The 125,646-nt window shown below is 44.8% G+C and overlaps 1 pseudogene; it reads right to left on the reverse strand.

Annotated features, from left to right (window-relative positions):
- Window positions 1-7,336: 7,336 nt before the first annotated feature.
- LOC141925515 (ras-GEF domain-containing family member 1B-like) lies at window positions 7,337-105,042 on the reverse strand (annotated as a pseudogene).
- Between the last annotated feature and the right edge of the window lie 20,604 nt (window positions 105,043-125,646).

The following is a 125,646-nucleotide window of genomic DNA, read 5'->3' on the forward strand; positions in this document are numbered from 1 at the left end:
CAGATAGTGGGGCTGTGCAACCATCCTTGTGAAAGCAAATGCTTTTCTGCAATTGGGATAGTAAAAAATGCACTAGTTAAACCTATTACAGCATACCCAGTTCCTGGATGTTTCTGAACTTCTTCTATTAAAGTGACAGTGTCTGGCACAGCTGCTGCAAGCGGTGCAGTATGTTTGTTTACTTCTCTAAAATCCACTGTCATTCTCTAGGATCCATCACTTTTCTTGACAGGCCACACCGGACTGCCACTTCAAAACTTCTACATCTAATAAATCTCTAATTGTCTGTGATATCTCTTCATGTCCTCCCAGAATTCTATATTGCCTCATTGTAACTAACATAGTTGCAAGCCAGGATCTGCTGAGGTGGCATTTTTTTTTACTTTGCTGACTGTAGCAGGTCTGGTACTAATACAGGGTTTAACTCCAAATTGATACTGACTATCAAAAAGATTTAAAGTTAGTCTTTTTAGAATGTCTATAATGATTTTATATTCAGGAATGGGGACAATCGTGACTGAATATAATAATTTTTGGAGGTTTCCTGTTTTCATTTCCATTTGTGTTTGTACAGTTTTAATTTATTTTCCTCCCAAACCTGTAATAATTACAGGTTGTCTTTTAAATTTCCTGGCATTCCCATATATTAAGGAGGCCTCTGCTCCAGTCTCAATTAGGGTATTTATAGTTTGTGGGGACCGGTTGTCCTCAATAAAAAACAAAACAAAAAAAAACAAACAAAAAAAACCAAACAAACAAACAAAAAAACCCCTAAACAACTTTAAGTTCTACATGGGGCCATCGGTCCTTCTGCACCCACTGCCCTGGAGCTTGGCCATTAATTCATATGTGCTGATTATAATATTATATTATAATATTGATTCACCTCACTTGCCTCCTGCAAAGGGAAGTCAGAAAATGCTGCCCCATCCTCTTTCACCCCCGGAACCAGTGATCCACTCACGGGGGCCCCCCCGTGGGCAGATGGAGGGTCCCGTTGAGGTTCGAGAAGGGGTGCTGTAGGCTGAGTTGTCCCTGGATTCTTAGTTTTAGCACTCTGCACTCTCTTGCTAGGTTTATTCAGCCCTCTCTGTGTATATATTCGCCACGGCTCATTAGTTGGAACACCATAAATTTTTTCATGAGACATGCTGTCTTTTAACAAAGCCGTAAACATTTCCGTATGAGAAATCCTGTTTTCGCTGCCTTTAGGGCTGTCTCGAGTATCTCGATTCCCTGCACTCCCTCGGGGGCCCCACTCTTCAAGGTCACGTAACTGTTGCACTTTTTCAGTTCCTTCATCGAGGGGATCCCCCATTTCATTAATGCAAAGGGGCATAATTACATTTTTATATGCCAGTGGAACGGTTTGAATCACTCTGTTTCTCATAGTGACCGACAAAGGATGCCACATCATAAAGTCAGCGTCTCCTACAAAAATAGCTGCTTTCATCCCTTCCTCTTTCATTCGCTGTATACAATCTCGCAAAGTATACCACTGCCGGTCAGATGCCAGCCAATCATTCTCTGGAGGATATTTGGTATTACATCCCAGAGCAGCCAGTGTTAACAAATTAATATCCTGAGTGTTGTTTTGAAATGCATCCTGCACAAAAGAATTTGAACTTAAAATCAAAAACCTTTTAGAATCTCCTGCGTCTAGGGTTACCCCTGCCACTCCCTGATCATGCAAACGCACCATCCAAGAGAGCAAGGATTCCCCCGGTCTCTGCTTAAATCTTTCAATTATATCATTTACTTCATACTGTGTATGATCCTCTATCATATCCTTCCTCACAGCTTGCCCACTATTAGGATCTCTACCAGGATCCCACTGCACACCCGCTTCTGCAATCACCGCATGCACTTTCTTACAGTTTCTCCTTTTCCTATACTTATATTGTGCTACTCGCACCGCAACTTTCTCCACCACTGTCTGATAAGTATCCAGCTTATATATCAGCAAGCAACTTATTCTGGCATTGCAACATCACTTTTGACTCTGCAAATCACATATCTGTTGCTCCATCTGGGAGTGCTCTAACAACAGCCTCTCTTTACTCTGGTGTTGTTTTCTACATGCAGTTAACAAAATCCACCCTCGTTTATTTCAATTTGTAGTTTCTTTTCCTTTTTCAATAGGTACTTTTTCATACAATTTAAAACATCCAATGGTTACTTTAAATAATGGCATTTTTGTCGGATCCCACTTCTGACACCAATTTATGTTTTGCTGATCCGGGATATCAATTAAACTCAGACACCAGAGTGAAAAGAGCAGGTGTATTTACTAGAAATAACTAAATAATGTAACAGAATAATACAGAAAACATACAGTAAGAAAAGACAGAATAGTGCACTCAAACAAATAGGAAAATACAGGGTAATGCATCAAATCATTACTACTTGAGAGAGAGAATAGTGATTAAGAAAGATCCATCACCACTTGCATACTTTACCATCATCCAGATCCGCAGTCGCTGGGCAGCCCCGGTTACAGCGAGGATTTGGAGAACCTTTCCCTGCAAGTGGGAAATCCTACGCGGGGCGTCCACCCGTAGGTGAGGCTTCCAAAGTCGCTGTGAGCGGGCCCAGCCTTATATACCTAAAAATCAGTAAGCCAGAATAGCTGGCACCTTTGTTTTAAGCGGAAACATCTGGTTTTCATCTCACGTTAGGTTCCCCCCAGAGCCTGGCCAGGGCTTAAGGGAGAAGCTCAGGGAGTTTCCCTGCTTATCGAGTTAATTTATGAGCAAGGTCACAAGGCCAGACAACTGTTTCTGTGGCCTTGTTATCTTGCTCACACATAAAGAAATATAAGGATACATTCAGGATAGACATGTTTTATGATGTTTAAGCTACATCTTCTATGCATATTTCACTAATGACTACATACGGAGTTAGCAGTTTCAGTTCAGGGCCTGTTGCTCAGGCTTCAGTATTCCCACCTTTTACATCAGAATAGTTGGTTTGCTATAACTTAGTATAATACCTATTAGCACAATGGTTATCAGTTATAAAATGTACAGGATTCATCTATAGGTCAACTCTGGCTTGGGCTTATTGTCCAAGCCTTAGCACTTCAGGTGCCTCGCTGCCCGCCCCGGGACCAGCCCCCGGTGCCGCGCTGCCGGGACCGGACCTCGACGGCGCTGCCTGTCTAGGAACCGGCCCCGGTGCCTCGCTGCCCGCCCCGGGACCGGGCCCCCGGTGCCTCGCTGCCCGCCCCGGGACCGCTCCCGGTGCATCCCAGCCCGCCCCGGCACCGCCCCCGGTGCCTCTCTGAGCGCCCCGGAACCGGCCGCCGGTGCCGCGCTGCCCGCCCCGGGACCGCCCCCAGTAAGGCGCTGAGCGCCCCGAGACCGAACCTCGGTGACTCCCATCACGCCCCGGGACCGGCCCCCGGTGCCTCCCAGCCCGCCCTGTGACAGGCCCCCGCAGCCTTGTTGCCTGCCCCGGGACCGCCCCCGGTGCCGCGCTACCCGCCCCGGCACCGGTCCCCGGTGCTTCCCAGCTCGCCCCGGGACCGCCCCCGGTACCTCCCAGCCCGCCCCGGCACCGAACTCCGACGGCCCTGCCCGCCCCGGCACCGGGCTCCGACGGCGCTGCCCGCCCCGGGACAAGCCTCCGGTGCCTCGATGCCCGCCTCGGGACCGAACCCCGGTGCCTCGCTGCCCGCCCCGGGACCGGAACCCGACGGCGCTGCCCGTCCCGGCACCGGCCCCCGGTGCCTCCATGCCCGCCCCGGGACCAGACCCCAGTGCCTCCCAGCCCGCCCTGGGACCGCCCCCGGTGCCTCGCTGCCCGCCCCGCTTCTGGACCCCGATGCCTCGCTGCCCGGCCCGGGACCGCTCCCGGTGCATTCCAGCCCTCCCCGGCACAGCCACCGGTGCCTCTCTGCGCGCCCCAGGACCGGCCGCCGGTACCTCCCAGCCCGCCCTGGGACCGCCCCCGGTGCCTCGCTGCCCGCCCCGCTTCTGGAACCCGGTGCCACGCTACCCGTCCCGGCACCGGTCCCCGTTGCCTCCCAGCCCGACCCGGGACCGCCCCCGGTACCACGCTACCCGCCCCGGGACCGCCCCCGATGCCTCCCAGCCCGTCCCGAGACCGGACCCCGACGGCGCTGCCCGCCCCGGGACAAGCCTCCGGTGCCTTGTTGCCCGCTCCGGGACCGAACCCTGGTGCCTCGCTGCCCACTCCGGGACCGGAACCCGATGCCGCTGCCCGTCCCGGCACCGGCCCCCGGTGCCTCCCAGCCCGCCCTAGGACCGCCCCCGGTGCCTCGCTGCTGGCACCTGCACCGCCACCGGTGCCTCTCTGCCCGTCCCGGGACTGGACCCCGGTGCCGCGCTGCCGGGACCGGACCTCGACGGCGCTGCCCGCCCCAGGATCGAAGCCCGACGGCGCTGCCTGTGCCGGGACCGCCCCCGGTTCCTCGCTGCCCCTCCCGGGACCGAAACCCGGTGCCGCGCTACCAGCCCCGGCACCGGTCCCCGGTGCTTCTCAGGTCGCCCAGGGACCGGACCCCGACGGCGCTGCCCGCCCCGGGACCGGACACCGGTGCCGCACTTCCCGCCCCAGCACCGGTTCCAGTGCCGCGCTGCCGGGACCGGCCCTCGACGGCGCTGCCTGCCCCGGGACAGAACCCGGTGCCTCCCTGGCGTTCCCGGGACCGGACCCCGACGGCGCTGCCCGCCCCGGGATCGAAGGCCGACGGCGCTGCCTGTCCCGGGATCGGTCCCTGGTGCCGCAGCCCGTCCTGCACGGGGAGGTCGGGGGCAGCCCGCTGGGACGGCTGGGGCTGTCGAGGCGCCGGCCGAGGCTCTCGGAGCCGGGCTCAGCGCGCTCGGGGAAGCTTGTTCCCCGCCCCCGGCACGGCCCTCCCGCCCCGCCGTCGCTCGGGCAGCCGGTGCCGGTGCCGCCACACGCCCCGTCCGTGCCCTCGGTGCCGGCCGCGAGTGGAGGTGCCGCGGGGGGGCGGGTAGAAGTACAAAGTTCGTTGCAGGCGTGTCTGTGAGTTCGGGGCCGGGGGGAACTGAACTGCTGCTCCCGCTCCGGGCAGCGCTTTCCCGGCGCTGGGGTTGGGTTTTCTTGCCCCGCTGCAGGAGAGAGCGGGGAGGGCAGCGGATGGTTGGAGCGGGGATCGCTGCCCGGCCCTGCCCGCCCCCCCGGGTACGCGGGGCGGTGGGACCCCTTTGTTATCAGCTACAGTGACTGTCTAGGGTGATGTCGTGAGCCTCAGAGCAAAAGTGCTTCTGGAGAACCGCGGCAATCAGTTATTGCTGTGAAAGGTGCTCTGGTGCTGTCTGAGGGGAACAAGCTGTGGGGTGCAGAGGGGTTTTGCTGGCCTGAGCGTTCAGGCCTGAGTAGGATAATTTAAAACCAAACAACCCACGTGACTTTAAATATGAAGCGTTAATGTGGTTCGAAGGGGGCTATTTTCCTTCTGTTACACCACCTGAATTACCCTGGATCAGCCTCTTGCCCTCTGTCCTTCCAAAAGCCAGGCAGAGCCCCACACCAGGAGTCCCTCGGTGCCATCAGCCGCGGCTCACCCAAGGCCACGGCCCGTCCTGCAGAGGGACGGCGGTGACGCTGCTGGAACCATCGCAGTGCTGTTCCTGGGGCACTGGCTGGGCTCTGCGCTGGGTGAGGAGCTCAGAGGAGCGGGTGTGCTGGGGCGGTGTTCATTGGGAGCAGGGAAGGGGCAGGGGTGGGGAGCTGCTCGATCCCGTTGGTCCGAGGGAATCCTCTGCAGCGGGGGGCTGGCGCAGGGACAGGGCACGGGGCTGGCAGAGAGCGCACTTGGACTTGGTGCCAGTGCCATGAGCTCCTGTGACGCTCCGGCAGCTCGTTTGTGACTGATTGTTGCTGTCTCCTGTCTCAACAACTGGGATAACTGGGTGTGGGGGTGCAATTCTCACTCCTCCCTGCCCCTCCTGGTCAGGTGCTTGGTGCTGGGTGTGATTCCCCCCACCTCCCCCAGCTGTGCCCCGTCTGTGGAGATAAGGACTGAGAATGTCACCGAGCCTGGCTCCTGCCCTCCCGCCTGCTGGGGATCGGCTCTAACGGCCCCTCATCTCCTCAGGGCCGGGCACACCTGGGCTGGGGTGGGGCCAGATGGGAACAAGAACAGAGCTGCACATTCACCAAGTTCTTGTGCAGCTGCTGGGCGGCACCAGAAGGGACCTGGCAAAAGTCAATGATCTTGGACCCTCTAAACTGCGCCCCCCAGGGAGACCCTTGGAGCTCCCCTGGATCCCAGCGGCCTGTGACCAGCATCTGCCCTGAGCTGGAGTCTCGCAGGGACCAAACCCTGGAGGTGTCGTCTGCTGCCAGAGCTGAGGGCAGGCCGGGGCGAGGTGCTCCCGCTCGGGGCTCAGGGATGGCCCGCGAGGGAATGCCGAGGCCTCGGGAGGATTGGCTCTGCCCTCGAGAGGAGTGAAATGTTCTCTGAGCTCGCTGCTCCGTCACCCGCTCGGTCTCTGCTCATGGGGGGACGGACCCTCGTTTCCGGGTGTCTGTCCATTGGTGGATGCGCAGGGATCGATGGGTCAGTGAAGGCACCGGTGAGGGAGGGAGTGTGAATCTGGGCAGTTCAGAGTCTGTGAATCAGTCGCTTTTCTTTCTTTCAGCATCTCGGAATTATTTTGTAATGATAAATTGCTGTTAGTTATTAATAAATCCAGATTTCCTGCTAAACCATCACCGTGTCAATACTATCAACCGCGACACCCAGTGCCCCCCAGTATGTCCCAGTGACCCTCTTAGCACTCCCTAATATATCCCAGTACGTCCCAGTAACCTACAGTATGTCCCAGTATCCACCCCAGTGCACGCCAGTATGTCCCAGTGCCCTACAATACATTCCAGTAACACTCCCAATGCCCCCAGTATGTCCCAGTGACTATCCTACCACTCCCCAATATATCCAGTATGTGCCAGTGCCCTGTACTACGTCCCAGTAACCATCCCAGTGGCCCCCAGTATATCCCAATAACTCTCCTAGCACTCCCCAATTATCCCAGTATGTCCCAGTGCCCTGCAATGCATCCCAGTAACCCCCTCAGTGTGCCCCAGTATGTCCCAGTGCCCCCCAGTACATCTCAGGGACCCTCCCAGTGCCCCCCACTATGTGCCAGTGACTCTCCTAGGGCTCCCAATATATCCCAGTATGTCCCAGTGCCCTGAAGTACATCCCAGTAGCCCTCCCAGTGCCCCCACTATGTCCCAATGTGGTGGTTTAGGCCCTGCTGGGACCTGAGACCATGCTGCCACTGCCTCTCCCCCACCCTCTGACCGGACGGGGCAGGGAGTGAAATACAAAGCCTGGGGCTGAGATAAGGAGAGGTTTAATACAACAGTGTAACAACAACAAAACAAACAACAACAATAACAATAACAGTGATAACAATGAACAGAGCAGGAGATGTACCGATACAGCAGTGAGAGAGGCGACCGCACAAAAAGGGCCCGTGCTTGGGCACCCGGACCTGATGTCAGCATGGTAATGAATAACCCGGCTAGAGCTCCCTCCCACTGCTGGGGAAACTCAACCCTATCCTGGCTAAACCAGGACATAATCCACCCCTTTATTCTATACCATCTGCGTCACATCCAGCTGCCACTTAGCAATTAGCATTGACAAAGAAAAATTAACAAAAGCTCAGTATAACTCACGGTGTGTTTTCACCCACAATCAAGTCCCCTTGTGGTACCCATCGGACCTCTCCATCCTTCTGCATCACCCACCAGGTGCACCCAGGTCCCTGAGCAAAAACAATCCCGTGGATGGGTTTGCCTTTGCCCGGCGCAGGACTAACCCAGACCATTTTTCCCAGCAGGTCCCTCATGCGCACCACAGGGACTTTATCCCCGTCTACAACACGTGGAAGTTTTGACTGAGCCGGACCAGCTCGACTGGCAGATCCTCTCGTGTTGACTAACCAAGCGGCCTTTGTCAGATGTGTGTCCCAGTGTTTGAAGGTTCCACCCCCCATTGCTCTCAGTGTAGTTTTTAACAGTCCATTGTAGCGCTCGATCTTCCCGGAGGCTGGTGCGTGGTAGGGGATGTGGCAGATGTCAGCATGGTATTGAAGAACCCGGCTAGAGCTTCCCCCCACTGCTGGGGAAACTTAACCCTATCCTGGCTGAACCAGGACACAAGCACATTTCAGTTTTGCCCACTGCCAAATCATTTGCAAACATACCTTCTCTCTATTGCTATGAGCTGTCAGGGACCTTTGAGCGGCTCCACGCAGGGAGTTCGGTAATTATAGAAATTGCTAGAAGGGTCCATCTGATGCTACAAGGCATGAAAAAATGTAAATAATGAGCCAGTGTCATCACCACACACAATTCTTTTTCACTTGAGTAACTATTTTTAAAAGCAAGAGGTCTGCTGAAGAGCACCACAAATACAGCCCTTTAGAGGACTGCAGTATCTTTTCATCTGCTCACTCGATCAGAAGGGAACCTTGTTTTAACAAATGTTCACTCAGCACAACAAGGGATCCAATCCAAGTCAGGGGCAGGAAAGCAAAGGCAAGGCTTCATGGACCTTCTTTCTCTCTCCACAAAGAAGGTAGCTCAGCTTTAATTCAAAAGCCAAAATCACGGAACTAAGACAACAATGGGTCTTGGCACTAATATTCTGCTCTTCCTAGTACGCAGGTTTCTCAGAGCTGACTCAATTGCAATGTCAAAGTAAGATCAGAGACCTAAAGCTGTTAGTGGCCTCATTGCTCCACGACTGACTGCTGCACCTCAGTGACTGGGATGACCACACGGCTCGCAAAGCATGTCCTTAACCAGCAAAGCCCAGCATGTGTGATAAGGTTGAATGAAACAGGGCTGTAATCTTAAGAGCAACTTCCCGAGCTGTGCAGCTACCCTTGGCACAAGGAAGGCTGCTTCCCACCCAAGGGCGGGGGAAGGAAGTGTGAGGTGGCTACAGCCACCCAGTTTTAATCTGTTGTCAAAAGACAAGTCAAATCTCCTGACGATATTAATAAACATTTCATGCTTGTGTCAAGCACAAAACGTTACATTTCCTTTATCTTACTAATAAATAACCTGAATTAACAAATCACCATTTACAGCAGGATAATTAACTTCTTGGTAAATAACCTGTTGGGTAAATCACAGACTCCTCCACTGCTGCACCTGTCCGATCTTTGACAAAGGTCTTTACTACCTGAAGGTAACTGGCAATCAATGACTTCACGACAAATTTCGCTGACAGGGCAAGGCAGCCGCCTTACAGCTCACCTCGATTTTCAAAGGCACCCACACCATCCCCCTCAAATACATCTCCCTTTCAAGAGGTTACCTACATTTTTATTATTTTTTAAAAAATAATTCTTAGGAGGTGGGTTTGGGAATTAATTACTTCAATTTCCTTCTTCCAAATCAAAAGAGCACAACTCAGCTGAACAATTCTTATTATATCTTCTAGAATTTCCGTTAAGAACACAAACATACTAATGACACATGTCATAATGAAGTCAAACTTGCATTTTAGAGCAGTTAAAAGTAAAATGCTATTAACAGCCCCGTGTCCAAATATTGGCCAGACTTACCTCAAGAATATCAGATTTGGCTGTCTTTACTTTTGCCCAAGTTTTCTTTAACCGAGACCCAGGACTCATGTTCATGCCAGCTTAAGATAAGAGAAAGAACTTGTAGGAATATTTAAAGAAAAAAAAATCTTTCAAGTAGCTTAGGGCAGTAAGTATTTCTGAAGTAAAGGAGCTATTAACAATAATAATTATTTTCAACACAGCTACTCAGAAATCAAACTCATCATTTTCTTGAAATTTCAACGTTAAAAACAACTTTGGAAACAAAATCAACATCTCTTACACAATGAAAGCTCTAATAAAATGCTCTGACATTATTTAATGTGGGTTTGATAAAACATGAATATACAGTAGAAAAGCACAAGTGAGTTCTCAACACCATCTCTCATGTCTTTCATTGAAAACTACACACATCTACAAAGTTTTCACATTTCACATTAAAAAAATATTCCCAATATTTTCCTATTAGATATAAAAAGGTGTGGAATTTTTAAACCACTATGATATATATGGTGTGATAGAAAGGATGGAAGATATCAACCCTCCATCTCACAGGAAGAGTTTCTATTCCAATTGAGCACTAAAGTTGGTTTCAAAAAGTGTGGATTTAGATCTCTGAACAGCTGCAATGAAAACTTTGTTTTTCTGTAATTTACACGATGGCAGTAAATACTTTCTGACACACATCACACTACAATACTGTTGAGCAGTTCTCCACCACTTCCCCTCCCCACTTCACACAGCCGAGCATGCTAAGGGGCAGACTTTTGTGTAAAGCACCGCGCTTCCTTTATCTGGATTCAAACAAGGACGAAACACCTCAGGACACGTACTGACAAATAATAGCCATTAAGGAGTTGAAGTTGCCAATGTTAAAACATTCCTGTGCCACATCAATGCAATATTCTATCACTCTTGCGCTCTGCTTCTTCTTCACAGGCTGCAGGACATGCCATTGGAGCGTTACGCTCTGCAGGGAACAGAGCACTCTGACCCCTCCCCAAAAGAAACAACACCCTTGTTCCTCTTTTCCACATACACCACAACTTCACACTGTGCTTAACATGCAGAGGACACCACACTGTTGTGTCCAGAAGCCTTCAGGACAACAAAGACAACCCAGATACCAGGCAGATAGAGAGCAAGGACAACAGGCAAAGAACTCTGCCAAGAAGAAGGGTATGAAGAACAGCAGAGCAGAGGAGGGGGTCAGCACAGAGGAGAGAAAAGATGCCTCCACTCACAAGGGGTATTCACAGGAGAGAAGGGCAGGCCAGACACGCTCCTGTGCTAAGAAGGGCTAACCTAGCACAACGTCACCACTTTGTCAGATGAACAAGGCTGAGGCATGAGTTTGATGCCGAAAACACGGAACTTATTTCCTCTTCAGCCCTGCATTGACTGCATCCACATGGGAAAAAGAGCTGAGAGAATGAAAAGTCAAAGGGCACACTGAAAGGGCACCACACCTGAAAAGGCTTCAGAGGTTTAGACAACTAGATTAGACTAAACCTTTTAGCAGAAAAAGTCTTTGCTCACCATACAGATTTCTGTTGTAACCAAGTAACTGAGCCTGTTAAACCATTCCACACAGGCTTCCAGATTCCCGGTCTGTCTTTTGATCTCTGTAGCAGCTCTGCAGACAGAAGAAAAATAGCAACTTCTAGTGTAATCTTCATCTTTTTCCTGAGAGAGACCTTTTGGCTTCCCACCTTGTCATCCCCAAACACCATCAAGTAACCAGGAATAACCCAATTACCCAAAGTGACAAAAAGCCTGAGAGGGAAAGCAGCAGTGACAGTATTCGAGCACGTGTAACTCCTTCCTGAGCCGTTGGCGCAGTAAAGCACTCCAGCAGGCGTGCAGAATTCATCGCCTGCTGTAAATCCTACCAGGACTTATGATAGACTTATGCAAACAATCAAAGCTAAGTATCTGCTAAAGCTTCCTTGACTATGAGCACTGTGTCTGTCCTCACTCCTGTCCCATTAATACGGTGGAGACAACATTATGCTCTCTGCAAGTGCAGAAGGAAAACGGAGGCCAGCCCACTCCACTGGCACATTATGTTCAGATTCTCCCTTTCCTAGTCAGTGTTATTTGTTCTGTAGTGTCTTGATTCCCACACCACATCTCAGGATTGCCTAAGAAGGGGTAGACTGCAGTTTTAGTGATCGACATACAAAATCATTTTCAGAGACTGTCTGACTGAATATCAAATTGTAAACTTGAGTCATTCTATTACGTTTGTCAGTTTTAGGGAGGACAGTAATTCAAGTTTTAACTGCCTGGCTTTGGCACAGTTTATTTACAGAGCATAAGTCATCTTGAAAGCTGCACTCAAGAAGATGACAGCTCTAGCACGGTTAGCTAAAAACCCTGCGTCCTTGCCCTTCATCTCACATAGATCTAGAGCTCACAGCCCCCCTTCTTGTGATGCGTGCTCACCTGCAAATTGACTCACTTGCCAGTTTGCTGCAAGAGTGCAGTTTACTAAAAGGAAGAACAGATGTTGAGAATGAGTAACGCAAAAGCCAAAGTTAAACTCAGCTTTTTCCAGCTGTCGACCACGTAGGTGGTCTGCAGAAACCATTCACAGGATTAAGTTCTCACTTAGCTTAAATCAGAAAAAAAGCAAATGTGTTAATTCAAGTCAACCTGTTGGCTGAGTTCTAGAGCACCAGGAGTTGTCCTCCAGGAATAAAAAACATCAACCAAATTTTTAAGAGGAATACTAAAGCACTTTCACTATAAAGCTTGTTTCTGCTGGTTCTCATTTACTGCCGGACCTCGCTTCCAGGTCATGGGGCACCTGAGCTCCAGGATGTTAAATACCACATTTCAGAGCTGCTCCAGATCTGCTCCAATTACCTTGTCATTATCCAAAGGATCCTTTTGCACAAACGCCTGGACAAATTCTTCTGGTCCAATATAACTGAGTCTCTCCTAAACAAAGCACACAAGCAGCCAAGTCATACACTATGTTAACCTGCATTTCAGAAAGAGGGGAAGGATGCAATCGTGGTTGAAGTATGACAACTTACAAGCTCTATGTGTGTCAGCTGCTGAGCTAACACGTAGGGGTCATTGCAGACTGTGATTATGTCCCTCTGCATGGACTGGGGCTTGGTCTTTAGAACTGTGAGGCGATCTGTGGACGTGGCATTAATTTTTGCAAGTACTTCCTCATACTGGCTAACAGTGGTGAGCTTCTGAATCAGGTTCTGGAGGAGCTGCTGTATGTTCTTCCGATACATCTGTCACGACAAGAAACAATCCGGAGACATTTTTGAAATGTGCAAAGATAGTATTAAAGTCTGCATAACACCAAAACAGATTGATGCTGATACCTGTATTTGTTGCTACTATGTGAGTTTCTAATATTAACATTTCATCAGACCAAAAGGAATCCAGCCAAGAATTTAAACACTGATTGTCTCACAGATTCAACAGTGACCTGGTTAGCTCAAGGAAAAGCAGAAAAGACATGCACAACCTACTGCAAGAAAAGTACCAACAATCACCAGACAAAACACAAGAAATGAAAATACTCCCATCTTCTCCTGCTTAAGACCACAGGAAAACCAATATATGATCATTCAATGATGAAAAAAGGGCCTGCTTCTCTCTGGAGTAAATCAAGACCAATTTCATTGAAGTCAGAATTAAAACTTGCAGTAAATATGAGAAAAAGGAGAAGATAGTACAAACATCTCTCTTTCACCTTGCAGGCCTTTCCCTGTGGCAGTTTAAGTTAACAGGAGGGACAAATTTAAGTAGGAGCAGGACTTGACTCTTAAGTAGATAGATCTGTGTAACTGACCCTAAGGTGGTTACCATTCCAAATTCCAGATACCATCCTAAAGCCGTTAAAGCAAAACCTAAGTGGATGAAAAAAGGAGTGTCCAAAACCTACTGGCAGCACAGCACAGTGTGATCGGTCCAAGGCAGGAATGTTTCCCATATTCTAATGAAATTCTCATTCCCTCCAAAGCTGTCATTTACATGGATTTCCAAATTTACTCAAATACAACAGCACTATCTTGGGTCAGATTCATTCTTGAAATCAGTTATGTTCAACCAAGGCTGGATTTCTCTTGTTACTTGGTAAATAATTGCTTTCTGCTTAGATGTATTTTGATTTTCTAGACAAACACACACGGCATAATTTTTCACCAGGGTGGGTGGGAAGAGCACAAGGGGATCTACATTTTCCTCAGGAAGACACAGAAGTATTACTTCAAGTGCTGCGCTTCCATCAACAGGTGTTAGGTGACACACACAGACCTGCTTCACTGACCCACTCCCTTCCAAATTCTTTGAAATTTCATGTAAGAGAACTTTATGAAGCATTTTCTTGCCCAGCTGGTACTCACCTGAGAATGAAAAAACAAAATCTAAAATACTCAGGATGAATTCTGGCTACTGATGGAAATCACATAGTAACCAGTGGGTTAAGCTTCAAAGCAAAAAAACCCAAACCTTGCCTTAATTTGTGGTTCATGTCAACCCAGAACTGACAAAATCAGGGAGAAAAGGCAAACTGGCAGATACCCTCCAAACCAGAACAAGAAATCAGGGTAGTTACCCACATCTGGTCTAACAGCAGTTCAGCATAACAAACATCCCCTCTGTCCAGTGATGAGGCAAAACCCTCTTGGCACAAAGGCAGAAGGAAATGCCAGTTTCCTCTCACACCTCATAGATGTAGCTGAGCCCACAAAGCCAACACCCCTCTGCTCTTTTGAGCTTCAGCCTCCTCTTGAGCAAAGGGGCAGTGACCTCGAAGCACTGTGTGTGAGGATAAGTACGTACTGCACTTTGCACACATAACAGGTATTTGCTGCTGGGCCATTACTTCATCTCAGGCATTTCTTTAATTCCATATATATATAGATATATATATTTAACAACACACCAATGAACTCACTGAATATGTCTCTTAGATACTAATTTGACTGTAGTATGGCTCCCAGTCAGCCTAAACATACAGTCTTCCTCTAAATTAGGTTGACCCTTTCCACTTATTTGTCCCACAGTCTTATTTTTTATTCTATTTTCACACTGACAATGCTGATATTTATTTATATTTAAAAATCTCTGAGGATTGGACAGCATGGGAGAAAGTGATGGGACACTTCACCTCAAGGTCACTCCTTTGTGTCTGTCCCACATGGATAGTGATTGGAAGTACCATTACTACCTGCTAGATCTGGAATACCACACGTTAAATGAGTTTCCACAGTCAATCTCACTATATGATATCATGGTGGGGAAAAAAAAAAAGAGAGGTCAGTGCGATGTTGGGCTGCACATGAAAAAGAGATCAGGCTACGGGATGTGGCTTTGGTCTGACTGCACACAGCCATCAAGTATTTCACAGAAAAAGCCACTGCTAAATGTTTATATGGAACTAATCAGGAAATGGGAGGCAATGGCTGATGGGAAAGGTTTCAGATATACCTTGAAACAAAGGTCAGAGGTCAGTTAAGTGGTAAAAGGGACCAGAACAATCTAGAAATATCTCATGAGCATGATGACCTCTCAGGACACAGAGGGAAAAAGTGGAAGGAATGGAATTAAATTGAGGGAGAAGAGGGACAAAAATAACCCCACCAAGGTTTTTCCCAAGACGACTTTCTGATGTTAGCATGGTGAAGGGTTTTAGTTGTACTCCTACTGACAGCTCTTAATAGCAGTGGAGCACGATAATTTGGGAAGTGGATTAAGAAGCTACAAGTAGAAGAGCTGTAGTGGACAGAAACACTGCCTCTTTTGTGTCCTTCAAGGTAATGACTCACACAAATCCAAGCAATCTGTAGAAAAGCAAGGTCAAGGAAGTTGCCATTTACTGTTCCAAGCAGTTCACAGTAACACAAGTCAATTCACTGCAGTGCTTGCTTTCCCTTTGTCTTTCTAAAGGAAACCTCAAAGTCCAAAAAAGCTCAAAGCTAGAGCTAGAAAAGATCTACAGCTTGCTGCCAGAGTAAGACTTGCTCCCTAGCGCTCATCTTCTAGCAATTTGTACGTTTGCCTTTCCCCTCAATAGATGATTTCACTGTTTAAACTGTCTGCAGTGCCAGAAACTTCACTGTAGACAACCCTTCCCTGTTGCCATTTCACCCTTGTATCCACCAACCCAACTGGCCCAGGCTAAACAGCTCGCTCTCTCTTTTTGTGCCAGTGGGTATTTTTCAAACAGGTGTGAGTCCTCAATCTTATTCCTTTTCCTTGAACTGAACTGCAGTTCCCTGTCTTCCTATTAAGAGTACCCAGACACAAAGCAACGGTGCAGGAGCGCTGTACAGGGAAAAGTTCCTCCTGGCACCCCACAGTGAAGGCAAACCTCCACAGTCCAGAGCCCCCTGTAGCTATCTCGCAGCAGTTCTAAGCTTGCTCATCAAATTTGGTATCATTTTCATTTCTATTCCATACTGCATCTCACTCTCTTGTCCCATCTTCTTTTGTCCCTCCCCATTTTCACAACACCACAATGTATTTTAGCTTCCAAACTCGGTTTAGGTTTGTTCTTTTCCAGCCTTGTTTACAGTCTCTCAAGACCTTTCCAGGCCTTTGGTAGCACTTGCAACCCCTCCCAGTAAAGCTCACCTAAATGCTTGTTAACGTGCCCTTGGCATAAGGTACTAAGGAATACCAGCCCCTGAGGAATGCCTCAAACACGATGCCATTTAGCAACTGCTCTTTGTGTTTATAGTTCTTCCAAATGCCACTCCAGTGCCTTTTGTAATGTGAGTATTATGCCAGCTACGCATGATCTGCTCATTGAAACCTTGTTAATTGCCTTGCCACTAAGTGAATATTAACTTTTGGCTTTTGGCTGAGTTTATTTCAGTACTTACAAGACAACCATCAGTTAAGCATCAAAATATTTCATAATACCTCTGTGAAACTTTACTTCCACCTGAGAACTGGGACTTAGAAAAAGGTCAGGTGATTTCCTTGTGTGCTCCACCCAGAGGAATGAATATGACAGACTCCCTCTCAGCCCATATCTGATGCTTTAAGTTCAAGACAATTCTTCCTGGTCCAGTTTTTTTTTTTAGAAACTTTCTTTCAAACCTGCTATAACTCTTCCACTGACCTGCTTCTGGGAAAACCCAGGCCCAATGCCAGCACACTTTACTCACACAAATCGAAGAAATTATCAACATCAGTAGGGATTTCTCAGATATGCAAGGCTTCCAAGCAGAATCACTAAAATGAAAAATACTACCAGCCAGCAAGCTGTGTCTATCTGCACAAGATGCAATTATATTATGTGTTTAGGGATGGAGTGAACCTTATGTGTGCTTTGAAAAGGATCTGCCTATGCTGCGTGGTTTCCTCCTAGGCCTAGGTACCAGGCAGAACTTCTTGCCTACCAGCACCTTCATACTAAGTTAGCTTAGCCACCCAGAGCCGTACCAACAACAAACCTACAATATCAGAGCGTTAAAGGAATGCCTTTTTATCAATTGACTTTGTACACAGACAACTTACCTCATCACCACTGGCTATTCTTTGTGCCAACTCTTCTAAGTTCCTCATCATTCTTTCATCTCGGAAATCATAAGGAAATGTCTCTGTCCATTCAGTCAACAACTGTAGGATTTTGGGTGCAATTTTTCATATCTGATTCTATTGGAAAACAGTAAGGAGGAATGATACAAGTAACAGCAGTACAGCACATACCTAACCCAAAGGAAATAGAATTCCCTTCTACAGGATACTGTGGAGCATAAGGGTATGAAGGTCACTTGAATTTTTAAGCTTAACTTAATTCAGCATTGGAATAAAGGCCAGAGCCAATACCCAATGAACAGATTCTCATTGGCTTATCTGATGTGGAAATTAGGCCCCAGGTAGGTGGAAATCTTAGAATGATTCCCCCCATTATCAGGAGTGTCTCAGTGCAAGACATTTATTAGTGTTTCTATAACTTATGGCTAACTGTCAACAACAAAAGTGATAAGCTCCAGTTCTGCCAGGACTTACACACACACTATACCTTATAGGGAGAAAGCAATGGAATTATTCAAGTATCTGAATTTAATTTGTGTCATTTTCTACTGGCGTGGAGGTTCTCTCCAAACATCCACATCCCGTCCCCTTTCAGCTCCAGCCATGACATGCAAAGGGGCCAGCGATCTAAGCCACTCTGCAAAGACTGTAGCAAGAGCGTAGCTTAAACATGTGAGACAGGTCAGTGTAATCCCCACTGACATGCTCAATTCATCATTACGTCTTTCCAACATTGTGGCATTACATGTCAAGACATTCAGAGCCCTGAAACAAAAGCAACCACTGCGGGGCCAGTGTGGGATATGTCATTAACAGCAGCACTTTCATTTCTGGGCCATATATTGGTAAAACAGTGCAGCAGCAGCAACAGTCTTCACAGAGACAGGCTGAGCAGTGTGGAAATTCCACATGAATGTCAGCAAAGAAAGGGTCACATTCTAGGTGCTCGTATCAGGTTTTCAATCTGTTTAATCCTACTGAGGACTCTCTTGAGTAGGAACATTTTTCCACGGGCAGGGTGGAGACTTTTGAGTGGAAGTAACAGGAGTCCCTGAGAACGAGGGAACTCACCTTGTCCAGGCCAGGCTCACTCAGTCTCTGCTGCTCAAGGCACAGATGGCAGACTTTGGCCATGAGCTCATGCGGGTGCATGAACAGGTGTGAACTGAGAAGGAAGGTGAAGATGTACGTCCTCTGCAAACAAGAGGAAGACAGAGAAAGGGATGAGGATAAATTACCACCAGCTTTATATTTTCTCCAACTGTGTTCCTGGCAAATCCATTCCTAAAACTTTACTATCTGCAGAAGAAAACTCTGCATGTGACTGTGACAAGAGCTATTACTACAGCAATAAGCATTTAATTTAACACTTGTCATTGCTCCAGAATCAGTGTTATAAATTCGTGCTTGAGCCAAGCTATGCAAGATTTAACCAGAACAAGGTAGAGTAGGGCTGGTGTAGCTCTCCTATTGCACACAGCCTCATTGCAAGCTCAGTACCTAAAATTACTCAGAATAAAATTTCAACTCATCTTCTCTTGCTCTACAGTAAATCTTTGTGAGAGCCATTACCATGTTACATAACTCTTTGTAGGCTGACAATGGAATAAAATTCATGCTGCAAGTCCAAGATACTTAGAATACCAACAGAGAAATCCTGTCTGCTTCCACATTGATAGTGAAAGTAAACAGTCTTCAGAAAAAGAATAAAAAAAGATGTCAGTTGGCCAGATCGCTGAGCTGACTCAATTTTGCCACGTACACCATCTTTACCATGCTGTGTTTGCCTGTCTGACCTCAGTAAACTGCACACTATGACCTTGTACTTCCTTTAAGAATCTCCAAATACTGTTCATTTCCCACAGTATTGCTTGTCTCCTGGGTGAAAGCAGAGGGAACTGCATAGCTTAATTTTACAGAACAAAAATTAGTAACTCATTCTGAGGTTACAAGAAGAGTAAGAGTAAGAGGCTCCTTATTTTGCTTTAATTTTCCATATATCATGATTTGAACTCATTGTGAGATGGATAGACAAAATAGCCACTCCACTCTCCACACTGCCAGTAGTTAAGTATCTGTGGCACCCACAAGAAAGATTCAACAATGTTCCAGTCCTAGGAACTTGGAATAAACATCATGTTTGACCAACTGATGTCTAAATTGCTGCATGTTTGAATTTTAAGCATTAATGGATAAGCACTAGCTCAAGCACAGTCCTGTGCTGCTACTAACTCTGACCCAAGTTAAAAAAGATCCTGTCTTGGAAACATGAATAGATCTACGACAACAACAGAAAGTGAATATAGGCAGAGTTATGTCTTCAGCAAGAGCCTTTCAACAAGCACAGATGCAGTTTCATCATCCTTCAGTCATCCTCAACTGCCCCCCCCCCCCCCCCCCCGCCCTTTTGATATCATTCTTCTTCTCTAAGAATTATATAAAATGTCTCAATGCACAGATGCATCTAGACAGGCCAAAAATTCTCAGATGATAAATGTTCCATTCTCATGTCCAGCATCTGTTGATTCCAAACAGGGTGGCACTAGTTCAACCAGTTGCTAATTGCAAGATAGGTGGGGACCTCACACGAGCAATGGGAAATAACCATTAAAAACTGTTTGTTTTTAAAGACATTCATACTGTCACGCTGGTGGTCACGTCTTTCTCCTCAGCTTGCCTGACAGACTTTAAAGGGTCAATGGTACATACAACCCACCAAACAGTAAGCCACACTAGTACTTACTTTATATATGAGACCAGGGCTGTGCACCTCACAACAGGAGTAATAAAGAATTAGACTTCCTAGGTCAGGTGAGCTACTGCACACTGCACTCACATGAAGCAATAGTTATCCTGTCATTGCTACATCAGTCACTTGAACCCCTTCCTTGGCAATTTGATGTGACACGTTCTGCTTTGGCTGTACATGTGAAGTTCCTCTTTACGAGACGCGTGAGGCCCAGCCATACAGCTAACTGGGGTACAGACTTACATCAGGGTAGCAGTCTACACTGGGTACCAAGTGCTGGATCAGAGCTTCCAGAGACCCCGACAGGAGGTTGTTGTCATGGTAACAGAGACCTCCAGAGTTGTCTTCTTCTGACTGATACAGGTTCCTGTTGTAGCCACTGCTGTCAAACACAGCTGCAAAGGGAGGTGTCTGTGGCATCCTTTCCTGAGGAGACACACAAAAAAGATACAGGGTAATTACCCCAAGGCACAACAATGTAAGAGGCTTTCTACACTGCAGAGACAGGAAGCACTAGAGCACTAGGAAGAAATCCCAGTGTCATACCCTGGGTTGCCCGCACACAGCAGTAAAGATTGTACCGTCTTCCAGCCCGTGCAGATTTCTCAGGGAAGGGCCCACACAGGCTCTCATCACTGCCTGTCTACTGCAATTGCCACGTGCTTTATTTTGTATCTTGCTGTTTCTTCATTAAATGACAGATAAGAGTCAAGGTTAAGAGTTAGAAGGAGCGTACAAGAATCCTGACAGGTTTTGGGAACTCAAACTTTCTGTAAAGCTTTTGGGGACGTGGCATAACGTTCATTGACAACTTTGGGCAAATCCTTACAGCAGCTACCTAAGAGCAGCGCTCTGATGGGGAAGCGTGTTCAGGCTGTCATGGGCTGCCACAGCCCCCGTCAGCGCAGAGGGAGAGAGACTGAAGCGAAGCCCAGCCCTGAAGAGGCCACGTGTGAGGACAGTCTCCTTATGCAACATGACAACCATGTAACTACAATCAAAAGCTCCAATTTCCCAACTCAGCCCTGGTAAATCAGTGCTGGGTTTTTCCAATTCTACCGTGACAGGTGTGACCCAGGCTAAAGACCGACACTTCAGGGCATCTGTCTCCACCTACTCACTGAGTGGCTTCACAGAAATTTGGAAAAATATGCCTGTGTGTAGTTGCTTACCAATATTGTCCAAGTTCACCAATGATATCAAAGATGTGAGCAAAGTCAGACATCTGTTAAACGCTCTCTCCAAATTCTGTGACAATATGAAAAATCCAGCCCTGTGTCTTCCAGCTTCAGATTTTCTTAATACTTAAGGAAAAATAAAGCAATTACTCATCAGTCTGCATCTCAGTGCCTGTGGAATAACCAATTTCCTTGGTCTTACCAAGGAAAAGATCAGCCAGTGCTGCAGGCTGTTCAGTCATCCAGAGTAGTGGGTGGGCAGCAAGGGGGCTGTGAGCACCCAAGAGCTCTTTTGGTGACAAAGGCCAAAAGATAAAATCTCTCTGATTATCTGAGAGCTGAGTTCTACCCTCCTTCCCTCCCCTCCCCTCTCTCCTTCCTTTTGGGAGTAGCAGTTCTTGTCAGTTTAAGGAACCTGGGTTTTATAGCCTTGACTGCAAGCCAAGTTTGTGCTCAATTTTAACCACAAATATGTGCTGGTTTTAACTCTACTACAGCAGTTACTGGACCGTGAGTACTAATGGGCCAGGCACATTCGGGGAGTGGACAGATCAAATGCAGAAAGGTATTGCACATGCTTCCCCCCTCCCCTCGCCTTGGGAGGCAAGGGAGATCAAATTGAGAAGATAGTATGCCCAGGCTGCCCTGCCTGTGTGCTGACAGAGCGTGTGCATGTGCCTGAGAAAAGCATTAATGCCCACGAGCCATCATTGTCAGTGCAGATGCTGTTGCTTTTCTCTCCATTGTATCAAATCCTATTTGGGAAAAGGCTCCATAAAGCCACAGACTTCAGCAAACACCAGTCTGTGAAGACACCCTGTTTTGAGGACAACTAGCAACGTGACAGCCTGGAGATAAACAGCATGCTGCCATCTGTGTGCTCCGCAACCCACGACAAAGATCTGCTCAGAGTGAGCTCAGTGGGGATGACGAGCTATTAAGTTATTAGCTAGATTCCTGGGGACCTGAAGCACCACACACACCACAGACTTGATGCTGCTGGCAGCATGTCCAGACAATGGAGGCATTCAAACCAGCACAAGACTGAGGGATTCAGTAAATAAACAGCAAGAGAAAGCCAAAACCAGTTGCAAAGACAGAGAGGGACAGTGAAAAGAGCCTCTCAGCCTGTGTGATGGGTGCTGACCCCACCTTGCGAGATGCCAAAAGATATCTGCATCCAAACGGGAAAGAGTGAGGAGTCTCTGTGTCTGAAAAGTGACATGAGTCACTCTGTGCAGCTGTTCACCAGTGACTGAATTCCATCCAGCCCAGCGATTTGGGAGAACAACAAAGTCAACACTTGTGTCGCAGCGTAAGAGCATGAGGGGCAGGACTGAACAAAACAAGGTTCCTGTACAAGAGAGTTCAAATCACTGGGCAAGTGAGGAGCAATTCAACCACAGCCACACTCTGCGATGATAAAGCATCCTGATGCATAAAGTCTCTTGGGCTTTCAGGCTCTTTGCAAGGCTGGCAAAGTTTGAGAAACAAAGCATTACCAAGGAGCTGACAGGAACGTTCTGCAGCAATTTCTAGGTTTTCATACTGTTCAAAGCTCACCGTGTTTTAATCACAGAGACTTGAACAAATCCAAAATATCTGCAGCCCACGGTGCTGAAAGATGTCTTGTTTGCACACAAATTCAGAAGCTTTTCAGCTACTGTAGCAAAGTTTACTCAGCCATGAGGCAAGTGGCAGTGGACAGTGTGTAAACACTTGCCACCCACCACACCTTATACTCTACAAGGGAATAATACTCTACAAGGAAAGTGAGAAAGGCTACTCTGCATCTGCAAAGCAACTTGACATCAATATTGTCACTGTAAAACACCAAGGCGAGCAGTGGTTTCACTCCAGATTTTTGCTTTGGGTGGTGAGAGTTATGTGAAATCACAACTAATTGCTGGCTCGGCTCGCTAAAACGTCTATAGATTCCAGTTTCACCCTGAATTGGGCTGTTTTGGTTAATACAAAGCTGACTCGGCGGTATCTCATTTCATGGGTGATACATTGTTTGGGGAAAAACCTCCACTTCCACCATACCACTAACTTCTGTCACGGTAAGAACTGAAACAGGTGTGAATCACAGCAGGGTTTTCCTCCCACCTATTTCACACACGCATACTACGTATTACTGCCTGTTAAAGCACAACTTGTCAGAAGGTCTGCAGGCAGTGCTTAAATTCTAATAACTAATTCCCAAAGGGAATTTGGGTTTGCAGCTCCGGCTGATCTTTTCCTTGGTAAGACCAAGGAAATTGGTTATTCCACGGGCACTGAGGTGCAGACTGATGAGTAATTGCTTTATTTTTCCTTAAGTATTAAGAGAATCTGAAGCTGGAAGACACTGGGCTGGATTTTTCCTTTTCAATTTGAAGTTGCAGTCCCCTAACGCTCAGCACAACACTTACTCCCACAACCACGTGGATCCTTCTTCAGAAAAAACTAAATTTGAGACACAGAGAGCCTCCTAGCCTCAAGAGGAAAGGAATAAAATCATCAGGTCATTAATAGATACACTGATTCATAACAATAAAATAAAATTCCCAAAAGTCTGGCTGCGAAAGGTACATATTGGCTCACTTGTTTGCTCTCTATTTCTGGATGCTGCTTGACAGAGATGGTTCAGTTCTGCTCAGTGAGACATCAAGCTAAGAGATGTTCTGTACGCTCCACGTTCAAACACTGTGAACAAGAACAGGACATGTTCTCGATGCAATGAAAAGGGATGATACCAAAGTGTGACAGAGATAAATACAGCATAGCCAACAGGATGATTCATCCAACACACGTGATTTTCCAGCAGGACTCCTTTATTACCTCGACCTTGACTCTTCTGTTGTATTTTATATGGAGGTGGAGAAACAAAGCAGCATGCTCAGTTCTAACTAGCTCAGGAGCTAAATACAGAACACTAAACCGTGTCTTCAGAACGACTTGAGTGGAACTGAAATTTGGTCACTGAGCAGAATCTGGACCACAAAGCCTTAGCATATAGAGCAGAGGTATCTTGGGACCTAAAAATATTGATAAACCACAGCAGTACAGTATCTGACAAGCAGGAATTAGAAAAAAAGACAGGAAATCTGATTTTAGTGAAAAACATGCTGAGAGTTAAAACTGCAACTTTTTAACTGGGCTTTGAAAACATTTGGCTGTCACCAACATGAAAAACATTTCTCTCTCCTCTCTTTTTTAATAAGGAAAAGAGTGGCTTTTTTTTTTTTTTTTTTTTTTTTTTGTTAAAGACCCGACTTGAAGGAAAGAGCAATTAGACAATTTCCTTGCTCTACCAGTGATGTTCTCCTATGACAGAGTGAAGTCGGTAACTCCCTGCCTTGTGCAAAGAGGAATAAACATTTTTTCTGCATTTAGTGTCATTATGGAGAACGTGAGATCTTGGGCATTAAGGTCCAGATTCTGGCTTTGAGTAGCCTCTGACAAGAAAGAAGTCCCAACCTTCCCAGTAACAGCAGTGTAAATGGAAAGCCAGAGCTAAAGACAATGTGCTCAAAACCCCACCGGTTCCTGCAGGAGATGAGTTCCAGTTTGGCAAAACTAAAAGAATCAGACGTAGCTTCCAGGCCGCCAAGGTCTTGTCCAAACCTCTGTGTTCAGCAACAGAAGAAAAATCTGTTTTCTACTAGCAATGGAGGAAGGTTGCATTGGTTCGTTTTCATTTATATTAGAGAGCTCAGTCTGCCCGTCGGGTGTATAAAACAGAGCCAGCAATATGGACAGCTCGTATCCTTTACAGAAGCACCCACTGAGGGGTTCAGTAGTAGCCACGGAAGGTGCCTTTAAAGACATTGCCAAACATTTTCAGCTCCTTGGTTATGTGCAGGTACCTCCCATCCTACATCCCTCAGCCAGAGGAACGGTGACTGAATTTGTTACGCGTCCCAAGTCACACCTCCTCATAGAAGATACAAACCTCACGTGTGCAGTTACATCCCCTCAGAGCTGCTTCACCACCGGATCAGAAACCCCAAACCACATTTAGTAGGCGATTACCATCCTGCCTTGTTCTTAAGGATGCCATTACAAAACTGAGGTATGGCAAAACAAAAGTCTGATGGGGAAGGGACTATAAATCTTAACGCCTTGCACCAACCTGGGAAAGTCTGAGCAAGTCAGAATGAGCCTCGGCTTTCACAGATAGAAAGGCAGTAAGGACTAGGTGCTTGCCAGCAACACCCAGCTTTCTCTGGAGTGTTTCTGAAAAGTGTGGAGTGTTTTAGACAAGGACACAGGCTACCCAAAACAAAAGCATAGCAGACACAGGGGCCACCACTGGTTGCATTCCATACAGCTGGGTGTGTTTGCTTTGCTTACAAAAGCGTTTGTTTCTGCACTGAAAGGTAAATTCTACAGCTCAAGCTATTGAGAAGATAAAAACCTGAAATACTCCCAGGTTGGTGTTTCATATGCCTTACTTGTAGAAACTTAGATCTTATAACTATCCCAGCTCAAGTCCTCCTGCTCCCATTCTTCCATGCAGAATTTGCCACACAATTCCAGCAGTGTGACTTCAGCACAACTTGGACTCACAGTTCCTTCCTATATATTGTCCTTCCTAGAAATACTTCTTCATAACTGCACCTTGTAAGAGGCAGAGCACAGAATAGTATTTCATACTCACACAGGAGATTGAAAGAGGAGCGATATGGGCTTTTTCCTGGCTGAAATCGAGAGCAAGACTAAGAGCAACTCAGAAGGAATCCACCACAGAGCAACAGGAGCACTAAAACTATCCACAGGTGATACTGCTAGACAGCGACATAGCAACAGAAACACATCTTGCACACAGCAGAGACCAGTGAAGTGCAGTCCCTGGCAGGGAAGGCAAAGATCTGAGGCAGGCAGAACAAACCCCACTGAGCCTTGAGAGACTTCTTCATTTTCACTAAACCAGCAGAGGAACAATTTTGTAAAGTTTACAATTTTGTAAAGTTCTCAAAAAAGTCCCCAGGCAACAATAGTCTGCAAAGGAAGAAGGAAAACCCCAGTAAGCAAAGAACAGACCAGGGACTGAATTTCAATGAAAGGCATCTTCCTCCTGAACATGCAAAGGAACTCTTTCTTGGATCTATAGATAGATCTCGCTGATGATGCAGGAAGGTCAGATGCAGCACTGCTGACTGATCACTCACACAGGAGAACTCCGACGCAGTAATTAAGCAGATCCTGAATCACCCAAAACTAAAGACCTTGGCTACTGAACTGCAAAAGTGTGATGGATATGAATGCATTTGTGTGTATGCTTGGGAGCCTTAGGAAAAGTGCAGGGGGTGTAAGAATGCCTTGAATTTCTCAAAACATGTCAGGGTGGAAAAAGGGAGGAAAACAAACAAGTTCCTCTTGATGCTGATGTGCTGTAAATCCACGTCCCCTGCTTAAGCCCCAAGAACCAACCTCCCTTCTGCCCTTTCCCCGTGCTCTTCTTCTGGGGGGCAGAAGAGTGGCGCAGGTCTGATGATGCTGAGGGTGGCTGTGCCACCACGATGCTGCAGTGCCACACAAGTACACGGGCAGACTGCACCACTGCAAAAATCCCAACTGCGGGGAAATGACCTGGGCCAAGGGAGAGGACAGGGCGTATGTTCCTCCCAACCAAAACACACGGAACAATCTGTATTGCTGGACACACAAAAGCAGCTGCCTGGACACACAGAACATGGAAAGAAGATCACGTGTGTAATATATTCGCTTTCTCCACACACTTGTACCTTACCTTGATCACAACGCAGCGGAGATTTTTATCTGTAGGTTAAAACTGAGGCGGCCACAATTATTAAAAAAGATACTAAACGAAGTGTGCTCCATCACTGACTGATTAATCTTTTTATTAAGTTCATTTGTAAGTTATTTTTAAATTTATGGGCAATTTCTTCATCTGGATGATGTCCTTTTAACATTTTAATTACATTTTCAGTTCAAAATAAGGCTGTTCTCCCATGGGGTTTTTTAACCTTGTAAATTTCTTCAATAATCCCACTTTTTTTTTTTTTTTCTGGTTTCAGAGGAGAAGTTTAAAAGGAGCCATACAGGGTAAGTATCTAAGTGACATGATGGATTAGCACAGATGTCACAAGCCACCAGAGATTCTAGAAAAGTTCAGTTCATTGCACACTCCATAGCAACTCCTGTAAAGCTTGAGTGATTTACAGAATGGATGGAATGGGAAAGGGTGCAGAAAGGCCTCAGACCAGCCAAAGCCTGCAGTGAAGTACCATCCACCTTAAACAACAGACAACACATGTAGCGACTCTTTTCTACCAAAATTTATGAGCGGGCAGCTGGACTGAAAGCAAAAGAAGTTTTGATAGACAACTAATACTGGGATCATAATAAGAAACAACTTCCCCCCACCCCCTTCCTGGATCTATTTTCGTTAAAGAATTCATAAATGGTCCATCCTCCAAGCACTTTGTTTAAAACCAAACAAATGCACAAGCTGAGTATGATCTCCTCAGTCCTACACATTAGATTTCATTCAAAATTAGACACCATCAGGAAAGACAGACAGCTACTGCCTGGCCAGCACAAAGTGTTAAGAAATTGGCTGGAACTGCTGATGGCAAAATCGAGAGCTTTGAAATAGGAGTACAAGTGTATTAAATGCAAAGAAAACACAGGCACACGACTGAAGCCTTATGCTTTTTTAACTCACTGAAGCAGGATGGGGTTTTTAGAAGGACACAGCATTCCCCTAACTGCACTGAGTGAAATACAGAAGAGTTTTGCCAACTGTTCTGTTGGGAACAGAGGTCTTTTAAATATTATAGTCATAAAACCCTAAAATGCCACCTCTCTATTCAGTCTCGTCAGGGCTCCCATCCCCCAGCAAGGCACAGAGCTCTGCAGACCCAAGCAGGTTTCCATCCCGGCCTCCCGCGCTGCTGAGCAGCCAGCTGAGTGCTGCTCATCAATCAGCTGATGAACTGCTGCGGTTTGCAGTCAGGAGTTTTAAGGCAAGGGAACAGCAGTGATGATTTACTTCAAAACACCACGCTGTAAACCAGGTGATTCAGCAGCTGATGCACGGTGGCTCAGCTGTCCAGGAACGGGGTGGACCTGCGATGTCATCCATGCTATGCCATCCCCACCAGTGAGTCACAACCCTGGCACTCTGTCATTTCTGCAGCATGCTTTGTGCCTCCTGTGTACTTCAGACTGAAGAGATAGAAAATTGATGCTGTCAACAGAGAAAGGAGCAGTTTCCCCTACGCTATCATCATAACAGTACCACTGGTTTCAATATCGTATTAGACTCCCACTAACCTTGGGGAATATGATCCATTTCGCCCTCTACAACTCCCTGAAAGGAGGGTGCAGAGAGGGGGGATGAGTCTCTTGAGCCAAGGAACAAGCGCCAGGACAAGAGGGAATGGCCTCAAGCTGCGCCAGGGCAGGGTCAGACTGGCTCTTAGGATATTATTCACAGAAGGGGTTGTTGGGCGTTGGGATGCTTGAAAGACAGGAGCCTCTGGCTACTACTTCTGCACACAAGCATACAAGGAGCATGTAAACCTGAGCTCCTTTGGCCAGGATTATTTTGGAGGCAGGCACACAACCCTACCTACCTGCATTTCTTTAAATTCAGTTTCTAGAAAGAAATGCTTTAAAAATTTACTTTCAAAATAATTGAGCTGGCAAGATAACAAATAGGAAAGGGACCCCAGCACAAAGGGCCTTTGCCCACACAATTCCCTTTCTGGAACTGGGACTTAAAGGCTCATGTGATCTCACTGTGAATTTTAGAAATTACTTGCAAGGCTTCAAGATCTGGATTCGCACAAAAGCTCGTTCTGTCCATCTGCACAGTGTCACATATAATGTGCAGTATAACCAAATGACATTGCAGTGTTATTTCTGGAGGAAGATGACACAATGCCGAGCCAGAAGCCACAGCCCTTACACACGTACCCTGGGCCTTTCCCACTGTGATGGGTGTGTCAGAGGATGGTGCGACGTATCTTCCCCAGGCTCTGCTCTGTGATGTCTCCTCTCTGTGACAGGTTTCCCAATGCAATAAACTATTTCACTCTATTGATTCCTGTTTACCCCTACAATTCTCTTCACCAGACAACTCTTGCCGCCATACCTACAAGAAATCTACTAGAAAAAAGATTTAGACTTCATCCAGATAAAGTGTTTCCCCCTTTTCCTTTCGCCCCTCTCAGATTCGAGGATAAACATGTTTTTCCCTCCCCGTGTCTCCCGTATTCTCAGACACAACCTTTGTTTAAAGCAGAAATATTTTCCTACAGTAAGTGCCTGTTCTCCTGGTTTGTCCTGGTGCAGGCTGACAAGAGGGAGGGCAGCCTGTGTTCTCCTGCAGAGCAGTGCCAGGCGTGCAGCGAACGGCACGCGGGGCGTGAATCAGCAGCGCTGCACTGCGGCAGGACTGGCACATGCTGCAGCTCAGGGCTGTAAGTCAAGGATCATGCTAAGCAAGCGAGGTAATTTGTCTGTGTGCTTGGCATTGCTCAGGCCTCACTTGCAACAGTGCAAGCGGTTATGAGTAACTTGGCAAGAGTAGAGAGGAGATCAAGAATTGTAAGGAGGTCAGAGGTATAGTTGTGAGCTAACGTTCCAAACGCAGAACGTGCCCAGTCTGCATTGCTCAGATGCTTTGCTTATTTACCCTCCCCATTTCTGATATGGTAGTGCTCACAACAGCAATGCAGATTAAGGGAATTAAGCCCAAACAAAACCTAAAAAACTAGATGGGGGCTGATTAAACCAATTAGACTGATGTTCACTAAACAAGTTCTTTGTGGGCAGTGTTCTAAAATCCAGGCCCGGGTCCCATGGCTGGGTCTGCTGGCATGAAACCCAGCATCTAGGTTGGGCTTTAACACGGGACCCTCTCCTGTGGCAGAAACACAGACCCCAGCCTTGGGCTGCAAACCAGCCCTCCGCTTTGCCTGCGGGTTTGAGCTGTGGGAAACTTCATCCACAGCCCCATGTTATCTCCATTATTACTGTAAAAGCTTTTTTTCATCCAAATATGAAAACTGAATGTGTTACTTCAAAACAAACTGGATTTTAGGAGAGAAGAGATTTTTGTATCTATAGACACAGGAAATCTGTGGGCCCACGTGTGCAACCAAACTAGAGTTCTGGCTGATTGTAACCAGGCTCCTGGGCTTCCAGGCCCACTCCAGAAAAGGTGGGTTGAAACACCAATGCCAGTATTAACCGCTGAAGAAGCAGGAGTTTAACTCCCAAAATTTCAATATTTACATAGAAGGAAAATGTATTTTTTCAAGATATTTCTGTTTACTTTTCTGGTGACTGGCAGCTGAGCTGATAAGCTTCAAATCAACATATTCATACTATCCAGTGTTTCTGCAAGACATAAGAATCAGAAGTTATAAAAAATGGGGGTGAGAAGCCTATTTAATGGCATCAGATGACTCGAGGAAATTAAGCTTTAGAAAAATCACCAAGCCTGGGAATACTGAGAATAGAGCTGTTAACTCTATGCAGCCTCCGTTGTGGATTAACTTCCCTTACGTGGTTGAACAATCTGTCTACTGATAAAACAACCTCCCCCCTGCCCCCAGGCTCTGGGTTTATACTGATCCCATGCAGCATTGCTTGTGCTGTGTGCCCCAGCCAAATACTCATCATTTCCAAGAGATAAACCAGAAACCACTTCCCTCGGTTTACCCAGTAATCTTTACTTGTCAGATCATGCAAGCAGGGTCTGTACAACAGTTAAGTGATGCTGGATGTTAAGCATAAAGAGAGAACACACTTGTTTCAGCAAGTAACTGGACAGTTCTCCATCAGAGCAATGTGGAACAATTGCCTAAACTGGTTGCTCTCTGCCTCCTGTAACTCCAAAGAATCATCAAAGAAGAGTAATTAAGAGCAAATAGCCAATACCCATTCTTTTTTCATTCTAATACTCGATGCTGTGCAAATAAATCAAGCCTTACCCTGTGGTTTGTAGCACTTCCCTGCATAAAACAGAAAGACATGAGGTTTCCTTTAAGACCTATGTTTATTCATTTTGAACTTGAACTAGGATCGTATTAAAAATAGATTAGAAATCATTTAAGAGCTATTAATGTTTGCCAAAACTAAGCTGTGGTTTTACATAACAGCAAAGTCAGACTAAATGAAAAGTAGCATTTCACTGCGGAGAAGTCCTGTTACACAAAAAGCACACAACGTATCTGGCGTTTCAAAAAGTACTCAGCAGAATCCCACACACAAAGAGCACTCGATACAAACAGATGGAAAGGAAGGATTTAGAGTTTGAAGTTAATTCTCTGAAATTCAGAAATAAGCATTGGTCTGGCAATATTAGCACATTGAAACCTCTGCACAGGACTGCTGAAATCATTGAGACACCTGCACAGGGGCAATTATTTGCAGAACCAGATACCAAAACCCTTGAGCACTTTGAATTTTCAAAAAACTGCTTCAAATTCAATTTACACTGTAAACATTTAGATTAGAGGGATCAGTCCAGCAGATCACTTAAACCTCGCCTTAGCTTCAAGTTGGAAATTAAGAGCATACTTCAGTGATTTGACAGAGGGTGCAAGCAGTGTTCAGTGTTTCGATGGAGGGCTATGACAGGGAATGATTCTGTGTGGAGATGAAGGGATGTACAAGCACTCAGGGCACTCGACTGGTAAGCAGACAGCACTTCCTGTAATAGATTTTTTGTAACGAGACTTTGATTTTAGCTGTTTACAGCTTTGTCAGAATTCAAGCAATCAGAGCTGAAAGTGTTGATGGCAGGTGTCTGCTTCAGGCTAGGGCAAAATTCAGATAAAACTATTTATACTCTTCTGAAAAGGGGGTGGACAAAAACCTACTGTTATTGCTCATGTTCTTGTGTTGACTACATCTTTTTAATTTGTTACTGTCACCTATTGAAGGAAAACATTCTGTGACAAAGCCCTGGACAGGGGCTTGAAAATTGAAAGAATATGCTCCCTGTAATTTACCTTTAATGCCCCAATTCAGACAAGCTCTTAATTTCTGAAAGCTGTTTGCCTTACAAGCACATGTGAGAATTAGCAAAATTCTCACAGACCTTCTCATGACTGCCAGCCTCGGGCAGGAGCTGAGCTGGACTTGCACTGAAGTGACGCCCCTCTGCACAGCGGGCTCCAGAGCTGAGAAGATGGAGAGAGTCTTCTATATTCTCAGGGCCCTCCGTGTTAACACCAAGACAGTGGGAAAAGGAGGGAAAAATTGACAAAACTGTGGAAGGATCAAATACTGTATGTTGGGGAGAAACAAGGTGGGATAAGGAAATTGTGTATTGTGATAATATATAGTTAAGGAGGAACCTTACAGAAGAAATTAAAACTGTAGGAGACATCTCTCACATGGAGGTATCTCCACTGGAGCTCAAGACCACTTGCCAAGGAGGTAAGCACTGCCCAGATGAGCAAAGCAAAGCACAGAAGTATCAAATTCTTGGCCAGCAAGAGGAACATGCAACTTCTGAATCCCCGCCCATACACCAGTGCTTCAGAGACAGAGAACGCTGACAGGAGGACGGACTCCATTGAGTCATTCCACACACCTGAGCTCCACAGGGCATCGTTTAAGTGGGTGACAACCAATGTGTAAAAATAGACATTGAATCTTTAAAGCCACTGACATCGGAGAATGACAAGGCCAAGCGCTGGTGTGGGTGGGGAACAGAGGGGAAAGACAGCCATCCTGGAATAGTGTTATTTTCTCTCCCAAATGACAAAGCAAGCCAGTCTGAGCCATTGCTCACGTGTCCTGAGGCTGTCCTCTGTAAGCTGTCACACAGCCCTGCCTTCTCTCCTGTGAAGCCCCTGTGTGAGGCAAGCACATACCAATGGCTTAGCACAGGCTGGCCTAAGGAGGACACTAGCTTCAGTTTCTCTTTCATCTCATCTAACTGGGGATTATCTTGACCCTTCCCCAGGTCTGGCCAGCATGAGAGTGAAGTTGCATAAATCAAGCCAGATAAGGCTGAAGTTATGTTGGAAAAGCATCTTTAAGCTCTCAAGGACAAGCAGCAACTCTTTCATTTAGGACAGTTTATAGGCTGCTGCTTACTTGAGAGTCCCACTGAATCCTTCAATGTCATTGTGGAACCACTAGCCATGGTGAAAAGTGTCAGCATTTGGCCTACCTTAAAAATGTATTTTTGTAAGGAGCAAATGGCTGTGTCCTTTTGAGTAAATATAACTCTGCCAGCACTATTGGGGCACTTTACAAGTTCAAAACCATCAAAAGAAGTGCAGCTCCATGCGTGATGTTTCACTGGCTCCTGACGTCCCTTACAAGCTGGGAGATACAGTAAAGCTGAACCCAACTCAGTATGGCTTAATCCTGACTTTTATCTCTAAGAGATGTTGTTGATTCATTGCAATCACTTGCATTATTGATGGCCTCTGTTTAACTGTCCCCAAAGGAATAAACTGTCCAGAGCACAATAATTAAGTTTCCTGTTTATTTACATAAAACTTCCCCAAAGTATTCAAACTAATAAATCTTTACAGCTACCTGCAAATTTGAAAAATATTCCACATTGTCTTAAAGACAAAGATGAGGCATTTTCAAAGGCTGATGATGTAGCACATGAGCAGCCAGCCCCAAGAACAGAGCTGAACCCTGATTCCCAAGCCCTCTGTGCCCTGGGAGGTCAGAGCGCTGGCGATGGGAAGTAGCCTCACTGCAAACCAGACTGTCCAGAAGAAATAACAGCCCTGCACAATTACTGGCTTTAACTACGGGTAAAAGCTCTCATTTGGGACCTCGACTGATGATGTGCATGTGACGTACAACTACAGGAGAACTGATGAACGTGATCTGGCTTCTGCAGCTGGTGGGGAACTGCAAATGCTTTAGACTGTGTCAGGGCCCCGTGCCTTAAGCTTTAACAGCCCTGAACTCCTCCTTTAGTAGCACCATTCCAGAGCTGGCTGTCGGGATCGTTATTTCTGTTTAGTTATTGATTTACAGTTGCTATTGCTGGAGGCTTCTTCCTCACCCCCTCAAGACAAGGAAACATTTACAACTTCTGCATCCCTGTTCTCCTTTCAGCCTGCCATCCTCTCAAAGCTCCCTGCCAGCCTGCAGCAATCCCCCTGGGAATGGCAGCTGATGTCCTTACTGACAGCCGCCCTGTACTCTGCCATCTGCCAGCACTTGATGGCAGTTGAATAAGCATTAAGGCATTAATAGTCTGGCACAGGTTTAAGGTTTAATAATTAATAATTTAATAATTAATAAAGTTAATAATGTTCTGTGGACTCACTACACCCACACAGGCAGCCAAAAAAACCCTTGTGCACTGAATTTTGCCATGCCTGGGGCTGGGCAAGACTGCAGCGACAGATTAGCTGTGGGGGTGAATGCCACCTTTTGCTGTTCCAGACAACAAGGCCTGAGCTCTGGCCAGTGAGGCTTTGAAGGTCTTTCCCTGTACTGCAATTGTATACTGGGATCTGGGCTACCAGAAACAGACTCACTGGTTTGGGGAAATAACAGGAAAGAGTAGACAGAAACAAAGGCAGTCTTCAGGAAAAAAAAAAAACAAACCCACCAAAACCAAAAAAATGCAACAAACAAAACAAAGCTCCAAATGAAAACAAATAAACCACCTCCTCCCAGAGCCAAACCCAACCCTTCTTCTGAATTTGCTAATGTTCATAAACCCTCCCTGAACTGCTGAACTGGAATTGGAGAGCTTTGAACTGCCTTTGGAGCGCAGTCTTGTACCACAAGTATCACGAGGGCACAACAGTCCCCATTTGAATGGATTATCAAAATGAGAAAATGATCCTACTATGTTTGCTTGAAGTTTATACTAGTCCTTGGTTTATTTCTCTTGTGTGTATGCCTAGCATGTAGCCAGTCTGGCGCTCTGGTGTAATGGATGATCCATTAGCTTGACAGACATCCCCTTCTGTCCCTTCTAACCATACCAACCCCGTCAGGCGATGTCATGGAGGAAATTCATCCTTTTAACCTGCAGCAGTGATGGCTCTTAGGCAAACCTCAAAGCACTGGTTATAGTAAGAAGCTTCTGTACCAGATGACTTGCAGGAAACTTGGTACGCCTCCCAGATGTTTAATAAACTTGGCAGTGATCTCTCAAAATCTTTGGCTAGAGTTCAGACATCTCTACCCACAACCAGTACACAAAGGATTAAAAGACTTCAAAACCAACAAATGTTGTTTCGAAGTATGGATAGAGTATGCACACACATTTCTCTATGCTTGCTATTTTGTGAAGGGATCTGGCATTCTTTCCACTGTTATGTGGTGCAAAATAGGCTTATAGGTCAACAGAAAAGGCAAGGGAAATGAAAAGATGTCCTGAAAATGAAGAAAATAATGGCTTTATTACTTTTAAGGTGTTAGTTCAGTTGCAGGTCAGTGAAGAAAAAGGAAGATTTGTTATGAATGAAAGCAGTTTGACAGTCTACGTGAAAGGAATCTGGTGTGTGACCTCTCTCAAGTTCCAGGGAATGATCCACATTTTCAAAACTGTCACCACAGCACCCAGCAGCTGCATGAGGAATAGCCTTCCTACGCAAGTATGTGTGAGATGTTGAAAATCCCTCCCAAAAGATGTTGAAATCACCCCCAAAAATGCATGTTCATGAACCAACAATCTCAAACGTAGTTCAGACTGAAAATTTTATTTATATATCTTTTAAAAGACTAAATTTCAAATTCAAAATTTTGTATTATTTAAAACCTTATTTAATAAATTAACCAATGTGTGAAAACAAAGGTTGGCTTGAATAAAAAACCCCAATTTTTGAAATTCAGAAATAACTAAGTAGAAAATCTCAAAGCTTTTTCAATTCTCCCCCTGTGAGAAGGTTATCAGATTGTTTTTTCAAAAACTACCCTTTTTCCTGATGGTTTTCAGTTTTGAAAATTTGTCTGGTCATGAGGGGAAAAAAGTGTCCCTGGGAAATTTCATACTCTCTCCACTTAGTTGAAAGGTTGCCTGTGTGTCCCCAGCTGCCCCTTCCAGCTTCCAGTGCAGAGGGTTACAAAGGTCTGCAGAATAAAACCTGCCTGGAGCCCTCGACTCCACACACACACACATAATGGAGCAGCTGCTACACCCAAAGCAAGAAACCCAGCTGGTGCTCAGCCTTCAGCCCCTTTTTTAGCATGGTGTATGTCTCCCAAAAGTCCTGGAACAACAGTTCCTGAGCTCATAGATCGCCAGAGGTACTGTCCTCCTGGCAGGACATGCAAGGCAGAAAACAACCCAAAACCTTCTCCAGCTGCAGGGTAGAAGCCCTGGCTGTGTATCTCCCTATTGGGATGGGCATCTCTTTGCAGAAATATGCTAAGGCTTTTCTTTCCTGAAAAAAAAGTGGTGGGGTAGAGGATAGGAACGGTTACTACTGATGTTTTTTCTGCTGTTACTCTCTGTCACTGCAAAGACTTGCCATCGAGTCAATGCTTCTGATGGGCAGAAAGCGAACACACAAAAGTCTCAAGGGAAACAAGGCAGGTTTAGCAGCTTGTCCTGTCACCCTGTGACTCTCCAGTGTTTCATTCTATTAAGCAAGTAACAGACATTTGAAAACTGTTTAAATGTTACTTCACGCAACAGAAATGGCTTCAAAACAGCCATTCCTGAAACGGAATAAATAGTGAACGCTTCAATTCTTGTCTAAATATGGTTTAGCAGGCAGAGTTTTACACCCATGATAGGCTGAAACTCTTGTCTGCTGTGCCAGTTCACCAGCTCTCAATGGCAGTTGGCTTCTTCACCTTCTTACAACACAATGGAAAGGAAAGGCACTCTGCCAGAAACCAAGATTCAGATTCTGCAAACCCTTATGCACATGCTCAACATTAAGAGGAGCTGACCCGAGAGAGAGAGTCTCATTAAACATTCACACAGTACTTCAGACAGAGCACATGAGTGCAGGTATGTAGGAGACAGGCTGAGAGGAAGGATGTTTACACTAAAGAGTGCAATTTCCTCCTCAGATTTACAGCAGTGTTTAAATATGATTGTTTTATTGTCATCAGTACTACTTTGTGAGAGCATCACCTCAGCCAAGTAAGATATTTCTCATCACCTCTAACGCTGGGATGAACACCACAACAGGCAATTAGGAGAAATTAATCAGAAGACTAATTAAAAAAAAAAAAAAAAAAAAAAGAGGCTTTGAGTCTAGTTTGGGGTATTTTTACATAAACTCCTGCCTCTTTCTTGCGCCTAAACAATGATACAGCCACAGTGTCAGAATTCAGAAACACAACAGTAGTAAAATGCAGAAGTGATTATGAACGTATCTGAAAACAAGTCTCTGGAAATCAGCAGTGCCACAGTTTCAGCCTTCGGGTTACTGGAGTAACACTGTGCTCATTTTTCATATTGCAACAAAAGCCAGAATTGTCCTGCCATTTTTCAGCAATTCAGTTCAATTGGCCAGCTCCAAATATTTTATCAGAAATGTTTTGGCATGAAGATATTTGCTTCCTTGCATTGAAAGAAATTTTTATAAAGCAAAAAATCTGTTTCCTTTGTTTGGTTTTACCTAAATTTCATGGCCATGGGAAGAAGCATGCATGTATGACCCAAATGTATTTTTAAGGCTCAAAAAGCCATGTAAAAATAACCCTGTTTTTACCTCAAGGTATTCCAGCTCATCTGTCAATTGTTTGGGAGAAAGCAAAGGCAGAGGGGGAGGTTCTAGGTATTATCCATGGCACCCTCACACCTCTCACAACCTCTGTAGTAGGCCTCGGTTTGGGCATGGGAAAGCACAGCCAGCAAAACACATCTACTCTGGTTTGGTCTGGAACATGTAGGAAAAAGATTGAGTGATTTCTTTAAAAGTGATTTCTATTTCATATTTTGAAGTAAATAAAATATTTTCACAAAATTATTTCCATTTGCTTCCAGCTGGAGAATTTCAATACAACATTGATTTTTACCCATGAGTCAAACAGTCAACTATATCCCAGCATAGCTCTCTATTTCTGAAGAATAAACATGAATTATCGTCTTGATCAAGAGCCTGGCCTATCCCTTCCTTTTTCCAGCACAGGGGAGAATGTACCTAAATTCAGATTAAGAAATACGTACAGACTGCTGAGGATAATCTGGGTAAGAGAGTACCTCCTCCTGCAAATTTAACAAGCATTCTTTGAGGACAGGATTAATTTTACAGTAGGCTTAGACGCAATTCATAATGCCAGATGAGCAGGTGGCATTCCACATGGTCATGCACAATTCTGACTCTCTTGGCAAACACAAATGTTTGATGTGATCAAAGCCAAAAGGGTTTTTGCTTTTGTGTAAGAGTCAACACTGGCTCCCAATTCCAAGGTCTCCTTCCCTTTCCTCCCCTCTCTGTGTCTGGCCAAGGACATATGGGCCTTGTTTCACGCTACTTGCTCACACAGATCAGAGGTTATCCTGACAAGTATTCTGACTAGGGCAGCACAAAGCTCTAAGAAGGTTCCCACCTCTTAAGAAATTCCCTCAAATGCTATGCTTTGGAGAAGGGAAAGAGGGGGCACATTTGGATAAACAAAGGTGGACTGGCTAAAAAAGAAGTCCAACCACAAAAGCAATAACAAAACTCCGTGCTGCAGAAGGTAATTAAGGGGGATTGTGGTTCCTAAGAGGAAATCAGAGGTTGTTATGTGCAGTTTTCACTAAACCATTTTGTTGCAGTTTAAGATCTGTACAGCCGTGCTGTAATCAAACAGGAAGAACAGCAGCAAGGAACAGTGTGACATCGATGTGCAGGAAAGCCTGCTAAAGGTGTCTCGGTTGTCCACATCGAGAAACCCCAAGCCTGTACCAAGCATCTTCAAAAGCAAAGGCAATAGGTGATTGCATGCTGCTTTCCTGGAGCATACGACAGATTAGTGGACTCTAGTTTCATAAACGTCACGGGACTTGTCCAGCCTGCAGAGGGTATAAATCAGAACGGCAGAAAACCACAACTGAATAGGTGTCAGGAAACAGCCAAAGGAAAAGATGTTTCATGAAACCTTGGAGATAATGTTGCCAATGGGCATTGATGGCTCCAATGAACTAGAGAGCAAAGAGCAAAGTTATTCTCTGGGTTCTGTCACTGATTATTTCTGTAGCTGTACGTGCATCACTTCCCTTCTATGCCCCTGTTTCTCTTTTTCTGTTTCCTACAGGATGAGACCTTCAGTGCAAAACTGGGTCATTTCCATGGAGCTGTCAGACAGTCCACAGCTCCAGAGTAAGAGCATCACCATGCACACAGAGTTTGGTGTGCTTTCAAAAAGAAGAATGAGAAATGAAAAGCACTTCCCAAACCAGTTTCTAACAATTAGGAGAATGTTTACGAGCATCCTTTACAACTGCAACCACCAGACTTCACGGAATCAAGAGCAGCTGCAGAGCACCAGTAGGACGCTGCCTCTTGAAATAAAAACAGTGCTAGCAAAGCAGGGTGGTGGTTATATCATCAGTGAATGACACCCCAATGGTTTTAATTATTTAACTTGATTAGAGAAGGAACTTACTCTGGATTCTGGTATTCTACAATGCCGTGGATTTTGAGGTGAAAACCACGGAACTCGTATTTCAGTAAACATCATGGAGAAGAATATAGCATGACCATAACAAAATGAACCTACTGGCTTGAGCCCTATGGGATTTCCTTCCAGAAGTGTTTACCAATAGACCTGCCCTGCACTCTGCAGAATAGATTCTGCTTTCATTTACCTGCACACAACCTCTGCTACAACACTTACAGCTTTCCCATCCTGAGTCTTGAAGGCATGCAGGTGATGCACATAAAGGTGAACAGCACTTGTCCTTCTGTATTGCTGCATGACACAATATGGGCCCATTTGGACTGAGGTATCAGTCGTTGAAGGGTGAACTCCTGGTGACACTCATTTTTAGAGGCCATTTCAAAGAAGTCAGAGGTGTGAAGATTTCCAATAACCTGGAAGGTAGAATCAGTAGTAAGATGTAAAGAAATTCAACTGGTGTTAAAACTGATATTATAACTGAGTCTTGGGGGTGAAATAATATTTCATTCTTCTTTCCCTTCCATAATTCTTCTAGCACTAGTATCACCCTGAGTGGAAGAGAAACTGCAAACTTGAAAATCTTGACAAGCAGAAGAGCCTTTTGTTGTAGGAATAGTGGCCAGTGCTGCAACAAATCACCCATCTGCAGGGTTGATATAAAAATTACTTCAGAGAGCCAGTATGTGGACGATTTAATGTGGTTGCCAGAAAGCTCTTCATAAAAATTCATGACTCTAGCAGCTGGTCCTAGCTGCCATGAGACTCCTTGTGTGTTCTTCTATGGAAGGCAGAAAAACCAAACCCATACTCCACGTCTCATCTAAAGAGCTGTGCCTGGTTTTAACTAAATTGAACATGGAAAGGCTCCCATCATCACCCGTTACAGAGATGGCTTTTCCATCACCTGTGGCTCAGGAGCTTCACTCCAATCTGCTCTACTCTCCGTAGGATCAGGCAGCAATGGGCTCTAAACATTATGATCAGACCCAGCAGAAGCAACCCAGAAAGCTTTAGGGGTTTTGCTTCAGCCAAAGGAACAAAACCCTCAAAGGGGCACTGCTACTCATATTGATGTCTTTAAAATGATTCAAAATTTTTACTCAACAGTAATCACAAATCTTTACTGGGGAATATAAAAATCATGTCATATCATGGTATGCAAACAATTCCTTTCTGGTCAAGGCCTTACAAACATTTCTTTTTATACCCCCCTGAAATTATCCGATTGTCTGCTTTAAAGAGGAGATAAAAATACCCAGGTGAAGCAGAGGGACATAACTTCCCAGATTGCCCTACTCAAACAATGAGAAATAGGTGATAAAGTTTAATTAAAGTTTAATCCAGCACATTAACCAGCCCAACTCTCCAAACACTCTAGAGATTACAACTCACTGTTAACACAGTCAGAAACTAATAATCCACAGGGGGAATGAAGCCCACGGCTCCCACACCCTTCTCCTCCAGGGGTGGTTGGTTTGGTCCTGGCAGCAGCACTCACTGAGGGTCCCAGCTGCTTCTTCAGAAACACCCTGCTCAAGAGATCATTGCTCAGGTAAGACACTCTCCTAGCTGGAGCTCTCAGAGCTGGGTATCTGTACCAGGAAAACACCTTCCCGTGACTCATTTAAGCACTTTTAAGCTCTGGTCTCCTAACGCTAAGGCTGACTTGCTAATGACAAGGTCATCTTCCCTTGGGGTCACAGACCACAAAGTGCTGAACAGGAGAGCCTAGCTCAAGACAAGAAGCATTGGTTTCTACATCACCACCTGATAACGGGTAACTTAGTGCTCACAGAAGGCAGGCCAAATGCCTGGGAGTTTTCCTTCTGCCTCATTTCCAAATCTGGCTTGCATCCAGTATGTGAGTTTACAACCCTGCCTTGGATAACGTGCTACCCTTCCCCACCCCTCCTTCCCTCACCACCGTGGGTTATCAATGTACATCTTTGGAAGAGCTACCAGTGCATTTCTAAAAATCACTTTCCGGCCATTTCATAGTTTCATTGGAAAGTACAACTGAAGCAGAAAGAAAAATGATGCAACACCACACAACAACTCTTCATTTTCAGTTCAGTAGCTGGCAGGCCAAAAAAGTTGCTGAGAGCAGTAGGGCTTTCCTAGCTGAGAACTGGCTCCTGCCTGGAAGCTGTGTTGCTGAGTACAGAAGGTCTGGAAGCCCAGAATAGTTTTGTTTTGCCGTCCCAAACTGCCTTTTCCTCTGTGGTTCTTGTGTGCCGCTTTAATAGGAGAGATCTGTAACCCATGGAGAACAATTGAATCCTGTTCATGCCAGCATTAAAGTTCAAGAGGACACTTTCAGGGAAGGCTTGATATAATTACAAGATCGCTTTCTTCCCCTCTGGTTTGTGGCATTGCTGTAACAATGACTATTACTTTTAATACAGAGATACTGAACAGTAAATGTGTAAATTTTCCATCTCTCAAAGTGCTTTCAACAGACGAAAAGTACTAATTTGAAGAATTTACCATGCTGGGATTTAGAAAACAACACAGGAGAAGAAATCATCCTTTTAATTGATATTTCACCACTTGTTAAGTCCAGAATAGCTATACTGATGACAGATTCAGCATAATATTAATGATTATTATTTTACTGATGTCAGTGTTTCTGATTTTTAGGACCTTCGTGGTCATTCAGCTTCTGTTTCAGAAACAAGAAAAATCTTCAGAAAAAAATTCTGCAGAAAATATACACAACTACATGTGGTGGACTTCATATGGAGTTATTTTCATTGAAACATAATAGCCTATTCAAAAGCAATTTTTTAAAAAATAATCTGCTGGCTAGGATTTTTCAAAGCTTTCTTTAACTGACTGTACTTATAAATATTTTCATTTCCAGGGGTTTTTTTTGGAGAAAATGGTAATAAGGACAATGAAATTTCAAGTTACACAGATGTTCTGAGTTTAAAAATCGTGCAGCACATGAACAAATAATGCTATTCAAATTGTTCAAGAATAATAGAAGCAACTTCCAAACCTGCAATATTTTCCTCTGTGGTACTTTTCAGTAACTCTAAATGGAGCTAACTGGTTTTCTGTGATACACGCAACTAGGCAGAGAGGGGTGCAGGGGCTTGTGAAATGCAACATTCTTTGGGGTGTATTTTTCATTAATATACACTAACAACGTAAAAGTTGGCCTCTACTCCACCAAGTATCAGCAAAGTGAATTAAGTAGCATTTTTCTGAGAAAGCTCCACAATGAAACCAAAGTCCCAACCCCCTTCTGCCTCATGCCTTACAAAGTCATTGCTGCCTTTGCAAAGCAGACAGACAAACCGCTCCTTAAGCACAAAAAAGTGTGGATGAGATTCTGAAGCTGTTTTGCTGATCAGGGATATCAATTAAACTCAGACACCAGAGTGAAAAGAGCAGGCGTATTTTACTAGAAATAACTAAATAATATAACAGAATAATACAGAAAACATACAGTAAGAAAAGACAGAACAGTGCACTTAAACAAATAGGAAAATCCAGGGTAATGCATCAAATCATTACTACCTGAGAGAGAGAGAATAGTGATTAAGAAAGATCCATCACCACTTGCATACGTTCCCACCATCCAGACCCGCAGGCGCTGGGCAGCCCCGGTTACAGCGAGGATTTGGAGAACCTTTCCCTGCAAGTGGGAAATCCTACGCGGTGCGTCCACCCGTAGGTGAGGCTTCCAAAGTCGCTGTGAGCGGGTCCAACCTTATATACCTAAAAATCAGTAAGCCAGAATAGCTGACACCTTTGTTTTAAGCGGAAACATCTGGTTTTCATCTCACGTTAGGTTCCCCCCAGAGCCTGGCCAGGGCTTAAGGGAGAAGCTCAGGGAGTTTCCCTGCTTATCGAGTTAATTTATGAGCAAGGTCACAAGGCCAGACAACTGTTTCTGTGGCCTTGTTATCTTGCTCACACATAAAGAAATATAAGGATACATTCAGGATAGACATGTTTTATGATGTTTAAGCTACATCTTCTATGCATATTTCACTAATGACTACACACTGGGTTAGCAGTTTCAGTTCAGGGCCTGTTGCTCAGGCTTCAGTATTCCCACCTTTTACATCAGAACAGTTGGTTTGCTATAACTTAGTATAATACCTATTAGCACAATGGTTATCAGTTATAAAATGTACAGGATTCATCTATAGGTCAACTCTGGCTTGGGCTTATTGTCCAAGCCTTAGCACTTCAGAAGCTGCCACCAAAAGTTACATCTCCTTATAAATCTGTAGGGTACGGCGCAACAGAATGCTGAGTCCTTCACAAAATCTCTCTCTGATGTGCAGGAAGGGAACTCTCTGATTGCTGGCTAAAAGTGTTCCACGGAGCAGGAAAGGGGATTTCTCTGCTTCTAATGGGCTCATGCTCTCCAGCCACTTTCGGAGACCATGTGTAGCCCTGAAGAAGTAATGAGAGAGAAAAAGCAAGGAAAAGCCACAACAGGAAGGAGCTGAACCCTGACTAGAAGTGAGGTGTTTACAGTCTGCGGCAATCAGCTATTTCTCCCCAACTCAAAGGGCCTGTAATCTGCAGAACACCCTGGGGAAGGCTTCTGGCGAAGGGATTCTATGAAGGCTTCAGAGCAGTTACAGGGAGCTCCTAGAGAGATGGAGCTGAACTCCTGCTTCTGAGGGATGAGGATCTGTGTGGAAGACATGCTGGGTCTCCCTAACGCTGCAGCTCAATCTGCCCACATTTAAGCAGATTTCTTTCTCTCACTCTTTGTTGTGACATGTGGGTCCAATCAGTGTCCTGATCCCTTCTGGATATCACATACTTGCTTTGCTGGAGTTCTACCGTCCCACCACACACTTCCTTTGAAAGCCTGCCTCCCTCTCCATCGCTCACTTCCTGCAGTTTAATAGTTCCCAAACTCTGGCTGCGCTCTGGGCACAAAGGGAAAGTTTTATTCCTGCAACCCAGATCCAGACTGAACAGACAACACACTCTGTCACTGCGATGCTGCAACATCAGTCGGTTCCCAGGATGTGAGATACGGTGGGGCTTAACGGCTCCAAGTCCTGGCGTTAATGCTTTATAGATTTTACACTCAGCTTCAGGCATGAACACTGTCCTTTAGCTACGGCTGGTTACTTCAGCAATGCGAAGGGCCAGTCTGGACGTGCAAGAAATGGAACAACACCTGGAGATGAACCTGCTGCTGTAGGAGTCACGCCCAGAGCTGTAAGCTCTGAGGGGTTCTGCTCTGCTCAGTCTCAACACCTTTGAGCCCTGCTTAGGGGTGGACATGGAAAGCTGCTCTGTTAGTGACAGGGCACGTATGTCAGCACTCAGGTGAACTGTGCTTTGTCCCAAAGTACCAGCTCAGTTTCTCTCCAGCCTTCACTCCGCGATTGCCTCCCAATAACCCCGGCAAGTCCCGTGCCAGCTGCCTGCGCCACAAGTGACTGCCGCTGCTATTCACAGCAGAAGGAGGAACTGGTGAACCAGCACACTGGTTACAAAAGACACTTACTCATAGAAAAATTTGCTAGACAGCACAAAGGCAACTTCCAAAATTTTACCGGGCAAAGAACACCCTCCCCCCCCGCACGCAATGACCTCATTTCCCCCTGTGAGCTTAAAGCTGTATCTGCCAACATACGGGCTGGATACAGATCGTCACAGGTAGGCTTAAAGTGCTTCACCAGCTAGGAACACCTTCAACTAACATATGGGCTTCAAAGAAAATTCAGCAGCTTGCAGACCTCACTCTTGTAGCTCTGTCCAGTCAGACACTATAGGGAAACCCATCTGTGCCAACTCCTAGGTTCCCTTTGTTCTGTACTATCGTTGTGACAGTAACTACCACAGTGCAGACTAGAGCTCCTGTTTTGAAGTTCATGTAGGCTCCATCTATCCACAGGACTCTTGAAATGTAGTAAGGCATCCAGAAAGTTAAAGAGTGAATTTGGGAATTAACTGCTTTACATACATCCAAAACTCTCCAATGCTGTTTGGGATTGAAGAGCAACAACACATTCTCACACTCTTCACTCCTCACCTTATTTTGCAGAGTTCAACTACGACAGCTAACTGGATTTGTGCACATAAGTGTCTGAGGATGCTTCATAAACCTCTGCATGATGTGTGAGCTGATGGCAGCTGGATTATGGATCCCCCCCTCCCAAGGAAGGGTTTCAAACTGGGAAAGCGCAACCTGATGAATGAAACTCGGACCTACAGCCTATCTGATCCTGTCAGATCCAGCTGGCTTACAGGCATGTAAATCCAGTGATCAAATGAAAAATAACCAGTCTGCAAAGAGTATTCTTTAGTTCTCATTCCTTCTGTACTGAGTGGTTCCTAGGCTCTCTCCTAGCACATCTGCTGGGCAGGCAGTCTTTCTCATCTATGTATTTTTCACCTACATATTATTCCTGCCTTTGGAAGGAAAAGAGACAAGAGGTTTGATTTTCTTCCCTCCAAGCAAAGACCACTAAACATATTGTAAATAATGCAAAGTTTATCAGAAAATTAAATTTAATCAAATGTGAGTGGTCTAAACTCCCAAATAAACTAAGCTATATAACTCAAAAAATTACATTCTGCATCCTTACCACAGGGACGTTTTTATCTCTTTCCCATCACTTGCATGCTGACATTCATTGCATTACAACTATCATCAGAGAGCTTCTCTATCTATACAGTTCTTTGCTGTCCATATTTTCTTTCTTGAGTAGACCCAGGTCAGTCCAGCGATCAACAAGATCATCGGAATGAGTTCGCTCCAATAATTTCATGGGCAAAAGTCCTGGATGAGTCTCCTCACCAGGAAATCATTCTTCGTTTTGTGTCATCTGCTCTATATTGAACAACCACATAAGAGACAGTACTGAAAGACCTTTATCACTGTAGGTCTTATCACCAATTACAAATTGGGATGAAAGGTCATCTAGTCCAGCAGATCTTCAACTAGATCAGGTTGCTCAAAGCCCCGTCCAACCTGACCATGAACACTTCCAGGGATGGGGCATCTACCACCTCTGTGGGCAACCTGTGCCAGTGTTTCATCACCTTACTCATGGTGGTAAATGAACTGTAAGTCACAAGAAGAACCTCCCAAGAAAAGAACTGCTGGCAAACAGAGCCACTGTGGGCCTGTGCTCACATGTTACGGGCAGCAGGTGAACCTCCTCCTTACCTATCTCGCCTTCCTAGGTGCCTCTGTACTACAGGTATGAGGCTTTGGATGTGGAAGGCCAGTCAACAGATGATGTGGATGATGGTCCATCTACACCAGAGGTGTTGCCAAGGTCAGAAAGGCCTACCCCATGTATCAAGACCACCTCCACGAGGAAGAAAAGACGGCTTATAGTTGTAGGTGGCTCCCTTCTGAGGGAAACAGAGGGTCTGATATGCTGGACAGACCCTCCCCTTAGGGAAGTCTGCTGCCTCGCTGCAGCCCAGGTTAAGGACATCACTAGGAAACTTCTTAGACTGGTATGGCCCTCAGACTACCACCTATTATTGCTCTTCCATGTGGGTGGCAATGAAGCCGCAAAGAGTAGTTGAAGGGCAATCAGAAGAGACTTCAGGCCTTGAGATGGTTGGTAAGGGAATCTGGAGCACAATTCATTTTTTCCCTCTATTCTTCCAGTTACAGGCAGTGATACAGGAAGAAACAGATGGACCTGGTCTATTAATACACGGCTCTGTGGCTGGTGCCATTGCCACAATTTTGGGTTTTTTGATAATGGGATGGTCTACATGGCACCAGGCCTGCTGGCAGCAAATGGGATTCACCTTTCTCAAAGGGGGAAGAGATTCTTTGCTCATGAGCTAGTGGGGCTCATTGACAGAGCTTTAAACTAGACTTGAAGTGGGAAGAGGATAATATCAGGCCTGTTCATGACAAACTGTGGGATGACACACCAAGGTTAGAGGACCCTCAGCCTGTTGCTCTGAGATGTGCTGGGTACACTGGAGCACACCTGAAGTCTTACAGAGATGAGCCAGGGGCTCCTTAGGTAATAGGACCCAACAGGGAAACACTGGTGAAGTACCTCAAATGAATTAAGGTGTGTTCCTCTAAGAAGGTGACACGGCCAACAGCTCAGCTGAAGTGCCTCTACACCAACGCATGCAGCATGGGCAACAAATAGGAGGAGTTGGAAGACAGCATGCTGTTAGAATGCTACAACCTAGTTGCTATTACTGAAATGTGGTTGGACAAATCCCATGAATGAAGTGTGGCTATTGATGGCTACAGGTTGTCCAGAAGGGACAGGCAAGGAAGGAGGGGCAGAGGGGTTGCCCTCTATGTCAAGAAAGGGATAGATTGTGAAGAACTGTCTCTGAAGAATAGCCACAAGCAGGTTGAAAGATAACGGGTAAGAATTAGAGACCAAGGCAACAAAGGGAACCTTGTGGTTGGTGTTTACTACAGGCTGCCCAAGCAAGGGGAGCCTATTGACAAAGCATTCTTACTCCAGCTACAGGAGGCATTGCACTTGCAGGCACTCATACTGCTGGGGGACTTGAACCACCCCAACATCTGGTGGAAAAGTAGCACAGCAAGCTGTAGGCAATCCAGGAGACTCCTAGGGTGCATTGAGGACAACTTCTTAAGCCAGGTAAGAGACAGCCCTACAAGAGGGGATGCAATAATGGACCTGACGGTCACCAATGCAGGTGAGCTATTCCATGACATCAAGATTGGAGGTAGTCTGGGCTGCAGCGATCATGCACTGGTGGATTTCATAGTCCTGAGGGATATGGGTCAGATGAAGAGTAAGGTCAGGACCCTGAATTTTAGGAAATACAACTTCGAGTTGTTCAAGGAGTTAGTCTACAGGACCCCCTGGGAAACTGCCCTCAGGGACAAGGAAACAGAACAGAGCTGGTAGATCTTTAAGGATGCTTTCCATAGGGTGCAAGAGCTCTCAATCCCCAGGTGTAAGAAATCAGGAGAAGAAGGCAAGAGACTGGCATGGATGAGTCGAGACCTGCTGGTCAAACTGAAGAGCAAGAAGAAAATGCACAGGCAGTGGAGGCAGGGACAGGTGTCCCAGGAAGAGTATAGGCATGTTGCCCGGTTGTGTAGGAATGGGGTCAGGAAGGCCAAGGTGAGGCTGGAGCTGAACTTGGCAAGGGACGCAAAGAATGATAAGAAGGGCTTCTATAGGTATGTCAGCCAGAAAAGGAAGGTCAAATAAAGTGTACCTCCCCTGATGAATATAACTGGCAAACTGATAACAACTGATGAGGAGAAGGCTGAGGTACTCAACAACATTTTTGCCTCAGTCTTCACTGACAACCTCTCTTTCTACACCTCTTGAGTGGATGGACCACAAGACAGGGACTGGGGGAGCAAAGTCCTTCCAATTTCAGAGAAGGTGGTTCATGACCACCTGAGGAACCTGAACATACATAAGTCTACGGGACCTGACGAGATGTATCCCAGAGTCCTGAGGGAACTGGTTGACATAGTTGCCAAAACACTCTTCATGATATTTGAAAAGTCATGGCAGTCAGGTGAAGTCCCCAGTGACTGGAAAAAGGGAAACACTGCACCCATTTTTAAAAAGAGTAGAAAGAAGGACCCTGAGAACTACCGACCTGTCAGCCTCACCTCTGTGCCTGGGAAGATCATGGAACAGATCCTCCTAGAAGCTATGCTAAGGCACATGGAGGACAGGGAGGTGATTCAAGACAGTCAGCATGGCTTCACCAAGGGTAAGTCTTACCTGACCAACCTAGTGGCCTTCTGTGATGGAATGACTGCATCAGTTGACAAGGGAAGAGCTACGGATATGATCAGTCTGGGCTTCTGTAATGCCTTTGACATAGTCCCCCACAATAAATATCCTTCTCTCTAAATTTGAGAGAGATGGATTTGATGGATGGATGGCTCAGTAGATGAGGAACTGGCTGGATGGTTGCATCCAGAGGGCAGTGGTCAATGGCTCAATGTTCAGACGGAGATCAGAGATGAATGGTGACCCGCAGGGGTCTGTTTTGGGACCACTACTGTTTAATGTCTTCATCAGTGACATAGACAGTGGGATTGAGTGCACCCTCAGCAATTTTGCAGACCAAACCAAGCTGAGTGGTGCCACTGACACACCTGAGAGATGGGATGCCATCCAGAGGGACCTGGACAAACTTGAGAAGTGGGCCCATGTGAACCTCATGAGGTTCAACAAGGCCAAGTTCAAGGTCCTGCACATGGGTCAGGGCAACCCTCGGTATCAGTAAAGGCTGGAGGATGAAGGGATTAAGAGCAGCCCTGTGGAGAAGGACTTGGGGGTACTCCTGGATGAAAAGCTGGACATAAGCCGGCAGTGTGCACTCACAGCGCAGAAAGCCAACCGTATCCTGAGCTGTATAAGAGCAAGTGTGGCCAGCAGGTCGAGAGAAGTGATTCTGCCCCTCTGCTTCACCCTTGTGAGACCCCACCTGTGTCCAACTCTGGAGTCCTCAGTAAAGGAAAGACATGTACCTGTTGGAGCAGGTCCAGAGGAGGGCCACAAAATGATCAGAGGGATGGAACACCTCTCCTATGAGGACAGGCTGAGAGAGTTGGGGTTGTTCAGCCTGGAGAAGAGAAGGCTCTGGGGAGATCTTATTGCAGCCTTCCAGTACTTAAAGGGAGCTTATAAGAAAGATGGGAACAGACTTTTTAGTAGGGCCTGTTGCGATAAGACAAGAGGTAATGGTTTTAAACTAAAAGAGTGTAGATTTAGACTAGATATAAGGAATAAATTTTTTATGATGAAGGTGGTAAAATACTGGAATAGGTTGCCCAGAGAGGTGGTAGATGCCCCCTCCCTGGAAACATTCAAGTTCAGGTTGGATGGGGCTCTGAGCAACCTGATCTAGGTGAAGATCGTGTTGGACTAGATGAGGTTTAAAGGTCCCTTCCAACCCAAACTATTCTATGATTCTATGTCATGCGGTCTCCTCTACCAAGAGGATAAATGCAAACAGAAGTCACCCAGCTGGTTTAATATGATTGCCTTCACCTTTCAGAGCACCACCTTATCTGTAACTCTTCACATGACTATTGGAATATCCATTACTAATTTTCTTTAATAAGATTTTATTAATTGTCCTCTCCAAGTATAGAATTTGGCAGGCCCTTTTGCAGCAGCTGAAATGAAGGAGACTGTTCCAAAGGTATCAGTGTTTCCACATGAATTTAGCCCCGAGCCTCTAAAGACACTGTTGCTAGCTTTTATGGAATGGGGCCATGATATGTCCTTTTGCATTTCAAAGAGAAGCTAAATGCTTATCAGAAAGTTCAAATACGTTTTGAATTTGATGACATCTAGAACTGTGTTGCGACAAATAAAGAAATGCTCTCAAGCAATCTTCAGATTGCTCAGAGCAGTGTCCTTGCAGTACATACACACCCATGCATGTGTGAGGGAACTGTACCACCAAGTAAGACAGCCTGCAGAGTTCTCCACTTGTTATTCCACAATAATGCTTGTGGACAAAAGGTAAGGAGCTTTACATCAGCCCCCATGATCAGGAGGTTTTGGAGACCAGAACTTAGAAATAACAGTCAAGTCTAGCTGTATGCAGCGTTTGTGGAAAAACAGGTTTGAAAACTCCTTGGAGTACCAAAAGATGAACTGAGCGCAGAAATACTAACCATGAGCGGGTCTTGCTGCTCAAATCCTGAATCTGAGAGACCCTCCTTTTTTATTTATACTTGTTTCAGAGAGCTCAGGATCAAGTTTCTGAAGGGAATCCATTTGCATAGGTGTGCTCTGATATGTATCTTCAGAGCGTGGAAAACAGTCACATTTCATAAATGGAGAATAATTCTTTGCTATGAGGCATCTGGCAAATAAAAGAGTTTCTCAGAGACAATCCAGCCTCTGATGCCTTCTGGGACAGGATGTTCCCCTCTTACCAATCTTTTAGCTCCTCTTCAAGGGTACAGTCGTTAACAAGGCCTGCATCATTTATACCAAGTATCAGGCTTACACAACAGAGCCAATGCTTAGTGGTCCTCCTTAGAAGATCAGTGCAATACATTCGATCCTAAATTAAAGTGTCACTTGAGCTTAGGCATTAACCCAAACAGATGGTTTTACTCAGTCTACAAACATATAAACACATTCTTAATACTAGAGTGGGGAAAAAAATGTACATCTCTGCTCCATATCCTTCTGTGGTTATTTTCCCCAATAAAAATTCTCTTTCTTCTTGGCAGGCATCCTATTTTTATGTTTTGAAGTCTGTATTTCAAAGGGAAGGATTTTCTTTGACAACATACAAGAGAAGCAAACTGACAGAGAAAACACATGGGTCACTAGGACCAATACTGACATACGCTTTCAAATGAACCTTGTCTTAGCGTTGTTTCATCCTTTATACAGGAATTTAGTTTTATTTTTCAAAAAGTGTCTTTGGGCAACTACACAAATCCCATTCCTTCAGTGTAATTGTACTAATTTTAATCACAAGCATCTTGTAATCTCTGAAATACCTTCAGACTAAAACTATTAAAGCATTTGACAGTGATGAATGCAAAAGAGCATCCTGTGATTAGGCTGTGTCATTAGTGGGAGATGTTTCACTTCATATAATGATTAAATCTTCTTGACAGTTGGTATCACATTTACTATGGCTGTTTGATCGTGCACTCTCACAAATGACAGTGAATCTGCACTCATTCAGATGAGCTCGGTGGTAGTCAGCACAGAAATGCTGTAAACAATATAACAAGCAGCCTTGTATTTATGCACGTGCAGCAGGTACAGAGAAAATGTCTTGAAGCTCATGAAAAGAGCCAAAAGCCTTGCTGCTGTGGCCACTTCTCTCAGTGTAAGCACCAGCTTGAAGACTTTCTGCCCCCAACAGCTCACTCCCCGCTCATCCCTGGGCTGCAGTTGTACCAGTACAGCTTGTCTGGGAAGCTGCTGTGGGAACACGGCTCGGACATGGAAGAGAACTGAGAGGAAAACTTCTGGGTCAGCCGCCCAAGCCTTTTCACCCTTTTGCCTCACGAACAGTTGTACTGCCACAGCTGAGGATGAACAACCAGCCTGAAGCCACTTAAGCTGGCAGAGCCACTGAGAGCTCCAGAACTACATCCAGACTAATTTAAGGCAGCCATGAAAGCACATTTGTACTTAAAACGGTGGCACGGACGTGGGGACAATTTGTTCTGGGCATGTTCTCCCTGATATCCAGTAAGCTGCAAACTGCCATTTACATCTCCCCAATGTCTGACCAGCATCCTGGTACAGCTGGCTACTCTATACATCTCTGCCATACAGCTAAATTACCCAAGCTGTGTGGTGGTGACACCCCCACTCAGTAGAGAGAAACCCCTATTTAGGCACAGTTATACTGTCAGAAGAGAAGTTTTAGCAGCACAGACTGCACTGGCAGAGGATGGAGTGAATGGAATTGGTTCAAAGCACAGGTTTACTTTTCTCTGAGCGTACCAGTCTAGTTAAAGCACTTTTGTTAAATTCCCACTGCATACAGGGCACATAACTCCAGCAGGAGCAGGATTTTCCCCTCAAAACCATAAGATCTGGCACAAGAAACTGCTCCGTTCATTCCCACTGGGAAGCAACTGTGATTTGAGAAGCCTTTCGTATCATCAGTTTATTCTGAGGAAGAAACACACAGACAAAAAGTCTCTACATGCAACTCCACTGCACACGCTGTCATTCTGGAGGATGCAAAGCTGTTACCAACAGGTAGGTGACAGATATGTTCTGTTTATTTGCACTCAGGGGAAACTTTCAACTGTATGTATGACCCCAGAAACTCTTTTTTCCCCAGCAGTAATACCTTAGCAGAAACACGCAACTGACAGTGAACTAAAGGCAAATTTTGCTCTCAGGGGTTTCACGTGAAGTGAAAAGTAACATGACCACAGTAAGCATCCTTGGATTAAAGGTAAAGATCCTGAGAAGACTGCTATAGGCAGGTCAGTCTCCTCAAACCTTTTCTCATCCTAAAGCAATTAATTCCAATTTCATTTGGTTTCAGCCAAGAGACAGCATTGACCTATAAGTATTTAATTTAATTCAGACCTTTACATCAAGTATGTTAAAATGCATGCTGACAGTATTTACTCACCCAGAAGGTTCTCCCTCCTCCTTTTCACTCTGTATCTAGCACTCCTCTGTCCATTTTTTAAAATTTTTTTTTAAAGGAAAAGCAGATAGACCAACCAGGGTGAACCAGCTCACAAGAGGATCAGATGAGCACCAGAGCCAAAGCAATGGAATCAGGCAGAGAAGGAGCACGGTGGGGATGAGCGCTTCGATTGACTCATTCTTTCTCTCTGAGCAGGGAAAAATGAGTCTTCAACACTTCAGCTCACTGCTCAAGGGCCTTTTTGGCACTGAGCTGCAGCATTAAGTATCCAAGTGCCTCTAAAAATTCCATTTAAAAAAATCCTTATTCCACCCTTATTCAACCGGACTTGCAGTTGTTCTTCTGCCTTTTCTCAGTGCGTGTAAATAAAATGAATCAATGTTTTGTCCTCCAAGTCATTCAGCATTCAAGCTTCAATCCAGCCAAGGATATCCTTCTAACCTAGAAGTACAGTTTCTGTCTGTAATGAGATCTCTTGGGTATTTTGTGTATTCCTGGAGTGCTTTGATGGATGGAGGCCAGAACATCCAGCACCTAGCAGGACTGATCCTGACACAATCGTTCCTGGGCAATGGCTCCTTTTGCCTGGTCAGATCCTGCAATGCCAAGCTTCCTTGAGACGACTCACAGAAAGGATGGCCTATCCCATTCATTCCAGCCCAGTAGTATCCAACACTCAAAGCTGAATAGTATTGAACACCTAATATTCAAAATGTAGAACCAAAGTGCATTTTAGGTTGCAGAAACTTTCCCCTACAGTCAGAAAACAGCATAGCACCAGAGAACACAGGGAAGGAAAAAAACCCAGCAACTGCTTTATGTTCTTGTGGAACAAGAGTTTGGTTTGCCCTTTGCTTCTCTTTGCTCAAAGGGTGATAACAGATGGTGCCATAATAATATTTCACTATTACTTCCAAGCACAGAAATGTTAGTTAAATTGTCAAGTTAAATATCGAGGAGGCAGACAGGGAACTTAACTAAACAGGTGTTTTCCACTACGTGCTGTGGTTCTGATGTAACCCTGATATTCAGTCCAGATTCAATGAAATCACCTCAAAACCTGAGCCCAATTCCACATGAATTTTTACTGAGTTTCAGATAAACCTTAGATTAATGTTTTTGACTAGAAACCATGGGAAATAAGTTAACTTCATGTGATCAAACCACAAAAAGGATGAAAATGAGCAGTTTAATCTGAGTTTTGTTTCGAAAGGTTTGGTTTCATCCAAACGCAAAGCAAAGCTCAACTACTGGGAGTTCACATGATTCAAAACCAGAAATAAAGCCGACACAAAGTTCCTAAGAAATGTAACAGCAGTATTTTACACAGCGTTCCTACTTCCCTTTACGTGTTTCTAAGTGGAAATTATAGTCTTGTGAACTCTGTTTTCTATGCTTCTTTTTCCAAGTTTATACATGAAAACTCAGCTCTCCCTCAAACATCTACCCCTCTGCTGAGAGATGATGGTGAATAAGCCTTGGTTTGGATTTATCTATTTCTTGCTTGGGTCTGTTGTTTGATTTTTTTTTTTTATGTAAAAAACACTAGAGGGTTTGTTTTGCAATCAAGTGCTTGTTTTTGGCAATTTTAAGTTAAAAACTGAATACAGGGACTCACCAAGCCAATCTTACCATAACCAATACTCCTGATCGTAAGTACAGACAGAAAACAGTTACGTAGTTCCCACCGCTTGTACACAGAATCTGCAACACAAGCAAACCAACATGGACCCAGTGCTGTGTGTCCTACCCCGGGACACGGCAACGTGCCACATGTAGAGGGGGCAGAGACTCCTGCATTTAAAAGAACGGCCATCCAAGCCAGACTGTGAGGGGGTGCCTTGCCCAAGCTATCAATCAGGTGGAAGCTTGATCATGTTTGATCACATCCAAGTCTCAGAAATGAGCTGCATTAATTCATTCTTGTTTCTGGCATTTAGTCTTACAGATGATATAAATATTGATAGAGACATGATGATCAGTTCAAGGGATACACGCACTGTTTGTATATTCCTGAGAGTAGGTGTGGGGGGTAAAACAGAGAGTTTAACCCCTTGTGGAGTCAGAAAGTTCTTAATACATACAGAAAGTGATAGATGACATTCCAGTGAACTATCTAGATTTCCCAGGAGGTATCACAGTCATCAGCTGCCAGGAGTGAACAAGGTCTGCTGAAAAAGGACTGAATGTGAATGGAACCTCTGGAAAACTTCTGAAAGGCAGAAGGACTACAAAGCAAACATGCTGCACCAGGAAACAGTCTTCTCTGAGAAATCTAACTAGACTACAGCCAGGCCATCGGCTTCCAGGGATGTCGGACCAGAAAGCACCTGCAACACAACAGCCAAATACAGGAGGGACAGTTTTTAGGTGTTATCTTGGTATCAGCAGATAAAACTTGCCTTTTATTTCTTTGCTTTTTTTTTCCAGTAGGCTTTCTACACTTTAATTAAATACTTTTAATCTGTATTTGGTCTAGTTTGAATTAAGATCACGGCAAGGTCATTGGTAATATCAAAACATTACTCAAGGGAAGGCCTTGAACTACATCTGTGAGCAACGCTGGCTGAAAGCTCCTGCAATGCTGCACTTCCAAACAGCCAAGGAGTAACAGGACGTGGCATGGTGCCAACTGCACAGCCCTGGTGGGTAGCTAGTATTGCTGGAGATGGACCCAGAAGAAATGCTTCCATAGAGGCCAGAGATCTCTGGCATGTACCAAGTCTTCGGGGATATGCTGAAATCCTGAGGCCCAAAGGAATTTTTGACAGAATACTATCTACTGCATGGAGAGTGACTCGGGAGCTAAACATCTCCTTGGCTGCGATTCCAACACAAACTGGGCTGTCCCTGCCTTTTGCAGCATTTCAAATGTTTCCTCAACATCACGTGATGGCGCTATCTATAGCGGAGATCATCTTAAAACTTAGATGCCAAGAGTGCCTTGGGGTCTTACAAGTTCCTACAGAGATCCAGGCTGAGACTCAGAGGTCCCCTGGGACCTTTTCCTGTATCGGAACAAACCAGCACTCAAAATGCCACCTTCTCCTCAAACACGACCACTCCACTTCGTGCATCTTCTCAGTCACTTCCATGTGCTGAATGCAGCGTGCTCCGAAATCCTGTTAGAACGAGGTTTAGTGAAAAAGCACATTTCAAATGCACACCCATTAGGAGTTATGCTTGATGTCTCCTTTTGTGACGTATTTACTTGGCTCTGTAAATACCCAGTGCCCAAGACTAACCCTCGGCTAATGATAAAACTGACCGATACAGTCGGTACACGCAAGTTTACTGACAAGAGGCTGGAACAGTCTGATGCTGTGGAAAACCAGAAGCCAGGCACCAGCTATGCCAGTACTTCCACTTCAGAGCCGCTTGCTGCCACACAGTATCTTTTACTCAGCAGTCACCCAGGGGGTATTATAAATACAACTTGTCAGAAAGACCCTGTGCTCCTTTTATCCCTTAAGGAATTCTTTAGAGACCCATTATGCTCCAGGTCTCCAAGTCAAAATTTGCAGAGACCTTTCAGACAGAATGACGTATGCTAGAAATCAATTTAAATGGTGTTACCAAAATCTGGAGTTAAAAGCCCATCCTGACATTGAATAATTTTTAAAGCACTCAAGAGACTGCAGCTCCTTCTGACCGTGTCATTAAATACCATCATTTCTGAACTAGCAACGAATTCAGGAAGCTCTGTCCTTCAGAGTTTTAGCTTTGGTCCGTTTGCTGGTTATTTACTGTACATTAGCTCTCCTCACTAGGAAGCTCCCAGCCAGGTCAATAAACTCACAATATGGTTGATGGTTGGACTGGATGATCTTCAAGGTCTTTTCCAACCGAGACGATTCTGTGATTCTGTGAACAACAACTGCAAGGCCATAAAGGGCTACATCAGCCCCCCAACAACTCCCAGAGGATCTGGCCCCAAATTAGTGTGACAAGACACTTCCAGGGCTGGAAGGACCCTGCCAGGCCACCGAGGCACATCCCACGGGGGCTCTGGAGGGGGGGCTTTCCCCAGGCCAGCGAAGCACCACTCCCCAGGCCAGGGCTGCAGCCGACAGCAGAAAGGTTCACTGCTGTGAGGGGAGACCTCGGGGTCATTATGGCCCGGGTGCTTGGCAGACATACAACAGGAAAATACAGCAAAGGGATGAAAAAAAACAGCAGCAGGTGAGTGTTTGGCATCAAACCAGGCGTGGTTTTGCCTGAGCCAGTCATGTACATGGTCTGCTGGTGCACGGCCCTGTTCACATGAAAACTTCTCACACCGAACTGAGGCTTCGGAGTTGTTATCAGTGGTAAGAGGTGAACATCAGATTCACTCAGTTCTGGGGGGACCATGGTTGCAGAACAACTTGCAATTTGCCAGTAAGGCTACCACAGTGCTAAGAGCCTACTTCGCACCACGAGTTAACTCATTTTAAATTGTTAAGCAAGAAAGTACAAGTGACAAAAAGAATTGTGTGTTTGAATGGGAATTTCTACAGAAGCTAGAGGATCTGTCTCAGCTCTCTCACAGAGCAGGCTGGAGCTCTGCCACTCACTTCAGTAGAATCCAAACTGGGTTCTCTCGAAATTCCCCGAAAACCACAGGATTAATCTTGTAAAAATTATGGGAGGGGGATTACCACAGAGGAAATGAGAGTAGTACCTTTTCTCCAGAAATGCCTACAAACAGGGGGGGAAAGAAAATCCCAGAAACTTCATTCTGCTCCAGTAGACACACTGTAAATACAGTATAGCTCACCAGCTTAATCAACTGAGTAGCCGTGCCCTCCCTAATCCAGAAAACAAAACCACCTAACCAAACCTAAGCCTTCTGGGCTGGGGCGCTTCACATTCCTGGTGTCAGGGAAACTTTGACACAATCTTTACCTAAAGACACACACACACAGACCAAGAATTTGTGTAAGCTAGCCAAAAGTTTCCCTAACCAGCTGAGCTAGCAGCAGTCCAAATTCTTTTTTCTTGTTTTACTCCTACATTAGGGCTGTGTTTTGATATTTGCCAGTGCTCCAAAGGACAACATTTGCTCCCTATCAATGATCAGTAATGCTAAAGACCCTTTTCAGAGTAGCACCAGACTGGTCAGAGCACAAGATCTGCCAACTGTGCCAGCTCCTCAGCTAACTGCCAAATCCCACCTACAGACAATCCTGGTGCAGGAAAGTCCAGCCCTTTATGTCCTTCCAAAGGGACTGACACGGCTTTTTGCAGGTGGTTGCTCAGGACTTCTTGTGTCTACTTCTCAAGCAGCTCCATTTCTGCTGGGTACTATCCACTTCAGGGTATGTATAATACCATTAATGCAAGTAATATTGTTGGGGATATGCTCTGATTTGAGAGAGTGCAAGCATTTCTCTGTATTTCTACATCAGTGAGAAAGGAAACAGTTTGTTTTCACCTAGTATGAATACTTTCAGAAGCCGGCTGAAGAGAGCTGGAGGAGTGCTTCTGTTACAGCTCACTGCTGTGAAGTCTCACAAGAGTAACATCAAGTCCTTCAGCCCATAAATATCCCACTCAACATCTGAATTACCTCAAAAAAATATGAGAAGTGCACTCACTGGCTTTATACTTCATAGCATAGAACAACAAGATGATAATGAAGACTGAGAGATTAATACTCAAAGGCAGCACCACCAACAGCCACTTCTGCCATCAGGAAAGATGAAGTTTTTCTGTTCTCTCTCACTGAGAATTTAAAGCAAATTAATCGTAAGTGAAGTCAAATGGGATCTATGTGCAAACCATGCAGGAACTGCACCTCTGCTGTTGGCTTGCTCACAGTAAATTCAAAATAAAGAAATTTGGGCTCAGAATGAACCCAGTGCTAACAGTCCATGTGGGAGGCACCCTGAGAACTTTGTACCATATTTTCCACATCTTGTTTTTCAGTTTGGGGTTTTTTTCTTTTTTGAGGCAGCTAATTTTATGATATCCCATCATGTTCTTCCCCATCCTACAGTGACAAAGCTTCCTGCTGGTGGGGTGAAATTGTTGAGAAATTCTTTTACCAAACAATGTTTAACTTTGTAGTTAACGAGGCCTGAGTGATTAAAGTGCACAGAGAAGATATCCTAACCTTGAGAAGAGACACATCCTGGCAGAACTGCTCAAACAAGGTGGATAAGAACAACTTGGCCAGACAACAGAGTTGGGACATAACCAAGGAGAAGAAATTGCCCTCAAAAGACTCATGACCGTAAAAGGGAAAAAGGAGCATGGGGGTAACTCCCCAACCGACCATCGAGGACCACGTGAGACCCCCGCGCACGCGTGGTGTAGCTTTGCAATGTCAACATTATGTAAATGTAGTAGATAGGCACAAAGGTGGAGACTTCTTGGAAAATGTATGAATATTCATGTCTTTAAAGTATTAAAGGATGAACTTTTATTTTATTGTAAACACGTTAGGTGGAGCGATCCCCTGTGCATCCAGTGCTGTAATAAAGAGAAGGCCTGCTTCGTAATGCTACATTGCTGTTAAGAGGTTTATTCCCTGTTTTGGTGACAAAATGAAGATACTTCTCTGAAGAATGTGATCGTTTTGGGGGCTTTCTTTTTCTGGCTAAGGCAGATCTGAGGGGAACCTAGGAAGAATGTCCCTGCAGTCACCAATCTGCATGTGAAATGAGAGCACCTGCAGTCAATTCTCAGCAAATTCAACCCCACTAACAATAGCTCCTGATCAACAAAACAGGAAGAATAACACACAGATTTCCCATCCTTTGTCTCATCTTGTCTACCAAAAATAGTATTTTGTTGTGGCACACCATCTTCTCCTCTGTCCTTGAAGAGCTTTGACCATGGACGAGGTGGTCTACAACAGAAATTCTGACCAATGCCACCTCCCCCTGCCCAGGCTGCAGGACACAGAAGTGCAGAAAAAGCATCTCTAGAAAAGTCTAAGGCTACTACTGAGGATAATGACAGACGGGGAGCCACACAAAACTGAGAAAAGGAAATGGAATCTCTGAAAATTACTAATAACTATTTTTCCTTTTGAGATTAATCAGCCATGGGAAGTAAGAGGTATCACAGGAAAATAGGGCTGGACAACCTCCTGGTAAGTCGAGAGCCACCCTGTTTCTGTGGCAGTGGGCAGACAGTGCTCTTCTGTATCAGCCTCTGGAGTGACATAGTTCTGCTTCACAATTTTTTCCTATTATTTCTCCAGTTTCCTATGGATGGAGGCAAATTTCTTCTCACTCTGTTTAGCTGTCTGAAGTGCTAAGGCTTGGACAATAGGCCCAAGCCAGAGTTGACCTATAGATGAATCCTGTACATTTTATAACTGATAACCATTGTGCTAATAGGTATTATACTAAGTTATAGCAAACCAACTGTTCTGATGTAAAAGGTGGGAATACTGAAGCCTGAGCAACAGGCCCTGAACTGAAACTGCTAACTCCGTATGTAGTCATTAGTGAAATATGCATAGAAGATGTAGCTTAAACGTCATAAAACATGTCTATGTTGAATGTATCCTTATATTTCTTTATGTGTGAGCAAGATAACAAGGCCACAGAAACAGTTGTCTGGCCTTGTGACCTTGCTCATAAATTAACTCGATAAGCAGGGAAACTCCCTGAGCTTCTCCCTTAAGCCCTGGCCAGGCTCTGGGGGGAACCTAACGTGAGATGAAAACCAGATGTTTCCGCTTAAAACAAAGGTGCCAGCTATTCTGGCTTACTGATTTTTAGGTATATAAGGCTGGGCCCGCTCACAGCGACTTTGGAAGCCTCACCTACGGGTGGATGCACCGCGTAGGATTTCCCACTTGCAGGGAAAGGTTCTCCAAATCCTCGCTGTAACCGGGGCTGCCCAGCGACTGCGGATCTGGATGATGGTAAAGTATGCAAGTGGTGATGGATCTTTCTTAATCACTATTCTCTCTCTCAGGTAGCAATGATGTGATGCATTACCCTGGATTTGCCTGTTTGTTTAAGTGCACTATTCTGTCTTTTCTTACTGTATGTTTTCTGTATTATTCTGTTATATTATTTAGTTATTTCTAGTAAAATACACCTGCTCTTTTCACTCTGGTGTCTGAGTTTAATTGATATCCCTAATCAGCAAAACATTGTCTAAGTGACCTTCTGCTACATGCAGATGGCCTTTTTTATGGAGAAACAAAGGAAAAATAGCTCTCCACGTGGTTTTTTTCCTGCTGAATGGCCTTTCTGTTCACCAGTTCATCTCATCAATCATGAGGCACACAGGAGTTTGTCTGATCATCTTCTTTCTTTAAGCATGCTTGGTCAAAACTTGCAGCTTCAGTTCCAGCCTGTGAGAACTTCCCATAATATTTTCCAAATTCGCAGTTCTTTCAGGCTGCAGCTCCCAAGCGGGCCAGTACACCTGCATCGGTGACAGCCAACTACTGCTCCCAAGCCACTCCAGTCACATTTCTTTTGCATCACAGTTGAGGCTCAAGGTCAAATGTCATGGTAGCTTTGACACTGCAGTGATATTTCACTTCTCTCAGAGTTAGGCTGTTCTTGGCTGAGCAGCACAGACAGAGGAGCCTGCTCACCTCCCTCTGCTTGGTCCCACCGTGAGCATCTACAGCAGGGAGCACTTCCCTATATCTTACTGCAATGAGTGAAGTCGGGTGTGTCCCCCCCCCAACTCCTTGTTGCCCCAGGTACCCTGGGCAGTGACTGTGCAATGATGGGGAAGTTACTTCTACGTGCGGACAAAGGGTAAGCAAAGGAGAAATGGTGGCTGCGACTCAAGTTCACTTTTGTCCTGCTACTGCTGCAGTAGTGTAACAACACACTTGTGCCTTTCTTGCTTAGGTAGAACCCACCGCTCTGTTCAGTTTAGCATTAGGCTATGCTAGTTGTGTAGGGTTTGTGTGGTGGGGTTTTGGTAGCAGGGGAGGGGGTTACAGTGGTGGCCCTGGTGAGGAGCTTCTCGCAGCTCCCCCAGCTCCCAGTCAGACTCACCTCTGGCCAAGGCTGAGCCAATTAGCGACGGTGGCTGCACCTCTGCCATAACGTGTTTAAGAAGGGGAACCAGAGAGGAGAAGGAGTTGTGAGGGAAATACCTCTGCAAACACCGAGGTCAGTGGAAGAAAGGAGGAGGACGGGGAGGTGTGCCAGAGCAGAGACCCCTGCAGCCCATGGTGAGAGGGCAGGCTGTGCCCTGCGCCCATGGAGGTCACTGGGGGAGCAGATGCCACCTGCAGCCCGTGGAGGACCCCACGCGGGAGCAGGGGGCTGTGCCCGGAGAAGGGCAGGACTCTGAGGGCAGCCCACGCTGGGGCAGTCAGTTGCTGGGAGGGCTGCAGCCCATGGCAGGGACCCACGCTGGAGCAGTTTGGGAAGAGCTGCAGCCCGTGGGAAGGACTCATGTTGAAGAAACTTTGTGGAGGACTGTTCCTCGTGAGAGAGAGCCCACGCTGGAGCAGGGCAAGAGCGTGAGGAGTCCTCCCCCTGAGGAGGAAGGAGCGGCAGAAACAAGGGGTGATGAACTGACCACAACCCCCATTTCCTGCCCCCTGCGCCACTGTGGGGGAGAAGGTAGAGAAATCGTGAGCAAAGCTGAGCCTGGGAATTAGGAAGAGGTGGGGGGAAGGTGTTTTTAAGATGTGGTTATACTTCTCACTGTCCTACTCTGACTGTTAGATTAAGTGTTGTTGGTGTGGTGTTTAAATCAAATTGTTGTTCTTTTTCTCCCCCTAACAAGTCTGTCTTTTGCACATGACCATAATGGGGGAGTCATCCCTCCCTGTTCTTGTCTCGATTCCCAAGCCTTTTTTTTTATTTTCTTCTCCCCATCCCTGAGGGGGAAGGAGTGAGTGAGTGGCTGTGTTGTTGGTGCTCAGTTGCCCTCTGGGCTTAAACTACGACACTAGTATGCCTCTGTCTTACAGATTACTACCTCCTCCTTTTAGGATCTATGCTATTAAATTCTCAGGGCAGACACAGAATTCTCTCATCCCCTTAGAACCAAAAGCTGTGTTATTTTCTCTAACGGTCACATACAAACTAGCCAGTTACACTCATTCATTTTCAGCAATGGCTAATTTCTCACAAAGTATTCCTCTGCAAGTGATTCTGCCTAACAATCTATTTGCTTACTTGATTTAAATCCTCCATTTGCAGGTTTGATTCAAGACCTTTTGCTTTCTGAAAACATCTAGCCTGCAGACAGCAGGTCGCTAGGTATCCCTGGCTTTTCAGGCCAGCTTTCTTATGTGGAAGAGCAGCAACAACATCATTACAAATCTGATGGATAAAATACAGCCTGTCAAGCTGAATGAAATCCATTTTCCCTGTTTGTTTCCATTTACACTCCCCTCCAAGCCCACTGTTCAGCATCCCTGACATGAACAGCTGAAGTTCCTCATCTGTATTCTGTCAATGGTGCCCTCTTTTACCATGTCTTTGTCTATCACAATAAACTGTGATGAAGCTGTTACCACGCAAGCTCCTTTACACTCTCTAACTGCACTTACAGAATCCCAGAGCTTGTTCCATTTTTCAGGCTGCACAGCCATCAGGTCGAGGGACTTGCCTCCCAGCAATATGCTTTTGTGGCAAGCAACCCACTCCAACAGAAGGTTACCTTATGCTGTGTAGCAGAGAATAAACCCCCTCCTGCTTGTCACTGGTTTTTCAGGTTGTCACTAAAATAAATAAAGTGAAAGTGACCCCACTAGCATCAGTAAGAATGTATTACTGATATCTACAGGAAAATGTTTTCACCAGATTTTTGTTTGAAGAACAACAGCTGAAACACAGCCTGACATTTAAAGACTCCCTTACTTCCACTGTGGGCCTGCAACTTCAGTAAGGATTCACTTCAAAGTCCTAATTTGCTCTCCTCTGACTTGGCAGCACAATCCTCTCATAAAACCATCACCTCTGCTAAAGCTGTCCACAACCCAGAGGGATGCTCAGGGTATGCTATTTTGTAAAACTAAGTTCCTTCATACTCTGACAGACAATATGCATCCTTCATATAGCTTCAGCAGTACAAGCTTAACCATATACAAAGATAAAGCAGCACCACTACCTGATAGCACAAACCCAATTAAACCACAGAGCTTTTTCACTTGGATTTTAGGAGAAGAAACTTATGGCAATATAAGATACATCCATATCGTTCTGCCTAAAGCCATTCTCAAAAAGCTAATGGAAACAGCAGCAGGGATGGGGAAATCAGAAATAATTATACCCCCGGAGAAGTTATGGGGAAAGTAAATCTGCTTACAATTTCCAAAGTAGGCACCCTGCTGTCTGGAAAGATTGCTGTTTATCTAATAAGGGGCATTAACCCAGATTTCTTGGTTATATCTGATGGGAACAGTTAGATTAGCAAACAATAGCATTTCATCTTTTGGCTAAGGCATCACAAGCTTTAGGAAAGATCATACAGGATGAAGAATTAATGATGTCCCCTCCATTACACTCGATCTGATGGGTCTCCCACTCATGCTACCCGAGCATAAGAAGCTGTCACAGCATCTTTCAAATGCTCTGCAGCCATTCCCAGACATCGCAGACACAACCACACGCAGGCTGCGCTAACAGGGCTGGGGCCTTTATAACCTGTGTTACACAAGCCCACACCTCCCAGTCCTCCAGGCATGAGACTAACCACCAGGGAAAACAGGATTTCACCTGGGCCATTTGTTTTTGTTTAACACCAGTGACTCAGATCTTTGCGAGTTATCTCTTTCCAACAGGACACCCATTCCTGTTGGGAAGGGAACTCAACTGATGCTCTGAAGGAGAAGAAGCAGCTCCGGTACACACCTTTCCTTTCTATCACCTCGGGATTAGCAGTCACGTGCCCAGCTGTGCGTGCCCAGCTGTGCGTGTGCCCAGTGCCTGCTGCCCATTCTTCTCTCCAGTGGTTTCTTGCTAGCTTTTTCTATTTGCATTTCAAGAGCCTTCCTCAGTGGCAGGGGAGCAGGTTTTCCTGCCAAGAACTTTGACGGGGAGAGAGAAAGAGGGAAGAAAGCAAAACATGCAGCTGTAGTGACAAAAGCAGAGGCTGTCTTCTCTGAACCATCGTATTGGGTTATCCAATACAGATACAAACTTCACAAGGTTGGTTGTTGCTTAATTTTTTTCATATGAAGTATGTGAAACTGGCCCAAAATAATCTGTTACATAAGTAGATGCGCTTCCCTAAGTTAAAATAGTAGAGATCTATGCTGAGTAGAGCTAAATACACATGCTGCCTTTCAGTTAATGTGTCTCTTCTTTATGTAATTAAGAAAGGCAGTGTATGGAAAGTGAAGAACCCATTCAGAAGAATAAATGTTCCCAAAAAACCTTCTTCAGCTTCCTCCAGGAGAAAACAACAGCTTTCCAGAGAAGAGTTTTTCAACCCGAAGTGATACTCAGACACTATCCCATGAAACACGGTGTCTTACAAGTACGTTAAAGAGTTTCTCTGGAGAACAGGGACTAAATACGTGATGAATTCTGACCACTCCATCCAGAACAGAAGTGTGCTGAGGTACAACTTCAGCAGTGGCAGATGCAGCGCCAGCAGTTCACAGCAAGGGCTGCCGCACCCAGCTTGCTGAGAGAGGCAATTACCTGCTTTCTGCTGCACTGGACAATGCAGGGTCTGTGCATCCTGGATACCACATTTATTATTATGGTCTAGGAACAAAGCTTATCTCAATATGGACACCTGTGGACGAAGGAGGATGAAAATCCAGGTAGGGTTTTCAGAGGCAGCAATGATACGTGGATTTCTGCAAAGCCATGGAACTACTGGGCTTGGAAAAGCCAAGTCCTTTCTCTTTCTTCCACCAGTCTGCACCGGAATTCATCCTAACTGACAGTCACAGAAGGATGAGGCTGTAGTGTCTGTAATGCATTAGAAAGCAGGGTCTCACCCCTCTCTCCTCTGAACTTGCCTGTCTGAAGGAAAAAATCCCAAACTGCTCATCTTGAGGACGCCAGCCCCTCTCCTCTGGGGAGCAGCCTGCACAGGTGCTCAACACTTCTGTTCCCACTGAAGAACAAGGGGATCAGCCCCTGCACACCAGACACACACCCACAGCTTACGGAGTATGGCTGGTCCTTGGCAGAAACGGCTCTCTTCCAAGTACAACACCTCAGTCACACTTATCTTACCACCTTAATTATCTTTCCTATAACCAGCGAATAGGTGAGAACACAAGAAGGCCAAGACACACATCGGTGCACTTGTGTCCACATCAGTTCAGAGAAATCAAAAGCATTACTTATTTTACATAAAAGCTGAGTTTTAATTTGCTTGATTATGAAAAACAAATCATCCTTACAGCCTCTGATGATCAGGCAGATTCTGAAATGGGCTCGTCATACCAAATACCCTTACTTCCCAGCGTTCATCTGTGGCAGCAGATACTGGCACAGCACCGGTCACACACAGATCCTCACCACCTCCTCTCAGACCCAAGTCCTGAAGGGCTACACCGAGACACCAGAGACAAAGGGAAAGTAAAGGAAGGCCTGACAACCAAGGAGGGCTCTTTGTCCTTGACATGCAACGAAGAGCAACACACTGAAATATCATGTGTAGTGTCTGCACTCTGCTCTGAGGATGGCTCTCTGGAAACAACAGCACACACCGTGGAAAGAGTAGGTGAGATGCTTTACACAAAGCTCTGCCAGTGCCTCTCAAGGCCGACCTACAGTACCTCAGGGATTAGCTTTAACAAGCACACAGTCACTTCTTAGAGGGTGTGAGGAGGCCTCGGAGCTCCAGGCAAGAGCAGCCAGAAAAAATACGTTTGACCACTAACTTTATTACCAGCACTCCTTGCACAGTAGCCTCATCTTTCACATCAATTTATGTAGCTTAAGCACGTGCGGGTCCTTTCCACTTTCATTTTGACTCAATCACTTGAGACTGCTAGAACTGATTGAAAGTAATTGTAACATGCATTCTGAAAATCTCAAGACAGGCTGTTGGGATGGTAATATTGAGAAACAATTCAGACAAGGGAGGCTGCGAGGCACCTGTGCACGTCCACAGCACTGTACATGCACTCACATGATGGAGAACCTCTGGTTAGTTTTTTGACATAAGCATCTGGGAAAGCATCCTGGGGGCAGATATGTAATTTAAAGTCTAGACCAGAAACTGGAAAAAGAAGACTATTCACCTTATGGAAGGCACTGGGATTTGGACAAGGGACATCTTTCCTGCTCTGCAGAACTACTGCAAGGATTAGCCAGCACTTGGATAATTATGTTTAAGAACAGTCCTAAAAATAACTTGCACTGCATGCAGAATGAAAAAAAAAAAAAAAAAAAAAAAGTGACACGTTCAGTTTACATAACACCATAACAAACCCCTCAACTTGCTATAATTCAAAACTGAAAGAAAAAAATCGATAAGGACATAAATGGCTTCTGGCTACCCCACAATAGCCACTTCAGCATCTTCTGCAGCTTTAATTATACTTTGGTTCAAAACCTTCAGCACACCTCAGTAATATACAAATAAATAATAGCAATGACCACATCTGTCCCTTTGTAAACACAAGAGAAAAACACCTATACAGCACTTTACCTATTATTTCAATAAAATGTTTTGAAGAACGATACGTGAAGAAAGGTCATTTAAAAAACAAAGTCAAACCACAGCATTTGAAAACTGAATACACTTCTATTTGGCTGAACTGATTTATCTTTTTTCATACCTGAAACATTTGTATTGCCATTTGAAAACGCCTCCATTTAAATCTGCTGTACATTTCCACGTGTGCAGGCACTACGTAGGCACCCCCCCCTCACCCACACGGCGATGTGCTGTCATGCAGGTGTGGGCACAGACACACTCACACAGCATTAGCCACACTCTCTCAGCCTCTGTTGCAGGCAAACAAAGCAAAGGTCAATTGTTTTCTCTATCAGGAGTCCACTTTAGCAGTTAGCACAGAACCTTCCTTTACAAGGCTTCTCTTTTGAAAGCTCCTTTCATTCAATACCAATTCTAGTTGCTGCTGCTTTTTCAGCTGGGTCACCTTTTATTTGATCCATTATACAACAAAATAAATTTATGTAAGCCAAAAATGATCTGTTTCAATACCACTAGTTTGCTTCTCTTTCTCTCTCTAAAGAATCTACAGATCCAGCTTACTCCTCTTCCTCTGCTATGAGGAAAGTCTTTTCTCTTTCAGCACTCCAACCTTTGAAATGCACGGTAGCAACATACTGATTTTTCTAGGGTTTAATGCTGAGTCTTTTTGTACTAAGATAGCATAATGCCTCTGTTCTTCCACTCCAAATGGCAGAACTGAATAGTAGTAAGTGACAAAACCTGATGATTAAAATCACTTGAAAGTAGTACAAAATTACTTCTCAAACTCCACTACCACATGCAATGCTCCTCCTATCCTCTTCTACTCGGAATGATCTGGTTCCTAGAGTATGAAATTCCATCTGTCTTGCCCATTCACAGCAATCCTGGCAAAGGTTTTCTTGAGAGACTGATGTTCTTGTGCTCTTTAGCTTTTGATAGTCACTACGTGGTACCTTCCAAGAGATGTCCAGAAAGCATTGCACTGTAACCTCCTTAAATCTAACCCCCTTTGTGATGTAGAAGGTGAGAGCTCAACACCTGAAATAGTGAAAAGAGCGTGACATTCCTAGCTTGGCCATTTTGTTCCAGGTCTGTCCTTCTGGTGCGTGAAGGTCCTTGAGGTTTGAAAGCAGTGCACTGAAGGAAGGAGCTTCCAAGAGAGATTGCTCTCCCCTTGGCCTCAGCATAGCTGTTTGCACCTGAGCACAGAGACTCTGAAATGGTTTACAAATATACATAATTTGCATAGAGAAAAACCACTGTCCCGGGCAAAGCAAGAAGAAAATCAGGTGTTTGAATCAGAAAGCACTCTGAAAAACTAACTGCCAGCACCACATCTATCAGACTTCAGTTCCTTTTGAACTGACTTGCACACAGACCGTGTTCATTTCCGACAACACACACAGTTGGCTCAAGCTCAGAACAGCCACACTTGAAGCTTACATTTGGCCCCAAAGGGCATGCTGAATTCACAAAAAAGGCTTTTTTCATCCAAGCTAACTTGACTGACATATTATCAGCATCCTAAAGAAATAACTCCTTGAGAAAACTGCTCCTTAACTAGTCACTACACATGTTTATTCCCTATGGAAAACAAAGGGTTTCCTGAGTTGTATGTCCTGTATATGTCAATTTTAGGCAAATTTACATGCCAAGAGCATAAAATAGGCTTTTAAAAGTTAAAAAAGGGCTCTGCTCAGAAATTTCTGGTTCATATGAACTTCCACTCTCAGCAGCTGTGTTTGAGGTCTACAAAGCAATCTCAAAGGACCGAGCCACAAATGAAGCAGAGGGCTTTTTAGGTACACAGCTTCCTCACTCACTGTCATGCTTTTGGGCCTGGCTGAGCATCACGACTTGCAAGTCAGGGTTTCGAAACAGAAGAAAAAAAATCAAAAAGTAAGAGCTTTAGAAATGAGAAAAGAACAACTCAGTTCAAGCGACAGAACGGGGAGATTCCCAAGACTGCGCCTCACTGCTGAAATGAAGTAGGATTCCTCTCACCTAAACATAAACATGTTCCATATGAATGCTGGAGCTCATCTTTGAGACTCCCCTGGTCGTCCATGGAGAGACATGCACTCCTCAGGTGTGAGCAACTGCCTTTGAAGGCAGACTTCTAAAATAGATGAGACAAATGGCACCTTCAAAGTGCCCCTTCACCAAACACAGGGGTGGTCTAGACACTAGCTAAGGTATGGATTGCTGCGTTATAGCCACAGAACACAGGTAAAGGGAGTGAAGTCTGCTTTCCTGCCAAGTGGCACCAGCACACATCAAGAGTAATTGATGTGAAGTGGCTCACAAATAGAAGAGTGCATTCAAATCTGACACTGCTTTGAGAAGTTAATCTCTGATAATCATGCAATTTAGATCAAGAAAGGGAAAAACAGTTTCCTATCCAGTTCCTTAAAGCTGTATTTCAGAAACCAATTCCTTTTATTAAAGAAAATTTCAAATACTTACTTTAGTTAGGGATTAAAACAGAACTGGAGTTTTTCAAACATGCTTGCCTTTTCTTTTCCAAATTCTATCTCTAATTTATTCTGGGCCAGGTGCTTGCATTCTCTTTCTTCCTCCTTGCTTATTTGGGTATTTCTCCTCAAATACTTGCACTCTCTCTTGCATGAGTTGCAGCATTGGAACAGTAGTTTCCAAAGAAACTTTTTCTAGTCTCTAGGGCCTTCCTCTTCTCCATCCTGTGCTTCAGAGAGTAGAGCTAAATCTCACCTGCTCTGGATTTTCCACTGTCAGAGATGACAACCCACTGAGGAAGCACGTGGAACACCACTCATGCAGAACACGTACAGTGAGCTGACACAAACCCTGTGATCACTGCGCCCTAACAGAGACGTCATCAAGCCCTGGGATCTGTCTGCATGTTTTATGTGCTGGGAGAGATCCTGGCGCCAGTCCCTGCTGAACATGCCACTAAGTGACGTTTGTATCTGAGCCAGGGAAAAGGCACAGGTCTGCACCGTTACTGACCAAGCAGCAGTACTGCTGGGGGAGAAATGGTCGTTATTTTTAGTCTACAATTACAACGCAGACCTTAAATATACACGGAGTAAGTGTGCACTACCTGCACAGCCTCTTTGCCTGAAAAGCAAATGTTAGTAGATGACAAGTAAAGTTAGTGGTCAAACGTATTTTTTCTGGCTGCTCTTGCCTGGAGCTCCAAGGCCTCCTCACACCCTCTAAGAAGTGACTGTGTGCTTGTTAAAGCTAATCCCTGAGGTACTGTAGGTCGGCCTTGAGAGGCACTGGCAGAGCTTTGTGTAAAGCATCTCACCTACTCTTTCCACGGTGTGTGCTGTTGTTTCCAGAGAGCCATCCTCAGAGCAGAGTGCAGACACTACACATGATATTTCAGTGTGTTGCTCTTCGTTGCATGTCAAGGACAAAGAGCCCTCCTTGGTTGTCAGGCCTTCCTTTACTTTCCCTTTGTCTCTGGTGTCTCGGTGTAGCCCTTCAGGACTTGGGTCTGAGAGGAGGTGGTGAGGATCTGTGTGTGACCGGTGCTGTGCCAGTATCTGCTGCCACAGATGAACGCTGGGAAGTAAGGGTATTTGGTATGACGAGCCCATTTCAGAATCTTTGTTCTCCCAGGCGCTGGGCTTCATGTGGAGCAGTCTAGGTGGAAGAGATCTTAACCAGTAAAAGAAGAGCTCCTGAGGCTGTTGGCCAGGTCAGCCTGTGAACTCTTAAAGGGTCTCAGTACCAAGAGAGGCTCGATTCCACTATAAATTCAGTTTTATTAGGCCAAATGCTCAGACAGTGCAGTACACAACCACCACCCTGACTTCAAAAGAAGTTGACAAGTTCTCATCATCTGTGAGCATCTGTCCCAAGAGGTTGTGTTTTATAGTTCTGGAGCAAGGGCGCATCCATGGAATAATGAACACACTGCTCTGTAGTCCTGGTATGGGATCGGAACTGACACGTAGGTATGAAGTCTGGGTAAAAGCAGTGACTGACTGCATACCACCCAAGGCAGCTTACTCTGTAATTATAAAGAAAGCATCAATCAGTACTTTTCTGGGGCAGTGGCTGCAGGAAAGTCCTTTTCACTACTGCCCAATCATCACCTTTCAATATCTGCACAGCTTCACTTCACTGTTCACAGGAATGGTCTCTGAATAGTGCTGCCAGTGGCCAACGTCAGAGCTTTACAAGCCCATCAGGTGGTGCACAAAGCCCTTTAGAGCACCCTCAGCCCACCTTATGCCAGTCAGGCCTGTCTCCTGCTGTTCATTAAAGGCCAGATACTGAGACCTGCTGAGCACCTTCTGTTCAGTTTAGCACAAGACTCACATGCTTGTCAGCTTTCAGGATTTAGCTCCAAGCTAAACTCTAGTTTTGAATCCTCATTAGCACAGGAACTTTCTATCTTTCATGCCAGCAATGCTTTTCACAAGGATAAGCCTAGAGATGCTAATGCTGGCTGATTTAGAAGAAAAGGCTATTTTTTCTTTTTTGTAATTTCTGTCAAAACATTACTCCTGTGAGAAAATGGAGTTGTGTCAGAAGTGACCTTTTCTGAGGGAAATGATCTATTCAAGTGGACTTAATCATCTGGAAAATCACACAAGTTTTTCAGCTGGCAAAGCTCAGCACCACTGTACCAGAGTCAGCCACTGCAGTGTTGCTCTCCCCAAGCTCATGTTTTCTCTTGCAGGGCCCATTCCCTGCATGGAGTATGTGTAACTCAACAGTGTCTCTCAGCTGAACTGCTGTGGAGTATCACTGAAGAGTAGAGTAGGTGCTACATGATAGATGGACTGTTCTAAGTCCTTTACAATCAATGACTTGATTTCAGAATGAGATTCAAGAGGGAATTAGTATGTTCTGTGCAGCTGCTGCTGAAGAGTAAAGCATGCAGGTTTATGTCATCCCTCTAGGCATTTTTGCCCTGTGAGAGCAATTCCATAGATCAAAGATAATACAAACAGCTTTATGTAACAGCTGTCACAAACTGTCAGGCTCCTGTCCCTATCCTTGGGAGCATTTGTGGCTGCTATAGCTTAGTTGCCATGCTGAAACAGCACTGAACGGGCTTCAGCTATGACCTGGGCTAACAAGGTGAGAGTTCACGGTCAGATTGCTGCTCTGCCATAGTCAGGAGGATGCTTTCCACTCTATGCCATGTGATTTGGATGACCAGAAAGATCCCATATGGATCTGGAAAATGGCAGAAACCAGCTAAAATCAAGTAACACAAACTCTCCTCCTCTTACATAAACACAAATATTACGCTGCCTGGCTAAGATTGCACGTGTCACCTACTGACGACAAGCTCTGTGTTTTGCCCTTTTGGCACTTAAAATGCACGTCTTTCCACCCCAATTACAACCTCGGGGTCATCAAAGACAGAATATTCTCTTAGACCCTGTTGTTCCACAAATCTCCTTCAGACCCATCCCTCTTTTTGACTGCAGATGTACACAGGACTTGACCTCTCTCCTGAGGGCCCCCGTGAACAGTAAAACATGACCAGGCAGCACGCTTGAGAAAACAGACCAACTCTTCTTGTCTTCTGCCTTACCCAACAAGGGAGGTTTCAACAAACCAACTCAACCACCACCCTTCACTACTCTACAACACACAGTGACATATGTCCCACAGCCCAGAAGTCTGGGAACTGTCATTTAGTTTATTTAAGAACCTCAGGGAAAAAGAAAAAAAGCTCCAGCAGCAGCAGCCAGATGTGACAGAGGGGACCTGAGCCTGCTGCCTGATGGCCCAATCCTCCCACTCACTCTCATTTAAGCAGCAGCGTATCAATTACAGCATAAATTAACTGCCAGGGTGGGTTAGTTGGTTATTAAACACTGAGAAGCAGTCCGGCCTATAAAGCTGAGAGAGACAGAAACAACAGAGGAAACTTGGGCTGGGTTGGATCTTCAATGCCCTCTCTGACCAAAGGGCCACTTTCCTGCCTGGAGTGGCCAGGAGGCTGAGCTCTGCCATACAGAAGTCATCAGGGTGTGGTGAGGACAGGCATGTGGCACAGTCACCTGGGAAACTTCTGCATCATCTTTCTTAAGTGAAAAATTACAAAATTAAATTGTCTGCTGAACTCTTGTTCACTCTTGAGCCTAATAAAAGAATGTTTTCAATATTCACTGTATTTATTGTACACAGAAATACAGTTCCATTTTACATTTCAAGTTATATTCACAAACTTCTATCACATTGTTGGTTATAAACCTATTGTTTTCCTCATTAGAGGTTAAAAAGGATCCACGAAGGGACATTCTGCACACCAAACCCAATCCAAATATGAAGGGTGTGAGATTGTTTAACTGGTTTCATTAAGGCATCTCAATGTTGGCCTATGTCCATAGGATGTGTCAGCATGGTTTAACTGAAACCATTTCCAAGTGACCTTCGGAGGATAACCATCTTTAATACTATCCAAATTCTGATGGATGAGGGCATATATGAAGAAAGACAGACAAAATCCCCCAATGAAAAGATGTCTTGCAAGTCTTACACTTCAAGTCGCAGTTTAAAGCAGTAACATAGATCAGAAGCAAGTTCTCACCTGGTAAAAACTACTGCAGGCTTGAAAATAATGCTTGAGTTAGGCCTCAGAAATACATGCTTGACAGGCAATGCTCTGTCAAAGGCTCTTTGACGTGAAAGATTTCAGACTTTCACCTTGGTTTGAAGTACTGAAAGTGTGGAAATTTGTCTGAAAGGCTCTGTTCAGATCAAACTGAACAAATTAGCTGAATGACCATTCAAAATAAGAAGGTAAAGAAAACCTCTGGCATTGTTCGGAAGACAGCAACCTAAAATCAGATTAGAAACTTCTGGTTGTGAATTCAGTTCCCAAACTTTCTGGGAAGCACAGAAGTTAAAGCCTAACATGGAGAAGATAGATCATATACATAGAGCTCCAAAAACTTTGCAGAAAATACAAGTATGAGCATCGCCAGAGGAAGATGGAGCTAGAATTGGGAATTAAGGCAAGTACTCAATGAAGGACATGAAAATTCAGCAGATCTTCCATCGTTCACACTTTCCTACTTAATGCCTGCCTGTGGTCTCTTAACACATTCAGAAAAAAAAATCATGTAGACACGTAAGTAGTTTCACCAACTAGAGAGCCAGCAGGAAACTTTCTAGTAAATTGAGCTTATATGGATGTCGCAGATGAAAGTATTGACACGGTGATATTTAGTAAGAAATCTAGGTATATTAATAACTAACAGCAATTTATTATTATAAAATAATCCAGAAATACTAAAAGAAAGAAAAGCAACTTATTCAGATCTAAAATGACAAGATTCACACTAACTTACTTCACGGTACCTTTATATATACATGTGCATACACAAAACGGACAAACACACAGAAACAAAGGAGTTTGGATTCAGTAGAATGAACACAGAACAGACATACACACACAGAAACAAGGGTACATACCCACACACACACACACACACACACACACACACACACACGCACAGAGTAAAGAGAAGCTAGCTCAAAGAAAATTCCCCTCTCGAGTTTAGAGCAAATACTCCCAATGCCTTGGCATTCCTCAACGGGCAATAATTGAGACTCGAGTGGGGGACTTCGCCCTGGCCTTCCGTCTGGAGCAGACGACACCTTAAGGGTTTGGTACCTGAGAGGCTCCCAGCTCAGGGGAGATGCTGGTCACAGGCCGCTGCGATCCAGGAGAGCTCAAAGGGTCTCCCTGGTGGTCGCCATTTATAGGGTCCAAGATAATTGACTTTTGTCAAATACCTTCTGGTGCCTTCCAGCAGTTACACAAGAATTTGATTAATGTGCGACTCTGTTATTGTTCCCATTTGACGACATCCCAGGCACAGGTGTGCCAGGCCCTTAGGAGTTGATGGGCTGTTATAGCTGTTTCCGAGCAATCGGGAGGGGCAGGAGCCAGGCTCGTTAACATTGTCAGTCCTTATCTCCACAGACTGGTGTATAGCTCCGGGGATGTGGGTGGAATCGCACCTAGCACCAGGCAGCCCAACAAAGAGGGGCGGTGGGGCGGGGTAAGAATTGCACCACCACAATGGAGGAGTTTGAGAAAAAACTGTTCAGCTCGGAGCATCTAAGAGCTCTAAGTACATTTATGTGGCTTCATGGTACTCCTTGTAAAATTTCACTTTTATTCCATGACACAGTTTAGCAATGTGACACTAACACAGAATGTGTCACAAAGTGTGTGTTCAGGGCTTGATGTCCAAGCAGAGAGAAGTGATGAGTGGCATTCCTCAGGGGTCCGTACTGGGACTGGTGCTGTTTAACATCTTTGTCAGTGACATGGACACTGGGATTGAGTGCACTCTCAGCAAGTTTGCCAACAACACCGAGCTGTGTGGTGTGGTCACACGCTGGAGGGAAGGGATGTGCCATCCAGAGGGACCTGGACAGGCTGGAGAGGCGGGGCTGGGCAAACCTCATGGAGTTCAACAAGGCCAAGTGCAAGGTCCTGCACGTGGGTCGGGGCAATCCCAAGCACAAATACAGGCTGGGCGAGGAGTGGATGGAGAGCAGCCCCAAGGAGAAGGACTTGGGGGGTGATGGTGAATGGAAAACTGACTGTGAGCCAGCAATGTGTGCTTGCAGCCCAAAAAGCCAACCGTGTCCTGGGCTGCATCCAGAGCAGTGTGGCCAGCAGGGTGAGGGAGGGGATTCTCCCCCTCTACTCTGCCCTCCTGAGACCCCCCTGCAAGTGCTGGGTCCAGCTCTGGGGGCACCAACATCAGAAGGACACAGACCTGTTCAAGCAGGTCCAGAGGAGGCCACGAAGATGCTCAGGGGGCTGGAGCAGCTCCCCTGTGAGGACAGGCTGAGAGAGTTGGGGGGGTTCAGCTGGAGAAGAGAAGGCTCTGGGGAGACCTTAGAGCGGCCTCCCAGTACTGAAAGGGGCTACAGGAAAGGTGGGGAGGGACACTTGATCTGGGGGGTAGGGATAGGATGAAGGATAATGGTTTTAAACTGAAAGAGGGAAGATTTAGATTAGATATAAGGAAGAAATTCTTTAATATGAAGGTAATGTGAGACACTAGAACAACCTGCCCAGAGAAGTTGTTCCCTCCCTGGAAGGGTTCAAGGCCAGGCTGGACGGGCCTTTGAGCAACCTGGGCTAGTGGAAGGTGTCCCTGCCCATGGCAGGGGGATTGGAACTAGAATTAGAGGGGTAAGAGTAAGGAGAGTTGTAGATTGAGATAAAAACAATTTAATAATTGAAATTAAAATAATAATGATAATAATAATAGTAATACTAGGAAATACAAACGAGTAATGCACCATGTGACTGCTCACCACCCACTGACCCATGCCCAGCCCTTTCCTGGCTAGCGATCCCAGAGAAGAGTGAATCCTGAAAGCGCAACCCCAGAAGCCAGAGTGAGCTTCCTGATTAACCCTTATCTATACACTGACCGTGACGTTATATGACATGGAAAACTCCTGCTATGCAATGAACATCTGTTTTCATTGAGCTGTTAACATTAAAACCTTGCTCTTCTTCCTGGCTGCTCACAATAAAGTCAACCACACCAGTGCTATAATTCTTACTTCCAACATGTGCTGCCTGGTACTGGTTTGAATTTAATTTCATCTGCTCTGATTCTTCAAATCTTTGCAGCTCCACAAGGTCCTGCCAATGCACTGCAAACTCTTTTCTAGTTTTTGCTAACATATAATGGCATGTCACTTGCAAATTCTGCCCCTTTGCGGTTGACCTCTTCTGTTTAGCAATACACTAGCAGATGAAGAGCAGTTCATTGTTTTGACTTCTAGCCCTAACTTTGATAGCTCATGTCAAAGAAAAAAATCTTTAGAATTTGGATTTCCTTCCCACTGCAACAGCAGAACACAAGATAAACAGGAAATCTGTGACATGTGGGAAGACAAACCAGACATGCAAAAGGCACTGCTTATAGGCAAGAAGCCAATAACTACTCAGAACTGTCTTCTCTGGTTCAAAAAAAGAGCAGGCAACAACCTTTACTCAAGAACATGCCAGACTAATCAAAAAAAATTAGTGGTTTATTTTCGAGTAGCTTTATTACTTTTGTAGCTTTAGTACTGTTCTCTGCTTATCTTACATTGAAGGAAAATCCTGTCTTTTGTGTGGGTGACACTGACCTTGTCAAACCAAACTAGGGATCTCAAGTAATTCCCGTAGGTAACACGCAGTACTGCAGAGTATAACCTAGAAGCAAAATTGCAGCAGCGTTTTCAGAGCAAGGCTTTCCCATTACTTTCTTAAGGTGAGCAGTCAGAACCCTGTGGTCTTGTTTTTCCTTATTACTCACCCAATAACCATTCTCTAAAATACATCATTTAAAAATGGTAGTTACCAAACCTCAGCATAAACTAGTACAAAAAAAGGTAATTTGAGTTCTTCAGTTTTGTGGTATCAGTGCCATGTACACAGACCCCACAGACCATGCAGAAATAATGGCATCAGCTTCCCCTAGACTGTAGCAGCTTTCTGCATTTCTTGTTAGCCAGGGAGACAGTAATGTAGAAGGGAATGGGCTTTAGAGGATTATCTTAATGGTTAAAACTGAAGAAAAGCTCAGCCCAAGGAGGATCTTTATGAAACTGGTGTGGTGGTGTTTTCAGAAGTGACATTCACAGGAAGGTACCTGACTGAACACCATTCTAAAGAATAAACACCCTCCCACCTCACCCCGGACGTGACAACAGTATCTCAGTTTGACAGGGTTACCCTCATTTCCCACATACTATTACTAAATCCTGGGATAAGCAGTGGTAGCTGTTAATGCCCGTTAAAGCCCAAGAAACAAGCGTAAAGAAAAGTTACTTTAAAGCAGCAGAGACTGTCGTCTTACAAAATCTTACATGAGACGTCTGAAATCGAAGTGCATTCTAAATGTGCTTGCAGTCCAGAAAGCCAACTGTATCCTGGGCTGCATGAAAAGAAGCATGACCATCAGGTCAGGCGAGGTGATGCACTCTTGTGAGACCCCACCCCTGCAGTGCTGGGCCCAGCTCTGGGGCCTCCACATCAGAAGGACACGGACCTGCTCGAGTGGGGCCAGAGGAGGCCATGAAGATGCTTGGGGGGCTGAAGCACCTCCCCTGTGAGGACAGGCTGAGAGAGTTGGGGGGGTTCAGCTGGAGAAGAGAAGGCTCAGGGACACCTGATAGTGGCCTTCCAGTACTTAAAGGGGCTACAGGAAAGATGGGGAGGGACTTTGTCAGGGATTGTAGTGATAGGATGAGGGGTATCATATTTAAACTGAAAGAGGGCAGATTTAGATTAGATCTAAGGAAGAAATCCTTCCCTGTGAGGGTGGTGAGACAATGGCACAGGTTGCCCAGAGAAGCTGTGCCTCACCCCTCCCTGGAAGGGTTCAAGGCCAGGTTGGACGGGGCTTTGGGCAACCTGGGCTAGTGGAAGGTGTCCCTGCCCAGGGCAGGGGGGTTGGAACAGGATGGTCTTTAAGGTCCCTTCCAACCCAAAGCAATCTATGATTCTATGACTTAAGACCTGATAAATTACGAATAACACTGGGAAGATATGTCTGAGTAAAGGTTTACTTTCTTTTATTATTTTACACAGAAGATTTTGCTGTATGACTACTTCCTTTAGTGTCCAGTACCTAAAACATGTACTTCATATCACTCTATAGATCTAAATCAGTCAATATGGTCTTCCCAGCTCTCAAACAGCTGTAAGCCCAGCTACGTTTTTAGTGCACGTTCCTTTCAGGCCTTCCAGATGCAGAGGGCAGTGCACAAGCCAAGTTACCAGGAAAGCTACAGTACCTTACTCAAAAAAAGGACAGGGGTAACACTGGTCCTTCACTTTGGATATATAAACACCCTGTCAAGAGGCACACCTTTTCGATCCATTTATAAAATGCACAGAAGTTATGCCGATTTATAGAAACAAAGCTAAGTGCTGTAGATGGCATCGTATGTAGATACAAGGAACAGCATTAATGGGTGGAGGGAAGAGGAAGCTGGTTTAACTTGTTATGTTCTTCTGCTGTACCATGCCTCCACCATTTAACAGCCCACTGGGTCTGATTTATATCGCCTTTGGCACTCAGAAAGCATAGTGCCTTCCCATCCAGAGAAATGGAACACACGTCTCCTGGAGTTCCTTATTAATCTCTTCAGTTTTCACATCAGCTTGACACGGTTTCTCAGTCTCATGGCAGTTCAGTACTCAAGGACTGCAAATTCAATCTGATCTTGGAAGAAGAGTACAACCTACTTCTTTCATGTTCCCAGATCAGGATTAGTGACACACTTGACACCACACTTCTGGCACTCAAACAGCATGGGCAGACTCCTTCCTCTTTCCCTTTCTTCCTTGTCCAGGGGAACATGTGAACTAGTTCAGGCCTTGGAACGGGTGAGTAACCCCAGGACACAAGGAGAATCCAGACAGAACCTGTAAATTGTTACTGTGCTCTAGGCCTCAGCGTTACCGTGAGGTAGGTAAAGCTCTGATGACATGTGCTACAGAGACAAGTTTCCCAAACCTAACTTTAGAGCTGTGCCACACAACCAAGAACCTAAGAAGCAGTTCAGGTAGGTGAATGCTTAATCCCACGGGGTTTCCAAGCAGAGACAATCCAATCAGGACCTCTGATTTAAAATTTATTTATAAAAGTCAGATTATGTCTACAATGAGCATGTGTCAAAGCAAGCCATAAATAAGGATCTCAGAAGGAAAGAAGGGATGCCAAGACAAGACAGTTTCAAAATGGGTCATTTCCCAACTCCAATGCACTAAAACACCCTTGCCATGGCCATTAAAGAAACACGGAGGTCTCACCTCACCACTGCTGCACCTCACTATCACAGCAGTATAATGGCATCCGGCAATGAGCTAGGCTGCTGTAAAGCTGCCAGTCCAAGCCAGACATCAGCAGAATGACAACAAAACAAGTAACTGTTGTAGTATCATATGCTGCTACTTCCCTCTCCAAAATGGTTATCCCCTTTTATACAGTCAATTCCATACCAGCCATTTACTTGCTGGCAGACATCAGTGAAGTAATTTTTGCCCTATTCTTGAATACACAATAAATAAGACTAATTGTTCACTGGGAATATTCGACTCTCTTTGGTTCAAAACACTTCTTTGGGCAAGTCAAGTCTAACACCTGCTTTGCTCTTCTGCATAATGAAGGTTTCAACTGCATTGCCAGTGCTGTCAGACACCTTGAAATAAAGAACAGCATTTGGAGACAGATGTGGTAGTTTGAGAAAGAGGGCAGTAATTGTTACTCATCAGCTATAAAGACAAGAAAAGGATGCTGGAATACACAAGAATACAGAGCTGCACCTCTTCTCCTTTCCTTAGTTTCCTGATACATCTGGAAAAGGCAGAACAGCACATCTTTTCCCATTCTGAATCTGAATTCAGAGCTAAATGCCCTACCTCTTAAATAAACAGATTAAGCAGGGCCGCACCTTCAAAGGGAGGAATCCCAGGCACAGGATTTTGAGTGAAAGGGTTGAAGGCAGGCAGCGTTTCTGCCCTCAGACACATGTTGCTATCCATGAGGGCAGACACTGACCATGCGGAACCTGCGGCAGAACATGCTTGCCCAGAGCACCCCGGGAAGCGAGCTGGAAAGCAACAGCAGTTGAAAGTTTCCATGTGACAGGTTGGAAAGCTCAACCAAGATACTTCTGTTGTCAGGCTGCAAGCTGATAGTTAAGTAACTGCTTTGAGAAACCATACTCTTTCTGTAGGTGAAAGCACTCATTTCATGAACTGCTAAGATGCTCTTCATTCATTGCTCTGATACCATCAGTAGCACAAATTAGGAAAAAAGCATGAGTTTTGTGACTTGCCATTTTAAATAGGTCTTTTTATGATTTTCCCAGAGAGTCCATCAGCAGAAATACATGTAAAAGATGACAAGCAGTTACCAAATTGTTGAATTCAGTTACCCATTTCCTCAAGGAGACAATGCGGGCTGGTTTTGCTGCCCTTAGCACCTAGCACAGGAGTTTATTCACCCTGAGCTTGGTGGCGCTCCTGAGTAACACACGAGCCTCAATGCAGACTGTCCAGGACAACCAGGAGATGCACATTCAGTTCCTCAGTATGAAATAGTGCTGTCTGCAGACACGCGACCACCCAGTACAGCCAAACTCTTGGTCAGGTACCAACAGTGCATTCAGTTATCTAACACTGGGCAACTCCTGGTAGCAAAGTTGGCAACGCCATTGCCAGAGATGCAGCAGCCCACACGGTATCTCCAGCTGAGAACTTGATCTTCCTCTACACAGTGTCACTTCATGTGCTTAGAGACAGATTCAGTGCTGGAGCACTGACTTCTCACCACTTTGGAGGAGGAGTCTATGCTGTCTTCCCTCTATAGAGAGCATTAAGAACTCAAGAAATACATTTGTCAGAAGTTTCTAAAGCTAGCCTAGGGTGACACACAAGACAGATCAAACCATATCCTCTCTCCAGGCTTTCAGCGCTGCTTATACTTCAATTTCTGTACAACTATTACATCAACAGCTGTTTTAGGATTGACCATTTCATCTCCACACTACCATAAAGCCTCTGGTCCAGAGAGGTCAGCAAGCTCTGGCTTAGTCCGATTCACATGAATAGTTCCACTGAGACTAATAAGATAAGGCAGCATATAGACTTAAGTGCTTTGCTGAATCAGGGCCAAAGCCTCCTAAACCATTTTAACCACAAGAGAGACAGAAATCTGAGCCTCAGCATTTTACTCTTGAGCATTATATAATATTATGAAGCTCCCAGACTCCAGATCCCTTCCTTCTGAATTGGAGCCAAAAAGCAGATACAGGCTTTCCCAGGAAATTGCAAAGTTTATTACTTGTCCAGGGTTTTCCCACATCTTGTGCCATTTCACATCTTCTCTCCTTGTGTTTATATGATATTCTAACACCCAGAGAGCAGCTCCACTTCCTTAAAGAAAAAAAGCAGGAAACTAATGCCCTAGTGCCAGCACCAGCAACTCGTCCACAACCTACATCAAGCCAACTATAAATGCTTTCTAATGGTTTTTTAGAGAAGCATTAGCCCATGAACTTCAGTGCTCTTTCCTAGCACTGTATGCCACCAGCCCCTTACCCTGTCCATTTACATCAGAGAAACCTCTGTGGATCTACAGGGCATACTAAAAAGGCTCTGACAAATAAAACAGTATTTCCAAACCTGATCTCACTCATCCTAACAAGTTACTGCCTCCACAAAATTTGTACAGTGATCTTTAGAACTGTATGGATTTGGAATATGTGTACAAGTACAGGATCCCTGTCCCATTCTCTTTTCACTGTTGAACCCGCAGGATTTCCAAGCGAGATTATTATTTCAGGATTATTCCAAGCAATAATCACAGGAGAAGCTGAAGTTTTCAGAACCATACTTAATAGCCCGATTTTGTCAACACCATTCAGGAGGCTGCTGTTGTATGTAGGACGCCTCAGCTTTAAGCTCTTTTTCAAAAAAAAAAAGCTGCTCAGGTTAACCTCTTCAGTGAGAAACACTGCTCAAGACAGCAACTCCTGCCCTGCTTTCAATGCCCTGATGAGCAAAAATAAAAGCAGGGTTTTAGCCAAGAATGGGGTGAAGAGGACTCCCGCTGTAAGTGGTCTTTTAAAGGAATATCACATGGGAGCAAAAATACTTGGGCTTTTCCATCATTTACTGCTGGCATCAAAAAGCTGTCCGAGAGACCACTGGTAAGAATCAGTGTCAACCACTGAAGAATGTATGAAGTCAGAAATGCACACGTGTAGGGAAACAGCCTGTCCCATGAGCCAGAGCGCTCCTCAGCACTAAAACCAGGATGCAGCCCTGTAACAGAAAGCTCAGAAGACTAAAGAGAGAACTCACTTCCCAGCATTCACAAGTGTTGTTTCAGAAACTCAGTTATATGTTGAACTGTAACAAGATGACACACCCGGAGGTCAGAGAGAGGCTGTAGCTCTGAGCTGAATCACAGTCTCCTTTTAACAAGGAGCCTGAGCAGGCTCCTCCTTTAGATGCCTCATAAACTGTACCTGGGAACAGCCCTTGGTGCTTAACCTGAATGAAGTATTCAGGTACATGAGTTCTGCTCCCTGAAATGCTGCCTAGGTGATCCAACCAGTGACACTGCTATTTGCCACTCGGGGGGAAGGCAGGGAGGTGGGGGAGTGTCAGAGAGATAAATCACAACTGAGGAAAAACCAAACACACGGGACAACCAGGAGCAGAGGACAAAACCATACAAGCTGCTTACAAAACAAAGTACCTGCCCCGTTCCTGCTTATCTGTGGTTCAACAGCATTGCTCAGGAGAAGGGAGAGATGGCATAAAGGGTTGAATCAAAGGAAGACATGGACCTTCATTAGCACCTGACTACTTGCCTGCCCCAGCCCTTCTCAGTCAGGCTGCTGCACCTCACCTTAACCAGAGCAGCAACTCCCTCCGTGGGTGCTCCCAATACACTGGAACCAGCAGTATTTGCAGTTGGGTTCTTCAGAGGCATCAGACCTTTCTATCAGTATTTTCATGGAGCACTTGAAAACAAGCACTTTTAAGACAACAGGCACCTCACAATGCAATCAAGCATGTGCTGTGTGCTCATCTTGGAAGCAGACTGCACACCGATGGTTCAACGCAAAAGCCGGTCACAATCCAGGACGTCCCAAAAGTAAAAATAAGCAATATCCAAATCTAATTCACTGTACCCTGGGGTAAGTGCTTTGGCAGGAAGGACACAGAAGTCCGAGGAGAGCAGCCAAGAGCACAGAAATCAGGCCAGATTTCCCTGCGGTATGGCAGCGATTTTTCAACAGATGACTTCTGGGAACACTCTGCAACACCTGCTGTAAACAAACAAGTAACCAAGCAGAGTCTGTCTTGTCATTTGGGACAAAGGTTCAATAACTTTTCTATTAAAAACGTAAACCCTTCTACATTTCAGGTAGTGAGTGAGGTTTATATAACGGACCTTCTTATCCAGGGAGGAAACGTCTCCCTAATGTCTTCATGCTGAGACAATTTAATAAGTAGCACATACTTTATAAATCTCATTTGTGTAAAGAGGAATGGGAGCAATTTCAGTCACCTCTTCAATTAGTTTCCCTTTGAACAGCAGTTACAAAATGGAAAGCTCCAAGTGGCTGCATAGGAAATCATCTCTGGGCATTCAGAATGAATCTAGAGATTCTTAAAAATTAGACAAACAACATTGTGTTAATTAACGTACTGATTTTTAAACTGCCGCAAAAGAGTTTAACATTTGCAAGCTGTTCAGATCACCCAACTTAGTGAACAATTTCATCTCCCTTATTTTTATAAATCACTGTTCATTCCGCCACTACTTCTCCGAAGAAGCACCTGTGACCCCTGACCTACAGCACTGCATAGAATATGACAGTACCTGACACAGGCCCTCAGATACCACTCAAGCACTACACAGAAATGATACTTAGAAGCTACAATAAATAAGAACAAAGACACAAAGTTAAACTCCCAGAGTTAGAAAATACAAATAGGAAGATAATCTGGACATTTAGCAAGAAAAATTTCAGCCTTCCAATTTGCCAAGTTCAAAAGCAACTAAAGCCAGCCTCTGCTGAAAGCTGTTGTCTTATCTAAACTGAGGGCTAATTCTCCACCGTCCGTTTGGAGAACATGCCTGATCTCAGTCAGGGTTCATACATGCCCATTATATTACCAAATAAAAAATAGTAATAAGAATTACAAAGCCAGTAATAGTGATGCTGCAGTACCAGCTGCAGGACCAGCTGTTAGCTTGGTTCGCTGACCCATCCTCTATCACCAATGGCTCACGAGACAAGTCTCTAACATCAATACAAACCATTTTGGCCATATACACAGTGAAACAGCAGATGGAACAGAAAAGAATCATGCAGAAGCTTTTTTCCTTCCACCTTTCCTAACTGGTTCCATCAGGAAAATCTTATCTACAAAACACACTCCATAGCACAACACTACAGTGGGTTTAAGGGTGCAGCACCACCATCTCACCTAAGAGAGGGCAAGTAAAACTGCACCCTGGCTACCTCCCAATGTATGGCTGTCCAAATTCAGCACCTGAACTCATTCCTGAGTCTTGCAATCTCATAAATCCCCTTTAGCATATACCATCCCTTACCTCTTGGGTTACTCAAACAACATTCATTAAAACAAAGGGATGCCCCCAAGCAGAACTATGTTTTGCATAATAGAGACTACTGACCACACCAGGCAAGTTTGGCATTAATTGGCAATCTACTCCCTCTGCTGTAAGAAAATGCTCTGCATCTGGACTTGTTCAGCTCCGTTCAAAACCCAGAGGGCTGTCAGAGCATAAGGCTAGATTTCTCACTTGTAAGCCCACAAGCTTCCAAGCAGGGATAAAAGATCCAGGTAAAAACACATACAGGGGCTTGGGGCAGGGGAAGCAGCTTCAGTGACTCTAGTGCTGAACTCCAAGGCTCCGTGCTTTGAACTTCCAAGTAGAAAACAAAATACGCTTTTGTCCAAACTGAGCAAGAATTGACTGTTCAGATACTCACACATGCAATCAACTTCATTTTCAAGTTGATTCTCCCAAGCACCAATTCTAATACTGCCTATTCAACCAGGCACAATTTATTCTGCAAACAGATCGAAAAGATCCAGTATTTGTGATTGCCACTGAAGCACCAGTTCCTGGTCACAACAGGAGTGAAATAATCTAAGTGATGCATTGAAACCAGACTGCTGAAAGAACAAAAAAAGAGCAGAGAACCAAAATGAACCCTCTTCTGCTCCCAACAACCTGCCCCACTTCACTGCTGGGAAGAAGCTGCAGCTTCACTAAGTTTGTGGGTTGTTTTTCAAAGACATCTTTCACATACCCCTTCTCCCCAGTAGCAATACAGTCACGAAGAGCGAGTGGAAAGCAGGGCACAAAGTGCTCATGAGGAGCTGGTTGAGCCAACAGAATTGTTTTGTTGGGGTTTTTTGTTTGTTTTTCTGTTTTTTTTGGTTTTTTTTACCACCAGGCCCTCGCATGGCTCTCGACTATCGACCAAAGCGATGACTCCAAAGCTATGGATTGCCTTGCAACAGTTCAATAGCAAGCAGAAATAGCGCACAGAAGATCCGTTATTTTCTAAAGTTTGCCACCTTTATACCGTTCCCTTATTATGCCCAGAGCACATTTTGTTGCCATGATACTTATGTTACTGTCACGGTAGGATGTAAATGGTATTTAACCACCACGTCCATATGAGCAACAAATTTTCCAGACACAAGGAAAAAAGTGAAGGTCACAAGGATTTCAGGTTTACTTCCTATATGCATTTTCACAGTATAACAGATGTTTACACTTCTTAAAGCAGTTCAAGAAGAAAACCCCACACCATTGCCTAGAGGCAAACTGCACACAAACACTGAACATATTTCCCTGTGCAGCCCTGCAACATCAGTTGCCCACCACAGAAATCACATCACCACCACCCTTCTGGCAAAAGAAGCCACTGGTTTATCACAAACACAGCAATAACAACAAAGCCGTCAGTAAGAACAGAACCACATTTGCTTCTGTTCATAGGTCCAAGTGCTCAAAGTCTCATACCTTTGGCCAGGAGACCAAAGATCCATCTAATTTTGCCCAATCTACCTGTGCCCAAGTTTTGTCACCATGAATTTCCTTGATGGACTTTGGAACTAAGACATACAAATGCCCTGGGTCTAGATTTCACTGGGTTTTCAGCAGCACAACTTAAAACTCAAGAAAATTATCTTGAACGAGAATCAGCTGAGGGCTGCCCACCATTACTTTAATGATTTCTAACAGTGAAGAACTGAATGTTTGTTGTTTCCTGTAGTGCTCTGCACACACACCTATAACCACAGAATACCACTGTGACTAGAGATGCTGGAACAGGGTCTCACTGATGGAACGTTTCATGTTGTCTGTACTTGTGCAGTTCAACCTCCGCCTTCTGCACAGAAGAACAAGTCCCACCCATCATCAAGAACGTTTGCTCTCAAGCCATAGAAAGGACGTCACTGCCAACACTCTGGGAACACACCAAGGTGACACCGTAACAGCTAATTCTTACGAGCCTGGAGAACACATTGAGTATGAAGTACAAAGAAAATATTCTCATTCATCTACAAGTATTTTGATGATCTTGTGATGTAAATTATTGAAGCTCCTGGCATATGCATGCTCATGGTATGCTCTGGTCTGTCCTGAACCGATGGCCATCCAGGGAAAAGATCGCTTTATCTCCTAACACCTTTAGGCTGATCTTCTGCAAGGTAGGAATAGGGTCTTGTGTCTCATGCTAAGGTCTTTGTGACTGTAGTTTCATCATGCCTTTTGGTCAGACTTTCCATCTCTTGTCCACGTGACCAGATAACACACATCCCACCCTCCAGTCATAGAGACATGTCTTAGAATCAGGCAAGCTCCTCTCCTCCAAGCTCCATTTTTTCACTTAATTTCTTAAGCTTGCATGTCATGTGAGCTTGTGCGATGATAATTCACCAGCTCCAGACAAACAGCCTTTCTGCTTTGAAACCGTCAGGAATAGTTTGAGAGCTGAAATTACAGGTAGACCTGTAATTAGCTTTAAATAAAGGTCCCTGCAACAGGAAAATAAATAGCAGCACCATTTAACAGTGACTACCACAGCAGACATGGCTGTCACTCCTTTGCCTCCAACACAAAACCAGCTTTGCTGCCAAGCACAACCCAAGCAGGATCCTGAAGCGCTACAGAAATGACCATTTACAAAAGGGTCCTCTTTCATCTCTGAAAGAGGACACTTAAGATTGGCATGATGCATTTTCATCTACAAATCAATTGTTGCCAAGTGGAGAACTGCATTAATTCCCTGCAATCACAACCACAGACACGAGAAAGCCATTAGCAACGTAACCACATGACAAAGCCCGAGGCACCCACAAACCTACATCCAAAGACTGACTTTTGAATGCACCAAAGGGCCAGATGTGGCTGCTGGCTGCGGGCTGCTCAGCCTGGCTCCCCAGAGCCAAATGCTGAGGCAGTGGGAAGTGGGTTGAGTGTATTTTTCCAAAGGAGTCCTCCAGTCAGAACAGACACCTGCAGGAACTACTCCACACAGAGACACCTGTAAGGACAGAGGGGAGCTCCCACCCTCACCCGAGGGACACATCCACTGTCATGGCTGCACCATTGGCAAGCAGCAGCTCCACCTCTACCAGGGCTTATGACAGGAATATGAACCCTACTCAAGCTTCTCCTGACCTTCCCAAGAAGCTGAGCCAAAGCATCCTATGATTTTTTCCCATTTTTCTATTTCTGAGAATTACTAAACTAGATTGGAAGCTTTCGTTCATCTAGAAGAGAATGAAGAGTGCTCACTGAAAGAGCTTTTAAAACTTACTTTCTTTAAAGGTTATATGACCTAAGGATAGTTAAAAAAAATTAATCAAGAGGCAGGCTGTCATTTCAATGCACACAACATGTAGCTGAAGGTAATATAACTTTTGCCTGCATTCTTAATTTCTTATATCTGGTTTGCTCTGTCTCATCCATTTGATAGTGCTGCAATCAAGTAATCAAAACATGGAATCCTCAGTCTTCATTTCTATGTATGAAGTTTCACAGAAGCAGCTGTGACAGTTTTTTCCTAGAAAACTATTTCTGGGTTTCATTCTAGTTATCTATACAGCCTGAGAGGTTTTTTTGAGCTACGACTGACTCAGTGCCCATAACTGATCTTGCTCTGGCATAAAGCTGAAAATTGAGAGAGCGTCTCTTGCTGTCTACTAGAAACAAAAATAGAGAGATAAAACCATCCAAATATATCTCACTATAAAATCACTCAGGCAAATGTTACCAAAGCACTTCCTGAACCTGACATTCTCAGCTCAAGAGACAAATGCTTGACATGAAATTGCTACAATGAGAATGTCTGCTCAACACCCTTTGCAAGCCATACAATCACAAGAGGTAAAGTTGAGAACACGCTGAAAAGTCATAGGCAAAATTGAAAGAACTGAAACTTGCCCTGAGGCCCATTCACTGTTATTGTCTGTATCTAATCTGGACAGTGCCCTTGGCCCCGCGGTTGAGGAAAAGCAATCTGTGACTGGGATTTCAGTGCTGCTTGCTGTGAGACTGATGGAGAAGGAGAGAAAGCCACAGGTGGAGCCAAAGACCTGGTGAGATTTAACCCTCTTATTTGCAAGTAGGATTACAGACTGAAAGGGACCACGCTTCTTCCCTTCCCTCCTAGACAGTCGAGCATATAAATGGTATTTCAAACCATGCACAGCACTGCAGCTTGTCTGAAGGGTGCATATGCAGTGAGTATTACAGAGGAGTATTGCACAGCTGGGAAGGAGCTGCATTCTACCCTTTGTACTGAAAAGCTGTTGAAAAACACCTCTCTGGGTAAGTGTGTAAAGAAACCACATCTGCAAGCAATGCCCCAAAGGAAACCATTTTCTAATGAACATAAGCAGTGCTGTGACCAGGTTGACTCCTGATGCTCTTTCTCTGACCTGACATTTGGAATTTTAGTTACCCACTCGGGATCAAGCAAGCACGGACATTTCTGGATAGCAGCTGCCTATGAGTTCAGTGTGACACAAACATTCCTTAGGGACTCTGTCTGCCCAGGATGAAGCCCTACTCTTTTCAGAACAGGGCAAGCTGTGTCAAATAAGCAAGCCCTCTGAGTGTCTCTGATACTTGACCACAACACGGAACCAAAACTTCCTCTCCTCTTTTTAACCAAGTGGTTTTCTTCAACCTCTTTTAAACTTCTGGGCTCCCTTTAAAATCTTTTGGAGAGTCAAGAAACCTGTGAACAGTGACATTTAGGTGGGATGGGCAGCATTTGCTTGCTCATTTTAACAAACCACTGAGAAGCCAACAGACCACCGGGTGCCCATTAGTAAGAGACTAAAACCTGGGTTTCCAGGCTGGGGTAGAACAGTGGTGCATTATAATAAAGGGCTAATAACATATTTAGGCCTGAACTTGAATCCTCACGTTTGCTCTGTAAGAACACTGCCCAGACAAACAATGCAAACCCTGCAGGTCATGAAGGGATGGAAGGATACTGCTTTTACAGGCATGAAGGTGGGAAGACAAAAGGCTATGTTCGATTTGATTGGCCTGATCGCGTTGTGTATCTGGAAGTGTGACTTCAAGAAAGCGTATATGCGTAAGACACTGCCACCCTTCTCACTGCCTTCCTGCACACAGCCATCTTGCGTTTCCAAGGCCACACTCTCAAGTTGCCTCAACTGAATTAGCAGTTTCAAAGCCAGTGTCAGTTGTCAGTGCCAGAACTCTGTGTGAAAGCTTCCAAGCTCATTGAAAAGAGCCGTGTCTGGTCAGTCAAGAAGCCAGTTAAACCAGTGAGGCTGTGAAGGTCCATCAAGGCTTGGTTTTGAGACTAAAATTTAATTTGGGAGTTCTGAGCAACTTAACAAATTCTCTATCACTGCTTCAAAATGATAGGTAACAACTAGAAACAGCAGTCCAAGCAACTTGGCCTAAGTTATCACACTCTTGCCAAAGAAGCAAATAATATCCTGTCAGCTTGCTTTTATCCATGGAGACAGCAGCAGCACAGTGCTGAGAGCTAAGTCACCGTGTAAATGTAAAAGCAGTGATGGCAATTGAATTCAGGTTATCTTCTTGACTGTCACTTCCATGTTCCCACCACAAAGCCACCCTCATCACAACCACACCGTGTGATGACAGATGACTTGCTGCAGTTCATTCCCCCTCCTTCAGAGCTTCCTCATTACTATTCCAAACCCTAAACCAGCCCTAGACCCATAACCAGCAGTCTCCTCTCTTCTCTTGCTCTGCTCTCCCATGCTTCTACCCCAAATGTAATTGATTACTTGCAAGACAGCTATCAAGAGCTATTGTAGTACTTACCTGCCCCCAAAAGGTACCTTCACCTTCAACCCTGAGGCTCTTATGGTTTGTTTCTCCTGTGTGTATCCCTCAAGTCCCTTTTTCTAACCCTGACTTCTCTTCTATACATCTCAGCACTTTCCCCTTAATTTCAGTCATACATAGAGGAATGTTCCTTCTCCCTTCTGACACACCTTTTCCCACTTCTTATAAAGCTACGACTTTCCACATTTTTACTGTTCCCTCCTTTCTTCAACAGCCCTTCCTACCCCAGGAAGGCATATGATTTGGTATGACAAGATGTTTGATTAAATTAGAACATAAAATGTGCAGTAAGGGTGGGATTCAGCTTCCAGGCTACCTTGTCTCCGCTTCTATACTTAGGAATAAGCTTCATTGTCCGTTACAGATCTCCACTGACTATAAACAGAGCCAAGATGCTGGGCTGTAGCTTACATGCCTACACATGAACACCTAAGTTTACGTGCCTTAAGCTACAACCTGCATCCCACGCAGTGTCTTAAACACTAGCTAAGAGAGCGTTCTCAGAACACAATTACAAACAGTAAAGAATCACTAGATGCATTTAATTCCGTAGCAGGGGTTCCACAGAAATCAGGTCTGGGCCTACAGTTTCCAAACACCAAAAAATCCCAAGGAAGCATAGGACTAAGGTATAATAAACTTGCAAACAAGTCAAATAACGTGAACTCCCATCACAGGCAAAAGATATGACGAAGATTAGAGGGCTTTCTAAACTAAAAATGCTACTGTAAAAACAAATTAATTTCCAGGTATCTTTTGGCCCACACACTCTACAGACTAGGTTACAGCCTTTCCAGTTTTATAGTGCATGAAGAACTCGTTTCACTGCTGAAAGTGAAGTGAATCTTCTTAGATTCCTCTCTTCAAAACTCTTCAGTACACAACTATTATCTTCACCTGCTCCTGTAATGACCTTCTAGGTAGAGTCGCTTTCTACCCCTATTCCCTCCCTTCTTGGCACATGTCCTGCCTACTTTGGGGAGGACTTTGCTGAACTGAGTTCTCCATTAGCACTTCCTGCACCACCGTCATCTGCAGATTTCTCTTCTTCCCATCCTTGCACTAGGAAACTCCACAGGCCCTCTCATCCTGATCTTCATGGTCACACAACAGACTGAACAGGAGACACTTTGCATGTTGGCAAATTATCTATAAATACCTAGCTTTCCAGCATGCTTGCCTGCAGCATGACTCAAACCACACAACTCTTACACAGCAAGCAAACAGCCCTAAGAACAGGATTTACAACTGACAGACATCAGCATTTTCCTAGGCTTTAATTCCTTCAGAACTTCTTTTTGAACACAGCAAATAAAACAAGCCTCATCATCAAAGAGAGTTTAACACACAGGACTCATTCGATTTCTGAGTTTGCTTCAGCAATACAAGCAATAATGACAATTAATAGCAACACCTCTCTCCCAAGTCTCCTTGATAAACTAATCCCTTACCTCTTCACCTCCTTTATTTTCTTAATGCATCTTCTGTTCTTAAAACTTCTTAGGAAAAGATGTACTTGAATAACTTGTTAGAAGCGTGCTGAGTGTTTGATGACAGCAGGCATCCTAAAGAATGTTTATACTTTTCCCTGTCAAACAGGGTAGCCAAAAGATTATTTCACCATAAACACTGAGTACGGACCTTCAAGAAATGCTTTAAATTCTAGGGATACTTTTGTGCTTTGTGTAGAACATACAAACTTAAGTATTATTGAATATGGACCTTCAAGAAATACTTTAATGCTAGGGATAAGTTTGTATGCTCTACAAAAAGCACAAAAGTAAGTATTAACACTTGCCCAAAGTCAAACAGAAAAAAAGCCAGCACAGAAAAACCTTCTCTCTGTACCTGGTAGATGCCAACCCCAGGCAATTCCACTTGCAGGTGATTTGCTTGGCAAGAGATCAGCACAGCGGTGAGAGCTAAGTCACTGCAGAAATGTCATGTTCCCATGGCTGGTGGGACAGGGTTTCACTGAAAAGGTGAATGCTTTCAGGTGAAAATGCTTTATCCAAAAAGAGAGGATGATGTTTCAAGTAGCCCATGGAGACTTTTTTCCCCCCAGATCTGAATTTGTTTTAGACATCCCAACACAGAAAAACAACATGATAGTATTCAGTTTCCCAGTGTCCCCACTTAAAGCACAGGTGAGCTCTGACCTGGCTGAGGTCCTGCAGCAAGCACAAAGCGCTCCAAGCCACTGGCTGGCAGGAGTTCCACCGGTCTGTTTGTCCAGGCCTCAGCAGCAGGAAGCACTGCTCAGCCCTCTGGCACTACGACTCACACAGCTACTGCTCCACATGGATCAGAAGCTCATTCCAAACTACCAGGCCCACAAAACTTTTAGCTAAAGAGCTGAAATGGAAGTCTGGCTGTTTCCTACTTACTTCTCTTTCCACAGTCCTCCCCCTCCCCCTCTTTTCTTCTGTGCCTTGCTCTAACAACTTACTAATGTGATGAGACTAAAAGCACAAGATAAACTTTGAGTAGGTACAAACAGCAGCCCCAATATCTTTTATAGCCAGAAAGATGCAGGCAACTCGCTTTTGATGCAGCCCTGTTAAAGCAGGGAGAACAAGGTCTGTCAGGAAGGCATCCATCCTTCAAACCTGGGATACTGCTGTAACAGAGGTAAATGCCATCTAACAGCCAGCACAGCCACTGCTGCTCTCGGATCCCAACCTTCCTGTCACCACCCAGACAAACCTGCCAGCCCTATGCCTTGTATGCCAGCAGAGAAGTCCCTGAAGCTCAGCTCTGCAGTGCTCAGCTCCCTCGTGCTTTCTCAGCATTCCGTGTCGCTGCCTTGCCAAGCAGTGGAACACAGACCTTACAGCCTATTGACCCCACAAGAGAGATCCATTGCAGAACTCTTTCACTGCTACTATCCAGCTTCCTATTTCTGAGTCAGAAGACACAGGCAATCACAAAAAGCATGTAGTTTTACAGTATCTGTATCTTGCACGCCTAACCAAAGTCTCGTTCCTTGCCTTAGTCTTTAACACCAATTCTGCTGCTGTTTACCAGAACTTGCACCAGTGGTTCCCGTATCACAACACCAGTAACAGTACGAGCTGCTCTTTATACTGAGCAGCATTCATATGCTGAGAAACACTGACAATAACATTTTGTCCGATAGCATGATCTGAATACCCCTACCAGAAGCATGTTTGTTACTCAGCATGCTATCTATCTTTTCCGTGTGTTCATCTTTGTGCTTAACCTTGGAGGTGAGTTGAGATCGAAACTAATGTACATAGGCCAGAGCATTGGCAGATCATGATTTATACTGATTGAGCATCAGAAAACAAGGATGCCTTGGATTTTTTTTCCCCTCCCATCCAAGGTGCAGTGCCTTCTCCACTTTTCCTTTCCACCACCCAATCGTTCAAAGAGTTCAATGGAAGAAGGAGGAAACCCACTAATATGTGCATACAAACCTGTAAGCCTGCTGGTTTCAGACAGACATTCAAATGTACCCACTTGGCTTCACTGCTAAGGGGAACCCTGTTCCTAGGCCTGGACTCATGGCTGTTCTTTGGCACAAACCAGCCTGCACCACCCACTGTGGGGATAACGCAGACCGAGGCATCACGCAGCAACTCCCCAACCTGCCTGCACAATTGCAGCAAGCAGAACTAAACCTCCGGGTAGTCACAGAGGCGGCCTCTGGGCAATGCTGCTTTGCATCCTTACAAGGCATTACTCCTGCGCCTGGGCAGCTAAAAAGAATCTAGAGGGACAAGGTGCATGAATCTGTGCAATTCTAGCAAAATCCTTTTATCTTCTGCTCTAGTGACTTTCAAGCGAGTATTTCTAAACACCTAATCATGTCCCTTAGCACTATAAGTCACTGCAGATGTGGCAACCAACCAGAGGCTTAACTGGATCAGACAACTTGTTTTATTTCCTGTGTGTGACCAGCTGTTCTTTACACAGTTATTGCAACACACTTTGCAGTATTTGTTCTTCCTTCCCTCTGTGTCTCCAACATTTTAAAGCATGAAGCTGATAAGCAGCCAAGGGCTGATACACTACAAATGAACCCAAGCAGTAACGTGATCCTGCAGCCATATCAGAGCGACATCTACTTCCAGGTTTCATGCCAACAGCAGCAGGTTGTGCTGCAAGGAGAACCTGCCACTGTTCCAGCCTCTCCAAAGCTTGCCAGCTCTGCTTTATGCCCCAGGGGAAAGTTGAGGGGTAAACTGGAAGGAAAAAAAGGAGGAAGAAGCTCTGTGATGACAGTTGCCATTAAATAGTTTGAATTTGGACAGGTCCCCAGGATGTTTAATGTATTAATCAAAGATGCTTTTGAAAGCTTGTGTATATACTAGAAACTAAGCTGCAGTTGGGAAGGTTAGAGCTATGCAGACACACAGATGGTTTGCCTTCAAAGCCTGCTCGTTTCAAAGCAGTCTAAACCCTCTCCCTCTTAGGCCAGTAACACTGTATCAGGTAGCACCCATTGTGAAATCCATGTAATCTCTTCAATGAGACTTTCTCCACAGCAATAGAAGGGCAACTGTGGGTAGATTGCCACAGACACCAGGCAAACCATCCCAGAGCCCATCCCTTCTAGGTCACTGGCCCAAGCTCACAGCAGATTAGAATGGCACAGAAGGCATCACCATCTGCTGTCTCTCTAGCATGCTGTGCAGAGTGAGCTTTGGAATCCTAGGCCAGATCCCAGAAGACAAGTATTCCCAAAGACACTAGCATTAACTGGAGACAATCCAGTACGTGTCAGAAGTCTTCCCCATCACTCCCAAACCCCACTTAAGCAGCTGCAGCAGATGGCACCTACCTCTCACCAGACAGAGCTGAGCATCAGCCTGGCAGGAGCAGAGAGGTCACACCGTCAGGCATATAAATCCACCGCTGGTCTCCAGTGTCCAGCACACTGTGAGGCTGGATGAAGTCTCCAGTGCAGAGCAGTCAAACAGGCCACGTGCCTTGGCAACATGAAACTCCACCGTAAAGAGGCAGACAGAGAGACAACAACTATTGTGGAAAAGAGGAACAGGTATTAAGAAAAATTTATACACACAAAACACAGAACCTCATGAGTGTCAGTTCAGTGTACAAGACCCAAGCAACTGCAGACAAAGGAAAGGCAGGAAAGAAAGCAAGAAAATGAGGACACGTGTAGAACAACTTGGGGGTAGCTCTCTGTCTAGGGTGCCTTTGGGATAGACAGGGAATTTCCCCTACTTAAAAAGTAACTTCTCCTTCCAGAACTACCTGTCTGGCACCTTTCATCAGGACACAAATTAAAAGCAATTCAGTGCACTCCTAAGAGCAGCACTACAAAGCAGACACTGCAGCCCTGGCACAATGCATTATGTCAGGAAGGTGCAGGAAAGGAAAAGATACTAGAAAATGCAACCTTGAGGCAAATCACACCAAGTCTCCAAAGTTCTAGACCCACTCCATGGTATTTCCTAACGGCCATACAAATGGCTGCAGCAGACCTCGAGCACCCTGTGATGATGTGACCTGCTAAAGGTTCAGCTCTCAGATTTTATATGCAACTTACATCATTCATCTGTGCCGCTGTTTCCTGCATATGTCATGTCTTCAGACATCTCTTCTATAGTTGACCCAAACACAAGAAAAATAAAACAGGCAGCCAAGCACTTAGCTCGAGGTGTAGTGGAATTCAGCAGCTGAAGTTGGTGAACGGCAGCTGAGCAAGACAAGCTGATGCTGCAAGCAAAGGAACAACAGCGTAGTGCAGGCATTTGAGTGTTTTCATAGTCTCCTAGTAACTCCTACAATACCAGCACAACCGATATTACCAAGTTCATAGCAGAGACTTGGTTTATAATTTTTCCATGCCCCATGCACTGTTAACTCCCAGTTCTGCCCAAAAACTGCCAGCAAGGGTTAAAAAGTCCACCAGCTCTCACCTGGCTAACTCTGACTGAAACAGCTTTCACATGAGGTCTCACCTCTAGTGTGAATAACGGTGCAATGCATGTAGCCTTCAGCAGTCACTCCTACAGGCTGCTTTAATGTCACGCACATGCATGACATTCCCGAACATGAAGCTAAACTTGGAAAAGCAACTCCAGCAGCAGCTGTCACCAGCACACTGCAGTAAGGGCCAGCAAGAGGCCTGCTGTGCACTGCAGTACAATCCATAGGAACAGCTTTCCTCAGCTTCCGCAGCAAGACTTTGTTAATTAACAAGGACTTCCGAAGTTAGTGTGCCTATTACCTGGAGCTGACTGCCATGGGATACCACATCCCCTAATGCATTCCCATCCCAGAGAATAAGGTACGATACCATCAGAAGAAACCACTACTGACTGTATCAAAAGAAACCACCACTGACTACAAAAGAATAGAGTGCAAAAAGATTCCAGTAAAAAAAGATGTCATTTTAAATCATAATGAAGCTTCCAGCTGTCCTTAAGGTGAAATGAAACGGAATTTATTTCTGACATTACTCTTCCTGGTACTTTCTGCAAGATGAATGTCACTGGATGATGGATATTACTGTGATTCCCAGTTTCCAGTTGTGGTTCCCATCATCAGCTGCCCCAAAGGGACAAGATAGAAAGCAGAAGCAAAAAGCCAGCTAAAACAGGTTACCCACAGTCATACAAGCTATTTCCAGGTTCCAAGTTGAATTGATTCTTGACATTATCAGAAGTCGAAAAAAATTCAAAGCAGCAAGAACAGTCCCTTATCAATCCCAACAATAAATTTCTATTTCAAAATTGCCTAATGGCTCATAGGGCGTCACTTGGCATCAGTTGTAAAGAACCGTAGAGAGAAGAGATGGGCAGCTAAAAATGGAAAAGTGAAGTTTAAACAGTCTGGAGCACAGTATCACACCGATACCGAGACCTTGGGTTACTGTTTGGCAAATTATATTTGAGTATGATAAATACAAAGGACAGGAAATTCAGAGAGGAGTAGGTCATTCCAACCCAACTCCTCCTGCAGGAAAAAAGCTTTGGGAACTCCCCTTCATGTGAAAGTACTGACTGAAGACTTAACCTATCTGGTCCACCACTCTTTTCATCACTTACTCACACGACAGTCATCAAAACACAATCACAAGGTAGCCCAGCTCCAGGCATTTACAACCGATGCAGTTGTGGCCCCAGCTTGGCCATCGCTTTACACGCCTCCCTAAGCTGGGTTCATTTTAGCAGCGTTCAAACGAGTGACTGTGCCTTGTGCAGGGGCCCTAGCACAGCACTGCCGTGCTGGCTTTTACCTTGGTAACACCACACGGTAGGGATACACTGGCAAACTCAACTGAATACCAGACTGCTCCAGAAAACTGCCTTTACTAAAGAACACTTTTGCTAATTGTAAATTAAAGACAATCCTGTACTGTAACTATTCCGAGGGAATTACTTTATTTGCAGTTTCATGTTGCATTTTAAGTCTCAAGGGATATCAAATATCACTTTCTGCATTTTCCCATTAGAGCAAAACAAGTACCCATTGCTTCACTGAGCCTTCACAGCTGCTCAAAGGTATTTACAATTATATTCAAGACAATGATCAATATGGTTTTTGCTGGTAGGAAAGTTCAATTCCAACTGTGCTATTTTTGCTGCAATGGAAGTTGAATTTTGTCTAACAGCAGCTCCACCTTGTTCTCAATACAGTCTCTCTCACTCACAGATCAGTCTGAACAATCACATCAGCAGGGGTCGAGGGAGAAGAGCTCCCTATTCAGCTTGTGTCCCTCCTTCAACTGTCTGATTCTGGAACGTTACAGAACTGCTTTTTAGCAGTACCTGCTTTTAGGACATTATTTTCAAACAGACCACTGCTTGACCGACTAGGCCATTGCTTTACAGCCTCCAGACACGCTGTGGCTAAGACAGGCTAAGCATTAATACAGAATTCTTCAGCAGTGCCTCAGCTGTATCAGTTCCAAATGGATGTCTCTCTTGCTTTGGTGTGCACACGGCTGAACAGTGCTTTTCCTCAAAGATTAAAATGGCACAGCTGAGGCATCAGATTTAGCTTACAGATGATGCAAATCCAGCAAACGAAATGAATGCAACAGAAGTGGATTTCTATTTTTTAGTAATGCTTTGAGAAGGAAAGTGACTTTGACAACATGTCTGACAAAATATTAGCACTAATTAGATCAGCTGATACGTGCATATACCCCACCACTGCCGTAGCTTCATCCAAAATTCTGTTAAGCTTTCTTTGATTGAAGAACAATACACTCAGCGTTCACCCAGTCTGTACAAGTGGATTACATGTCTGCCATAGGTACAAAATGTTGCTAGGGCAGCTTTCCAAGCTGTTCTGACAAGCAGGCAGAGGCAGCGGAGCTGTGCTAAATGCATGCAAGCTGTCCAAGATCAGGAAAGCTTAAGCAGCTAAATAATATTGCTGCATTTACCTAGGTAACAAGTTCCTTCTCCTAGTGAAACCATTCCTCTGACATTGCCCAGTGTAACAGAGTCTCCATTTCTCAGTTCAGCCCTTTGGCATTAACACAGGAGCGCACTGTATCTGGGGCAGCTCTAGTCCCAACTGAAATGCCTCAGGGAGGTGGGATGGGTCTCAGCCCTTTTAACACAGCTATACCAAAAGCAGGCTCAAAAGAAATCATTTAGAGAAATCCAAGTAAAAGCCGTTGGAAAGCAATCAGGGCTTCTCCTAGTGCCTCTACTAGAGTAAGTAATAAAGTTGTATCCTTGGCTCAGCAGGCAATTGCAAATGGCAATGCTCACTGACATCAAGCAAGCTGGCCTTCAAAGTGACATGCAAGTTCCCGGACATTCTTGTAAGTGAAAAGCCCTTTCACGGCACTCAGAATCCCACAGCTCCACTAGTATGAAAACATGAACTGAAATAGCCAAATGCATCAGGACTGGACTTGAAATAACATCAGTAAATGAGATTCGTCATCTCAGCCTCAACACCTGAGTTCAGAGCCATTTGCATCTCTTCTCAGGATCCATTTGCTGGGAGACTGCATCAGGAAGACAAGACAGAAAATCAAATGCCTAAACAGAATTAAGATCTCTTCTGCACCTTGTTAGTGAGAAAACATTGTCTGTACATTCGAATGCTTCATCCCTTGCTACATAGCCACAGCTCGATAATAGAGTAAGCGTCTGGTGGCTGACAGGCTGTCTGCCTTCTGCAGCCATCGGCCGCTTTTCAATTTTTCTAATCAGCTAAGCAAAGGAAGAAAGTACAGTTCTTAAATTCTGCAATTGTGAAGACACTATCGCCTGCACTACAAGAAAGACTGAACAGCACCAGGAATCTATAGTGAATCCATGTGATACTTCACTGCTCAGAGGGAAAAGTCCATCACCATCCCAAGCCTGTTTTGCAAAGTTGTCAGAATTCCTTATACAGGTCCAGGCATGAACATTTGTCTACGTGTGGCAGTAGAGGTGTAGGGGGAACCACTATTTCTCCATCTGGTTAGAGTCACTTCCATGGGACTCCAAGCATGAGGAAGGAATAGGAAGACCTCTGCCTCAGTTCCTTCATTTAGGCCAGGTTTGGAGTACAAGAGAAAAGGATTTAAAGTACATAATTTTATCCCAAGAAAGAGGGGAGGTAACTAGGGACCAGATCCTTTTATGTCATATTTCAGAAGCCACTGTGTTCGAGTGTGGCATGAAGCACATATTGCCCTCTTCCTCTTGACAATGCCCCCCCCAAAAAATCAGTTCTGAGCCAAGAGATATTATTACTCATCAGTACGTACATGCTAAGCTCTTTTGGGCCATGCAATTATGTCTGCTTTTCTCCACAAGGGCATTAAAAACATGCTACATAATCATTACTGCACTTGAAGTAGCTGAAGAAAAAGCACACTGGGAAAAAAGTCAGTGCCATCCTTCAACTCCCCAAAAGGCAGCAAGCCAGCCATGCCCTGCAGGCAGTGCCGTGCGCCACACTGGGTTGGCCCCATTTGTGCCCTGGGTGCTAGCTGTGCCATGGTTTTTTCCTCCATGCACAAATTTTACAACTAAGAAAACTGTGCCTCATGGTACCACAGGGGCTACATTATCTCTGCCACATCTTAAAACCAGGATCAGCTTGTACACAACATGAAGAATCAGGATAACAATTAATGAAGACTAAAAGGATATTTGCTAATTTCATCTCCTCATTCACCTCTCCGTGGGCATCTAAACACACAGCTAAGAAGCCTTTTCCTGTTCACTGATGCCACAGAACTTAGAAAACCTGCATAAGATCTTAAGCTGCGAGTGTTAATTTTAAAATCTCAGTGATGTTCAAGAACATTTTCCTGTTGATTTCAGTGAACATAACATCTTCCTACCAGAAAAATCTTGGTAGCATTAAGGGCTGTCCACAGCTAGAGCCTGCAAATACACACACAGATACAGACACACACACATACAACACACACGGCATCCTGCTCCCGTACGGATCTCACAGGGGAATCACCTCAGGGAACCTCAGCACAGCAGGTTCTCTGCTGTCATCACAGGAGCCAGACTCTCTCTCAAACATCAGTCCCGCTGATCAGTGAAGATGTACCACACACTATTACTGTTTAAACTTTGATGCACAAAGTAAAGCAGGTCATGTACTCTGTGCGCTGGAATGCAAAAGGAGGTGGTAACAGAAACCACCAAATCGCTGCAGTTCCATTGTGTTACAGAGTCCTTGGGGCTCGGGAGACACCACAGTGCAACAGGAACCACCCCACAGATCTGAGTGCAAAGGGTCTCACTCTTGTTGTGCATTCTTAACTGCAAAGCCTTCCTATGAGGCTGAGCTCAACGCCAGCCTGGTCCTACCTGTGCCCCATGGCAGATGCCCGAGCAGTTGGTGCTTCAGAACTTCTCCGAGCCTGCGCAGTCCTGGGAACAGCTCGCACCAAAGAATGGAGCCACGGACGGCCTGCTTGGATGAGCTGGTGCGAGGGCTGCACGGCCACATCACTGTCACTTCGCAGCACAGGCATTCCTGGTCTGCAAGAGAAATCCTGAGAAGCTGGTACTTTCTCCTGAAATGCTCCCTGAGCTCTCCCTCTCCTCTGTTTTCAGAGGCCCCCGTACACATGGGAGATTCTGGCACGCCACAGAAACACAGAATGGTCGAGGTTGGAAGGGACCTCAGGAAATCATCTTGGCCAACCCCCTGCTCAAGAAGGGCTCCCTCGAGCTCCTGCCCAGGACTGTGCCCAGACAGCTTCTGAACACCAGCCCTGTCCCCGCTGGGTTACAGCTCCCTCCGCTCCTCCGGCCTGTCGCAGAGTGCAGTCACCTCTCCCCACAGTGCTACATGCCATTGGTGCCTCCAGCAAAGTGCCACAGGAGCAATCACAGCACTGGTGGCTTTGTGCGGGGCTGGAACAGGGGGGCGGACATTTTTATTTTCAGTGCTACAGAAAGGCATCAATTCCGAGCACAGAGATAAGGCTGGAACAAGGGAGGGCAGAGCCGGCTCCTTACCGTTATCAGTCCTTATCTCCACAGACTGGGGTGGAGCTCGGGGCTGTGGGTGGAATCACACGGAGCACCCAGCAGCACAACAAGGAGGGGCGGGGGGGTAAGAATTGCCCCACCACAAGTAGCTCGAGTTCTTTAATATTCAGTCTTTGTCAACATTGTTTCCCTGAGACAGCATAAAATTCCTTTTGCAATTGAAACTCTTGTGTGTTTATTCTACTGAATCCAAACACCTCTGTTGCCCTGTGTTTGTCCCCTTTGTGTATGCGTATATATATATAAAAATATTAAGGTACTATTAAGTAAGTTAGTGTGAATCTTGTCATTTTAGAATCTGTGAATAAGTTGCTTTTCTTTCTTTCAGTATTTCTGAATGATTTTGTAATAATAAATTGCTGTTAGCTATTAATAAACCTAGATTTTTCACTAAACCATTACCCTGTCAATACTTTCATCTGTGACACTGCTACAACAAGAAACAAAAGGTTTTACTCTTTATTTTCAAAACATGCAAGGCTGAATTAAATTATAATTATGGACTTATGGCAGAAGATAAACGTCTGCAGCACACACCCAGAACTTCGCTTGCATCAGATTTTTGCTTGAGCATTGAACATTTTACTTAAACTAAGCATGCTCCCCATTTTTCTCAGGGAAATCTTTAAAAAAAAAAAAAGAATTTTAATCAACCCTTTTGGAGTCCACAGGAAGCAGAAGCCCAAAATGACAGCTCAGAATTATGAATTGCACTATCCTGCAGGACTGTTATCACTAAAAGCCAAGAGATTTAACACCCAAGGTGGACAGTTTTTAGAAAAATCCGATTATTATGTTCACATTTTGTCTCAGCATTAAAGCCTGACAATTTTTATCATAAATTGTGAGTGCCATCACAATCACTTTTAGAAAAAAAACCTGTACCAAGTCCCAAAATATTTTACATATTAAGAAGATATCTATTAGCTTCAGGGCTACATGCCAGGATACAGATTACAGTTCCTGTCTTGACTGATAACAAGGACCAAAACAAAGTATTGTCTGTAATGAAGTTAAAACTCCTTCTATCACTATTCATCATCAGTAGCAGAAATTAGCTTTGGGTTATTAAAGCTGAGGATCAAAAGTCCCATTCAGAGAAGTAATGGTAATTATCGTAAAAATAAGGTAAAAAGCAGCTTTCTGGAAGTAAAAATTGGTAAGATGTCCCTAGCACATAAATGCAAAGAAAGGAGAAAAAAAAAAAGGAACTTACAGCTGTGCCAGGACCAGTTACTGAGAGCTCAGCTTCATCATTCACTCCTCGAGCTTTCTGCTAGAGAGGACACACCAGGGGAAAACAGGGATAGAAAACATCTTCCCTCCTGCCAACTTTGGAAATTCAAGCCAACAGGAGTTGAATTAAGTGCAGCATTCAGATGCCATGTGGTGTAGCCCCCAGCCACAGGCTCAGCTGCTGAGTATCACGATGCTGATTGTAACAGCTCAGCACAGACAGCAGACAATCCTCTGGGTCACATTTATCAAACCACACAGCACTAAGACGAACCACACTGCAAGGCTCATCAACACAAAAGCAATCCAGACTTAACACGGGTATAAGCAACACAACAGGCGCTTGTCAGGGAAGGCAAACCTCTTAAATATCTTAAGAGTCCACACAAGTCAATGGCCAGCAGCTCCAGTGAATCTGATCACACCCTTGTCCCTACTATATAAATAACCTGTGTCAAAAGGGACACGACAGGTGCTCCACAGCAGGTAGGAAAGGCCATGCATTTGTCTCCTTCCCCCCTCCCAGGGGGATACTATATAGCAAATATAACGCGCATAATCCACAAACACACATGCACTAAAACTTACTCTTTTGGTCCAAAAAATGAAATAAATGTCTTAAACTTCCTAAAAGTTCTCGCTTTTCCCACATTCACCTTCCCCGCCTTCTTCCTCATTCTCACACTAAACTGCCTTTTCCAATCTCCATGGCCACTCCTGGACTTGAAAATCATCCTCTGCTCAAATTGAGGAAGTCTGTCCATCTTTTTCCTCTGTGTATCTGGGCATAGAAAAGAGGTTTATTGAAGAGATGAAGGATTTTCTGAGAGAACTTCTAAACAGTGTATTCAGGACGTATCACTGAATTTTCTGTCCAGTACATGACTACAGAAGCCATTCATTTTGCATGTCTATACATAAAATAGTTTCATCCCACTCACCTCTTCACCTGGCTGCTTTTCAGTCCAGGGCTGTTTCCCGAGAGAGAGCATGGGCTGGAAACAAAGCCCTGACAGCCGCCACCTGGACCTACTAAGGGTGCGCTGAGGAGTGTCCACTCACTGAGTGATGCCCTGCGATTCTTCAGCCTCAGGATGCACACACCTCACAAACTCTTTTTCTTTCAAGCCCCTGAGAAATCCCGTGGTTACTTGTGCCCTTTGGAAGTTGTTCTTTTGTCCCCTGTGGGAGGGAGAAAGGACCAATGCATGGCTTGATACCTGAGAAGGCCCCTGTTTCTGCAGCCAGTTGATCCACCTGCCTTGGCAGCATATTCCCTTTTAAAGTATTTCCCCCTGCTCTGCACTAACACAAAATTTCCTGATACAGGACTACTGTGGAACTCCTTTCATCTTCATTCTGAGATGAAAATTTTGAACTTTCTCATTCTGGTTGCTCTTCCTGTTTCTTTCCCTTTACATCTTCTTTGATATCTGCTTCTTCCCTTAATTACTCTGATCAGACAATTTTAACACCTTCATTTGGTTGTTCCTCTACTTCGAAGCAACTCTTGGCGGCTTAAACAATATATGATATAACACACCTTGCCTTTTAACACAGAACTGTGTTTAGACATAGGTACTTTTTTGTACAGTTAATTTGGAGACCTTGTTTAATCTTTTCTTTAGAAAGGGTGGCCTTCATGTTCTTAGCAATGCCACCTACCTGCTGATAAGCCAAGTATTATCACCATCATAAGCCACATGGCAGATTATGGGACTTACTTCCTATTCTGAATAGCATATTGTAAGCCTTTTTTCCATGTGCTATGATGGCATGCGAGTGGGCTTTCCTTCACAACAAGATCCACACTCATTCACTAGACTCTTGGACATTCCTCTGTAACCATAACACTGTTAAAAGTTCTTTCATGTATTTCTGAAGATGACCAGCCTACAGGAACTTCAGGGACATTTTCTGGGCCCAATTTTTCCTACCTTACATTTCTCCAAACACCACCACAGTATTTACACCACAAGTTCCCTCCTGTGCACTGGAACACACTGCGCTAGTGACAACTCAATTATTTCTTCAGTCTTGCAATATAAAATAGACACCCTAGGCAGTACAGAATTAAGTTGATGCTTTTCAGCAGAAATTCAAGGCAAGTTTCTAATTATCGTGGTTGAAAAAAAAAAAAATCCAAGTGAGACTGGACAACAGCTCCCCGCCGACACATGTGCTAAACAAACCTGTCAGTGGTTGCCAGTCTGCACAACAGGCCATGAACCTCCCGGCTTAGTCCCTTCTTCTTGGTATGCCAGCATGAATGCAGCTGCACCTGGAATGACCCTATGAGCAGGGTCCCTCTGCCATCACCCTCTTCAGTCTGCCATGGGATGCTATGAAGTTCATTCAGAGTAAATCCAGGATGAATCTGCCCCTTCCTGCCATAACCCAAGGCAGAAGTCTTCTTGTTCTATGGAAGCGTTGCCTGATGTATGGCCTAGATGTGGCTGTGGGAGGGAGGGAGTCTGACTAAATCAGATGGTAGTAGCCATTGTCATTTGCTTTTGCCTCTCAGCCTTTTGAAAAACCATTCATTCCAATTCTCAAGATGAAATTTATATGCTAATTATCAAACTGGAATTTATATGCTAATTATCAGCTAATACTTGTCTTCTGTTTAAAGCCCTTGAGGAAGCTGTTTCAATTTATCTCATATGCCACCTAGAAAGTTACTCTTCATTCCATGTAACTGTCTCCAAGGGGTGCATTCACAGCCTTTGTGTTGTATATATAATAAGCAATGTTAATATATACAGTTTTAGACTTCTTTGAGTCTACTCAAAGAACTACTTCTACTCCCATTAGATCAAAACCCCACACTTGAAGTATCTCATACTGGTTTTCTAACTCCATCTCTAATGTTAGATTTAAATTCAGAGTAACTGATATATTCTTCTTACTTCTAGTGATCTCCTGACTAACCAACAACTAAACACTCACTCTTAGGATTCACTTCGTTCAGCTCAGGCTTTTGTTTCTACTGCCTCAGGCCCCATGACTCATGATGTCATAACAGCTTCAACTCACACACAAACACAACATACTACAAAGGTGATCTGAAATTAAGATATCACCAGCACCTGAACATTACCAATTGAAAGCTCGCTAACATAACTAAATTCATGCAGCAAAACAATCCAAGACCTTTTGTGTCCCAGGACCTTAACCTGTACAAACTTCCTCTCTGATCTTGGCTTGGTCATCTTCTCCCATTTCTCAGTTCAAAAATAAATGGATGATAGTATTTTCTTACTTCACCAGTATGTTTTAAAGATGCACGTCAAGAATGTGAGCCACTCAGATACCAGAGTAATGGGGCCATAACCAGGACAAAACAGGTTGTTTTATACTGATAAACTGATTTGTGCTCCAGCAATCTCATAAGAGATTCACCATGTCTGTAACTCTGACATTTTAATTACTAGCTATATCACTTCGCACTTCAAATTCACTCCAGTCCAGTTACTGCTCAAAAAAATTCAAGCAGTCTATAAATACTTCTATATCTTATATTTCAGTATTTTTTAAGAAATAAAGGTATGTATTGTTTGTAATTGGTCTTGTGGTTCAGCCAGCTGGCACTGCAGAATGACCAGCTGGACACGAAACACGAGAGACTTCAGATGACCACTGTGCCAAAAGACTGGATACAATGGGTAGTGGTTCCAGACTGAGACCCGTACTGACTGCTTGGATAATTAACACTCACAGCAATGCTGCAACTGAGTTAAGGCTGATACTGGAGTCCAGTCCTCATTAAAGCTCTGTTCAGTGTTGGCTGAAGAAATGGGGAGAAGAGAATGCAGTAAGGGGGAAAGATGTTTTGAGAAGGTCATCTCTTCTGGGAATGACCACCCTATCAACAGGTCATCATAAAACCTGATGGGGTGGTTTCACCACACTATACAGAACATAGCCCCTACATCCCAACTAATACAATTAACTTCACATGCCACAGGACCCATCTTACAACAGTGTTCTTTAGAAATGTACTCTTAGAAATCAGAACTCCTTCACACCACTGCCTGTCAAAGTTTCAATGACATAACAGAAGGTAAAGCAACTATCTACCCATTACTAGAATTTTTGGGGTATACCTTTATACCAGAAGAGTATCACTGAACTGACGAGGCAGTGTAAGTTTGCAGGGTCCCACTGTGATAAGCCATTCTATCTACCTCTTGCTCCTGAAAGAAAAACCCCTGTGTCAGCATTATCAAAACAGTCTCTATTTGACATGAACACATGCCATGGGCTAAGAGACCGCTGCCTGCCAGAGCAAGCACACATCCTCAGTATTATGTGATCAGCAGAACAGCTGGAATCACAATTAAATTCAAACAGCCATAAACATTTACGAAGCTTAAAGGAAAAGATTTCAAATGCACCAATAAGGTCACATTGCTTTAGCCAACTCCTGAGGGGTCAGCACCGGTACGTGTAAGTTTGCTGTAGTCTATCAAAGCTGCTGTGAGCTATCAATACCTCTTTGTCAAATACGTTATCAGCTAAGAGCAGGAATGTTCAATTGTGGGAAGATACCCCACAGCAAGTCCACAATACAACCAATTCAGAGTTCTATCCTAGAAAGTTTAACTAAAATACAAAAATAGAGATTGCTCTTAACATGAAGAAATCATTCAGTTGTCAGGGAATTAATTTTACCTCAGTTCAGCAAAACATGCTGAACTGCACATGCTCAAGTCTAGCTTAACCAAATACAGAAATACAAAGGATCTTAAGAAACACATGCTTCAAGATTTTACTCAACTAAGACTTGGCCTACTTCTTTCCTTTATATTTGTACAATAAACAATAGGGACTGGCAGTGACTTGCGACCAGCAAAGATAATGTTTACTGGAGGGGCACATGAGCACTGCAAGGTACTATTAATTCAGATGTTCCAAAAAATATAATTTCATGCACCAATCTTAAATGGTACATTAAAAAAAAAAAAATCACAATGAAGCATCTAAAATAAATGTCATTTGAAGTCAATGACAAGACACTGCCTGATCTCAAGGAGCTTTGAATCCTATCTCAGAAGAAACACAGCTGAACATGCATTGTGTGAGTTGTTTTTCAGTCTTCCATTTTTTTATCAGGATAGCATTTAATTTCTTGCAAGTTGTTCAGAAAGTCTGATCACAAACTATTTCTCAACACATTTCAAATAATCTAAGCTAAATTATACATTTCAAGTCCAATGTTACTCACTGCAGTGTTAAGAAAGCACTATGCCATGACACAGATGCACTCTCAGAAGTAACAGGGCACTGGCAGTTTCTCCCGTTGACAGGTATCTGTTTCTGATACACAGTGAAAATGTCACCTTAGCAAGTCAGTGTGATATCAGAATCTGCTGAAAGGCAGCAGAGATTAGTGAAGCAGAGCCTTCTCTTGCCTTGCTGCCATCCCTGACAGCAGACCATTTCAAATACTTTCAGGACTTCTCCCATTCTAGCTGTCAGCTTTCACAGGTATAAAAAAACCCCAACAAATAAACAAACAAACCAACCAACAAAAACCAAAACCAAAGAAAAGCAAAATTACAGTTTCATTACTTAAAGGGCACGTCTGCAGAATGATCAGCTTAGAGTATTAAGCCCTCACTGCTTTCTTCTCATATCTGAAAGTAGAGAAGCAAAACCAATTTTTTTTTTTCCTATTCATGTCCACCACCTTTTAGTGCTTCAAGTTCTAGGAATAAAATTTGTTTCTTATGCAATTTACATCACATGAGATGCCAAAGGGAAGTCAGGAAGAAGCACTGAATCACCTTCTATTTTCACTTGCTATTCTGTCTTCCCCTCAAACAGTGGGAATGACAATTCCCGAAGCAGAGCACAGCTCAGCTATGCTGGAATCACATCTCGTTTTTAGAAGCATCCTGTCCTGGTCAACTTTTACCTCCTCTTCCCCAAGAACTCCTCTCTCCCTAGGTGCATGCAATGCTTCTGGGTGTACATAAATATTTTTTAAAAACCTCTGCCTAGGACTCCAGTTGCCCAGCCATCACTTACAGTTCACTTCAGTCATCTGCAATGAGAGAAAGCTGCTCTTCATTGTGGTAGGTTTTACTCATTCCACTGAAATTTAATAGCAAGGTATAATTCAGAAGATACTGTGTAGAAAGTATTTTTACTGTATCCTTGATGCAGTACTAAGCAAAAAGTACTACTCCTAAAAACCAAGGGGAAAGCTCATTGGCTACCTTGGCAATGTCTCCTCAATAACTTAACCCTCTGTCTGTCATTACTGTACATTGTCACTGAAACTCACTGAAGGTTCTTTACAGGAAATATAACTCAGATTAATCTGCCTGTAAAATACTAGCTTAAAGACAGACAGAATGAGATGAGAAAGCAGGATGTAATTACCCATATTAGCAGGTTACTACCAGGTCTCCTAACTGATGTTCATAAAGGAGGTATGTGTTTAGACTTTGTTTTCTTGCAAATCAAAAGACTACCCCCAAGCAAGCAAGTAAAGCAACTGCACTGCACTGTTCTGCCAGTCACACAAATCAAAACCAGCTGCTAATTAGCACCAACATACTTAGTCACCAAGAGTCCTACTCAGTGATCGGGTTAATGTTTGGGCTCATAAGAAGAATGTAAATTCACTTGTTTCATAAACTTTCCTACGGGTCAAGAAAGCTGGGGTCCTTGTTAAAGCATTCTGCTCACATTAAAAAACTGATCATTATTTTCACTGCCCATTTATTATGTGACCCTGCAAAAACTCAATCTCATTTCTTCTCAGCCTGTCAGCTATTGTTATTTTCACCTCCACTTCACCAATAAACTGGCACTACACAATGCTTAATAAGTTTCTAAGTCCTAGAAGGCTGCTTCTGCTGCAGCAAATACTCCCTAGAAATGTATCCAAACAGGTTTAGCTGTCCTGCTAATAAACAGGTAAATGGGCCTGTCAGGTTAGAAAGCTTCACTGCATGAATCAAATAACAAAAATAATATATAAGTACATTTTATAATTTTTTCCTAAGCCTTATTTATAATGCAGAACAGTAATTGCATAAAAACAGCTACGTGTTATGTATGAGGAATTTAAATTGTAACTTCTGGATACTCCCAGGTGTTAACATGTTGTGACTTGTGAGCAATTTCCTCTTCAGGGGTGACAGCTCATCACAAGTGGTTGGGCAAGGTTTTACTACCTGTAAAGCTTACAGATCAGATTCTGGTTCTGCTTCGCATTTTTAGAGTTAGAATTAGGAAAACAACCACAAATGGGGAGAAAAAATGGGATAAGTATCCTGTAACAATTCAAAAAAGCATTTAAATTCATAGTATCATTTTTAGACTTAAGACCCTGGCAAAAAAACCTGTTGAGACTTTTCTGCCGTTAATGAAGCTTTCACCCTCAGACAAAATGAAGCATGATGACAGGAAGTACCGTGAATTGAGATCTTCATCTAGAAAGTTTTTACTTCAGTATACTTACTACTCTTTTGAAACCAAATTAACCTTTCATTGAAATACGAAAAAGGACTATGAAAAGGAAAAAGGATATTATCCTGGATGTGAACAGGTCCATGTGAATGCTAGTATAACTGCTTTCTTGTTCAGTTCACCTCACTTCTAGCAAGTTGTTTCCAGAACATCTTCACCTGCCCCTTTAACCCTCAACCTTCCCACTTCATTACTTAATCCTCTATGACCAGTAGGTTCAGAGGGTTACTAGTCCTGTATACTCTCAAGGGCAACCTTGGCTGCAGTGATCAAGAAACGGTGGAGGTCAAGATCCTTAGGGAAGTGAAGAGGGTGCACAGCAAGCTCACTACCCTGGACTTCAGGAGAGCAGACTTTGGCCTCTTCAGGGGTCTGCTTGGCAGGGTAAGATGGGATAAAGCCCTGGAGGGAAGAAGGGCCCAAGAAAGCTGGTTAATATTCAAGGATCACCTCCTCCAAGCTCAGGAGTGATGCATCCCAACAAAGAGGAAGTCAGTAAGTCTGCCAGGAGGCCTGCATTCATGTACAAGGAGCTCCTGGACAAGCTCAAACACAAAAGGGAAGCCTATGGAGGGTGGAAGCAAGGACAGGTAGCCTGGGAGGAATACAGAGAAACTGTCCAAGCAGCCAGGGATCAAGTTAGAAAGGAAAAAGCCCTGACAGAATTAAATAGGCAGGGACAGCCTCAACTAGATCAGGTTGCTCAGAGCCCCGTCCAACCTGAACTTGAGTGTTTCCAGGGACTGGGCATCTGCAACCTCCCTGGGCAATCCAGAGAGTGTGGGTCACGTATTTAAAATGGGACCTCACATAATACCTATTCAAGCAGCTCAAGCACAATTGCAGACAGGAACATCAGGGGACTGGGGATCTCTACTTCCAGTTTTTACAGACCTGTGACCTTGGGCAAAACCCTTGAACAACCCTATTTGGTTTACAGCATTACCCTTTGCAAAATGGAACAAAAACCATTTTTCAGGACTTACATTAGTTTGTAGCTTATATTGCACATCGGACCAGGAATGTGCTAGGTACAAGGGTTTACAACGTCTTCCAAAATTCTAAAGTACTTGGCAGTATTATGAAGATAGCTGCAGAACTGTGTTTTTGAAAAAGGGTTTAATATTTGAGACAAGCTACAAGCTTTCTCTAAGCATGAAATACCATTAGCATTAGAACCTGACCTGTGTATAATGAGACACACCATAATGCCACTTACCAGCATTCTCTACTAAAACACCCCATTAAGAAATACATCCATTAGAGACCAATCAGACAATAGGTGTCATGGATCAATTTATCTGGGCAATGCAAGCTCTGCAGTTGTTTGCTGGGTCTCTGTAAGCACGCTCAGCTTCCCTATACTGATTACTATAATGATCTCTGTATTAGTAAGACATACATATCTGAGGAAACAGTCTTCCAGATTCAACACACCAAAGCTGCATAACCAACTTTTACTCTAGATTCTGCTTGTCTGAGAAGTGTAACATTCCCAGTGCTGTCCTCAGAGAGAGACCAGCTTCTGCGCTGCAGCAAAACATTTCGGTGCTGACAGAAGCAACTCTCTGCCCCAAACCCTGTTTCCCAGTGAGGTGGCCACAAATCTTGTTTTTAACCAGTAGTTTGCAGTTTCAGCCTCTATGAACCCACTGCCCACCGCTCTCCCATAATCAGCCATTCTCTGCAGCACTTCATCTGCTGCTGAATTGTAGCACAGCTCTCCTGTTAGATTACCTATTTACAACTGACTCAAAAAAGCCCCAGTAAAACTCCTTTAATGGGCAGAATATCAACTTTTTAATACATCTCCAACACCTTAAAGGTCAGGAACATGTCAGTGAAAGCACTCTACTTCAGATGAAATTCAAGACTTTTATGACCAATATATTTTCAAACCAAGTGGCCAAGAAGCCAACTAGCTTCTACTTTCAGCTCTTTGTTGTAAGAAGACTTAACATGAAAACTTATTGCCCTTATTACTTATTGCAGATCAGTAGTCTTGTTAGCCCTGTTCCTAACACGCAACTTCTGTGTTCTTCCAGTAGTTCCATAACCTGTTGTCCTATTTCTTGAAGGCTTCATGGAGTTCTACTCAATGACCCTTATGTGTCCCTTCCAACTTGAGATATTCTATGATTCGTCTGCCCTTCCCCTAATCCTTCCTGTCTCAGGCTAACTACTTACTATACCCTTCCCCATTACCTCAAGGCCCCATTCACCCTCCTGCACTCGACAAGCAGGGTATGAGCAGGCATTAGTTTCCTCTCAAGAGGAGAATGTCTCCAAGATCACGTCTCTCCCCTAAGCAGGGTATGAGCATACATGTGTGCAGCCATGCCTTTTCTCTGAATGGGAAAACATCTGAGCAAACATCATGTTTCTCCCCTAACACCCCTGAAACAGGAGTTGAGTGCAGCTTGATGGAGACAGCTATTAGCAGCAGACCAAAGAACATTCCAACACCACAACTCATTACAAGTTCATTAAATTTTCCTGCAGCAGAACAGGTACTGGCTAGTGCCCAGTCTTTGAGTTAATCAGTTAATAAGATGAGGGGGTGGGGGATGGAGAAGAAAACCTAGAATTACTAGAAAGCTTAAGGAAACTGTAAAGAAATAAAACCAAGGGTGGTAGTGAGGAAAGCATCGCAAAATACAATTTGAAAAATTCCTCATGAGCAGGAAGAAAAAAATACTAGGTGTCTCGGTAATCAGTTGAGTTCTAGCATTCCCTCCCTCCCCTGACACCTACCTGACAGACTGCCAGCACTACCCATGTCTGACCCAACTGCTCTTCTGTTGTCTCTGGCACACAGATCTAGTGCAGTTTCTTCACTTATATATGATCTGATCCTTAATAACCTGAAGGGAAAGCACTAGGGAAACCGACATCTTAAAACCTCAGCATCATATTTGATAGCTCAGAGCTTTTAGTTATCTATAAACATGTAGAAATCCATTATTACAGAACTCCATACACTGCATTGAGACATTTCTATGCTGTGTTTTTTGAACAGCTTAAGGACAGGGTTACACCTGCCACACACTTCCTATATTCAGTCTTCCTGCTCACACTTCACTTTTTAAATGTAGTTTCTAATTATTCAGAAGATGAGAAGGTATTCCTTGAAATACAAATCAAGTGAAAGAGTAGCTAAAATGACACGTCATCAGTTCAGTTCTTTACAATCGCCTCTGTTTACACAGAATCACCCACAAACTACAAACCAAAGGGAAAAGTGGGAAAGCTCCATTTGCACACAGTCTAGGTGAGATTTGCAAGTATAAACAAATTTCCAATTGTCCACAAGAAAAAATCAGTGCAAACTCTTCTCTGAAAAAACGGCCCTAGACCTGTTTGTAAAGGTCTAACCCAATGCCCGCTATAGCCATTAAGAATCTTTCTACTGATGTGAATGGCTTGGGAGTTTTGGGATTGCCTTGGCATCATTTTCAGCATGTTTCAGTGACACACACAAGGTCTGATACTACCATTCCCATTTAGCTGCAAATTCAGTGAGAACATTTGCTGAACAAAGAGCATTAAGACTGATCTAACAGACCAGGCAAACAAAATGGTAACATGTGAAAACAAAGCCAGTCTTCTCCACACCAGAAATACTAACCGGATTTAGGGGGAACTCCATGCTTTTCACATGAAGACCACTTGGAAAAAAACAAGATCAGCTTGTTACTGCATGATTTAAACCAGAACTAGCCTTGCTGCTTCAATTCAGAACACATTAACACATGAACCCAGGTTAGAAGGCATCAGAGAATGCATTTAGGTCACTCATGAGTTTCCAGTTTTCTAGCATATTCTGAAACTGCATGTCTGTACACCTTGTTCACCAGGTGTGTTTCAAGCAGTCTGTTCAGATACTAAAGGAAACAGCAGAAAACTTGAGCAGGTGGGCAGCACGGCAGCGTCTGGTGTCCCCTAATCCCCAGCAGGCCTGAGGAGCCAGAGTCCCTTTCGTCCAACGTGCAGAGGATACAATGCTCAGCTCCTCCCAGCACACAAACTGCCTCCTCTTTTCTGTGCCCACACGAGGTTAAAAAGCTATCTTTTTTCACAGATACATGCTGGCCCAACGTGCTTCTTTGGTGGGATATTTGTAGAGAACAACCAGAAGTAGTGTGAATACAGGAAAATGAATACATCTTTATGGCTTTTAAAACAGAATCAGTGAAACTGAGTTAGATTTAAAAACAGTTATGTTCTGAACTCATCCTCAAAAAACCAGTCTTGCCTCTGCATATGCATCATCTTTCAGCAGACCAGAAGCTTGAATACTTGTCAGAAAAATCAAATCAGGGACAGGAAAGATTTACAAGTTATCTACAAAGAAACAAAAGAAAACCAGGGATTATGGCAGTTTTAGGACCTGTCTCCAGCTGGCAAACCTCATGGATACTCTGTCAACTTCGGAGCGCACTCATGGGAATGGAGCTGACAGCGTTTGAGAGGTGCTGCTCAACATCTACAGTTAATGAAATCAACTGGTCCCGAAAGGACAAACTGTCAGAGCAAGTGGATTTGCTACATCCTGAAAAGAACGCTGCTTGACATTTGAAAAGATACACCCAAAAGCCAGTACTTTACTGGACATACATAGCAAATGCTTTTAGAAAGACAGAAATTGGCTTATACTAACACTACGTGCTATTTTTATGAAGCTTTGCACAGGAGCTTGGTCAGGGACTGACCCTTGTCAGTCATGGCCATCAAAATAAATTTTCAGTCTATCATGAATATTTCTCCTTCCTCCACTGCCAAACATACTCCCTCTCCTACCTACAGGACATTACCTCCACAGCGACACTGCAGCACAAGCTGTTAATGCTTCATTATCCATAAGGCAGACCCAAGGGGCTGCCCAATAGGCCAGACTCCTCTAACTCCCACTTTGAGAGTATGGCCTCAATTGAGTTTAAAATTCATTTTATGCAACAACGGACAATTAAAGTTGAAACAAAAACACAAAGCACCTGTTCAAAATAAACCTGAACTTCTGTCATCTGTTATAGGAAATATCCTTCCAAAAATAAAACCAAACCCCACGCAGAATTGCCTTTGAGTAGGGGCTCATTTTAACACAACTTTCTTCTGCTACTGACATTACTGCTGCACTGAACTTCCTTGTTCTTCTCCATGTTGCTTTCCCTCTCCAGCAAAGCAAGCTGCAAGTATTTCCAGTAACTTCACAAAAATGATCACAAGCTGCAAGTGAAATCACCAACCAAGGTCCCACAGACTCATGAGATAAGAGAAACTTGCAACAGGCCTGCTTAGGACTTATCAAATCCATGTACTCATTTGATTTGATAAGAAGGACATAGACCTGCTGGAGCAGGTCCAGAGGAGGCCACAAAGATGATCAGAGAGCTGGAGCACCTCCCATATGAGGACAGGCTGAGAGAGTTGGGGGGGTTCAGCCTGGAGAAGGCTCCGGGGAGACCTGATAGTGGCCTTCCAGTACTTAAAGGGGGACACAGGAATGATGGGGAGGGACTTTGTCAGGGAGTGTAGTGATAGGATGAGGGGTATCATATTTAAACTGAAAGAGGGCAGATTTAGATTAGATCTAAGGAAGAAATCCTTCCCTGTGAGGGTGGTGAGACAATGGCACAGGTTGCCCAGAGAAGCTGTGGCTGCCCCCTCCCTGGAAGGGTTCAAGGCCAGGCTGGACGGGGCTTTGGGCAACCTGGGCTAGTGGAAGGTGTCCCTGCCCATGGCGGGGGTGTTGGAACTGGATGATCTTTAAGGTCCCTTCCAACACAAACCATTCTATGATTCTATGATCCTATGACTCTGTTCTAGCTAGCTTAGTAACCTTTCAGCATTATAGATGCTTCAGCCCAGTTTATCAGCCACTGCAGTCAGGTAATTTTTCTAACCACATACTTATGGAATTAGTCCATATGTCCTAACCTTATCAGCAAGTATCAAAAGAATTAAGGTAGGCCTTTGGGTTTCAAAAGGTGTAACAACTTCCATCATTGCCATTTTTTCTCATTTAGTTTGAGACCAAAAGGACCTGTTTTTACATCAGAGCGGTAACGTGCTGCGCTCAGACTATGAACAAAGCTGGTTGTACTACTGACAGAAGCAACCTTTAAGTAACAGCTGCCCTTAACCATTTTAAACAGAGCAAAACTACACAGTTCAATTGCAACATTTTTACTGTTAATAGAGGTAAGACTATAGATGTTGTGATAGTATAAGTTGCAAAATAACAAATTACATTTTAAAGTTTGTGAAATTGGAGTATTTATTTTCAGTTCCCAAAGCAACTTAAAAGTTTATTCAAAGGCAATGCAATATGAATCAAACTTGCTGCTAGTTCAGGTCAGCTTTTCATAAAAGCCAAGAGTTGCTAAGTTACTACAAAATATGAAAATCCCAGTGATAACTCCCTAGAGTAGAGCTAACCCTTGGTTCTGGACCAACACTTACCACTTCTAACCAGACAGAAGAGTTTCTTACGCATGCAGCAGAGCAAATAAATTATTTGGAACAATAAACAACCTACATATTTCTACATCTTCTCTAGAGACTGTAGAAATGGCCTGAAAATCGTAAAATAAAATTACTTCTGCTTATTGCATGCTTGTCTTTTTTTCAAGCAAAGTATTTTTGCCTCTTTAATCACCACATGTATGTGTGTGTGTGTGTGTCTCTCTCCTTTTTCTGCAGAACTGCTACCTAACCTGTTGCTGCCTGTTTTCATTCGCACAGTTGGGAGTATGCTTCCATGTAAGCCTAAGAAGCCTGCACTTGATACTATTAAACTGCATTAGCTGGCTCTGTTACTGAACAAGTACTGGCTATGATCCACTGGCAGCCGGTTAAGGCTGAAATCATAACTTTTCTGTCTGATGCATGATCAGCCAGAGTACTGTCATACTTGCTTTTGCATAACATGCTCCAGGCTAGCACTCCCCACGTGTCTCAGGGCACATGTATACCACAGAAACTCCCTACCAACCTGCTTTCTCTGCTGCCAGAGAGTGGTAATTCCTTCATTACTTAAAAAGAACCAAGGCAAGCTCACCCCAGTTTCTCTGCACTTCTGCTCAGCACTGTTCCAAAGGTAAGCCTCTCCACAGAGATCAGGAGGAAAAGAAAACCTATCCAGACATAGGAATCACTGTATTACTGCTGAATTGATACTCCAAGAACAAAATTAAATCCTGATGATACCAGGATTTCAAGAACACCTGTGAAACCAAAGCAGCGCCAGCTCCACACATCTTGTCCCTCATCATTCCACTATTTCACAAACCAACATTAACCTCATGTTCAGTGACAACCCCTAAAATAGGACACAGGTAAAGGTTTAACAGAAAAATCCTCATATGTCCCTATGAATAAAAAGGTGCCCAACAAGTAGACAGGCAAGCTGGTACTCAGATCAAACATGAGACAAAGGTAATGCCAGCACCAAGATGTCCAGAGCAGTCCTGATCCTCACTATCCCATGACAGAGCACTGTGCTACCCCTGCAAAAACCCTGTTTTCTTCAATCCTTCAAAAGTGAGTTTAGAAGGCAGCATGCTCCCCAAACATAACCAAGCTCTACCACTGGAAGTCAGGCTCTAGATGAGATTCTGCTCTAAAATTTACACATTCAATTACTGCTTACCTTCCTCTGCTCTATTAGCGACTCCCCCTACAGTAATCTAAAAGGGAAGAGGCCCAAATTCCCAACAATCTGATTAGAGTAGCATGAGGTGGCTAAACCTCCAGATGCCAAATCTCTGCAACACCACGAGAAGCAGCAATAAGCAGCCAGGAACACTAATCATACCTTACCCTTGCTCTAGAGATAATGTTTTCACATCTTCTAACAAACTTCTAAATCCAACAGGCAACTCAGAAAGCACAGTGATGTGCAAAAATCATGCCTTAAAGTGTTTATGTTACAAAGCACATTGCTACTTCTTCAGTGCATACAGAAAATATCCATGGAACTAACAGATAAGAATTAGCCAAAAAGAAACTGGGGCAGCCCTCCCTTGCAGCAAGCAATGTGTTATGGGCAACATCTTCACTAAAGCCATCACATAGTTAATTGTATAACAGACACATCAGGAAAAGAACTTCACCGTTTCTAAGATGTTCCTTTTATTCTCCTTTCAAGCCTTTTGTTATTGCTGCTCCTTGGTCCATGAATCTCAATTTATCAGGCTTGCCAAGACACCAGACTTCACAGAGGACATGTAGAGACTTGCAAACAGAAACAAATCCGAGTTTATGCCCCTTCACGCTGACTGATGAAGCCATGTTAGCAATAGACAGGTCTTACCCTCAAGCCTCAGATCTTTACTACTGAGTTAGTGTGTGTTAGTCTCCTAGGCATTTCCACAGCCTTGAACTGTTTGTGAGGCCCCCACATTCCCATTAATCGAGGGCTCAGCAGCTGATGCCATTTGAGCAGCAGGAAGAAGTGCTTGGAGCTGAAGTTACACTAAGCAGCCCAAGTAAAGGCAAGCCTTTCATACAACAGGGAACAGACACTGGCCAGTTGAAAAGGCAGATCCAACAGCCTGAGAAAAATGAATGAGGAAGCCTACGCTACTCAGATCCATTCAAACATTTTGGTGCCTATTAATGATGCAAAGGTAAACTTCCTTTGTCTCAAGTGACCAAATGAAACCTAAACCAAGATACAAGTTCAAATAAAATCAAGATTTTCATAGCAGTAGATGGTAATTTTATTTAGTTTCTATCAGATTGAATGCCAGGCCAAAACCTAACAGTCCTGCTGTATTCTACCAAAAGGTGTTTTGCCCAAGAGGGAGGTTTTCTACTTTCAGAGTTTCTTAACAGACAAAGCTTACAGCAACAGCTGGACACAGATCTTCGAGAATGTGCTCAAGCCTAGGAAAGCATCCCTATATTATAAACTGCACTACTTGGGATCCAGAAGCAGAACACTTTTGAGGTCATCCACACCAGCACAGAGACAGGCAACACTCCAGAGCTTCCTCTCATCTCCCTGTTCCAGTCTCTGGGGCCAGATACATAACGAACCTCACACTCTGCTCAAACCTCTGCTGAGCACAGAGCTCAGATGGTAAGTTTAGTTCCAGGACCTGAAATCTGCAGTGATGGTTGGTTACCATCACCCAATCATAGGGCAGAAAGTGCAATTGAAACAATTCCTTAAAACTGAAGAATTTTTGAAAACCATACCTCAAATAAGCTATTTCCAGGGCCAGGCTAGGGGAACAGAACACAAGAAAGTACACCTATGTTGCCATGCAGGAGATGATGCAAGACAACTGCAGATGGTCTAAACTGAAAACACAGACTATTTATTTACTAACCTCATTCAGACTTGTCAGGTATCACCCACTCGGTGGAAGTACTATGTAACTTGAAACTATCCTGCATTGCTTCCTCTCAGGGCAGTTGGCTCCTCTCACTGTCCACACATGGAAGGACACTGCTACAATGAGCTGCCATTCAGGCCTGGACTAGAGCCCCTAAAACCAGGCAAAAATCACCCCTGCTCAGTACAGCACAAGACAAGTAAAACCCTCTTACGAGCCTTTAAACAAGACTTCTACAAAACACTGCAAGTTCACCTGCACAGAATGTGCTCAAGAGCTATTTACCTCATCCTAAAAAGTTTAATTTTCTGAATGATATTCTTTCCAGAGCACTGGAAATTACTGCAGCACTCCCTTCACCCCCAAGCAGCAAAAAGGGAGCTTCAGGCACACGCCCCGTGCCTCAGCTTACAACAAGGGAGCTCCTTTGTCTGCTGGTGATTGAGACACATGTATCAGCTGACATGACCTGTTTGAGGGGAGAACTGAAGGGTGTTCATTTTAAAAGCCAAACCCTTTTTCAGACGAGCAGTGAGCAGCAGCAGCCAGTTGCTCCAGCTGTCTGTCCACTAATGTATGGAAAGGAAAGCAAACCTGGTGTCGCTACTAGACAGAAAAACTTCTGAACTCCTTGAATCCCTGCCCCACCTCCGGTTACTGCAGCAGTGGAGAAGAGCTCTACAAGCTGAAAGGTCAGACCTGCAGCACCCTGCAGACATTTCCAAAAAACTCATGGGAAGCACAGGTCAAACAGCAGCCCCCCCCACACCCAGTCACCTACCTCACACGCGGTGGAGGTGCCCTTGGCTGGCAGTGTGCAGCCCAAGGGCTCTGCAAGGAACTCTGCCACAGATGAGCACAGAGGAAGGGTCTCCCTTGGAGTTTGTGCCAGGTAAATATCCTTAGGGGAGAGAGAAGCTCAGCAGGAATATTCTTCCTCACTGCAAAGGCCAGGCCATTCTCTTCTGGGTGGGTTATCCAGGCTGTGTATCCTCATCTTCCTCATCCAGGGGGATTTCAGCAAGGCTGCGCCAGGTCAGTCGGCAGTAGCCCCGATGGCTTACAAAGCCAGTGAACAAACCAAGTCAGCCACCAGCGCAGCGCCGAGGCTTTTCTCTGTTCGCTTCCAGCCTTTCCTGCGGAAGGTCGCTATTAGCATAGGAAAGGGAAGGGGCCAGCCGAGGGGTGTGGCAGAGACAAGGCTGCAGGCTGCAGGCAGGCTGGGACAAGCCCTGGCAAATCACCGCAATTTGCCTGGGGGACGGGATTTCCCTGTGCTCGGGACATCCATGTGCTCCCTGTCCGCACACAAGAAACAGACCTTCTTCAACAAGATCCTTTTCTCTTTACACTCAGAAATACTTAAGCGCTTTAAAGTCCAATAGCAAAAGAAAACAACAAGTTAAAATCCAGCCCCCTCTCCTACCTCTAAGCCCCGACTACCAGCAAGTAAAACCCCTTGTAAAGCATCCTCTTAGCAGCAAGGCAGCACCTGGCCCCGGGCCAGCGCCACTCCAGAGGAAAGGACCAGGGTTTGGGGCAGTTCACAACGGTCCTTGCAAACCTTGCCAGGAGGCTCCTGCAAGCTTGGGAAACTGCTGCTCAGGCTCGAACAATACAGTTTGAGGCCTGGAAGGTCTCAAAACTTCAATTTCTGTAGGCTTCTGAAAAAAAAAGCCTACTGAAATTTAAATGTTGCATTAAATAAAGCAAGTGCTTCACTACATAAACTGACTGCCCAACCTCTATACTCCAGCGCCAGAACCTGCATCCGCCCAGTGCCCCGTGGTGTCCCCTCCTCCGTGCCCCCCCAATGTTACTTGGTGTCACACCCCCCCCCCCCCTCCCCCCCCCCGTGCCTATTGTGCTGCCCCGCAATGTCCTGCTCTGGTGTTGCTCCATGTCCCCTCCCCCTCGGTTGTCCCCCCATGTTGTCCCCCCGTACCCTCTGCTGTGCCCCCATGTCCCTCCTCAATGTGTCCCCCCCCCTGATTCAAGCATCATAGGTCTTCTGATCTAAGCGCCTTTCTTCTCAGCCTCTGCAGCATCTCTGTCGCCTCGGGCTGATACATTACATATCCACCTGTGAGAACCATTCTGGAGTCATCGAAAACTCTTACTTCTTGGGTTTTGGGTGTAATTTTCATCAATAATTCTAAAACAAAAGAGTTCCTGCACTCTGAGAAGATAAACTGGTTAATGCCCTGAGACAGTGTCTCCTTCTGGCTGAATTCTCTCGGTGTTCAGACCGGCCCTGCTCTGCACTGGGAAGTTTGCTGCTAACTTTGTTTCTCTGAGACCGCAGTAATTCATTTCCTATCACTTTCCTGTGACGATGGATTAACCTATTTAAGGACTTGAGGGAAGACTCCACTATGAAAAGCAGAACCCCAGTGGGCATTGCCATTGCGGGCCCCCAGGAAGTCTGAGAGTCTGCTGCCGCCCGGAGGAGTCACGAGTGGGCATTTCCATGTCTAGGGCAGCTAAAAACCAAGGCTTCGTGCCACGCTCAGTTGCCTGGAATTACAGATTCGAAAGTTAAAGGCTGTGCGTAACCACCAGAAAAATAAAAGTTTCTATGGATAACAGATGAAATACTTGACCACTGTACAGTGTTTGTAGGAGAAATAATCTGCAATCCCGTTCAAACTGCAGCAGGAGGAAACACCTTAAAAACAAATCCCATGACCGTGTTGATGCCAGAGCTGGCCAAGGGTGCTGCCGCCTGCAAGGACGCAAACCCAGCGCCGGCACGTCTCCCGTGAGGGTGCAGGCTCGCAGCGTGGTACGGCAGCGATGGAGGTTGACACTCCTGCTGGCCGTGAAGAAGATGGCCAGCCCCCCTCCCACCCCAGCACTCTGATCAGCACCGAACGGCTTAATCCTGCTGACTTGCTGCCGTGGGTGGAGGCAGGCAGGGTCAGCAGGAATTACCACCTGCAGTTACCAAAAGTTGTGCCATGGATAAAAAAAAATTCAAAAGTCAACGTTTTCGTCTGACTGTAAACTGTTCCTGTCACCCAGAGTGGCACAGACAGACGTGCGCTCAGGAGACACGGGCAGAACAGGAGGGTGGCAGAGAGATGGTTCTAGACCTGAATTACTGACAAGAATCAGTAGAGGAAATCTGGCTGAGAATTAGCCACACAAACGTAGGGTAGGACAGCTCTCAGAAAGAGAAGCAATGCCTGATGAATTGTTAGCAGAAAGGCAGGCAGCAGCCGGCCATATGATGGTGTCAGTGGTGGGGTCGGCGGAGGAGGAGCACTTGGCTGGCTGAAGCTGCAGCATGCACACACAGACCTTTTGATTTCTCCACCTGGAAGATGCCATTACAGGATGATGGGTAATATTTGCAAGACATGCATCCATCTTGGTAAATCATTTTAGGCGATAAAGAAAATGGTTTAATTAAATCTAAGCAAACCCATTTTTTATTTTAACTGGGATAGACATTCTTTTAACTTTGAGGAAGCATTTTGTCCTTTAAACAAGTGGCCTTCTGCTAAAAGGAAAGGGAAAGTTAATTAACATTTAGAAACAAGCAAGCTGGGCTATTTCTCGGGGAACAATCCCCTCTCTTTCCCTCAGCATCCCATAAACGCTGGGAAGAGCCACACGCTTCCAGAGGTACCTGGGCTCAGGGCACTGATGCCGTACTGTTGGCACGGGGACTATGGACCGCGATGCTCCCGGCTGCTGACGTCAGCGTGATCAGGCCGGGGAGCTCATTGGAGAGAGAAGCCAGAACCAGAAAAGGCTTCTCCATTTTTCCTCCTCACGCAGGACAGTTTTGTGCTACTTGCCCACCCCGTCAAAAGGGGGGATCTCATCTGCCCTGGTGCTGCTTGTCCTGCTTCTGGCTTTGCCGGTCATTTGTGTGTATTCAGTGGGGTGTCCTGCCTCTCTGTGGTCCCTTGTGCTTATTTTTTCCTTTCTCTTGCAACCTGTGGCCCTCGAA

Source organism: Strix aluco, chromosome 6 (assembly GCF_031877795.1).
Source record: "Strix aluco isolate bStrAlu1 chromosome 6, bStrAlu1.hap1, whole genome shotgun sequence".
Lineage (NCBI taxonomy): Eukaryota > Metazoa > Chordata > Aves > Strigiformes > Strigidae > Strix > Strix aluco.